This window comes from Mixophyes fleayi, chromosome 7, assembly GCF_038048845.1.
Source record: "Mixophyes fleayi isolate aMixFle1 chromosome 7, aMixFle1.hap1, whole genome shotgun sequence".
Classification (NCBI taxonomy): Eukaryota; Metazoa; Chordata; class Amphibia; order Anura; family Limnodynastidae; genus Mixophyes; species Mixophyes fleayi.
The window spans coordinates 37,640,196-37,761,712 of record NC_134408.1 but is presented as its reverse complement, the minus strand read 5'-3'; the positions used below and the strand labels follow the sequence as shown (position 1 = coordinate 37,761,712).

Below are 121,517 nucleotides of genomic sequence, written 5' to 3'. Positions count from 1 at the left end.
TTGTATTTGAATAATTATCTATAACAAGTATTTTAACAATACAAATTTGGGATAAGTGTTCGCAGTCTACAAATATTAGAATTATATATGGTCACAGAACATTTCGGTAATATTATTAGTATTTATTTTTTTGCTGAAAGTCCAACTGGAAACCCAAGTCACGGCTTCCAGTTGCACTGCGTTTGTGTGATCCAGCAAGAATCCAAGACTCGCCCGTGAAGTATCTCTAAGCTACTCCGGCGATATAAGCAGCTGTAGAACTGTTATTGCCACCTAATAGTAAATAGGCCATTGAAAATTAATATTCAATTGCAAAAATATGAAACTCTGTTTCACTAGAGCTCCTAATTTGAAATAATGCTTTCAATAAATATAATAAATATTTAAAAGTTAAAAATAACACTAACCTCAAATTTTATTTTGCCATGACATTTAAATGTGTTATTACATTCATTTTCAGTGATTTTTACTTATTGCCCAAACAAACTTATTGACAGTATAAAGGTTACTTAGAAAGATTCAAACATGTCAGCTATGCTGTTTTATATACCTTTGATAACAAGAAGGCAAACCTCATCAATTTTATGGTACATTAACGTCTTTGAACTGTTCCAGAGGGATCTGCAAGAAATGTGACCTTGGAATGATGTTGAATAAAAATAAAGGGCGATGTCACAGGTTTGATGCTTTCATTGAAATTGAAATTGCACTCAAAAACTTTTCTAGGTTATAAAAGAAAGCAAAAATAAAAATGTGACCGTTAAGAAGATGTTTTCTGCAAGAAAATAATCTGATCTATCCAAGAGACTGGTATAACTCTGAGTTACCCAGTAGTGTAATGGTCAGCTTTGGTTCATGTTTGGCTGTTAGTAAACATCGAAGATCCAGTTCATTTTGTTATTGAAATTTAACAATATGTCACGTTTGTTGCTCACAACTCTCCTGACTGTGATTTGTTTCCATCTGCTAATTATATTGTTTATTGTGCAAATATTTGCTTTTAATATTTCTACAAGCTGCCTATAGGTTCTGGCATGCAATCATGTTTTGAGCAATATGGCAGGCAGGCTGCCATATCAGCAGTGATACTAAGCAATTGGACCAATATCAGAGGCGGAACTAGCAAGCTGTGGGCCCTGGTGCAGGGAAGCGGGGAGGAGGGAACCAGGGCCCACAGCTCGCTAGTTCCCCGTGCAGCGGGCCCCATTATCTCCATGGGCCCCCATGCACTGCACCTGCTGCACCAATGGTAGTTCCGCCACTTGCAGAATATGTTGTTCCATAATGACCTCAAACCCTGATAATAATCTGACTGAAATTGATTGGATATTGGCTCTCTGAGGGCCTGAACATGATTGCTATTGGCTTGTGCCTGTCCTTACCTATGACTGCACTAACAGGCTCCAGTTAGTCCAGGAATGTTGTGGAGTCTAAGCCAGGGCCAACGAGACGGTTCCTGGGCCCCCCAGATTATTCCCATTCCCCGGTGTGGCTGCTTCTTAGCGTGTCTTTGCTGACATGCCAAGGCAGCGAATGCAGCTTCTTAAAGGTCTGACTGCACAGACCCTTAGGAAGCTATTAGTCCGGGCATTCACACTACATTGCCCACAATCTGTCTTTGATGAGACCTTGGATGGTGTAAGTGTATCATCCGTCCCCACCATGGAAGGACCCCTAGGGGAGGCCGAGTTACATTGCACCCCACAGCATATCAGCTCTTGTTTTCACCCATATGTGGTACAGACTTTGACTAGGGTTGAGCCCTAACAATAGATGGAAAGCAATGAATATTGGTCATAACGTATATTATTGTATACATTTACTATAGCAATTAGACTTATAAAGAAAAAGTCCCAGCATTAGTGATTGTACCTGATGGTTAAGTTTTACCTACCCCCAAGGTATGAATATAAAATGACCTATACTATATTATGGAATTTGTTTGAGACAGGTTATATATTTCCACACCGTTTGGGCCTAACTCTTTATAGTTTAAATTAGTCTAAAGATTGAATACATTTATGTAAGTCATCAGAGAAAGAAGTGCTACCTGATACCCTATTGCTAACGCTATACATGAGCAGAAAAAGAAACTGGAGACAGATGTGTCTTCATTGGGGTGCACAAGACCTTTAAAAAAATATTTCAGCAGAATACAAGTTCATATAGCTTTGTTTACAGGTGAACCAATTAAATGTCATTTTTATATTTATAGCAGCAAAATAAAATTAAATCTATGCGTAAAAAATGTTTAGCTTATATTTATAATATGGATTGTATTTAGAGATATGTGTGAATGATAATAATGATAAGATCAGGACTTAGAATCTGCATAGCAGGTGGGATGGCTTAAGATAGCAATGTATAAATGCTGACATAAGTTTGATTACTGTAAACATATGCAATAAATGGGGCCTAAAAATATCATGGGATCATTCAACCTTCTGTAACATGTATATTTATCCACAGACACATATATACATATATATGTACACATGGATTAATCATATTGCTAATATCTGAAATAGGTGAAAGTTACTGCTAACTAAAAAACTGAAAACAACATATAAATAATTCATAATAGTGACTGTATTGATTAAAGCCTGTGAACACAGAATCATATTGTCACAATGGTTATTCAGCAGTTGTAATGAAATTCCCGCAAATTGCGATTATTGTTAAACTATATTTTATCAGATAAAGGATTTTAACAGAAATTAAAGATAAGAAACAACACAAATTCTTACAAACACCATGGGGTAAATGTATCAAGCTGAGAGTTTTCTGGCGGGCTTGAAAAACCAATCAGATTGTAGCTATCATTTATTTAGTACATTCTACAAAATGAAAGCTAGAATTTGATTGGTTGCTATAGGCAACATCTCCGCTATTCAAACCCACAGGAAAACTCTCAGCTTGATACAATTACCCCCATATGTGACAAGTGAGTAACATTTTTTAGCCCCATCAATCAGATGGTTGATATGTTCAGGGATTTACACCCTCATTGCCTTTCTGCTTCTCTGCTGAAACATAGGGCTGTATTTTTTCAACATAAAAAACTGTTACAGACACAAAGGGGCATATTCAATTAGCTTTCCGGTCCGCGGGATCGCGCCGGAACGGGCCGCGAAGTCAATCCACGGTACCGCAATAACGTGGATTTTCGTTCGCACCCCATAGGTTTGCGTACGAAAATCCGCGTTATTGCGGTACCGTATTACCAGCAATGCTGCGCAGGTTTCGCGGTACCGCGAACCGGAAAGCTAATTGAATATGCCCCAAAGTATCAATTTTTGTACAAAATTACTTATGTAAGCAACACATAAGCAGTGTAACAGAGGCACTGAATATGTTAGAAGAGAAATGTAATACAACTTCTTCCCTATAAAAGTGCTTTTCTCCTGCTAATGAAATATTTGATTACAAGTCCTGAAAATAATATAGTATGTAATAATTAAGATAACATTAAGCATAAAAACTCTCAAATGGTGTGACAACACATAATAAGGTGTAATACCTACATAATAACCTTATAAAAGTTAAAATGGCTAAAATAATGTGAATTAAATTGAATACAAGCCTAATACTAGAACCTTTATTAAGGATAGAATAAAAGGATCAATAGTTACACACTGATCGATTTTCTTTTTTTAACTATACTTTTCATACTATATTATATCCATCAGCCCAGAGTGAATTGGCCTAGCCAGAGGGAAGAGTCTTGCTGTGCGAAACCTGCCTAGTACTGTTAAGTAGGCCTGGGTATATAGACACTTATTACCAAAGGTATTTGCTGCTTGTGCACCTCTTTCTGCTGTGAATTTAATTCATCATCATGCAAAATTATACGTACACAGGCGCTCATAGATATCCAGCAAAACAGGATAATGGAATTCTTCTTGCAATCATGCACAAGACCAGTATATATGAAATAAAAATAATTAAAAAACTGATATAGTGTAGTATGTTTGTATAAATGGAATAAACTACACCATATAGATAACAAAGTTCCCGGAAAGATAGTAAAGAAATAGAAACACTCTTCAACCACGTGTCATAAGTATGTGATAGTATCTTCCATTCTATATGCTTACAAGATGAAATCTTGAATACTTGCATTGTAATATGTCAATAAATTATACTCCTTCTCTATACACTTTTCTGGAAAATTTTATTCTCATCAGAGTGAAGAAAGGAAATACAATACTATCTAGTGTATTACCACTTTAATCCAAAGTAAAATTTCACAAATTAAAAACAATAATGAATAAAATCAGGATCTGGTGGGAAATTGTTACATTGGAGAGGTATCATGCAGAACAACTGATTCCCAAAGGATTACAATTTGATGAAAAAAACATCCTTTGGGACAGCGACTAATGAGTTTAAGAAGGAATGGAACAGGATCCTCACCACCTGTTCCTTTTTTTTTTTATCAACCTCATTTTAAAAGAAAGAAGGGGTGAATTGAAAGTATTAGAGGATGAAATACAAACCTTGAAGATGTTGGTAGCTCCTTTTAGCGATTTGGAAGATTATATACATACAAGTTAACCCGTGCATGATACTCATGCATTCTAGTCAAATCAAGCTACTTAAGGTGTTAAAAAGGTTCTTGTCATGCATTTGGGCCATAGCCCAGGCCTCAACCACCAACCACTCCCCACTGTCACCCCCGGCAACCACCAACCACTCCCCACTGTCACCCCCGGCAACCACCAACTGTCACTTCTCCTTCAAGAAATATATATATATTTTTTTAAATCTTTATAAACACTTTTAACAATTAACAAATTAAATTAACAAATTAAAAACATCTTAGTATACCAAATTTCAGCCCTTTCTGAATTTTTTTTTCCCACACACACTAAGAATTTAGTAGGTCAGTGTATAACTCCGCCCAGCAGGTGGCGCTACAACTTGGTTTTATTTTTTCCACACACAAACAGACAGACTAACACACGCCACTAAGCATTTAATTATAGATGGCCAACAATATTGAAACAAAAATGCAACGAGATTTGAGAGACATCATTACTAGAAAACAAAAGAAATTTTAGTGAGATAAGAATAATATTTATAAGGATCAATCGCTTAAAATCTATGACTCTGTAGAAAATATTAGTATCTCATCTAGACATTATGCAGAAACCTTAAGAAAATTTTCCTTCAAATTCTATAAAAAACACATTTAGATCTAGATATAGACAAGAAGAAGTTTGGAATTCAAAGGGAACACATGTCGATAATCAGTATAAACCGAATAGAAAAAATACATATAAGGGAAACAATAGACAATTTCAATCTAGTGTGTGGCAGAAAGTAAGGAGAGGGAATAGAAGAGATATAAGTCCCAATAAGATGAGAAAGCCTTCCAATTTTCAGGTGCCTATACACAACAGATATAATATCCTTAGTCCCAATGAGAGTGAATCTGGAATTTTTAGTCCCCCACCTTTTTTAGACTGGAGAAGGCAGGATTGGAAAAGACCTTAAAGAAAAGATCTCCTAAAAAGGTAAAGATAAGAGGGAATAGAGGAGGAGATCCCATTAAAAAAAAGCTTATTTGAGGAATAGAAAAAATTTCAATAATAGTAAAAAAGAAGGTCCCAATGTTAATCCCAAAAACATGGGTCGTAATATAATAGAGGAACAAGGAGTACATAAACCATCAGTGTTTAACTTAAGTTCTAAAGCACTCAGGGAGGATGAGTTAAATATTATAATAAAACCAACCGACAAAGGAGGTGGTGTAGTGATTTTGGATCTTAATAAATATGAAGCTGAAGTACATAGACAATTAGAGGAAGGTGGTACATACAGAAAAATTAAAAATGATCCTACCAATAAAATTCAGATTGAATTGGATCATTTTCTTAAAAGGAGTCAAGAAAAGGGTGAAGTCACGGATTAACTCAAAGATTATTTAAGGATTCCTTATCCTACTGTACCAGTAATGTACATTTTGCCAAAAATTCACAGAGATCCATTAAATCCTCCAGGTAGGCCTATCATAGCAGGGACAGGCAGTATGACCACCAATCTTTCTGAATTTATTGATTTTTACCTTCAACCGATAACTGTTAAAAACTTTAGGTCATATCTTAAGGATACAGGGGATTTTCTTGCGAAGATATCTACAGTATCTTGGCAGTCCAATTAATTCTTGGTTACTGCAGATGTTTGCTCGTTGTATACAATTATAGTACATCAACTTGGCATACAGGCCGTGGAATATTTCATTGGAACCACTTTATACTCTAAAAATATGAAATCCTTTTTGATTGAAGGTATTCATTTTATTCTCACGCATAATTATTTTAGGTTCAAAGAACAATACTATATGCAGGAACTCAGTATGGCCATGGGGACCAGGTTCGCCCTGAGTTATGCTAACCTATTTATGGCATGGTTGGAAGAACTCCATGTATGGCGGGGACATGACTTTGGGGCGAGCCTGGTCCTATGGCACTGATATATAGACGACAAATTTTTCATCTGGCGAGGCAATAGGGAGGAACTTGATCTTTTTTGCTCCTATCGCAATAATAACAGTTATAATATCCGCCTTCTATTTGATTTAAGTCAGACTATGGTTACTTTTCAATACATCACTATTTATATCAAAGATTCTTGTTTGTTTTCTAAAACTTTTAGGAAACCGACAGACATTAATAGTTACACACAACAGTAACCATCACTCAAACTGGCTCAGAGGTATTCCCTTTGGCCAGATGAGGAAAATGAAAAGAAACTATACAGAAAAAGAAATAATACATGATCAGATTAAAGAAATTAAAACATGTTTTTTAGACAAGGGTTACGAAAAGCTTTATTTAGATAAAGTGGAGGATGATCTAAACAAAACAGATAGAAGTATACTCTTGGAATCCAAAACAAAAGAAAAAAAGGAGACAAAGAGATTTGAATGGGCCTTTATTACCCAATTCAATGGTGATCATAAGAGAATATATAATACCAGAGAAACCGCTATTCATATATAGGAAAGCACCTAGTATAAGGGACACATTGGTTAAGAGTGCATTAACAGACACATCCAGTAGACCTATAAGATTATAGGTTTTCATAGATGTGGTCTATATTGTGCCTGCAAGACAGTGACTTGTCGTAATCGTAAAATCAGTGAATTTACTTACAAAGGGAAATCGTACAAAATTGATCATGCTATACATGCCATACCAACTATGTTGTATATACAGTAGGGTGTAAGTGTGGGCTATTATATGTGGGACGAACTTCACGTCCTTTCAAGATTAGAGAACACATAGCTAATATTAAGAAAGGTTTGACCACTCATTCATTATCCCTTCATTTTAAAAATGTACACTCCTGTAATCCTAATCATATTAATAACTTTGGGCCTGATTCATTAAGGTACTTAAATTAAGAAGTTTCTTATTTAAGTCTCCTGGACATAACCATGTTACAATGCAAGGGGTGAAAATTAGTTTTCTGTTTTGCGCATAAGTTAAATACTGACTGTTTTTTCATGTAGCACACAAATATCAACTTTAAATTTCAGAGTACAAATAAGCTATCAAGTATTTGTGTGCTACATGGAAAAAAACAGTCAGTATTTAACTTATGTGCAAAACAGAAAAATAATTTTCACCCCTTGCATTGTAACATGGTCTTGTCCAGGAGACTGAAATAAGAATCCTCTTCATTTAAGATCCTTAATGAATCAGGCCCTTTGTTATTAAAATGGTTTGTTCAGAGAATAGACTCCCTATGGAGAAGTAGGGATAGGGATAATAGACTTGCAAAGGCAGAAATGCATTTGATTTATAAATTAAACACTCTTATCCCTGGGGGTCTAAATTCTGATTTTGAATTGAAATGGTTTTTTATAGAATATTGATTACAATTTTTGTTTTGTGTTTTTTCTGTGTTTTTGAGTCTTTATAGGTACAAGAAATACAACCATAAGGATGGATTTTTTTGCAAAATATATTTTCAATTCATATATTTTTGGTATACATTTGTATTAGGTTCATTATATATGGATATTATATTATGGATATATATTGTATATCATATATCACCTTGTATGTTATGTTACAATAGGAAGGTTAGTAAATACTATCTTCCATTGTTGTGAAATGTACTAAGTCATGGAAAATGCATTTCTAGCTTTTGGAAAGCCAGGGAATGCGTTTTATACATTACAGTCTATATGCCCCATTTTGAGATGTAAATCTTCAATTTCTGTTGTATCATCTTTTTCGATTCAATACTGGCATTTATAGATCAGTCTATGATGTATTAGACAGATTTGCACTAGTTATTCCATTGTTGTGATGTATATTTAATAATGTAAAATACATTCTCGGCTTCTTGTAAGCCAGGTGATATGTTAAAAGCATCATAACTTCCAAGCCTCGTTATGAGACTCATACTTCTGGTTTCTGGCATATACGGATCATAATAGCTACACATCCAAGCCTCGTCCTGATACTGTTACGAGCCGCGGCTCCCTGAAGGGCTGCCGCGACTCGCATCCGCTAGCGCCAGGCGTCCTGGCCGTCTCCATGACGACTGGGACGTCACTTCTGTCTCATACGTCCCGGTTGCCTGGGCAACAACCGGGACGCCGTAAAACCGCTGCTGCAGGGCCCGGCCAGCGATCTGGCACCCGGGCGCATGCAAGCAGGAAAAGTTAAGATTGGCTGCATTATTTTTGGGTATAGACTCTGTGTTAGAGTCTTTTGGTAAAGAAGTCCTCTTGGCGCTTTTTGGATAGGATTCTGTTGTTTTCCTAGATTGTGTAGTAGGGAGGGGCCTCTTTAGCACACATTTCTATTGGCTCTCCTTGCTATTTAAGGCAGTGAGAACAGAGCCTCATTGCCAGTTATAGCTTCCTGTGTAGCTAGGCTCCTGTTCCTTGTTTCCCTGCTCATGTGCTGTACTCTAGTTGGATTTCCCGTGTATGACCCCTGGCTTGTTTCTGGACCTTGTTGTATCGCCTGTGACCCCTGACCTCGGCTCGTTATCTGGTATCGTTGTCTGCTACCGGCCCTTGACCTTTGCTTGGATCTCACACTGCTGTGAACTACCTCACGCTACCCCTGGGTTCTCCCCAGTCAGTACACATTTCACGACCCTCTGTTCGTCTGCAGCCAAGTCTGTCCCCACCACTAGGGTGTCACAAGCCGGTCCCATAGCTAGGTGCTGGCGTTGTGACTTGCCCTTTAAGAACTATGTTGGTGCTTGCTTTCGCTTCAGAGTCTCTACCTGTCCATAGGTGTTTCTCGTTATGTTGATTGGGACCTCCTTCTGAAGCTTATTGGTCCTAGAGGATTATTTCAAGCTCCCGTAATCATGGACTCATTGCCTGATCTTCGTGTTACTCACACTGCCGTGGGGATCTTCTGGATACTATCGGTTGCCGAAGTTACCTGTCATCATTGCTCTCCATCGGCTCCACTGTATGCCAGTTCATGGTTCATCTACAAGCTGAAGTTACGTGTTGTCATTCATCTGCACACAGAACTATTCGTGAGTTGTCTGCTACACCTGCGCTCATGTTGATTGGCTCAAGTACTATTCTACTCAGCTGTCTATGTTGTGGTATTCTATGTTGAACTACAATCAAGTTCTCTTGTCATCTATGGTTCTATGTCTGGCACGGCTATTATTATTCTGCTGATTATTATTGCTGGACTGTTAATATGAATATACTGCTAAGCCGGGAGCCACTACTTCAATTTAAGTTGTGTGCATTACCAGCTGTTGTCTAATTGTGATGAACTCTCGCTTACCTGTTAACCGGATCTTCTGTGACTTGTAGTTCTACGCTCAGTTTGGATTTCGTTATCACGCTGTTACTTCTAGGCAATACCTTCCTGCATGTTACCAGTTACCAGTTATACCCAAGTTCCTGGATAGCATATAACGTTCTCTGTTCCGCTATATGAACTATTGTGATACCTATAACCACCTGCTAAAGTGAATCATATTATACATTTGGATCAGCCAAGTCTGCATACTATTTTCATCGGACTTCTAGCTGTGTCAGTGGTTCACCTTCATCTGCTGTGTGTTCGTGTGGGATCCAAGTGTTCTAATTACCATCTAGCGTTGAACTGTTATATTGTCTATTTCGCAGGCTGTTGCCATTGGTTACCAACTGAAGTACATTTGTGATCACGATTGTATTTTATTATTATTGCTGTTGTATCTTTTACCAATATATCAAGTTGCAACACTACTACCATTGTTTGTGTTATTGTTCCCTGTGATGCTCTCAAGTTAAAAACTTAAATTCCACTGTATCCTGTCTCCACCACCCTCTACTATTACCATCTAAGTAGAGGCTGGGGATCCATAATTATTCATAGCCGTGACATAGGGGCTCCAGCGAACACCAGACTTCGGAGCAGACTCCGGATTTTGTCCAGCTGACTGGAGGGGTTCCTAACATTATAACTGGCCCAAAATAAAGACAATCCTATTTTTCACCGATGGAACCCAGTCTGGCTCAAGTCCTAGCAGGGCAGATCCAGGCCGTGTCGCAAGTGGTTCAGGACCTTTCGCTTAGACTCTCTGCTCAGAAAGGCCTCACAAGCAACTCTGGCACCTGCCCCTGAGCCGAAGTTAAATCTTCCGGACCATTTCTCCGGGGATAGAACTTTGTTCCGGAATTTTAAAGAGGGCTGCAAGCTATATTTCCGTCTCAGGCCCCGTTCCTCGGGCTCGGAGCAACAGAGGGTCAGTATTATCATCTCCTTACTTCAGGGCAATCCCCAATCCTCGGCCTTCAGTCTGACTCCTGTTAATCCAGCTCTGCAGTCCGTAGACGCCTTCTTCAACGTACTTGGTCTCTTATATGATGATCCAGACAGGGTGGCCACACCTAAGAGCGCTGAAACAAGGGCGGCGGACAGCGGAAGAGTATTGTGCCGAGTTCCGACGTTGGTCGGTCGACAGTCAGTGGAATGACCCCACACTACGGAGTCAGTTCTGGCTTGGGCTCTCGGAGCAGATAAAGGACTCCTTAGTCCAGTATCCTTCATCACCTTCTCTGGAGGCCTTAATGCAATTAGTTATTAAAATTGACCGCAGAATCAAGGAAAGGAGATCCGAGAGGGAGGCCGCCTCGCCATCCTGGTCCTCTTCAGCCAGCTACCCGGTTCTTCAGGATTTGCCAGAGCCCATGCAGTTAGGGGCTTATCGCCTGTCCCCTGAGGAAAAATCCAGGCGGCGGTCACAGGGGCTATGTCTCTACTGTGGCAATAAGGGCCATCTCTTGCGTAACTGCCCTAACAAGGTGGGAAAAGACCAGGCCTAGGAGTAAAGGAAGAGGTACGCCTAGGTCTCCAAATGGTCTCTTCCAAGAATTCCGTCCTAATCCCTGCTCGGATCATGTATGGTAATAGGTCCGTTTCCATCTCTGCTTTTCTAGACAGTGGTGCAGCTGGAAATTTTTTGGATGTGAACTTTGCAAGACACTTGGTATTCCTTCCCTAAACTTGGACTCAGAAATCACGGTCTGCGGACTGGACGGAAAACCGTTGACTGACGGAAGGATCTCATATCTAACTCCTCCTCTGCATCTTACCGTGGGAGCTCTCCATTCTGAAGTCCTCTCGTTCTTCTTGATTCCCTGTTCCTCCGTACCATTGATCCTGGGGCATCCTTGGCTTCAACTTCATAATCCTCACATCGATTGGAGCACGGGGGAAATCATACGATGGAGTAAGGCTTGTTCCTCAACCTGTCTTGTTCTTCCTCTTCGGGTTGTTCAGCCTTGTCCTGAATCTCTTCCTTTGCCTTACCATGAGTTCCACGACGTGTTCTCCAAGAAGGAAGCAGACTCTCTACCCCCACATCGTAGCTACGATCGCTCCATTGATCTGGTTCCGGATGCCAAGCTTCCTAAGGGAAGATTATATGCCCTGTCCATTCCTGAGACTAAGGCTATGTATGACTATGTGGAGGAAAACCTACATAAGGGATTCATTCGACCATCTAAATCACCCGTAGGAGCGGGTTTCTTCTTTGTGGCAAAGAAAGATGGGAGCCTCCGCCGTGCATAGACTATCGGGGTAAATGGGATTACCGTGAAGAATACCTACCCATTGCCACTCATCTCCGTGCTCTTTGATCAGCTCAAATTAGCCACGATCTTCTCCAAGATCGATCTGCAGGGGGCATATAATTTGGTCCGGATCAAAAAGGGCGATGAGTGGAAGACGGCCTTCAACACTCATTCAGGCCACTATGAATATCGGGTCATGCCCTTCGGCCTATCTAATGCTTCGGCCTATCTGTTCCAAGATTTTATTAACGATGTTCTACAAGAATTTCTGGGAAAGTTCGTTGTGGTGTATCTCAACATCATATTGATCTATTCCCAGTCACTGGAGCAGCACCGTACTCATGTCAGAAAGGTCGTTCTCAAACTCCGCCAGCACTGCCTCTTTGCTAAACTCGAGAAATGCGAGTTTGAAGTCACTCAGGTCACGTTCCTCGGATATGTCATCTCTCCTTGTGGCTTCTCCATGGATCCCAGTAAAGTACAGGCAGTTCTCGATTGGATCCGGCCAAGCAATCTAAAAGCCATTCAAAGGTTTTTAGGATTCGCTAATTACTACAGGCGATTCATCCGGTCATTCTCCGTGTTAGTGGCTCCTATTACAGCCCTTGCCCGAAAAGGGGCCAATACCGTTAATTGGTCCTCTGCTGCTTTGACGTCTTTTCAAGAGCTAAAATAGGCCTTCATCTCCGCACCTGTCCTCCGACACCCCAATCCGGATTTACCTTTTATTATCGAAGTAGACGCCTCTGACGTCGGGGCCGGTGCCATCCTTTCTCAGAAGGATCTTAATGGAAATGGAAATTGTCCTCCGTAGAGACCCACTACGATGTTGGTAATAGGGAGTTGCTGGCAATCAAGTGGGCATTTGAAGAGTGGCGCCACTGGCTAGAGGGAGCTAATCATGTAATTACAGTATATACCGACCACAAAAATCTACAATATATTCAATCTGCCAAAATTGTGAACTCCAGACAAGCCCGGTGGGTCCTTTTCTTTTCCTGTTTCAACTTCACTATTACCTTCCGGCCCGGATCCAAGAACACTAAGGCGGACGCCTTGTCTCACAGTTTTATCGCCTCTCATCCTTCCCTCGCAGAAACCACTTTTATTATTCCAGCATCCAAAGTAGTCCTTGGCCTAACTCAGGATCTTGGCACGACCCTCCGTGGTCTCCAACATTTAGCACCATCAGCTACTCCCAGGGGTAAACTATTCGTACCTGATTATCTGAGGAGGACGGTTCTCACCGAATGCCGTGATAAAAAAGCCTCGGGTCACCCTGGAGTATCCAAGACGTTGGAACTTCTGTCTCGTACCGTCTGGTGGCCCTCCTTGTCAGCAGATACCAAAGAGTTTGTGTTATCCTGTGAATCCTGTGCCAGGAATAAGTCTTCTCGCAGACTTCCTGCAGGTCCTCTCATGCTGCTGTCCGTTCCAGTGAGACCCTGGACTCACATATCTATGGATTTCATCGTGGAACTACCCCGCTCATCCAGCTTTAACACCATCTGGGTGATAGTGGACAGATTTAGCAAGATGGCTCACTTCATCCCTCTTGTAGGATTGCCGTGTGCTAAAACTTTGGCATCTCTATTTATTCAGCACATTTTCAAGTTCCATGGGCTTCCTGTTAACATTGTCTCTGACCGCGGCTCCCAATTTGTAGCCACCTTCTGGAGAGCGTTCTGTGCCCAATTGGGAATCAAACTGTGTCTGTCGTCAGGGTATCACCCGCAGTCCAACGGACAAACGGAAAGGGTCAATCAATCCCTTGAGCAATTTTTCCGTTTATATGTAACCAAATGCCATAGTGATTGGGCTGCTCTGCTTCCATGGGCAGAGTTTGCCTACAACAACTCGTGCCATTCTTCTACTCTGGTATTGCCATTTTTCTGTAACCTTGGATTCCATCCTCGGTCCAACTCGCTGGAAGTTTCGAATCAAGCTAAACCTAGTTCTTCAATTTCTCATCTGTGCCGGATATGGAGAAAGATTCACATTGCTCTCAAACAAGCTTCATTTAAGTCTAAGCATTATGCTGATCGGCATCGTGGACCATGTCCTTTCAAGGTCGGGGACAAGGTGTGGCTGTCTACCCGCAACATAAAACTCAAGCAACCTTGTAGGAAGTTAGGTCCCAGGTTGATTGGACCCTTCTCCATTATTAAACAGATTAATCCTGTGGCTTTTAAGTTGAAACTTCCTCCTTCACTCAAGATTCCTAATACTTTCCATTGTTCCTTGCTGAAAGCAGTCACATGGTCACACAAATTCAGGCCACATAAATTGCACAAACCTCATCCTGTCTCAGTCAAAGGACACCAAGGGGTAAATGTATCAAAGTGCGAGTTTGCCAGCGTGTTTAAATCGTGGCAAATCGCGGGTTTTGAAAAAAAAAAACATGAAATGTATCAAGCTGCGATATTGACACTCATGTTCAAAATCGCTGGTCATCTCTGGCGATTTTGTGCGATGTAAACACTCCCGAGTTTAGCTAACTCTCCTGTGTTTGGCAAACTCTCCTGTGTTGTAACAGTGAGTTGTAAACACATCACTGTTACACTGAGCTGTCAAAATGGTAAAGAACAGATAAAAGTTTAAAAAAAAAAAAGCGTGAGGTCCCCCCACTATTCATGCTTAACCCTAGTGCTGCCTGACTAGTGCTGGTCCCGTGAAAATCGGGGAAAAATTTTGCGTGGGGTCCCCCCGATTTTCACTTTACCAGCACTAGGCAAACCAGCCAGGGTTGGTGGCACTATAGCAGGGGGACACGCGGCAGGGGTCCCCCTGCCATAATGACTAACCAACCCTAGACTGTTCAGCGCTGGGCTGGATTCCCTAGGGAGTGGGGTCCGCCAAAAGAAATGAGCGGGCCCCCCCCCTAGAAAGAACCAGCCCAGTGCTGATAGCACTAGGGCTCTTCCTACTACCCCATGGCTGTGGGTAGTAAGGTAATACGGCGAAAAAGTATGAAAAAAATAAACGGACGCCATTTTGTTTTGTGGAACTACAAGTCTCAGCCAGCCAGGTTGCCAAAAACAGTGTGGCCATGCTGGTGCTTGTATAACTACAAGCACCAGCATACCCACGGCAGCCAGGGCATGTTGGCACTTGGAGAACCACAAGTGCCAACATGCCCTGACATTCCTGGCTTGCTGGGACCTGTAGTACCACAAAAAAAAAAATAACAACACCCTTGTAAATACCACACATATTTATTAAAAAAAAAAAAAACCCAAAATAAATACACTAACCACCCTCATTAAAACCACATCTATTTATTAAAAATAAAAACACCCCAAATACTCACCAAAGATGTCTTCTTTCTTCTTACAATAGTCTGTGCTTGCCCCAGTCTCAGCAAATTATACTTCCAAAAATGATGGCTTGTCCAATATCTTCATTGCTTCGGCCAGGAGGGCCCCATATTTGTAAGGTCCCGAATCTTTGTTCTTGATTGTAGAAAAATAAAAAAAGTCTTTACCCGACGCAAACACCTCCTACTAGGTAGGAGGTCCTAACTTACGTTCATTGCGTAAGCTATAACTACAGTATTATGTGATTTTCCCACGCTAGTGGGGGAATCACCTAATACTGTACCTGGAGCTTACGCAAGTAACGTAGCTCATTGCGCATGCGCAATGCTACTTGCGTAAACTGTATTTACTGTATTACAGTTTACGCAAGTAGCGTTGCGCAGTATATATGAGGTGATTGGAGTATTGGGATATATAAACAGAGCCGGACAAGTAGCAACATATTACCTTTTGCCTTGAAAAGACTCCAGTAAGGAGTGGAAAAGCGTTGGAAGTATTCTATATACCCGAGTTCCACCCGGCATCATGAGTAGCAGGGAATCCTACAGTTCCACCTTGGATGTTCACCTTACATGCTAGTGTAATCTGGACTTAACACAAGTATTCAAGATTCCATCTTGTAAGCATATAGGATGGAAGATTCTATCACACACTTATGACAGATGGTTGAAGAGTGTTTCTTTTTCTTCACTATCTTTCTGGGACCTTTGTTATCTATATGGTGTAGTTTATTCTATTTATACAAACACACTACACTATATCAGTTTTTCATTCATTTATATTTCATATATACTGGTCTTGTGCATGATTGCAAGAAGAATTCCATTATCCTGTTTTGCTGGATATCTATGAGCGCCTGTGTACGTATAATTTTGCATTTGTTTCTTATATATTGGGATTGGTGGATTCCTTCTTTATATGTCAGGGCAGTCTCTAGAAGTGCGCTATAATTATACCTGTTTATTCTTCCATTAATTCATCATCATCATCATCATTTATTTATATAGCACCACTAATTCCGCAGAGAACTCATTCACATCAGTCCCTGTCCCATTGGAGCTTACAGTCTAAATTCCCCAACACACACACACACACACACACTAGGGTAAATTTGATAGCAGCCAATTAACCTACCAGTAAGTTTTTGGAGTGTGGGAGAAAACCGGAGCGCTCGGAGGAAACCCACGCAAACATGGGGAGAACATTCAAACTACACACAGGTAAGGCCATGGTTGGGAATCAAGCTCATGATCCCAGTGCTGTGAGGCAGAAGTGCTAACTACTAAGCACCGTGCTGCCCGTGATATTGCCGTCAACTTGCTGCTGCTGTGTTTTCACATCACTGAACTGACTTGACCGTGCCAGCTACAAATTGGTGTAAGAAGTGGGATTTAGTCCAGTCCTGGTGGCAAAGATGCTATTATAGAGACTGTCATGCAACAGGTTACAAAAGCTTCAGTAGTCCCAGATGAAGCATATGGATTGGCAGACATAGCATCTGCCCTTGCTGTTCTAACAGGAGCTGGCTGCATATCAGGAGGACATCTGATAACTACAAGCGGAGACACTCTCATTAGTCCTGTCCCCCTCCCCCATATGTCAGATATTGCTACTATACCTAAAATGAAGGAGGATGACAATCCTGATGCTTTCCTGGCAATCTCTGAAAGAGTCACCACAGCTCAGTCACGGTCCATGTTAATTTGGGTTCCAGAAGTGCCCTATGCCAATCTTGCAGTAGTGGAATGATGGGGACTATAATAGTCAAGGCTACTATCTTAGACCGACTCTCCCTCACTCCAGAGACTTATCAGCAGCACTTCAGGCTAGAAGTTATATCTTTAGATTATAGGCCTCAGGCTTTTTTTCAGTGCCTGTTCAATTATTGTAATAAGTGGCTTCAACCGGGAATGCTTAAAGCTGCCTGGGCCATGGAGATTGTAGTTTAAGAACAGTTCCTTAATGGACTTATGCCAAGTTTTGAGTAGAGAGTTCCTCTTCATCAGCCTGGTACGATAACAACAGTGGCCTGATATTTGTAGAACAGATGTAGCCGCGTGTTCAGTCTAGTAAAATTGGTCAAAATCACCCTAGGGTTAAATCATTTGCATTGCTCTTTGTTGCATCTGCCCATTGTCAGTTATTGGCCTCGGTAAGAGCTTGTGGTTTTTTTTCTAGTGTTACTGGTTATGAATAATATTGTCTGAACACATGTTATTTTAATAATCGTCCAGCTCTACTAGTTTCTATTAAAGCCACTTTACAGTGAACATATTAGTAATCAGGCAACAGCAGAGTTCAATAAAACTAACCAAGGTCTCTGGTTAGAAATAATCTTTAAGAAGGTAAAAAATGTATAATAATAATAATAATAATAATATTTGCTATAAAACATAGTCACCTATACGCAACAAAGGTTGTGAGCTGACACAAAATCCATGCAGCCTAATAATTCACTAGGAAGCTCTTATGGTTAATGGTAACGGGTAAGTGGGCACAGTACCATCTCCTGGGGTAGATGGGGTTTATAGCAGCCGAGAGATTTCACACATATTCCAAGGTTTCATGCAACTGGCCTCAGCCAGTTTTACTCAGTAACAAAACAAAAGAAAACTCCAAAATAAACACCTTGCCGTCCAGCTCTATCTAAACACTGGTCACTCCTGACTAACAAACTAAGACAAAACAAAAATAAGTTTCAGCACAGTAACTTATCAGGCTTTCTATCAGCCCCTGTCCCAGGCAGTGAGAGACTGACTGAGCTGAGCTACAGACCTTTACCAGCACCACTCAGGTGCAACTCCTGATAACCAGCAGAATCACTGGTAACTTGGAAGACCCAGTTTATGGGCCTAATGGATGGAGCCCGCCCTCACTTTCCATCCATAACCCCAGGACCCTTTTCCGGCTTTTCAACAGTACTATAGCCTTTCAGCAGCTCGCACACAATAACATTTTCCTGGGGTTTTAAAACAAGTAGGTTAGCAGCCTAGGTGAAATATACATGCCATTATACACTAATCCAGTGACACACATCTCCTTTCCCTGTTTTGACATAGGGGCGAGAACACTTGTAGTCCCTAAAACTGGGTACACACTACAGAATTTTCCACCAACTTTTTATGCCGATTGATTTTACATGCGATCGATGTTCCGATCGCTCGGTCCATGGACTGCATACACACTAGCCTTGTTTAGGAAGATAAAGGGAAGAGCAGACGTCCCTTTAGCAACTTTTTACAGCCATGTTGTTGTGAGCAATAACTGTAATTTTGTACTCACTGTTGTGGATTGGACGGAAGTTTATACACACTACACAGCGGAAACGAGATTGGAACGAAAATATTAAACGGTATGACCAACCAAATGAGGCGATAATCGTCCATTTGGGCAGACTTTCGACCATTGTGTCACTGCACACACTGACCCGACTTTTGAACGCGCGGTCGTATGTCGGCTGTTCGAGCCGATTATTGGACGAAAACAGTGTAGTGTGTACCTAGTTTAAGCAGAAGGCACGAGACAATGCATCGGCGTTGGCTAACTGTGTACCGGGTCTATGTTCCACTGTAAACCTAAAATCTTGTAAGGCTAGAAACAAGGGCATTCTAGTTTTTATTTGCAGGCATCCACTTTAACGGGGCATGATCCGTCAGAAGCTTAAACACTCTACCTAAGAGGTAATACCTCAGAATGTCTAATGCCCACTTAATAGCCAATGCTTCCTTTTCTACAATGGCGCACCTCCTTGGAAATAGCCTCTTGCGTATCCTAAATGGTACATTTATCCTTTCTTGGACACCATAGGCAGGGACATTTTAGTTCTCCCTCATTCTTACTACTACAGCTGTTACTTTAGGCTTTATATAATGTTTCCTGTAGCCCCTTCCCTTTCCCCCTTCATCATCTCCATTGACTTTCAAAAAATATTTTTGGTATTTTTCAACATCTATGTAAAGCGTATACTGTTTTGTATCATTTATAGATTGTGTCCATTGAAAATAACCTTTTTTTAAAAAAAAACCAAATTCATATTTGAACCTAGTCCTGTATGGGGGATTATTGGAAAAAGCATTGTTCTGCGGGCCTTTGAACTTCAAAGTCTGAAGGGTTATATTGAATAATATTCACTGCAGCGGATCACGTTCAGCAGTGAAAAGGTGCACATCTCCATCAAAGGGAAAGACACGGTACATAAAACTGCAAGGAACTTTCATGTAGAAGGAATTATATCTGCCCCTGTCCCTGAGGTAGAACAGCTGAACAAGCACAGAGACTATATTGTAAAACCCTGCTCTGCACTGCAAACATCTCCTCCTGAGAGCATGAGACCCATTGGGAGTGTTGATCCCAAAAATTACTCTAGACAAGGGGACCTGTGTGCATTTCACAGACATGTCAGGTGTGACATATACAGTAGTTTAATAGGGATTATTTATTTTTCTATCTGTGAATACAAATTGACCTATATTATATACAGTATATAGGTGTGAGGATACCACCCTTAGCTGGGATGGAAGTTACCCTCTGTGGGATTCAACTCACTCGGGTAGACCAAGATATATCCAAAATAAGACTTTATTACGACAGCACAACACCACAAGACGTTCACAAGTTACAGGGTAAATGGTAGCACGTATCCTCCAGCAGCCTCCTGCAGTCAGCACTCCAAAGTCATAATCTCTGTCCCTTTCAGGGTCTTATCCTCCCGCAATATTACCACTACCGTTTAGCAAAACAGTTATGGTGTCTCCTAGCCTGGGTTACTAGCTCACACCAACCCTGTCCTGGTAGGGTTCCCTCCAGCGGCACCACAGTTCCTGGCCCAGAGTCCTTTTCACTGATGTCTTCTACACCAGGATCCTCCAAACTAGCATCCCCCCTGGCATTCTCCTCGCCCTATATTATTTTCTCTGTACCCAGGAAATAGGGTCAAATGTCTCCAACCTCCCCTTTACAGAAGGGGCCTCCCAGTCAACAATTTAGCTGCTAGACATACTGTCCCTGTTACCTTGATTAGACAATAGAATGGCTTGACTCAATTAGCTGTTTTGGCTGGATACACTACACATGGGGTTACAATAGTACATCAAGGAATGACACTGCACGCTTACATGGAACAATAAGACTTTTGACACATGATATCAGCAGGGTTACACAATATAAGTCTGTGATACCTTTTGATACAATTACATTTATATTGACACATATTGATACATTTCCCCATGCTATTTCAACCAATATATTACTGTGGAGGCACATTGCATATGAGTAGAAGTTCTAACCTCATTACCTCTCAGGTTATCTGTTGACCTAGCTAATTAACATGGGCTGCCAGCTAGTTAACTCAGACATTGTTCTGATAACAAACCTCATCTCAGCTGCACCCCATACAATACACATTTGAGACAAATGGTAATTACATTAGCTACCACAAGCAAAATGACTGCTGTTGTTCTGATATTTTCACACAGTATGGCAATATTGTTTCTATTTATACTACATACAATATCACAGGTAATAGTATGGGCAAAATGTGTCTAATAACATGAAATAATAATACACATAATACACCAATGCTCTGGTGTATATACTTAGACTGGGCCAAGGATTAAAAAGTACAATAAACCATGAGAAACGGGTGATGATTACATAGTTCTCAGTCCAGTAGTACCCCGTTTCCTCACATTCCTCCCCTACTTTTTAAACTTGAGCCCCAGTCTCTTCTGCAGACACTACTGCAGGTTTTATGTGGTTTCCCACGAGATGAACCAATTTCCTGCTGGGCTGTGCGCAGCCACCAGCGTTCACTTGCTGCACCTTGTTATATTCTTGTAGCCGCCAGCACCTATCAATTCCCAGAACCTCTGCGGGAAGTCTCGGTCTCCTGCTCCAGTAGCTACTCTGAGCCCTGCTGTCTAAGAGCCTTACCGACTGCCTTTCCCTGGTTGTCTGGGGTCCTGTCTGGCTACGCCTCCCCCTTTCCCAGTTCCCTTCTGCACTGGGATTACTCATTTCCCCAGTCTGCACCCGCTTATGCACAGGGTTCTTGCAGGAATCCTGCTGCACACTATCTCCTGCAGGGACTACTGAGAGTAACATCACGCAGTCATCAATGTCCTGCTTTTTATGCTGCCTTTTCCCCTCCTGTGTCCGAATGTCACTGTTGCAGCCATGCCCTAACATATTCTTGCAGTCTGCACAGTTGGCTATGTAGCGGTCTACATCCCTCGCTAAACCTAACCACATGAACTGCTGTCTGAGCCTGGCTCGTGTTCTCCTTTTTCCTCTGTGATCGGTACCCCCTTCCCCATGGGCCTGAGCTATAAACCGATCCCGATATTCGGGTGGGACTACCAACCTGTACTTATGATTTGGGCTGGACACCGTATACAGTAACCCATCCAACCAAGCACAATCCTCTACCACCCCAGTCTTATACGACATATCTGCTAGTGCCCGCATCCCTTCTAGATCTGGATCTAGTAGCTGGGCTTCTTGCAGTCTAGATTTATCCTCCTCCCCCAGGACTAACCCCCCCTCAGGATGGTCTTGGCTACTCACCCTCAGAGGCCCGGAGATGGTAAAGAAAGGTTGCTGATACCCGTTAGTTACTGGCGTGTAGAAGTGGTTGTTCTTCCTCTGCCTGGGGCTCACCTTTCTATGGGCTTTTTCAACAAAATAATTCCTGAGGTCTTGCCCCAAATCATTGCCCAAAATCACCTCATTGGACATTCCTGCCATAACTCCAACTTCTACCAGGTTGTTACAATGGCCCCAATGCAACTGGACTTGGGCTGTTGGAATCTCTGCCCATCGTCCATCCTCCATCCTAATTTTAAAGTACTTGTTGGGGATAATTCTTCTGGAATCCACCAACTCGGGGCGTACCAGGGTGATGGCTGCCCCACAGTCTCTAAATCCTTGGGCTTTTCTGCCATCCACCCATACAGGTTTCAAGTGCCTGTAAAGGCGTCCTCCTGTTGTTTGCCTCATGTCAGCCACAGCATTGCAAGTGGCCTTTACCCCCCTCGCCTCTGGCGCATCAGGGTGGTAGTGTTTGTTTTTCCGGGGGTGGCTCCTGCCAACAACCCCCGTGGGAGGGAATTGGTCTAATTGACCTCCTTTCCTGGGACACTGCTGTTGAAGATGTCCCCAGTATTCACATCGAAGGCACCACTTCCCGACTTGTCCCAAGTGTGGTATTGCTTGTCCTTGACTGCTGGGTCGCCTTTGGCCTTCACTCTGCCCCTTTACTGCTTTATCCCAGGACTGTGGGTTACACTTTGCCACCCAATCCTGAAGGCTGGGAAATATCTCAGTCAGCCCTGCTTTTACCAGCTCAAGTCCTTTTCTCCGGATCCACTGACTGAGGACGTGCTGCAGCTCTTGACGAAGCTGACCATAGTCATAGCTTCCACTGTGCACTGCTGACTGGCCTGGGGTGGGGGATGTTTGTATTGTAGCTGCAATCTCCTGAATCCTTACTGGCTGCTCCTGGTCCTCATACAACTCCTTGGCTTTCAGGATTTCTGCAACATAAGTCCCAACTTGGGTGCCTTCCACTGCTGGGACCTCTGCTATTTTCATCCTGCCCGCATTATCGAGTAGGCACAGGTCCCATTTGCATAGTTTTTCCACTAGTTGTGGCCTGAAGTCATCCTGGGTAGTAGCAATTTCCCTTGTCTGGCATAATCCCCGGAGTTCATCCAGTTTTAGGGAGTTATACTTGATCATGTCTCACGTTTCTTGCAACTCCTCTGATAGGCTTCCTTTGGGTGCTGTGTAGCCCGTGCTGTGCTGTACCTACAAGGCCCTTGGACTGCAACCGCTTGCGTCCCTTGCAGCCTTCCCGGTTCTTGCAACACCGGGCCGAGTGATCCCACTGCTTGCCACCAAATGTGAGGATACCACCCTTAGCTGGGATGGAAGTTACCCTCTGTGGGATTCAACTCACTCGGGTAGACCAAGATATATCCAAAATAAGACTTTATTACGACAGCACAACACCACAAGACGTTCACAAGTTACAGGGTAAATGGTAGCACGTATCCTCCAGCAGCCTCCTGCAGTCAGCACTCCAAAGTCATAATCTCTGTCCCTTTCAGGGTCTTATCCTCCCGCAATATTACCACTACCGTTTAGCAAAACAGTTATGGTGTCTCCTAGCCTGGGTTACTAGCTCACACCAACCCTGTCCTGGTAGGGTTCCCTCCAGCGGCACCACAGTTCCTGGCCCAGAGTCCTTTTCACTGATGTCTTCTACACCAGGATCCTCCAAACTAGCATCCCCCCCTGGCATTCTCCTCGCCCTATATTATTTTCTCTGTACCCAGGAAATAGGGTCAAATGTCTCCAACCTCCCCTTTACAGAAGGGGCCTCCCAGTCAACAATTTAGCTGCTAGACATACTGTCCCTGTTACCTTGATTAGACAATAGAATGGCTTGACTCAATTAGCTGTTTTGGCTGGATACACTACACATGGGGTTACAATAGTACATCAAGGAATGACACTGCACGCTTACATGGAACAATAAGACTTTTGACACATGATATCAGCAGGGTTACACAATATAAGTCTGTGATACCTTTTGATACAATTACATTTATATTGACACATATTGATACATTTCCCCATGCTATTTCAACCAATATATTACTGTGGAGGCACATTGCATATGAGTAGAAGTTCTAACCTCATTACCTCTCAGGTTATCTGTTGACCTAGCTAATTAACATGGGCTGCCAGCTAGTTAACTCAGACATTGTTCTGATAACAAACCTCATCTCAGCTGCACCCCATACAATACACATTTGAGACAAATGGTAATTACATTAGCTACCACAAGCAAAATGACTGCTGTTGTTCTGATATTTTCACACAGTATGGCAATATTGTTTCTATTTATACTACATACAATATCACAGGTAATAGTATGGGCAAAATGTGTCTAATAACATGAAATAATAATACACATAATACACCAATGCTCTGGTGTATATACTTAGACTGGGCCAAGGATTAAAAAGTACAATAAACCATGAGAAACGGGTGATGATTACATAGTTCTCAGTCCAGTAGTACCCCGTTTCCTCACATTCCTCCCCTACTTTTTAAACTTGAGCCCCAGTCTCTTCTGCAGACACTACTGCAGGTTTTATGTGGTTTCCCACGAGATGAACCAATTTCCTGCTGGGCTGTGCGCAGCCACCAGCGTTCACTTGCTGCACCTTGTTATATTCTTGTAGCCGCCAGCACCTATCAATTCCCAGAACCTCTGCGGGAAGTCTCGGTCTCCTGCTCCAGTAGCTACTCTGAGCCCTGCTGTCTAAGAGCCTTACCGACTGCCTTTCCCTGGTTGTCTGGGGTCCTGTCTGGCTACGCCTCCCCCTTTCCCAGTTCCCTTCTGCACTGGGATTACTCATTTCCCCAGTCTGCACCCGCTTATGCACAGGGTTCTTGCAGGAATCCTGCTGCACACTATCTCCTGCAGGGACTACTGAGAGTAACATCACGCAGTCATCAATGTCCTGCTTTTTATGCTGCCTTTTCCCCTCCTGTGTCCGAATGTCACTGTTGCAGCCATGCCCTAACATATTCTTGCAGTCTGCACAGTTGGCTATGTAGCGGTCTACATCCCTCGCTAAACCTAACCACATGAACTGCTGTCTGAGCCTGGCTCGTGTTCTCCTTTTTCCTCTGTGATCGGTACCCCCTTCCCCATGGGCCTGAGCTATAAACCGATCCCGATATTCGGGTGGGACTACCAACCTGTACTTATGATTTGGGCTGGACACCGTATACAGTAACCCATCCAACCAAGCACAATCCTCTACCACCCCAGTCTTATACGACATATCTGCTAGTGCCCGCATCCCTTCTAGATCTGGATCTAGTAGCTGGGCTTCTTGCAGTCTAGATTTATCCTCCTCCCCCAGGACTAACCCCCCCTCAGGATGGTCTTGGCTACTCACCCTCAGAGGCCCGGAGATGGTAAAGAAAGGTTGCTGATACCCGTTAGTTACTGGCGTGTAGAAGTGGTTGTTCTTCCTCTGCCTGGGGCTCACCTTTCTATGGGCTTTTTCAACAAAATAATTCCTGAGGTCTTGCCCCAAATCATTGCCCAAAATCACCTCATTGGACATTCCTGCCATAACTCCAACTTCTACCAGGTTGTTACAATGGCCCCAATGCAACTGGACTTGGGCTGTTGGAATCTCTGCCCATCGTCCATCCTCCATCCTAATTTTAAAGTACTTGTTGGGGATAATTCTTCTGGAATCCACCAACTCGGGGCGTACCAGGGTGATGGCTGCCCCACAGTCTCTAAATCCTTGGGCTTTTCTGCCATCCACCCATACAGGTTTCAAGTGCCTGTAAAGGCGTCCTCCTGTTGTTTGCCTCATGTCAGCCACAGCATTGCAAGTGGCCTTTACCCCCCTCGCCTCTGGCGCATCAGGGTGGTAGTGTTTGTTTTTCCGGGGGTGGCTCCTGCCAACAACCCCCGTGGGAGGGAATTGGTCTAATTGACCTCCTTTCCTGGGACACTGCTGTTGAAGATGTCCCCAGTATTCACATCGAAGGCACCACTTCCCGACTTGTCCCAAGTGTGGTATTGCTTGTCCTTGACTGCTGGGTCGCCTTTGGCCTTCACTCTGCCCCTTTACTGCTTTATCCCAGGACTGTGGGTTACACTTTGCCACCCAATCCTGAAGGCTGGGAAATATCTCAGTCAGCCCTGCTTTTACCAGCTCAAGTCCTTTTCTCCGGATCCACTGACTGAGGACGTGCTGCAGCTCTTGACGAAGCTGACCATAGTCATAGCTTCCACTGTGCACTGCTGACTGGCCTGGGGTGGGGGATGTTTGTATTGTAGCTGCAATCTCCTGAATCCTTACTGGCTGCTCCTGGTCCTCATACAACTCCTTGGCTTTCAGGATTTCTGCAACATAAGTCCCAACTTGGGTGCCTTCCACTGCTGGGACCTCTGCTATTTTCATCCTGCCCGCATTATCGAGTAGGCACAGGTCCCATTTGCATAGTTTTTCCACTAGTTGTGGCCTGAAGTCATCCTGGGTAGTAGCAATTTCCCTTGTCTGGCATAATCCCCGGAGTTCATCCAGTTTTAGGGAGTTATACTTGATCATGTCTCACGTTTCTTGCAACTCCTCTGATAGGCTTCCTTTGGGTGCTGTGTAGCCCGTGCTGTGCTGTACCTACAAGGCCCTTGGACTGCAACCGCTTGCGTCCCTTGCAGCCTTCCCGGTTCTTGCAACACCGGGCCGAGTGATCCCACTGCTTGCCACCAAATGTGAGGATACCACCCTTAGCTGGGATGGAAGTTACCCTCTGTGGGATTCAACTCACTCGGGTAGACCAAGATATATCCAAAATAAGACTTTATTACGACAGCACAACACCACAAGACGTTCACAAGTTACAGGGTAAATGGTAGCACGTATCCTCCAGCAGCCTCCTGCAGTCAGCACTCCAAAGTCATAATCTCTGTCCCTTTCAGGGTCTTATCCTCCCGCAATATTACCACTACCGTTTAGCAAAACAGTTATGGTGTCTCCTAGCCTGGGTTACTAGCTCACACCAACCCTGTCCTGGTAGGGTTCCCTCCAGCGGCACCACAGTTCCTGGCCCAGAGTCCTTTTCACTGATGTCTTCTACACCAGGATCCTCCAAACTAGCATCCCCCCCTGGCATTCTCCTCGCCCTATATTATTTTCTCTGTACCCAGGAAATAGGGTCAAATGTCTCCAACCTCCCCTTTACAGAAGGGGCCTCCCAGTCAACAATTTAGCTGCTAGACATACTGTCCCTGTTACCTTGATTAGACAATAGAATGGCTTGACTCAATTAGCTGTTTTGGCTGGATACACTACACATGGGGTTACAATAGTACATCAAGGAATGACACTGCACGCTTACATGGAACAATAAGACTTTTGACACATGATATCAGCAGGGTTACACAATATAAGTCTGTGATACCTTTTGATACAATTACATTTATATTGACACATATTGATACATTTCCCCATGCTATTTCAACCAATATATTACTGTGGAGGCACATTGCATATGAGTAGAAGTTCTAACCTCATTACCTCTCAGGTTATCTGTTGACCTAGCTAATTAACATGGGCTGCCAGCTAGTTAACTCAGACATTGTTCTGATAACAAACCTCATCTCAGCTGCACCCCATACAATACACATTTGAGACAAATGGTAATTACATTAGCTACCACAAGCAAAATGACTGCTGTTGTTCTGATATTTTCACACAGTATGGCAATATTGTTTCTATTTATACTACATACAATATCACAGGTAATAGTATGGGCAAAATGTGTCTAATAACATGAAATAATAATACACATAATACACCAATGCTCTGGTGTATATACTTAGACTGGGCCAAGGATTAAAAAGTACAATAAACCGTGAGAAACGGGTGATGATTACATAGTTCTCAGTCCAGTAGTACCCCGTTTCCTCACAATAGGCTATATATGATATATTTCATGCTCCTTTTTTAATGTTTGCTGCCTTTTTTTCATGTACGATGATGGGCTCCCTTCCATCAAATATTGAACACAAATATTTTTTAAAATATAATTGTGTAAACAGATTCCATTTCACGCGCATATTGGTCTCGATTTGACTTCAGTAGTCACATGATTAGAGATGCTAATTATTTTCTGTGCACCTACAAATGTTCTTTTTCTTGTAGGATGAACATAGAAACAAAGCTTTGTTTCCTGTTGGTGGCTTTCAGTCAAGAAAGGATTGTGGCTGCCCAGAATTTTCTTGTTCCAGGTACCTAGGGAAATGTCTGTCAGGGCGTTTGCTATCAGGTGTCTCCTGGCTGGGTCATCTGTGTAGCACTGTGTGCTGGCCTCATAAATGACATGCCTCTAAATGACATGGGAAAGATATCTCTTGCTAAAATGGAAGCACCAGGTTAATTTGAGTCTAAGGCGTTAGTGCCCAAAACATAAAAGGAAAACAGTGATTTCTCTCTATTTAGCTTGTTCTCACAAGCTTACGAAGAATTTTACATTCAAAATAGAGCATCTTAAAAGTCTTTAGGAAAGATGGACCTGATTCATTAAGGATCTTAACTTAAGAAACTTCTTATTTCAGTCTCCTGGACAAAACCATGTTACAATGCAAGGGGTGCAAATTAGCATTCTGTTTTGCACATAAGTTAAATACTGACTGTTTTTTCATGTAGCACACTAATATCAACTTTAAATTTCAGTGTACAAATAAGCTATCAAGTAATTGTGTGCTACGTGAAAAAACAGTCAGTATTTAACTTATGTGCAAAACAGAATACTAATTTGCACCCCTTGCATTGTAACATGGTTTTGTCCAGGAGACTGAAAATAAGAAGTTTCTTAAGTTAAGATCCTAAATGATTCAGGACCGATGTTCTGTTCACTTTTACTTGTTCTTAACACATTTAACATTTTGCTAAAAAGGTTCTTACATTTTGGGAAATTATAAAATATTGGTAACAGTATTGTTCTGACAGTAAATTAAGTAAGCATCAGAGAGGCTGTAATTGTGACATTTACTGCACACAAATAATTACTTATACTTATTTTTCTGTCTACTGTACAGAGTTGCCGGAACAACTACTAAATGGACTGGTCAGTATGTTTCAATATACTACCTTCCTTATTTTGAATGGAAGTTGTTAAATATTTCCTGATGTGATGAATTACTTATTTAATTTTATTTGCTCATACATTCATCTGTTTGTTTTTCAGAAGGAATTAATATCTGGAAAATATTTGAAAGGTAATATTATTCTGCCAATGTTACACATCATCAAACTCAGCTATTTATATAGCGCCAGAAATAAAGGTTTTTTGTTTTCCAGGTCTACTTGACATATTGCAATTTCAAAGGTAATTTTACGCATTACTCTATCAAATAAAACACTTTGTTAAAAAAATATTTTTCCTCCACAGTAACTGGAAACAGGCATATCACTTTTTATTAACTATAATTTGTTGCAGGTCTCTTATTGCTTATTAGACACAGTTATTTGGTTTGTTTGTAACATTTGTTTTTATATGTGACTGATTCATTTGTGTGCAGTAACATTGTTATTTCTCAATCACTTACACTCTCTTTTGAGGACTTTCAGTTTTTCTTATATTTATGGTTTTAACTGATTGTACCTTTGAATTAATTGTCAATGCAATTTATTACTGTGACTGGATCACTTATAAGTAACTTATGGTATAAATTTATTTAAAGGAAATAGTGCAGGGCACTTATTTATATAATTGCACTTATTTTTTGATATTGTGTGTATTTTGGTAAGGGAAATCTTTATTTCTGAAACCAGGGAAGAAACTCGTTTGTTTTAACCTTGCTAGAGGAAATGCATTATTTCTGATGTATATATCTGGTACATTGAGCCTTTGTTTTGGTAGTCTTTTCTGTATCTTGGTGTAAGGAAATGCCTTGGTTGGAGTTTTGCAACTTTTCTTGGAGAATTCTTTGTTTTGGAGGAAATGTGTATTCTGCAACTGTTGGAAGAAAGCACCCATACTAATCTCATGTTAATTAGACCTTTTGATGTGAGTGTCCAATACCCCTTAAGGGAAAGGAAGGTGTAATTAGACTTGCTGTCAGATGTCCACTGTGTCCAAAATAAGAAGCAGGAAATCACAGCAAGGGTTTAGGATATCACAGATAAGCGTAAATATTGTTAGCTTTGCATTGCATGTAAATCCATGTTTGGGTAAACAAATTGCATTCTGATTCTAAAAATAGCCTGTGAGGTTGTGTCTAAAACTGTATAAAAAGAGTGCCCTTGTACACTGCAATATTCTGATGTTCCATCTGACCTGACCACTGATACTTTTAATCAGTGGAACTGTCCTTGTCAGGACACTTGAGCGAAATAAACATGACTCTCTGCTTCAAGACCCTGCTTGACAACTTCTTCAATATTGCTGTAATCCTGTGACCTACAGATTAGACCCTAAATCTAATCCATCCTCCAGCTGTTCTGAAGTTTGGATCCAACTCCTAGTAGCACTGCTCTGCCCGCTACACAGATGCTCCAGTGTGATGGACCAGGGGGGATCCATCTACAGCACCCTGATCCACAGTAAGCGGTCAGGGGTACCAGTCCAAGTGTACCACCACGGGAGTACACTAGCAGTGACAGTTACCCTGAAGAAACGTGGTTCTGGATGCAATAAATGAGTCCAGTGGTGGCAGCAGGCTCCTCCTACTGCAGCACGAGGGGCGTATTCGGAATAACGAAAGGGGACGGTGGCAAAGTGAGCCCAGCCGGTTCCCAGCAACAACAGACAGGGTGGCATAGGCGGTCCATCCTGACACAATTACATTACTCATTTATTAACATTGCTCATATTACAATTCAAAGCAATGTGCCACCGAACATCAATGATATTTTACGATACCCCGACTTCACAGATTTTTCTGTGTACCTCAATGGGGTGCGAAGCACAATCTGTAATGTTGCATCTCCAGAGTGTTCCTGCAACCATTCCGGAGGCACTCTGCAGCACATCACGGAGAAGTGAATCGGTCACTGATACTCATATTCTGTAAACGAAAACGTATGTTGTTTATAAGAAGACTAACATAAACAGTGGCTAGCTATCTTCAGTGATATTGTTTCTCATCTCTGTCGTGCAGGGAATAATAGCTCATAATTACTAAGGGCCTAATTTAGAGTTAGGAGCAAAATAAAAAAAGTTAACAAATGTGAGCTTTGGCAAAATCATGCAGATGGGGGGGCATGTTAAAATGTGGCAGTAGATTTAGAGTTGAGTGGGGGCATGTCCTAGATCAGCTCTAAATTGCAGACTTACCATATCTGATGCAATTTTGACCTGTAGTCACATGTAAGCAATTGCAGCTTAGAATAGCTGTGTAGCCCTAGCTTAACTTATACCAGATTGAGCAATTCTAATTGGTTGCTATGGGTTACTGTACATGTGCACTTGGATGGAAGTAGCTCTCAATGTTATTCAGAAATAGGTCATGTGTATTTTAATCCTATTCATTCTTACTTCTTGCTTGTAAAAATGGGCAATGCTTTCAACCTCTGCTGCTTAAACAATGTTCCATAAAAATATGCAGCTCAAAATTTCATAAAAGGGATCATAGATCCCTATGCTGATCACAAGCCAGTTAACAGAGCCACTCAGGGGAATGCTCGGTGAATGGTCAATGTAGCAGATACAGACAAAAAAAGCTGCATTTGTGCTATTTCAAACATTCAACCTACACTGCCCCAAGCAGGATTGTGAAGGGCCCTTTGAGACCACCAGAGGGATCTATTATCCCATTTTAAAGTACTGTAAGTTCACCCAAACACTGCAGAAGTGGAAGGGTAAACACCCAGGTGAATGCAGCCCTGATGGAAAACACATTAATCATAATTAGAGTATATTTTTGACTGCTATATAAAAATAAATCAATATTCTCCATTCAAAGACCCCTACATTGATCCCCGTTAAACTGTATCACCTTGTTGGCAAATCTCCATAGACAACCAGCATAACATTCTCAGGCAATTATATTGTAACCACATCTTTCAGACATAAGCTTTGCTTTACTTAATGCTTTATGTTAGAGGAGAGCTATAAGGCCTGAACTATTGCTGGCAGAGCATGCTAGGATTTGTAGTACCACAATGACTGGAGAGCCAGGTTTGCTAACATTTCTCTAACCATATGTAATATACCCAGTAATAGTTGATAGGCAAAAGTATCATTTCATATACTGTACATCTTATAGTATATTATAGTATAGACTGTTAATACCACTTTTTTTGTAGTTTCAACAGATGGACACCAGATCTTGATGCGAAAATCCTAATATATCTGTCCACTCAAAATGTGTCTTCTATCTGGAGCCTTCAGGTAAGATTATGACAGGTTTAATGAATGAACTACATATCTCTAGAATGAATAGAAGATCATGGTGCTGTATATACAGTCCTCACAGTATGGTCTGCATGTTCATGTTGATGTAACCTAAATGTGTGTGTATACATATATATATTTAATGTTACCTCTCTGGGTGCCTTTATATCATTAAGCAGAGCTGCTTATTTAAATTGCCCGCCAGATACAATTGGTAAAAGTTGTACCCAAAGACCAGCTGTTTGTCATATTTCCAGACAATGAGCATCCACTACTCTCCTGATTAATAAACATACATGGATAAAAAGCACAGAAGATGGCCATCTTTGAAGTGAGAGAAAAGCAATGTATTAAGATCCAGGAGGGCATTTATATTCAATCAGCTAAAGTCACATGAAGTAAGGGAAACCCCTTTAGAGTCACCCTTCTGTATTGAACAGGAAAAGTATCATTAGAAGTTAGTTATCGGAATAAACAAATTCTTAAATTCAGCTATAATCACTTTTGCACAAAATAAAGTACAATTATACACAGATAAATCACTAATATTCCCCATCCAAGGGTCAGATCCTCTGATGTTATTTTATGGTTCACTACATAGTGAATGATGCACTATGCTCAGTTGCCTACTCTCCCGGAATGTTCGGGAGACTCCTGAATTTTTGTGAGTTCTCCCAGACTCCCGAGAGAGCAGGCAAAAATCCCGGATCCAGCTGTCTCCATTGTTGAAGATGGGTGGGGGCGGGGCTAAATGCGCCATTGTGGCCTCGCCCCTGCTGCGATTGGCCAAAATTGCATAAGATTGACAGGGACGGGGCCTAACGGCACACCACGCGGTAGTCACGCCCCTTCGACGGACCCCCTCCCGGACAGCTGCCTTCAAAAGTAGGAAAGTATGTCGTAGGGCCAAATGCTCTCAAAATATGAAAAAAGCATATTTACGCTTCTATGCTGAGCTGGAGACATCTTAAGTAGTACAGCTCCTGACAGGTGGATATGCGTCTCCGGTAGTGGCATTTGAGTTAAAATATCTCTGTACTCCTCTGCCTAAGTTATATAGGCCTTACCCTCTGCCATTCCACCTCTGCAAGGAGGCGTAATTGCGCTATACCAGCATTTCTGCATGTGTGCATATGCCTGCTCTCTTTGTGGGCGTAGGCAGTGCAATTTTTCCAATTTTTCCTAATTTATACTACACAAATTGGAGTAAGTTCAACTCGGCATCAGACCTACAGTCTACAAACTAAAATATTTTCAGTTCTGACAAGTTCCATAAATCGTGGCCATAACAAGCCTGTATTGTGTGTACACTCAGCGCTTGTCCTGGGTCAGTGGTCCATTCAGCCGGAGCAGCATCTCCACCACTTAGCAAATGCAGCACACACATCTATCAGGTGTGGAGATTGTATGTTCTCCCGGTGTTTGCGTGGGTTTCCTCCGGGTGCTCCGGTTTCCTCCCACACTCCAAAAACATACTGGTAGGTTAATTGGTTGCTATCAAAATTGACCCTAGTCTCTCTGTCTGACTGTGTCTGTGTGTGTGTTAGGGAATTTAGACTGTAAGCTCCAATGGGGCAGGGACTGATGTAAATGAGTTCTCTGTACAGCGCTGCGAAATCAGTGGCGCTATATAAATAAATGGTGATGATGATGATGATAGGGATCACTCATCACAAGGAGAACGGCACACCTGGAGTATAGTGTCAACAAGAAAATACAAATGATGTGTGTGCATTCACCCTGCAGCTCAACGCAGATTGGGCTGAGTGGACCACAAAGACATACAAAGTACCATATATCCATGCTACCTATACCACAAAACAAAATATAAAGCAGGGACTCTTACAGAATATGTATTTTATTCTCATTTAAGACATCAGTAAAAAAGTACCTTGAGGATCTTTCTGATGATCCAGAGTGTCTGCTGTCTGAATTACAACAACTCCATCATGGATTATTTTCACTGGCTATGAACTATCTTCTTGGTGGGAAGAAAGAAAATTTTGTAAGTATGTCTCACTAGAACAATGAGCAGAAGTATAAAGATGTTCAGGCTGCTCTCCCAGGGAACAATATCCAAAAGGAGAAGGGATTTCTGGGTAATGTTATTTACATGGCAGCCCTGTGATTAATAGCTCCACCCACTGAGTTTTTAGAGGCTTGTGCTTACATAGAACATCCATCATCATCCTACATTCTTGTGAATATTGGCTCCAAACACAATGAGCCTGATTCATTAAGGAAATTAAAGCAAAAAAAAATAGAGTAACTTTGCACCTTGGCAAAACCATGTTGCATTGGAGGGGGATGTAAATTTAAAATGTGATGGCAGATTTATAGTTGGGGTACAGCATGTCCTAGATCAACTTTAAATTTCAGTGTACAAATAAAGCTATCACGTATTTGTGTGCTACATGAAAAAGCATCCAGTAATTTCCTTATGTGCAAAATAATAAACTAATTTGCACCCCTTGCATTGTAACATGGTTTTGTCCAGGAAAATACTTGCTGATTTTTTTGCCTTAATTTCCTTAATGAATCAGGCCCGAAATGTTTTCACCAGTGTGTGTCGATGACAGCCACACTTTACAAGCTGACAGTAATAGTGCTATCCTTGTTGTTTGAAACAAGTCTATTCCATACCTCCCAACAAGAAAGTTTCTGACAGTATGGTAGAGGACATGGCCATGCACCCAGAGGGCTACCTACCTAGCTCTGTAAAGCACTAGACTCCCCATTAGATGTCTCACTTCCCCCCAAGGGCATATTCAATTAGGTCCGGCGTGCTGTGTTAAGTGATAATATGGTACCGCAACATTGTGGATTTCCTTTCGCAACCCTATGGGGTGCGCATGGAAATCTGCTGTGTTGCAGTAACGGGACTTGTGCAGCCCTGCATAATCGTGAGCACCGGACCTTGAATATGCACCTTAATGTAAGTGTAATTATAAATTTATCAAGTATTTGCGTACTACATGAAAAAACAGACAGTATTTTCATTTTGTGCAAAATAATAAACTAATTTGCACCCCTTACATTGTAATATGGTTTTGCCAAGGTTCAAAGTTACTCATTGTTTGGCTTTACTTTCTTTAATGAATCAGGTCCACTGTCAGTGACATCACTGAGAACACATACTGTCTATTCACTAGACATCAGTGACGTCACGGAGAACACATACTGTCTATTCACTAGACATCAGTGACATCACTGAGAACACATACTGTCTATTCCCTAGACATCAGTGACGTCACTGAGAACACATAGTGTCTTCACTAGACATCAGTGACATCACTGAGAACACATACTGTCTATTCACTAGACATCAGTGACATCACTGAGAACACATACTGTCTATTCCCTAGACATCAGTGACGTCACTGAGAACACATACTGTCTATTCCCTAGACATCAGTGACGTCACTGAGAACACATAGTGTCTTCACTAGACATCAGTGACATCACTGAGAACACATACTGTCTATTCACTAGACATCAGTGACATCACTGAGAACACATAGTGTCTTCACTAGACATCAGTGACATCACTGAGAACACATACTGTCTATTCACTAGACATCAGTGACATCACTGAGAACACATACTGTCTATTCCCTAGACATCAGTGACGTCACTGAGAACACATACTGTCTATTCCCTAGACATCAGTGACGTCACTGAGAACACATACTGTCTATTCACTAGACATCAGTGACATCACTGAGAACACATACTGTCTATTCACTAGACATCAGTGACATCACTGAGAACACATAGTGTCTATTCACTAGACATCAGTGACATCACTGAGAACACATACTGTCTATTCACTAGACATCAGTGACATCACTGAGAACACATACTGTCTATTCCCTAGACATCAGTGACATCACTGAGAACACATACTGTCTATTCACTAGACATCAGTGACATCACTGAGAACACATAGTGTCTTCACTAGACATCAGTGACATCACTGAGAACACATACTGTCTATTCACTAGACATCAGTGACATCACTGAGAACACATACTGTCTATTCACTAGACATCAGTGACATCACTGAGAACACATAGTGTCTTCACTAGACATCAGTGACATCACTGAGAACACATACTGTCTATTCACTAGACATCAGTGACATCACTGAGAACACATACTGTCTATTCCCTAGACATCAGTGACATCACTGAGAACACATACTGTCTATTCCCTAGACATCAGTGACATCATGACATCACTGAGAACCAGGGCCGGATTAACCATAGGGCTAACTGGGCTACAGCCCAGGGGCCTATGGCATCCAGGGGGCCCTTGAAAGTGCTTAGCAGCAGTATTGATCGGTCGGGGGTGGGGGCGCCCTCGGCGCGATCAGTGCTGCTGAGCACTTTCCCTGCAGTACTTCCCCGGCGCACTATAGTCTCCTTACTGAGGAGATCTCGTGAGTCTCACTCTCACGAGATCTCCTCAGTAAAGAGCGTACAGCGCGCCGGGGAAGGAGGTAAGTGCCGGAGGGAGGGGGAAGGGGGGGGGGGGCAGCTCGGATCACGGGGGTGGGAGGGGCAGCTCGGATCACTGGGGGGGCCTTCACGGGGGAATGGAGGCCCCCTTAGCCCAGGGACCTCCATTCCCTTAATCCGGCACTGCTGAGAACACATACTGTCTATTCACTAGACATCAGTGACATCACTGAGAATACATACTGTCTATTCACTAGACATCAGTGACATCACTGAGAACACATACTGTCTATTCACTAGACATCAGTGACATCACTGAGAATACATACTGTCTATTCACTAGACATCAGTGACATCACTGAGAACACATACTGTCTATTCACTAGACATCAGTGACATCTCTGAGAATGCATACTGTCTATTCACTAGACATCAGTGACATCTCTGAGAATACATACTGTCTATTCACTAGACATCAGTGACATCTTTGAGAATACATACTGTCTATTCACTAGACATCAGTGACATCACTGAGAACACATAGTGTCTATTCACTAGACATCAGTGACATCTCTGAGAATACATACTGTCTATTCACTAGACATCAGTGACATCACTGAGAATACATACTGTCTATTCACTAGACATCAGTGACATCTTTGAGAATACATACTGTCTATTCACTAGACATCAGTGACATCACTGAGAACACATAGTGTCTATTCACTAGACATCAGTGACATCTCTGAGAATACATACTGTCTATTCACTAGACATCAGTGACATCACTGAGAACACATACTGTCTATTCACTAGACATCAGTGACATCACTGAGAACACATACTGTCTATTCACTAGACATCAGTGACATCTCTGAGAATACATACTGTCTATTCACTAGACATCAGTGCAGTGCCGGATTAAGGGGGGGGCACAGGGGGCACGTGCCCCGGGCCCCCCGCTCTCCGAGGGCCCCCCGCTGCTGGCCGCAAGCTGTTCGGATCACCTGGTGATCCGATTTCTGCTTGAGCGGCTGTGCGGCTGTGCTGCTGTGCGGCTGCGCACCTACCCTTCACAGGATTTGTCAGCTGGCGTCGTCGTGATGTACAGCAGCACCGCGGCTGCTGTACATTCTGAGATGGAGGAAAAGGAGCTGCTGCGCATGTGCAGTTGCAGCAGCTCCTCCCAGGAATGGACCACACCAAAGGAGACGGGGAATGCTGTGCTGAACGAGGTAAGGTAAGTCACACTTTCACTTGGAGATTTTATATATATACATATATATATGTATGTGTGTATATATATATATATATATATATATATATATATGTATATGTGTGTAATCTAATTAAACCTTTAATAGAAGGGGCATGCTTCAATAAATACTTTAATATGTATTAATAAAATAGAGGATCCCATAACATATTTGTTGTGTGTATGTATATGTATATACATACATTATATATATATATACATATACATCTGTATATATATATAATGTATGTATATACATATACATACACACAACAAATATGTTATGGGATCCTCTATTTTATTAATACATATTAAAGTATTCATTGAAGCATGCCCCTTCTATTAAAGGTTTAATTAGATTACACACATATACATATATATATATATATATATATATATATATATATATATATATATATTCAAAACTGATGTCATTTTATCTGTGTTTCCTTATTGTTTTTATGTGCAGTATCAATGCAAGTTTCAGGGACGGGGAGCTGGAGGGCGTAGGAAAAGGCTATTTTGGGCCGCTCCCTACACTGGCCCAAGTCTCTTATTACTTGGTGGCTGGCCCCTCCTCCGAGACCAGCCACCTTCTATCATTGGCCACGGATCCTTACAATCCGCCTCCCCTTTCCCCTATGTCTGGCCAGCTATTGGAAGAGAAGAGAAACAAGGTCATACAGCACGCGGATAGAACAAAGTTAGTGGGGGTATTATATTAATATAATGTGTGAGGGAAGGGGGGTTCTTAATATAATGTGGGAGGTAGGGTATTAATTTAATGGTGGATTGCAGGTGTATGCTAATTATATATTGGGTGCTATTTTATTTGTGGAGTGATGGTGGGGCAATTTAATTTAATAGTGTGGTCTATCAATTTAAGATGGGGTGATTGGACCTATAAATTTAATGCTGGTGTGGTTTGGAAGCTCATAAATGAATCTAGGGCTGTTTGGGGATAATTAGGTCTTTTTATTAAATGTGAATATGAATTATTTAATGCAGTGGATGGTTGTGGGAAATGGTTATATTTTTTAGACATAAATGCCATTTAATTTATTGATAGGGCAGTTTGGAGGGAGGGGAATGTGTTTATATATTAAATGGGAATACTATTGTTTTAATGCTGGGGCTGGTTGGAGTTTTCAAAATTTCATGTACCCATTTTTTTTTCCAAATAGGGCCTCCAACATTCCAGGATCCAGACAAGCAGCAACTGAGCTAAAGACACCAGCATTCACAGGTGGTGAAAGTGATAACAGGTATGAGAGAGAAGGACAGTCTGCCAATTGTCCTGAATCTGGTCCGGCAGTCCTGAACTCGTATATGTCTCGCGTAGTCAGGATTGGGTCCGACTACAAGGACAGTTGGGAGGTATGTCCCGCTTCACAACATACTGCTTGTGAAGGCAGAGCTGCGTGTACCTAACAGTAGTGCACACAGTATTTCCTGTGAATTTGTCTAAAATAATAACCATGTTACATCATAGGGGCCCCCCTGTCTAAAGTGCCCCGGGCCCCCCAGAGCCTTAATCCAGCACTGCATCAGTGACATCACTGAGAACACATACTGTCTATTCACTAGACATCAGTGACATCACTGAGAACACATACTGTCTATTCACTAGACATCAGTGACATCACTGAGAACACATACTGTCTATTCACTAGACATCAGTGACATCACTGAGAACACATACTGTCTATTCACTTGACATCAGTGACATCACTGCACATGAAGCAATTGGTCCCACATTATGGAAGCCTTCCCAGTGTGTAGGTGATGGGTGCATTTATGAAGCTATACATCACAGACAACAAACTTTGTTGTACACTAACAGCTGCACTTGGGACCCTCTGAATGAAGACTAAGGGCTAGATTTACTAAACTGCTGATTTCAAAAAGAGGAGATATTGCCTATAGCAACCAATCAGATTGTACCTGTCATTTATTTAGTACATTCTACAAAATGACAGCTAGAATCTGATTGGTTGCTATAGGCAACATCTCCACTTTTTCAAACCCGCAGTTTAGTCAATATATCCCTAATTACAGGTGATTGCTATACTAATGCAGGTAACATTTCCCTTATGTGTATTACTGTCCCCAGGACATGGCCGGCATTGTTGTGGACTTTGAAACCATGAGAGAAGGGATATTTCAATCTCCTGTAGGAAATCGTAGCATATTCAACATCACCCTCCAGAAATGCCTTCCAGCCCTGAATTCAGCGGATTGTGTGAAAATACTGGGTCAAATCATACGTATGTATGGAGGGATTTACCTGCAAACAGATATGATAGCTGGACTGCCAGCTGAGATACCAGATGACCCCTTCAGAAACCTGTAAGTGAGTCGCCCATGAACAGCAGGCATCTAGTTGGGCATCAAATAGTCATATAATGTGCTGTGAGAATGATTGTCATAAAATGCATAGTGTTCTGTTCATGAATAAGTTTTAAATAGAAACATCCTATTTGTGATCAAATTGGAAAGTAGTGGAAATATAAATGGCAGACAAGATATAAAAAAATCAATGGGACTATTTAAAAATCTTTCTTAAAACACTGCATAAGGCGGAGGTGAACAACCTACGAGGCAGGATTCCAATTGGGGTCTCAGATCTGTTTTTTGTAGGTCAACAGTTTGTGACATATGTAATAAATTCTGTTGGGAGACAACTGTTTTTGGTTCTCAGAAAAATGGCACCACTCCAGGCACAGGAATAAATGGATGGATATAAATATAGCAATGGAGAAAGCATTTGATAGATCAAGTGTATAATTAACACAGGTAGGTGCCTCCAAATTGAAAAAAAAAAACCTTTAGGCGAGAAATAAATTGTATAATGTGTCCAGTTATAATTATTATTATTATATGTGTGAAGACCAGCTGCTTGCCAAGCAAAGAGACTCTGCAACCTCAAACCAAATATCTATAGAGAGAAAGAAAAATATGGCAGTGCTAGAACGCACCTTACAAACAATATTAGTCTAAAGCAGAAACCAGTATAAGTGAATATAAAAATAAATATTTATTATAAATATTGATGAAATATAGGAAGGAACATATCAATTAAATCATACAGCCATCCGTGGAACCAGAAAATATAAAACCATAATTTCAACAAAGTCCCAAATTAGTTAATCCTAAATAGAGAGACAAATATATGTTGATTTCTTGGTTATAAAGTGAAAATCTGTGGGACTATATAAAAGTCACTCTTGTAATTTATCTTATTTAAAAGCAATGTATAGTCCTAGGGGTAAATTTATCAAGCTGCGGGTTTGAAAAGGTGGAGTTGCCTATAGCAACCAATCAGATTCTAGTTATCCTTTATTTAGTACATTCTACAAAATAACAGCTAGAATCTGATTGGTTGCTATAGGCAACATCTCAACTTTTCAAACCTGCAGCTTGATGAATTAACCCCTGGTATGTGAGTTGTCACCACTCTTGTAGGAAGATCATCTGGCTTGTTATACCTCTCCAAACATCGATAGCATATTTTTGTGTCCACACAGGTTGTGTTATGGCAAGATCAAGCAGCATAATGAACCTCAATAATCTTTTTCACGTGGTCTTCACCTACAGCAGCCCTCTTTCCAAGGAACATGCTATGTTCCAGAGTACTAAGTTGCCCCCAGCTCGTGGGTGTAGATGCTTAATAAACATGATATTGCTGAATGGGGTGGACTGGACATTAAAGGAAGTTGAAGACAGTAGCGAGAGTAGTATGATGCAGTCCAATACACAGACAAGGGGGGTTGAGTTCTATAGTGGGGCCTGTAAATAAGCTGAGGTCAGGGCTGAATGCGTTCAGTAGAAATACAGGCTGAGGCTGGCAGAGTTCAGGGCAAAATCCAATAATCAGGCCAAGGTCAGGGCAGGAAGAGGTCAAAACAGATCCAGAAAAGAGGCAGTGGTCAAGGGCAGGAAAAAACAACAAAATCCGAGGTACAGTCCAAGTCGCAACAATAAATCAAATCAGAGCGGTATTCACAGCACAATAGCTCAGTATAAACTACACAGGTAATAGACAGCAAGGGGCTTTCTTTTGTTGGGGAATGAAGGAGAGACAGAGGCCAAACAAGTCCTCACAAGCAGCACTTGAATGATTGTAGACAAGGCAGCTGCTTCTGCCTAATAACCATATAGATGCTGGCAGTAGCACAAAGACGCTGATTGGTCTGCAAACAGCTCAGAACAAGGCGGAGCGTGGTAATGTCTAGGTTCAGGATGCCGGTTGCCATTAAAAGGCCACCAGCCTAGCGGACATCGGCGCCCGCTGCTTCAGGTTGGATATTTGTTTCTCCTAAAATCAGCAAGTATATTAATTCCTAGCTCGTTTCTCTGCTAAAAACAGCAGTTTCTGCAGAAGCAAAAGTACCGACTGTGTCCAGTGTTGGTGTTTATAATAATGGGGGTGGATTTCCTAAAAAGTGTTAGTCGGCGGTTTGAGATTTTCCGTACATTGCCACAAATTTGACGTTCAGCGTTCCAAACTGCCACATATACCATAGGGTGGTTTGTGGCTGGAATGTTAAACCGCTGGTGATGTGTAAAAGTTTCAAAACAACAAAACCTCAAAAGAAAAATGCCAGAGAAAAGGCTTCTGGCAGGTTAGATAACGTAAAAATGTTGTCTAAGCCATTCTGAACATAAGAGGAGGCAGCATTGACATATGAATTATGGGGCCAATCATCATTTTTATGAGGAAAAAATTAATTTATAATTAACTTATGGGGAAACTTTTATCTTTCATTATGTTAAAGGGGCAATATTATTGTATTATTATATTATGGGCCAATATGGATCTATAATTATATTAACAGGGAAAAGCGCTACGGAATTTGCTGGCGCTATATAAGTAAATGTTGATGATGTTGATGAGGATTTGATTGCTAATGGGAGCAATATTTTATGATGGGGCAACACATATTATTTCTTGATGAGGGCACCATTTATACTGCACAAATGTGGCACTACAAGATTTGAAACCGCTGGTAAAACCACTGAGAGCCGGCGGTTTCACCTATGCGTCCTTCGGTAAATCTAGCTCCTAATCTCCAATCATATTAAAGCATCTATTGCTCAGTACACAGTTATAGAAGGGACACTCAATTTCAAGCAAAAGTAACAGGTTTCTGTTATAAAGATTTAAACATTATAAATACTTAGATCAGAGCAACTACCAAAATCGGAAGGAATGCAGAAAAATTCTTACCACTATGATCTGACGTGTTTAATATACAAATCAAAAGGAAAAGTATATGACCTTGGCAGCAACAAACTTCTTGGAAATACAATCTCACCAGTACATCACTAATAAATTCTAATATCAGTTCATATATTCTCTGCCGACACCCGCCTCTACAGAGACCATTTTCTGGTAATAAAAACGTGCAATAAACATGTTACAATCTGATATTGTGAATCATTGTATGTCCAGCTTCAGAGGGAAAATTCTGTCTATACATGATGGAGCCTTGGCTCGTTGTAGCTTTAGATTTAAAAGGCATCTTGCTAGCAATCAGCGCTCTCTGTAAACATATGCATCATTTAAACGGTGAAAGTGTTCATTGCCATTCAGTTAATACACCTGTGTAAAAGGCAGAATAATCTCTCTGAAGCTGGACATATAATGATATCAGATTGTAACATGATTATTGGAAACTGTTATTAACAGAGAATGGTCGCTGTGGAAAAGGGAGCTGGTGCAGAAGATATGAACCGCCAAATTAGAATTTATTAGTGTTGTATACTGGTCAGATTGCTTTTCCAAGAAGTTTGTTGCTGCCATATTTTACATGTCCGATCATAGTGGTAATTTTTACTGTATTTCCTCTGATCTTTGTAGAAAACGGTTACTTTTATTTGTAAATTAATGTTAGTCACAGGGCCAGATTGGGAACTGAAAGTGGCCCTGGAAAAAATTATTGAGGTGGCCTCATGTGGGCGGGACCAAATCAACTGTAGGCAGGGCCAACACAAAAGTAGGTGATATTTGGAAGTACTTGAATTTGATTGTAGTAATATTTAGGAAAACCTAGATGTGATAACTTAATACACAATAGGTCATTTCTAAAGCAAAGTCGGGAAGAAGCAGCCAGTCCTGTGTTATAGAATTACATTAATCCTTTTGCATAATCTGCAACTGGTTTATGCCTCTGTGCTCCAACTTGTTTAATTGCCTACTAACACATCCTTCCAAAATTTCCTACATAGAAACATACTAGACTTTGTTTAATAAGTTTAACTATTAAGAAACATGTTGGCACAATCGTATTTGATCATCCTGCCAGAGCAGCATATGAGCACCTCAGACACTGTTGCACCTTTCCCCTGACGTCATGAGATAACAGTCAAATCTCTCTCTATATAATATATTATATATGTGTACTGTGAGTTTCAGAAAAAATGCATTTAAAGTAATTCCTATAATAAATGGCTTTCTAGGTGTGATCAAGGTGAAATGCTTTAAGCATCTGCAACAAAACTCTTCTTTTGTAACATTTGTTTATTAGCTCTAAATGTGCCCTTTGATTGGGGATGGTTTTAATTGATAACAGTGCAGGGAGCATTGACAATGAGATCAGTACAGTGGGGGCTAACAATGGCATAAGTGAAGGGGAGAGCAAATATCAAGGGTTTGCTGGTGATATAGTAAGTGCAAAGGAGGAAGGATTAATGATATTGTCAGTACAATGGGGGCTGGCCATATGTTCTACAAAGTGTAAAGTACACGCAGCTCTGCCTTCTCAAGCAGTACAATGTGAAGCGAGACATACCTCCTAACTGTCTTTGCAGTCGGACCAAATCCTGAATGTCTCACTTAGTCACACAAATTCTGGATTGGCCCGACAAATTCATTACAGGTAGCAGACTGTCCTGCTCTCTCCTACCTGTTCTTGTCACTTACACCATCTGTAGCTGCTGGTGTCTTTAGAGCAGTTGCTGCTTGTCTGGATCCTGGAATGTTGGGGACACTATTTGGAGAAAAAAAAAATGGATATATGAAATGTAGAAAACTCAAACCAGCTGCAGCATTAAATAAAGGGCACCCATATTCAATAATTAGGCCTCCTTCTAGCCCAAACATTAAAATAATAGTACTCACATTTAATAAATAGATCTATTTCCCTCAAATCAGACCTGATATTAAATTAATAGTATACACATTTAATAAATAAACCTCCTTCTAAACAGCCCCAGCAATAAATTAATAGTATTTACGTTTAAAAGATAACCATTTCCCACAACCATCCCCGGCATTAAATGATTCGTATTCAAATTTAATAAACAGCCTTCCTACCCAACCTCAGCCTCATACTCGTTTAATAACACTATACCATCCCAGCATTAAACTAAATTTCCCGTCACTTCGCCTTAAATTTTTAGGCCCTAATATTAAATTAAATAGCCTCAAAAATAAAATAGCACTCGTTAAATAAATAATCCCCACCTACACTCCACCATTAAATGTATAACCTTCCACACACTCACATATTAAGACCCCCCTTCCTTTACTTTACACATTTTAGTAACATAGCATCCCCAATCCCTCGCACATTGTAGTAATATAGCAGCCTCCCCATTCCCTCACATCTCTTCCATTGCCCCCTTCATGTCTCTCATTACAGCCCCTTCCCATCTATAATAGTATATATATATATATATATATATATATATATATATATATATATATATATATATAGACCAGCTCCTTCCCATCCAGAGTAGTTATATATATATATATATATATATATATATATATATATATATACTATTGGGAAGGGGTTGCTCATATATATATATATATATATATACTATGGATGGGAAGGGGCTGCTATATATATATATATATATATATATATATATATATGACAAGCCCCTTCTCATAATAGTTTTTATATATATATATTAGCAGGCTCCCCTCACACTTACCTGACAGTGCGCAGCATCGCTCCTCTATTTAGACAGGAAGTTCCTGTCCGGCCTCACAGCATTGTGGACCCCAGTAAGCAACAGGCAGCCTAGTGAAGTGGCCTCCGGGCGGCCTCTTTAGGGTGCCGGCCTACCGGGATTCCTCCCGGTAAGGCCAATCACCAATCCGCCCCTGGTTAGGCAAAAAGCAGTGTACCTGGCATTGGGCCACCTGGCCACCTCTTAATACATTAAAATGTAGAATATCTCAGTCTAAACAGATTACAACTAATTAATGCTTTGGCATGATTGGAGATTGGGAATATAAACACCAAGACTGGACACAGTCAGTACTTGCCTTCTGAAGAAACCATTGGTTTCAATGGAGAAACGCATTAGATTTAATGTATTTGCTGGTTTTAGGAGAAACACAAACCCAACTTGGGAACTTTATCAACTTTTATGGACCCAACTAACACCATTGATGTTTGGAGAGGTATAGCAAGCCAGATAACCCTTCTACAAGGGTAGTCACAACTCACATACTGGGACTATACATTGCTTTTAAGTAAATTTAATTACCGGTAATGGAGGGACTTTTCTATAGTTCCATAGACTTTCACTCTACCATCAATTTATATTTCTCTCCTAAGGATTAATTCAATTTGAACTTTGTATTCACTATGATGTTGAAATTAGGGTTTTAAATGTTTTAGTTCCACATATCGCTGTATGATTTTATTGATATGTGCTTCCCTATATTTCAGAATAAAAAAATATATATATTCAATTATTTTGGTTTAGACTGATTTTGTTTGTTTAGCGCTGCCATATTTTTTTCTTTCTCTTTATAGATACAGTATTTGGTGCCTCCATATTGACTGTAGAAGGAATAATGCAAAATGCATATGTCACAATCCGAGGGTAAGTAAGGGCTGCGGAATCTGCTTGTGTTGTCTCTACCCACAAAGCAGCGTGGTGGTTTTCGCAGGAACCCCCGCAAGGAGGTATGGACTTCATAGCTCCCACTCCGCAGGTTGTGGCCCTCTTAGCGGAGAACAAGTGAGATCCAGTGGAGATCTCCAGAGATAGTGGCCTGGAGTGGGACATACACAGATATAAAACGGTCAGCGAGGTGGAGTGCAGCGAGGGCCAGGAGGGCTGAGAGTCCTGGTTCAGGTTCACTTGGGAGTGCAGAGGTCTGCAGGTGGACAGAGCACTGGAGTCCTGGGGGTAAATGTATTAATGTCCGGATTCTTCAACTCCGGCGTGTTCAGTGTCTTCGGCGATTAAATTTAAAGCGGCGCTGCATTGTAAAGGGTATATTTCTTCATACTAACATTTGTTTTAGTTACTTCCCTTTTAGTATCCCAGATGTCTTGCTGGCATCATGAGCTCATGCCTCTGTAATTCTATTTGAAGGTCATCCGTATTTAGGGATCTGTATGATAAATTAACAGCCAATGACCGGAGAGGCCTGTATGAATGGATCACTCAAATTCTACAAAAATCCTACACAGCTAATGGTGAGTGTGAAGTATGTACACTGCTGTACAAGTTGTTGTAGGGTTTTATTTGTAAAATAAGAAAGAAAAGAGCGTGTGTATTGTATCGCTATTCACCTGAGTAGTCAACAATAGTGTGGTAATAGGATAGTCTGTGAAAGGGAAACCAAACTCAGTGGAGCAAGTTATGTTTTACTAATGTCCGAGTCTGGACACACAAGTTAGATCGCAGGACAATTCATTGTCCTTTACAATGTGCAATAAGTAGCTCACAATGATGCATTTACATCATATGGAACAGGGGGGGGGGGGGGGGTTCTTTGCCTGCATTATTTTGCCTTTAAAAATTCACCTATATTTTATTTTCTAAAGGAGAAGTGTCATCAAAATATTTTTTTTCATTATTCTGTATAAAAATTACTTTTTTTATTTTATTAGTAAAAAGTTTTGAAGGTATTATTTTTTACATTATGTACAGTGTATGTGATTTTTGTAAAATTACTCCCTTGTATCAAACAGCACCATCTGCTGACTAAAAAAAAATCAGTATTGCAATACAATTGCATCAAATGCCATCAATGGGAGTACTTGTGTTTAAATTATTAAGAGTCTTAGAAAATAATAAAAAATAAATTACAAACTTTTCTGCAAAAAGAGATTGGGGGGGGTGGAATACTTTCCTATATGGAAAAGTTACATTCATTCTATGTTGCTTACAACGCTTCAAAAACTTACATTGTTTTTCAAAGTACATATGGTATTTAAAGCTGCATCATCAACTAACGTGGTGGACATTTTTAGTCACTACAAAAACAACTGAGAAGCCATATTGTTAATGATTGGTCCTTCTACTTACTCCAATCCTCACCCATAACCTCACATATACCTTGTGACATTTTCTTAATAAATTGACAGATGAAAGAGTTGACCCATAAAAAATCTTGTTATCGGAGGGGTCTTAATAAATGAACCCCTAAGAGTCCAAGCGTGCACTTAGGAGGGGTTTCCAGTTGCCTGGAATACCCCCTCCTCTGGCCAGGACTCATTGACAGACTGCTCCTTCCCTCAGGACCAGGCACTTTAGTGCTGCAGTCTACAGATTCCTTCTGTTGCTCCCTTCTACACTGTTTGTCCCTTCCCCATCTTTCGTGGGATGGGCAGTACATGACAGTGCAGTCCCACATGTGCAGGAAATAAGAGAGGATGACAGAAGAGTCTACCTCTAGAAAGGCGGATGATACAAGGTAAGTGTAGGGGCAGGGCTCTTACTGTCATAGGGGTAGAGGCTGGGTATTCCTTTAATGGTGATGGAGGGTTATAATCATTTAATATTGGGTAGGAAATATTGAATTATTGGTGGGGGCAATTTATTTTATGATTGTGGCTATTTAATGTAATAGTGGGGACATATTAAATTAAGTGGTGTGATGGCATTATTTAATTAATACTAGGGTGGTTTGGGGATTATTAATTTAATGTGGGAATGAGTTTAGGGAGAACGAGGGCTATTTATTAATTGTGAATACCAATTATTTAATATTAGGACAATTTGAGGGAAATAGGTTTAATTATTAAAATGGATTACTAATTATTTAATATTGGGGCTGTTTGGGAGGGAAAAGGTGTATTTATTAAATGTGAGTAGCATTCGTTTAATGTCAGACATGGGGGAAAAATAGGTCTATCTATAAATTCTATAAATTATAAAATCTATTAATTCAATGTTGAAGCTAATTGGGGGGAAATAGGTCTATTTATTAAATGTGATTTCCATTAATTTAACGTTGCTCTGGTTTCACGTAGTAATTATTAAACGTAGGTGCTATTGATTTAACGTTGGGGCTGGTAGGGGGAGGAAGACCTAAATGGTTAACTCACTGCAACACTTTCCATATTTCATCTACCTATGCCTTTTATCCAAACAGGGCCCCAACATTCCAGGATCCAGGCAGCAACCGAGCTTAAGAGACCAGTGGCTGCAGGTAGTGAAAGCTACAAGAACAGGTAGAAGAGCACAGCACAGTCTGCCAACTGTCCTGATTCTGGTGAGGGAAGTCCCAATTTTGTGTGACTGTCCCACTCACACAGGACTTTGCCCCAACTGCAACAATGATTGGGATATATGTACTACCTCACATTGTTCTGCTAGCTAAGTGCAAAGCTGCATGCACCAGTTAGACTCTTGCAGCTCGCCATTAGTAAAGTAGTACAGTGTGAAGCAGGACATACATCCTTGCAGTCAGAACAAAGTCCTGACTGAGCAGGACAGTCACACAAAATTAGGACTGCTCCATCAGGATCAGGACAGTTGGCTACCATTACCCATGTATTTGAAGAGGATGGGAAGAGATGGAGCGCAGCCTAGCATTGTCTAAAATGATAGCCACGCCCTTACATACACTTTGGGGGCATGGCATGGAAACCCTCCTCTAGATATTGTGCTTTTGCCTGGAGCCCAGACGCTGTAGCAAAATACAGGCCGACAGGGGCGCACGCAGGGGGGGTTTCTGGTTCTCCAGAAACCCCTCCCCTCCGTGATCGATCGTGTGCCAATGCATGTCTTTAAACATGAAAACCATTTTGCCTATACAGCACCGTGGCTGCTGTACAATTCACCCTCTCCAAAATGGAGCTGCTGCGCATGCGCGGCCGCAGCAGCTCCTCCCTCACATATCTCCCAGCAATACCTCACTGGCTGTGTTCCCTGGTGAACAAACGGTGAGGGCTTATATGGCTATCTCAAATAATCGGAAAATAGCTCTCCAATTTCATATACTGGCCACAAGCAAACTTATATAGTGTTTTAATTCATAGACCAAAGACTCCATTTCTGGAGAGCTGTGTGAACACTATACAAAACACTATATAAGTTTGCTTGTCTTTGGTCAAACACCATACAATATTGCAATATCTGGCTTCACCCTGTAACCCGATAACTTTATATATATATATATATATATATATATATATATATATATATATATGAGTGTGTGTATATATATATATATATATATATATATATATAGACATATACATATATACACATATACATATATATGTATATATGTATTTATCTATCTATATATATTAAGAACTGAGTTCTGCATAGGAACGGAGGATAATAAAAGCTTTGCTGTATCTTTAACTGAGCTATTCTGTGGAGTGTTAATGGTTAACTATTTAGGTATGCCCCTACGGTGTCATAGGGGAGGGTTTCAGAGGTTATAAGTTGGGAAGGCGGAGTTTGAATCAGTCTTGCAGATCTGGATATTGCCCACCCACCCTCCCTGGTTTCGTAGTTCATAAGAACTTGGAGAATTGAAGGCTACTTGCAAGATGGATGTCAGTGCTGATAGTGGTCATAGTGATCCGCGAAGATGGGAGTTTGCCGGAAAATGCAGTTCAGTCGACGGCCAGTGGATGTGTGGGCGCACATTTACGGTATTAGGGCACGTTGAACCCGCCTCTCTTCGAGTGAATCGGCTATTAGTCTCGGTTCAGGTACCGCCCCTGTGGGTTGCCCTGTGGTTGCTTTCCGTATAGCCCAGAGGATGGGCGGGTTCGGTAGAATCAGAACGTAGTGCCCCATCCAGGTAGGTATGTGCGCCTTGGGTTGATTGGTTGTTCCCCTCGTGAACCCAGGGGGTGTTGGCGCCCGGGATGGTAGTCCTAAGGAGATGCTAGGACAGTTGGGTTTGGCCTGGCACACGTCGGACTGACTGCTTTATTCTCCTCCACCATTGTTAATAAATTCATTTAATTTTGCCACAATCAAGTCTCGTGTCGTTACTCTAAGGTGATAGTTTATTATGACGAAGAACAAGGTAAAGGGGTTAAGATATCAGACATAAGCCTTTTAATATCTAAAAAAATGTGTGTGTATATATATATATAGATTTTTTTGTGTGTAAATGTTGTACAATTATAGCCACGCCCCCACACATGCTAGTCACGCCCACTGGAGATGTGGTGTGGAAACCCCCCTCCTCAAATCCTGCATTTGCCCCTGGCCGAGTAAAATAAGTTAGGGCCCAGAATGGTGAGATCCGACGTAGTAGCAAGTAAGATGGATTTGGTAAACTGATCAACACACAGATACAAAAGGATGAGGTAGAAGTAAAGTCAGTAACAAACTGGACTCAGTACAAAGACAAACAGCAGAAGTGGGGAGGAACAAGATTATAGGTGGAAGCACAAGATGAAGTGGAAGAGATTGGTCTAAATAGAAAGCCATGAGGCTGAGCCAGGAAAACCAAAACAGCTGAATGTCAGTCATAATGAGCAGACACAAGGTTGGGAAAAGGAGCTGCCTAAGAGCTAAAATAATCAGTACTCAGTTAAGCTGCAGACGCTGGCAGCAGCTCTATTGGGTTTGAATTCTTACATATAAGAACACACAGCACGCTCAGCCTAGGTGTTTAATATATGCAACAAAATCACACTCATCATGGTGAACTACGTGCTGTGTGTTCTAAAGAAAACATGAAATCAAAAGTGTTCAATTGAGATTATTTAAAAACTATGATTATTTCAGTGGTAAATTTAAGCACAGAAATGCAAAGTAGGTGCACCTGGCTTGAACACGGCCCAGGGTAGTTTTATCCCACCACAACATACACTGAACTGAAGTGAAATGTAGATAAAGAAATAACAGTCAGAAGATGTTAATTACACTAGTAATGTTTGAGACGATAACTATGCTCCCATCTACAATGAAATGTGTTACACAGCTGGGAAACATGATATAGGTAACAGAGACACACTATGAGGTGCATTTAATTATATGGTACAAGGAACACTGATGTGATGCAATCAATAGCATCCAGCTAGTTATGAGCTTTTAGTATAGCAAGATTAATAAAGCTATTATCTGTTAGGCAGCTATAGGTTCCATCAATTGTGCTCAGGGGAGGGCTGGCAAATTTTAGCCCCAGGGGGGCAAGACTCGGCTCAGCAGACTATTAGGAATATTTTAAAATGCAGATGGCCCAGTGACCCAGCACAAGGTAGACCACTATAGGACTGGCACAGGGGCAGCTGCCCCCAGCCCCCACTCTCCTTGCACCATTTTAGCAAATAAAGTCTAAAGTAGCTTTTGTGTTCCTTATGCTGTAGCCCTTATAGAAGGCAATTGTAGAACTGGGTTCAAATCAAAAGTAAAGGCTGGAGAACAGGGTTGCCAACTCTGAAATGAAAAACAAGCAACTGCTAAATGAAAAACAAGCCCAAAACAAGCCCAAACAAACCTAAAAAGAGCCCAAAAAAAGCTAAAAATTAATTATTTTTTTATTTATTATACAAATATCAAGGTAATATTAATAGTAATGGGATCCATAGCAGTTTCTGCAGTTATAATAACTAAAGATGAAGATTCAGGAGTTATAGCTGCACTTTAGGGGGTTTGTTTTCTCTGTACACTACAATATATCCCTAGCTTTGCACTATAATTCATACTTGCCAACTCTCCCGGAATGTCCGGGAGACTCCCGCATGTTGGGGGAGTCTCCCGGACTCCCGGAGGAGTATGGCAAAATCCCGCATTTACAGAAATAGGGCCACAATACCGCGATTCTCCGGGAATCGCGGCATTTGGCCCCGCCCCTGACTGTAAAATGACGCGTTTGCGTCATTGCGTCACGGGGGGCGGGTCCAAAATGACGCGATTTTGGAGCCCCGCCCCCCGCACGCCCACCTCCTCCACTGAATCTCCCGGAAAGCAATGGGAGAAAGTCGGCAAGTATGCTATAATTACACACATCATGTTCTGTCTGGTCACATATATACTCTCCATATCTACTGCATACAACAAACTGAAGTTTACCTACCAACACCTGAGGTCACGCCCACATAAGAGACTAGCAGCGTTCTTACACTGACTAAAGTGTTGTTATACACAAGGCAATAAAGTTTTTTGAAAAAAAAATAAAAAAATTGCTGTGAAGCCCAAAAACCGCAACCCGCGACCAGCAGAAAAAAACCTGCAACTCTGAAAAAAAACCAAGCCCAATTCCGCTTGTTATAAGCGGAATTGGCAACTATGGTGAGAACATGTCTTCACTGTGTGGTATAATACTGAGAACTGAAGATGGCTGCCAGGTATTTCCTGTCAGCCAGCACTTCCTGAATGGCAAGTGGATGGCAGTGATGTCACTTCCACCTAACACGTACTCATACATCTACAGCAATCCTTACAGAAAGGCTCAGGATTGCCATGACACTGTAAAAATTAAATTACCATGAAGTTGAACTGTACTTCTGTAGTAAATTGGTTATCTACCATGGTACTTTTTTTGAAAAAAATGTAAGGAAGTCTGGATAGCACCAAACTGACTTAAGACCATTAGTTTAGTCTGTACTTTCATGGCACTGGGTTGACTGATATAAAGGTTTACATTAATTGACAATTCATTTATAATGTGTACCACTATAATAGTGTGCCAAAAATATAGCTAAAATGTAAGCTGGTTTAAAATTCTAATATTTTACATTAGCTGTTAGAAAATTGCCATTTTAGCATTATCAGCGCCTGCTGTTTAATTTACTAGCCATACAGGAGGACTGTTTCATAGGAAGTAAAGAGTACAGAGGAAATTACCTTCCCTCATCGAACAAAAATAATTTTATATTTCTGACAAGGTCTGGAGACACAGATATATTTGTGAATGTTCCCTATAGCTGTTCTTTACAGGGCATGTTACTAATATTCCCCATGCATGTTGGTACCAACAAATGCCCCTTAGTTCATGAGCTAGAGAATTACTGACAGTGAGCAAAGGGTGTAAGCTACAGAGAAAATAGTAGTTATATAAATGATTATAGAAGCTATATTATATTAATTAACAGACTTGTACAGAGGAATATGACCATTTATTGTGCACAATGATCCATTTAGGGCTTTTTATTTCAGGATAAACAACTGAATAAATGACTAAAATCTGACGGCTTGATTTGAAAGGTTTAGCAAAGCAAAAATTGGGTAATTCCTAGCTAATTATTTACCACTGATGAAGTCAAATAATTGCAGAAACGTAAATGGAATGTTTTGTTGTAACTAGTATGGATATTTTCCTTTGCTCCCAATTTCTTCTTGAAACAGAGTCCCACTATATATCATGCAGTGTATACGCTATTATGTATTAAAATTAATATCCTTAAATGTACACAGAACTCAATGGATCCATGTCATGGGTGACTGCGGAGAGCCTCTGGATATTAGGCAGGTACATGGTACATCTACCGCTCGAAGAAATTAAGAAAGTCAGTGTCAATGAAGTAAGTAAATCACAAATGTAAATTACATTATTTTTGTTTTTTAGTATACATGTACATACAGTACTGGATTATTTTGTTTATGACACTCTGTAGGTCTGATGTAGCTCTGAGTGAGCGATTGTGTCAGTATAATTTTATTTTTATTTTTTTTGCTTCATATCCCCAAATTGGTAACAATCTGACCTCCTGCTGCCTTATGGTGGAACTAAAGGACATAATAAAGCTGTTAATCACAAATGTATCTATCTTCAGGATAATGTAGCCCAGAGGGACAAAAGCTGGTGGTATGGACCCCAGAAGTTTTTTGAGGTGGCTTAATTGTCAGATTTGCAAGCCAGTCTAATTGTGGTCAGGTTTTTGTGTGGTCCCAGAACATAGGCACATTGATACTTAGGGGTATATTTTTTAAACTGCGGGTTTGAAAAGTGGAGATGTTGCCTTTAGCAACCAATCAGATTCTAGTTATCATTTATTTAGTACATTCTACAAAATGACAGCTAGAATCTGATTGGTTGCTATAGGCAACATCTTTACTTTTTCCAACCGGCATTTTAGTAAATATACCCTTTAGGGTCTCAGCAAAACAAAAAAGTTCATTGCTACTTATGTAGCCTCACCCTCTAATCCAGGCTTTTGCTGCCTGCTGCTAGCTGTCAATAAGTACGGGGGTGCTCTGCTGTCTACTCTCAGTTACTTTGGAGGCAAATAACTGTTCAGTTGCTAACGTGTCATGAGCAAAGTTGCGGTTAAATTTTGTGCAATCCAAGCTTTGCGGCAGAACAGGACATTTTGCAGTTACAAAGTTCTGACATCACAATCTTCAAGTTCCCCTTTTGTTACATCATTCTGCGGAATGATATTCTGCACTGTATTTGTAAAATCGCATTTTCTGGAAATTATAGTCTGAATAGATCTGGGATGACAATGGTAAATTACTCCAGCTGTTTGTTATGGTTAGGGTAAGTCCAACCTCACTTAAGGCCAAATTCCGCGCTTGAAACATGTTTAATTTTGCTGCCAAGTGCAGAATAAGATTAACATTTTGTTGAATAGTTTTGAACATTTTTTTAAAAGTTTTTGCTAATTTCTACTGTTTAATTTGGTTATATTTAGTAAACTTTAGAAATGGTGTAAAAATGGTGTAAAAATCATGAAGTCTGCTAAACCATAAAATTCAGAAGAACCAATAGGCCACCTTTATCTATTTCTGCTGGCTGACGTGGGATTGGATGTGTGTGTTTCTAAATGAAAGGTAATTGGTCATATGCTGATATTAATGCTTAGTGGTCAAAATATGGTTGTGCCTAATCTGCTAATATTATTCACTGATCTACTTGTTTGATATAAAGTTGCTCAGCCCAAATAAACTACGACGTGTATGGACATCATTAAGGTTGCAGATTAAAAGGTTAAAAGATCTGACCACCCAGGATAAATCTTTTTCTGCCCCCATCTAGCAGAACACATACCAGGCCTGTATGGGATTTGGAGATACACTTGGCATCACAGTTCTGGATGCGAATAATATCAATTGTCATATATACATTATGCATACATTATTTTCAATAACACATGGTACATTTTGCAACTAATTGGTGCTGCTGTCAAGTCTGAATATTAGACTGACAGTAATGCCTATTATGGCCAGGACAGGTCTCTACAGACAGCATTGAGGGGGCGGCTCAGTGGGTCATTTCATTATATAGTTCCATGGCAACCAATCAAACTTCGTAATTTATTTCCCGTTCACAGCTAATAAATGATGGGTTGTTATGAGTTACTGCCTAGTTGTACTATATGGTGTAGTTCAGTTCTTCTCAAACCTGCTCTTGACATATTGTAAATGCTGTGTTGATGAGGCCTGAACATTGGTTTAAAAACCAGTATTGTAAATACCTCAGCGGTGCATTAATTAATTTACACCAATCAGATTCCAGCTTTAATTAATAGAACTTGCACTGATCAGACAAGCAGTCGCACAATCTGACTTGGTAACATACTGCCCACTGTATAACAGAATCGTTCCATATAAAACTTGGTGGTTATGGTTAATTCACTGTTGTGCTATTCTGTGCTATTGTAATAAATTAACGCTAATTAGAAGAAAAGAGAAGCAATTCTAGCCAGAATCGACCACAAAATATTTATTATACTAGCAAGTAAATCCACCATCAGAGAAAACAGAAAACAGGAACACAGAAATAGCACCAAATCACTGCCGGCCATCATTTCCCACCAAAGATGCATTTTCATGGTGTGTGTGAGCAGTGATTGTGTAATGGCGACATAAGCACTCATGCACTTAATTTCAGAGAAAATTTGCAAGTTAGTTCTTTTTACTTAAGTGCCAGGGACCAGGGCCCAGTCTGATGATCCAGCGTGTCTCTTAATTAGTACATAGTTGCCAACCTTTACAGGCTAGTCTCTGGGAGTCTTGGAGTAGAGGTGGGCATGGGGGGGCGGGGCTCCGCAAATCGCATCATTTTGGCCCCGCCCCCTGTGACGCAATGGCACAAACGTGTCATTTTAACACAGGGGGCCAAAATGATGGCGATTCCTGGAGAATCGCATCATGGAGGCTTCAAATCTGCCCACTTCACTAGGAAGTGGGCAGATGCGGGAGAATTGCCAGCTCTCCCGGGAGTCAGGGAGACCTATCCGGAATTTGGGAGTCTCCCGGGTATTCTGGGAGAGTTGGCAAGTATGAATTAGTATAATGAAAATAATGTTTTCAGTTAAGTCGATTTTTATTTATTCCATATGATAACACTTAATGCATGACTGAACTGCAGTTCAAATAAAAAATTATGTGTATTTCACATGTAATCCATCATACTGTGATGAAACCTGAATATATACTTTTTATCGCAATGTCCCCCTAGCCTGCCCTAGCACACATTATGACTATCTATTCAGTATATGTATTTTTCATTCTCCATAGCATGTCTCCGCTCACCCCAAACTGTGTTTGAATATCATCCTGAATATTGGTAATATATGAGATTGTGTTGTGTTATATGTTACACTGTAGGTGAGGTATTCTTGTTAGTCCTAAGAATCCTATTGCTTACTTATGCCAGATGAGAAGTCTATGTGACTTCTAGATCTGTAGAAACCATACATGGACAATTAGATTATCAGGTCCTGTAGACCAGACTATTGTTTAATAGAAGCTATCTTTGTTTACCTAAACCACAGGAGGTCTAGCTAGGTGAGGTATCTCTCTCTGATCCAAATCTAGTCAGGCAAATGTTATGCTTAAAGCAGAATGGAGTGAATATCTAATGTTGCATTAAGCTGTAACCATTTATATAGATTGTAATTATTCTGCCCTGCTAGGACATTGCTATTTACCCACACATTACAGGTGAGAGACTGTAAGTTTGTGCTGTTAGCTACATCTCTAGGCAAACTAGATAAGGGTTCGGAATGTATTCACAAGCCAGACAGGATGGCTCTTTGTGCTTGATTTAATCATCCTTCATTAGGATATGTATTTTCTATTCCTAAACCTTAATATCCTAAAGTTAGGTACACACTACAGAAAACTTCTGACAATGCGATATTTTTAACAATTTTACCCATACTTGCCAACTCTCCCGAAATGTCTAGGAGACTCCCGAAATTCGGGTAGGTCTCCCGGGCTCCAGGGAGAGCAGGCAAATATCCGGCATATGGCAACATGCTCCTTAAAATGACGCGATTTGCGGGGAATCACGTAATTTTGGCCCCGCCCCTGCAACATAACCAGCATTTTGTCGCAGGGTGGAGCCAAAAAGGTGCGAATTACCACGCCCCCCTCCCACCCTCCAACCACGCCCCCCTGCTTGGGATCTCCCGGAATTAGCTTGCCAAAGGTTGGCAAGTATGATTTTACCAACCACTGAAAGTACTGATCAGCATGCCAATTCATGCCCACACACTTACACGATTTTACACAATTTACCTTCAGATCTGTGCATCTGTCGTAACCATCTCCTGAAAAGATCGTGATTGTAAACTCTATGGAGATCTGCCTACACTGCTGGTTGAGAGTTCATACACACTTCAGAATTTGATCGACATCGTTCCATCATTTAAAGAGATTGTTAGTCCGGTTATAAAAACAAATGAAACCATACAATGTGCTTTGCTATTATAAAACATGATCGTGGGAGCGTATAGGCTAATGTAATATTGGACCTAATGGGTTAAGTGTTTAAACACTTAACCTGCGGGGTCCCTACATTGCCACTTTAAATTAACTTTCATAGAAGTCGCGATGACAGTAAACTGTAGTGCCGGACAGGTCTTCATTCAAAATCACATGCAGTCAGCATTCTGCATCATCGATTATGTAGACAGTCGCTTTTCAGGTAAGTATATTAATATTGACATCGCTTTTTAATACTTTTGGCGTTTTTTTGTAGGTTAGGTGGGTGTCGTAATTGTGGTAATCGTGTTAACGATTACCAACGATTTATTTTAGGGGGGGATTATATTTTCTAGAATATCTAAATTCACATTGCTATTATAAGAACATAACATGTATTATGTTCAACTTGCCTTGGCTTGCTATTAAGATTATCATATCAGACAGTAATAACAGATCTACTAACTTAATGAAAACAGAGCAGGGGGCCCAGGAGGCGACGCCGGGTCCTTACCCAAATTTCGGTATGGGTCCCAGCGATGCATTCGTTCACAGCTGTAAATATGCATGCAATTCTGCTATTTGTGCATAATATAAATAACAATATTTATTCATCATAAGACTTACATTGTCAGTTAGCAAAGCAAATAATTTACTTCTCTTCTAAAGGCTTTAGATATTTTTCTCCTAATAGTCTATTAGTATGCCTATTCTCTTCTATTTCGTGTTTCTATAACATAAAAAACAAACTAGATGGTTGATCGAGAATACCTTCGACTCTCAATGCCGCCATGAGCAGAAATGGGAGATGGGCCCTCTTCTAGATGAGTCCTGCTGAGAGAAGGTTATGGAAGGGATTGCCACTAGCTCTACCTCTACAAAACTTAAAGAAATGACTTACAAACTGTATTATAGGTGGAATTATACACCAAACTCTTCAAAATGTTTCCTAAGTCCACTCCGAGCTATTGGCGGAATTGTGGTCAGAGAGGTACGCTTCTCCACATCTGGTGGACCTGTCCCTGCATAATCTCCTTCTGGAACATGGTTCTTTCTGTTCTTAACTCTCAATCGGATCGATCTGACTCAGATCGATCACTGTCCTAGGACCCCTGGACCTTCCTTCTCTCCCGCCATATGCCTGACGAGAGCGCTCCGTCTAATAAATTAATTTCTCATGTCCTCTGCCAAATCCCTAATAGCCAACTGCTGGAAGAACCCTGTCCCTCCTACAGTGTTGGCTCTTAAAAACTATGTCTGGCATATCGCAAGCATGGAATGTATTACTTACTATCTCCACGACAAGAAACATAACTTTGACCTTGTCTGGGCCCCTGCTACCTTAGGGAAGCCGTAATTGCCTGTCTTCCTCTGTTCCGTCCCACACATTGTGAGATTTCATTCCTTTCACAGTTCAGGTTCTTTGGGCACCGTGCTCCCCAGAACTATATAGCACAACGGGTTATCTTTGTTTCTATTATGGGTTGTTGTATACGTGTCTACCTGTGCTTGACGTGTGATTTATGTGAGCTATGTACCTGTTTATTCCCCCATTCCCCATCCCTTCTCACCCCCCATCCCCCCCCCACACTATCCTGTCCCTCTCTCCCCTAGCTTTTCTTTCCCTGCTACATAATGCAAAAAAAAACAAAATGAAAGAAATAATTTGTGTGTTGGTGTTATATTGTTTTTTATTGTACTTGCTTTTATCTGTTTCCTTTCTAAATACTGTATTTATAAAAAAAAAACTAGCTGAGGTGTTATCACAGCGTTTATGATTCCTTCTCTGCGCATTTTTGTCCATCCCCCTGTAAGCACTGCAAACATCAAGAGCTTGGTCAATTTTCTTCTTGTCTGCAAATGAAGATATTGAGAGTGTTTTGTATACAGCTGGTCGAAATATTTGGATACTTGAGGAAGTTGGTTGGACAGTCCTTTGTTAGGCTGGGTACACACTACAGAATGTTACGAACAATGTGTTATTTACAACGATTGTACCAACGACTGGAGAAAAAAAAGTCGCGATCAGCATGCCGATTCATTTACCCTCAGATCTGTGTTCTTCAGCTATCCTAACCATTGGCTGAAAAGATCGTGGCTTTATAAAGCCTATGGAGATCCTGATCGTCAGTGCATACACACTGCAGGATTGGAACAACATTGGAACGTGATTTATAGTTCTGCTGATCAATCAAATGAAACGACGATCGGTACTTTGGAACGACTATTGTTCATCGTTTAAGTATGCACACTAATGCAATATTGGCCCGATCGGTCATTGATCGCTCGATTGACCCAATAGTCGGCTGAAAACCCTGTAGTGTGTACCCAGCCTTAGGCTTGTAGAAGAAGCAGTAGGATGTATGGATCGAGATGAACGTTGAAGATAGCTACTTGCACTTGCATCTTTATGATTTACCGTATTACTTACACTCATAAAGGAGGTTTAATGTCTACAGGGCACCTTATACATACAAGGATGTTTTTGGTTATCAAAGTAGATTTTGGAAATATATACGTCATTTGACAGTATCTGTAAACCTATACTGTAGATAATATTACAAAAAACTGTTTCTATGTCATAGTTGTTACTTAGAAAACATTTTTGGAAATAAAGGGTAACACTATATGAAAAACTTCTCTTAACATGTTTTTCTTCAGTCTAAAAGAAAATACTTCATAACAGTTTTTTTCTATTACAAACAGGTAATTCTTCCTGTTTTTTCTGGTTTTTCACATCTCTAGGTGAGACAATCTTATAATTACGTGTACTTTAGATATAATTTGTTTGATCTTTCATTCTATTCCCAGATTCGGATTTTTATTAGTTATGACAATGCCACAAAGCAGCTTGATACAGTATGTGACATTACACCAGACCTGGCCAAAGCATTCCTGGAACTTATAAACTCGTCAGGGTTCGATATGAGGAACATCTCCACACTGTACAGGTAAGGAAGGCACATTATCATCTGCACCGTTATTATTAAGGGTGGGTTTTTGGCAATTTGTACTTTATATATAGACTTCTGTCATATAAAATCACCCTGAAACTGTAGTGGCCCGCGGTGCTTGGTTTATGGGCGCAAGTGACCTTACTTGTCCATCTATTACATTTTAAGGCTGTGTCCACTACATAGAGGTGCCCCCAGAAAATCATCTTATGTCTGATTTCATAGGTTTATGGAATTCCTGAAAATATACAGTCATGGCCAAAAGTTTTGAGAATGACACAAATATTATTTTTCACAAAGTCTGCTGCCTCAGTTTTAATGATGGCAATTTGCATATACTCCAGAATGTCATGAAGAGTGATCAGATGAATTGCAATTCATTTCAAAGTTCCTCTTTGCCATGACAATGAACTTTATCAAAAAAACAACATTTCCACTGCATTTCAGCCCTGCCACAAAAGGACCAGCTGACATCAGGTCACTGATTCTCTCGATAACACAGGTGAGAGTGTTGACGAGGATAAGACTAGAGATCACTCTGTCATGCTGATTGAGTTAGAATAACAGACTGGAAGCTTTAAAAGGAGGGTGGTGCTTGAAATCATTGTTTTTCCTCTGTTAAACATGGTTACCTACAAGGAAATATGTGCAGTCATCACTGCTTTGCACAAACAGGGCTTCACAGGCAAGGATATTGCTGCTAGTAAGATTGAACCTAAATCAACCATTTATCAGATCATCAAGAACTTCAAGGAGAGAGATTCAATAGTTGTGAAGAAGGCTTCAGGGTGCCCAAAACGTCCAGCAAGCACCAGGACCGTCTCCTAAAGTCGATTCAGCTGCGGGAACGGGGCACTACCAGTGCAGAGCTTGCTCAGGAATGGTAGCAGGCAGGTGTGAGTGCATCTGCACGAACAGTGAGGCAAAGACTTTTGGAAGATGGCCTGGTGTCAAGAAGGCCAGCAAAGAAGTCACTTCTCTCCAGGAAAAGCATTAGGTACAGACTAATATTCTGCAAAAGGTACAGGGATTGGACTGCTGAGGACTGGGGTAAAGTCATTTTCTCTGATTCTCTGATGCATGGTTTTGCATAATTTAAGGCTTAAATTACCAGGAGAGTAAGCAGACACTGAACTGCATTTATTATGTCTTCAAACACACTTTTGCGATACCCGGTAACTGGAATGATATCGCAGTGTGTGACAAAACGACTGTAATAATCCCATCAGAAGATTATCAGGCATGTGGGAGAATGTGAAGATTACTGCTCAGTCACCTCCTGAGCACACTAACAGGCCTCAGTGACGCTGGCAGTGATCCGGTTACTCAGCACGAGCGGCCTACATGTATAGCCAAATTGTGCACCTATCCTGTTTCCGAGTTCTCGGGCCCTAGCAGCAGGATTTGCTTGCATTCTGTAGGCATTTCAATGATTTCCAATGTAGTCATCTATTGAAGCTGTCTGGTGTGAATTATGGTTATCAATTAACTTTTGTTTCTTATCATTTATGCATGCTCTGATATGTTTAGTGGAAAATTACCCCATTCAGGGTTGGCAATTCTTTTTACTGGTGCGGGCGGCACTGTGGAAAGATTGGCTTAGTTTAACTTTGCAAAATATACACTTTGCAGCAAGGCCGTAACTAGGGCTGTGCAAGAGGGGCGGCAGCCCAGGGTGCAAACATGAAGGGGGCGCAGGGAATTCATATTTTACATTAATGTGGTTAAAACTGGCATGGGGGCGTCACATTTCCTTTTTGCCCAAGATGCCAACATTACTAGTTACACAATCAATATATCCAGTATGTATGTATATAGTGCTTTTTTTGAAAGAAAAAAGGTGCCGGAACTCACATCATGTAGTCAATCACTGTACACACACCCACACATGTCAGTTGTGCAACGAAACGTAACGGTCACTGCCCGCAGTAAGCTCTCAGCATGCAACCACACCACCAATCACAAGCTGAGCAGCGCCACAAGCCGAGCAGCGCCATCACAACCAGCACGGACGAAGTACGCATGCATCAAACTCGACACACAAGCAGCCCGCATGCACCGTTTTAATGATTTTGCCTGCGACCTGCTACGCTCGACAGGGTGATTCAAGTCCACGTGGACCAAACATCAAATGTTCAAAAGTTACTTTTAAAAATCCGTCGAAAAAAAGGTACCGTAACCCAGTTCCGGTGAGTGCTATGACAAAAAAATCACTGTGTGTGTGTGTCTCATCCACATGATTACAAAGTCTGGGTGCCTTCTGGGAGGTCACAAAAGGTCACATGGACCTTCTAAGCACAGATGGGTCATGAATTTCTCAATTGCAGTGTGCACCAGTTGCGCATATATAGATGCACTTCACAATGTCTTAGTAAATGACCCGTGGTGTTTTATGCAGGCATCCGTTAAGGAAATTTACTCGCAAAGCGGCTCAGAAATCAAAACTTCTAAATTTTGGGTCCATGGCCAGGAAACTTCCCAGACCTTAATCCCATTGAGAATTTGTGGTCAATCCTCAAGAGGCGGGTGGACAAACAACAACCCACAAATTCTGACAAACTCCAAGCACTGAATAGGCAAGAATGGGCGGCCATCAGTCAGTCAGTATGTGGCCTAGAAGTTGATTGACAGCATGCCAGGGCGAATTGTAGAGGTCTTCAAATAGAAGGGTCAACGCTGCAAATATTGACTCTTTGCATAAACTAATTGCCAATAAAAGCCTTTGACACCTATGAAATGCTTGTAATTTTACTTCAGTATACCATAGCAACATCTGACAAAAAGGTCTAAAACACTGAAGCAGCAAACTTTGTGAAAACCAATATTTGTGTCATTCTCAAAACTTTTGGCCATGACTGTAGTGTCTTCATATTTTACATTCTTCTAGAGGGGGATCCCCGGCACCCGTAATTTTTTCATAATAAATAGATTTCTCTACATTCCTTTCCATAACATCCACTTACAATTCTGTAGGTAAGAATGTCACTGTATTTGAGCTACCGCCAGGCCGTGCATTTCCAACTGTTCCCCTGTGTACTTATAGTGGTTTCAGTTTCCTGTTTAGGATTTCATTCTCAGTGTGGAGGATGAAATTGCATTTGAAATAATTGTATAAAATGATTGCAGAGGCTCTTTGATGTATATCTGAGTATTCTGGTCATGTACGAGTACAACGGTGACTTTTCCTCTCATGTAAATCATAGGCTGGGATTGCTGGTTTGCTTCTATGATGATGTACAAGATCTTGAACCCACCATGGCGAAAGCTTTATTGCATCAGATGATTAAATGCAACCAATTGAGGGGCTTCCACGCTGATGTACAGAAGGTGCGTTTATAGCATTTAGCAAAACTCAAAATTCTTAGGGTTTGCAGCCTGGAAAAGTTACTCATATATAATGGAAAACACACATACAAGTACTAATGTGTAAGTAAGATGTTACACATGTGACAGATTTATGTCTGCAGTGTATTAGGAAATAATCAAATCTGTACATTTTCACTATTTATTAATTACATGCTTAGCAGACTCGAACATGGTTTTAATTCTGGTGCATTTTGTTCCTTTTTAATACTTGATAATTACAAAAAAGACATTTGATTGTTACTCTTCACATTCAGGACCCCTAACCCCACCCAAGGCTTATAGGAATTGCCTATTTTAGGACATGGCAAAGGATTGAGCATACACCCTGAGGGGGGGGGGGGGCGATCGGGACGGAGCAGCCGGGCAGCACACTGTCCCTGCCTGTCACGGCTGGATGGACCTGCACATAGTATGCAGCCGTCGGCAGCCTAAACTGTTAGAAAGGGGCGGGGCCTAAATCGCCCCGGGTACACCAGTTTTCTAGATCCGCCCCTGACCCTGACACCCTGGCTACTCAGGGACCATATAAATCTTGTCTGATTTCAATGCGTAATCACCAATATTTTAAAATAAGTTATAAATGACATTTTACTGCTGGGCAGGTGCAGCAAAACATAGCACATAGTATATATCAGTCCCCATCATAATAGGCCTGATTCAATAAGGAGAGAAAAGCAAAAAAAAAGAGTAAATTTGCTCCTGGACAAACCATGTTACAATGCAAGGGGTACAAATTAGTGTATTATTTTGCACTTAAGGAAAATACTTTTTCATGTAGTACTTACATACTTGATAGCTTTATTTTTCCACTGAAGTCTATGACATGTCCTACCCCAACTATAAATTTGTCCCCACAATTTAAATTTACCTCCCCCCTCCAAAGCAACATTGTTTTGCCAATGAAACAGGCCCTAAATGTTTACTGAGCATGTAATATAATGCATACTTGCCAACTCTCCCGGAATGTCCGGGAGACTTCCGCATTTCGCGTGAGTCTCACGGACTCCCGGGAGAGTGTGGCAAGCTCCCGAATCTGCCCACCTAGGAAGTGGGCAGAATTGGGTCCAAAATGCCGAGATTCACTGGGAATCGCAGTCTTTGGCCCCGCCCCCGCTGTGACACCATTTTGGAGCCCCGTCCCCTGCACGCCCACCTTCCCCGGCAGGCTCCTGGATCATACTTGCCATAAGTTGGCAAGTATGATATAATGTTATTTCTCAGCACAGTTTCCCTCCTGTTCAACAGATATTAACATATAAAGCCCATAAATTAATACTGGAAATGAACTCCAGCATACAGAATAAAAGGAAATGTACTGTTCAGTGCCAATACAGGAACAGAATAATGTTATGGGAGAGAGATATTCTAGGGAAGAAGGAACAGCTAGAGCCTATGTGATTGTGAACGCCAGTTCAGATATTCCTGTCTTTTAAAGTTGTTTTTTGTTTAACTGCCATTTTACAATGCTGTTTGTTTGGGGGCATCCCTTATTCCTGTGTTCATCCCAATTATATCTAAACTCGGTTTTATGTACGGGTACTGTACGGATCAACCTATACCCTTATAAAATGTCCTAGATATCATAGTTCTTCCTTTCAAGAATATTCCTTTACTTTCTCTAAACATCAGTTTATAGATTATATGTTTACTAACCCAGAGATGTGCTGAATGTGGCAGATTGAAAGATAAATATACATAATGCTATCATTTGTGTACTGTACCTGAAGGTGTACTTACCTCCATCCTTGTTCAGTCACCCAGTATGGTAAGACAGCCACCTGCACTGCACCAACATTACTCAGTAAAGATAAATGATCTTTAATTAAGCTTCTGACACCCCTTCATCTGTCAAAAATGGAACGGGGATCCCTTCCCCTAATGGTTGCTATTGGTTATTATTTTATTGCACATAACTAAAAATGAATTTGATTACTGTAATAACAAGATACTAATTGGTTCTTTGCAGCTGAAGTCTCAGCTCCTGCATATTGCTACCTTAAACCAGACTCTGAAGGAGAGCCTGGGATCTCTCTCAGACGCTGTGGTTGGACTGACCATATCCCAGCTTGAATCGTTATCTCCAGAAGCTGTGCAGGGTGCTATGCTAACACTCCAGCAAGTCTCAGGGTGGACTAAAAGCCAGATTATGGTTTTGACAAGGAAGTTTCTCCATTCTGAAAAGGTAATGCTGGTGAATTACACCAACAGTCTGTTGCTAAGAGGGTTATCTAATCTCAGGGGCCCTCACTGTTGTCTGAACTGAGCTACCGGCACAGCACATTGCACAGAAGATCGAGGAGACGGACTCACCGAGGCCAGTAGTATATGAAGTGAATGCAGAACCGGAGGGAGTTGTATTATTTTAATTGTTAGTTAGGTTATGGGGAATACTATAATAAAATTACAAAATATTATTATTAGCCTTTATGCATACTATACACACCCACATACACCACTAAAACACAACATACAAAGATTATGAAATTGTAGATCAGCCAAACGACTGATTCATCTATATAGATCTTTAGATCACACTTGGAGGAGGGGCACCTGGGAAGTAGGAAGGACGGGTGGTAAGTATAAATACATTAAACACAGATTACTATATCAACCACCAAGGCCCCACAAAACACTGAAAGACCCAATGAAATACAGACAGGTTTTATAGATTAGTGTATTTAAGCCAAAAGAAGGGACTGTATTTTCTGCTAATCATGGTCCCCTATGATTATCTAAATGTATTTTATAATTTACTTTTCTGCATTACTTATAGGTTTTAACATTTTACAATATAAGTCAACTCGGAGAATTGGTTTCAGGTGTCAGTGCAAACTCATTTTACGAGATGAGTTTACGGGAGATTTTAATTGCTCTGAAAAGTGGACTTTCCCAGCATGCACCAGGTTTTTCACCGGCACAGCAAGAAAGCATCCTAAGTAAGGTAATATTTGACATGCAGGCCTAGTTAGCCTGAAGACTGCTACAGAATTTTCTTGATTGCCTAAAAAGCTTTGGCGCTCATTAAGCGTTGGACGTATATCTGTTTTTTGTATAAAATACACATTTCCATACTGCACATATGCACCATAAGTGCTTATGCATACGTTCATATCTTACACTTACAGAATGGGGGAGGCAAGGGGCGGGAAAGTGTAGACTGAGTACATTGAGGGCATGTTCACAAGCTAGCTAGCTACTTCTGATTGGCTGATTGTGTCTGACCCCTCCCATTGATTGTACTTAATTCATCTGGGTGCTGCTATATTATATGAAGGCACATCTGACGATTTTTATTACTTGATATTTAGATTTGGACTATGCCATTTGATTTATAAAGGGGAGAGCAACAGGATTTCTAGAGGGGGGGTTTCCACGCCGCCAGAGTGGGCATGAGCAGCATGCAAGGGGTGTGGCTATCATTTTAGACTGTGCAAGGCCACTTTCCAATCCCTCTCTATTCCAAATACAGGGGCAATGCTAAAATTAGGGATGTGCACCGGCCACTTTTGGTGTCTCGTGTTTTGTGTTTTAGATTCAGATTTGCTTGAGGTTTTGGGTTCGGATTTGTTTTGCAAAACACCTGACGAAAGGTTTTGGTTCGGATTTATTATTTTATTTTGAAAAAACTATAAAAAGTGCTAAAAACCAGTTTTGTGGGTTTTTTTTCACTCCTACGCTATTATTAACCTCAATAACATTCATTTCCACTAATTTCCAGTCTATTCTGAACACCTCACAATATTGTTTTTAGGCCAAAAGGTTGCACCGAGGTAGCTTGAGCACATAATGCCAAAAAAAGAGGTACAAGATGGAATTGTTCTGGGACCTCCCTCCCATCCCTCGCGAGATTCGACGCGAGACTTGGACGACAGAGCCTTGTTTTCATTTTTTTGCCCGCCGGAAATATCCGAACAGTGCTCGGATCCCGTTCGGATCCGCACTGTTCGGGTGGGCTCGGATTAGCGGAATCCGAGCCCGCTCATCTCTACTTAAAATCAGTTGCTGCTTGTCTAAATTTTGGAATGTTTTGAAAAAGGATAGGTACTGAAATATGGAAAGCCTAGCAATCAGTGAACACTCTAGGCCTCCCTCCCCCCACAAGCCGTGGGCACTCACACAGGGATAGAACGAATTAGGACAATCTGCGGTCGCATGCAGTAAGGTGGCTGGTCCAGGGGGAAGGCCAGCTCTCAGGAACCATACCATGATCTGGCCAAGATCCTCATCCACTCCACTCCCAAATATTTGCAAGTCTAAATGAGCCCCTTTATGAATACTGATTTTCCTTTCTCGCAGTTAAGTTTGAGTAAGGATTGATGGCTCTGTGAAGCGCACTTTTCAGATAATTACTTTTTTAAGGCTCATAAAACTTTGGAAAAAAGTGTAAAGAAAGTCTGCTATATAATATTATATATTGGTAATTTAGGTATATTTGTTTGATTTTTATTGTTGTAAAAATCTGCTAAAAGTAGAAATATTTTAAATAGCTGAAAACGTTGTTATTGTTATTAAAATGACAGCTCTGTGCAGTATCGCCTAACACAATATTTAGTATCGTCACAAGATTGGAGCCTGTTAATGTGGTGGAAAGATGACTGCACACATAGGCTGATAGACGTTACCTTCCAACCGCATTTACAAACATGCCTAATAAATGGAGGCATCATTATGATCTGATTTTATATTGTGCCTCATAATCGTTTGGGCTCCACATGCTGCGATCTCGCAGTATGTGTGGCATAAATAAATCTCACAGTTGGACCATTTTTGCCTAAACGCATCATTTTATGCGCCACCTGTTTTTTAGGCATAGAAGTATATTTTTCAAAAGGAATTAATGTTTTGTCACTGAGTATTCTGTAGTTTTTTATTATTGCATTTTCACTGAGTGCCTTCAATTAAAATACACACATATATACAGTTTACTTTTTAAAAATGTATAGCACTAAAATCTATGTAAAATCCATGGATACCCTATTGCTTCAACAGATATCATGTCCACAAGATTCAAGAAATTCTACTTTGTGAGACATATTAATAGACTACAGATTATTAACCTGGAAAAATTGTCATAGTGTTCTTTTGCCCGACATTTATTTTTCTCAAGAACAATACCATGAGATAAATTTGACGTATCACAATGACACCAGTCCTATGTCCTTGCTGTTTTTCTTCTAATTAGCTGATGTCTTCTGGAGAATTTCAGACAGTCCTGTCAGACATGAATGGAGCATTCTTTAAAGAAGTGTCTCTCTCACAACTATTAGCACAAGGGGACTTGGATGTCGCCGTCCTAAAGGAGAAAGAGATGAGAAGAAGTCAGGTAATTACGTGTTTAACCCAAATGCCCTTCAGCAATGAGCAAGTGTTCAAGCAGGGATCGGAATCAGAGAGGTTTTGGCGACGTTGAAGTCCCCAGGTAGCTAAGATGAAAAATCTCTTGTAGGACGGATTTATTGTTCTTTTCTGTAACAGAATTCACTAATGTGGTTTTATAGATAAATGTCTTTTTTAAAAAATGTCTATTTTATATCAGTGAAATAATTGCACCATTCTGAGGGGCTTATTTATTGAGGTTGATCTGTTTTATTGACATTTATTGTGGTGATAGAACATTCCTTATGGTCACATTATCTAAAAAAAGTTGCTGGGTCAGCTGAGCGATTCTCAGCCCGGAGCTGTAATCTGTCAGTCCCTGCAGATATGCGCTGGTGTGAGCCGCCTAGCCCCGTCCTGTAGGTGAAGAACAAGTGAGATCTACTTTTCACTGTTACATTTATTTAATAACTACAGTTTTGATCTTTTTGTTTTAGCTATACAGGGAATACCACTTGTCTAATTCAGGTGTAATGGCTCCTAAATACATGTCATAGGGGTGCAGGCAGAGGTTATTTCTTGGCTGTTTAATATGTGGGAGAAGTAAAAAAAAAAAAGCACAAGAACCTACAGAATAAGGCTGTAGGGTGGCTTGGCGGCACTATGCCCCCAGTGCTGGACAGAGCAGAGGTAATTTGGGATGGATAAAAAATTCACTTTGCAGCGCAGAGAGAGTTTTGGACATGTTGTTTGTCCAAGTGTACCTAGATTTCCACCAGCACAGATAGATTCACGGAAGAAGATGGGAACAATTAAGGAGGCAAAGCAGTTGGCACAGGCAGAGTGGAGGAATTGGGTTGAGTGACAGCACTCCACGCAAAATCAGGAATAGGCACACCAGTCAGCCATGGTATCCAGTGCAGTACAGGAATTAGATTTAATTTACAGTTAGAGATTGAAAGATGAAGATATAAGATAAAAGACTTAGCCTCCCTGCCGGTTATAGCATCTGTGTTCTGCACAATTGCTGACTAGCTCTGTCCTCTTCTGTCCTGTGGATTTGACCTGATTCCTGTTGTGACCTTTGGCTTTGACTTTGAACCCGCTTGAACGCTGATTGCCCCTGACTTCTGCCTGTTTACTGGATTGCTACCTGTCCTGACCTCTGGCCTGCTTCTTGGTTATCCAACTCGCTACGGACCCACGACCCTTGGACTGTCTTTGGTATCAGCCCTCTGTATTCCAGTTATCCTCCATCCTGCGCTACAATTATACTGACCCTAGACTCAAGTCCTGGGGGCATCCGAGTATCTCCGAACAAGTTCAGTTCTACTGCTATAGGTGAAGACCTCTATTAGCCTGGTTCTAAAAGCTTATCAGGCAGCTGTTAGCCTAACAGTATGCATATAATATGCAGCCATCTGCTGCCTGGTCACTTCAGTTTAAAGTAATGCTTCACTGGACCAACAACAGGCTCCTCTGTTCGATGTCCAAATCAATATCCAAATAAAATAGCTATGAACCAGGTAACACACAGACAGCCATATACTCCTCAGAAGTTCATATGAGCCGTTTAATGAACAACAAGTGGGTTTCCATGATGCCATGTAATAAACCCACTTAATGTTTATTGAAACAGGTTGTGTATTGAAAATGTATTTACTATAAAGATCAATTATTCTTTTAATGTTTATGGCTGCTCAAGACGCAGGCAGTCACTGTGTAACTATAAAACAAATCTAGTGCAGAATCCTGTGCTATTTTATTTGGATAAATGAAAATGGACACATTATGCTGTTTGTAAAATCTAGGACAATGTTTCTCTTTGTTGAATAGTATTGGTGCAGAAAACCAGGTTAATATTACCGTAATAACATTAATAGTTTTTACGCTGCGGTACTTCAGGGGGAATTGAATTCCCCCCCAAAGGAGTCGAACATAAATTGGGAGATTATTGCTGGATATAAATAAAATATTTTATAGATATGTAATATAAGATGTATATAAATGTATTTATCTTATTCAATGCGATCTCAGTGCTGACAGTGGGATACACTTTTACTATGGAAATAATGAGTGTGGTTTATAGACCCCCTTTTATGTGGCTCCCTGTCTGCTTCATGTATTACATGGAAAACTTGTTCTCATTCAAGCAGCTAAGCAGTGCAATTTAATTTTGCACATATTAAAAACGTATTTTATTTATAAAAAAAATATATGATTTTCTATAAAGTAACTTGGTGTCCTTTCTGTTTCAGGCTCTTCTTCTGTTTGATATGCTTTCTTCTAAGACATCCTTGGTGGATCTGCTGAGGTAACGTAACACATTTCATGAATATTTCACTGGTTTGTTTATGTAGATCCGTATTAATGTAATGTATAAATAGTTTATTCCTAGTAAACGGTTTAAATGACCCTTTGGTAAGTTCTTTATTCGCACTTCAAGCAAACACAACAGTCACAAGAAATGTTTTGCAGTCCGTAAATAACCTCCTAATGCTTCCTTTTAGTGTCGGAAGTATCTGTATGACCCAATCTGAACACTTATATTGAAGGAGTTGTCCACTTAGGGACAACCAGCTGTATGTATTAACTCCCTTATCTAGAATATTTGTCGTTTTTATGATGTGACCTCTACGGTTATATTATAGAAGCCTTGATAAAGCGAAATGCGTGTTGGAGTGTAAACTGAGTAAACCCCAAGGTTATCAAATGTATCTGTCTATTTTGGTGAAATGTAGTACCCAGGCACTTAGAAAATGAAGAAGTACTGGGATTAGAATGTGATCTAGTGACCTTGAGAGATAAAATAGATAGATGAACATTGATAACATACCAAGAAATTAAATGGCATAATATATGTAGAATCGGGAACCTAAGAATATGGCTGATTAGATATCCAAATGAGATATCCATTTGATGTCACTCTTAGAATATGAAGACTTTCGAGTGTGATGCATTAGTATAATAATAATAATAATAATAATAATAAGCATATATAGCCACAGAGTAAATATGTAGGGCATGATTCATCGATCTGCAAAATCACTCTGCGCATGTCCAGAACCGGATCATACACCACAGAACACAGTCACATTCAATACATCTGCGAGCATAAATGACACTTACTACAGGCTATGATTTTAGGGAGGGAACAGGTTGGGGAAGAGGCGTTTGCCTGTAGTCATTGTACAGTCAGGGTGTGCCAATCTCAAGAGTCTGATTCAAGCTCTGGGCATCATTCAGCTACTAGTATTTCAGCCGTATCCCTTGCTCCAGCTACAGGTCTAGTCTAAGTGCTAATTACTAGTGATGACGGCTGTGTATACATGTTATTACATGTGTATACATGCTATTACATGTGTTTGCAATCAGGAGCAACTGTAAAAATGTATTTTATGTACAGTAAATATTCATAACATACTAATAAATTTATTTCATTCTTTTGCAATTTTGCTATTTATTTCATTCTGTGCATTTTTTTTGCGATTTTATATTGCACATACATATTTGTCGTATTCTGCAGTGTCTTCTCTAGTAGAGCAGAGCAGACCTATACCCGTATTCATCACCACACGTATCTTCACATCTGCTCCTTGTTGAATTCGGGCGTATGTATACCCGATTTACGTGCGTATTAAAACAAGGCCGGTGTTAGTCTTCACAAGCCAGGTGACTTTGATAAATCTAGGAGTTTTCTCTGACAACCTGGTGATCAGTAAGTCAGATTAATGTAGTGTCTGTGGTGTGCCCAGCACCCATGATAACTCCAGCACCCGGAGTGGAAGAAAGCCTTCTGGGCTTAAGAGCTGTTTGCACGTACAAGTCAAATCAGGACCAGTGGTGGATCCAGGGGGGGCGATCGGGGCACTCGCCCCTCCTGGCAGCAGTGGCAGCTCACTATATTGATATCCTGTCACAATCAGCGCGGCCGAGCTGCATTATCTGCTTACCTGTCAGCCAGCAGGAACATCAGTATAGTGAGCTGCCGCTGGAAGCCCCATACTTCTATTAGGAAAAAAGTGGGCAGGAGACAAATTCTTCCACCCAAAAAAATTCTAGGTCTGCCCCTGATCAGAACATGCCACCAAGCAGCAGACCCCGGAAGCCTATACTTCATGGCAAGTTGTTTGAAGCGAGAGGCTTTTAGAGCAAACCCTATATGACCATGTCTTTCTGGGGTTTGTACCAAGGTTGCTGCAAAGTGTGACAATTTCTGGAGCAGGGAAGTCCTTACTAATGCAATTTAATATATAAAAAGGTGCTACACTTCTATGACTGGCTATGTAATATACTCCCTGGAATAGAAAAAAAGACATCCTCTTGTCATTGAAGATGCATATGCACAAATCAATTTACATAAGCACTAAGAACTTATTTTTTTAATTCCAGGTACTTGAATACATAGCAAGTGTTGCACAGTGTACTAAACATATATTTTTGTATTATGCTTAGTATGTTGTTAGTGCTTAAAGGGTGCTCCTGCACTTTTGTTTATGTTTTTATAGTCATAACAGTGTAGTTCTTTTTCATGCATTTCATAAATTAGGGTGTACAGAACAAACCTTCCTGTTTCAAGCCTGAGTAATATCACTGGTTCCTATTCAATGAATAGGCTGCATTTTTATGAATATTGGTCCAGCCCACCAAATTACTGGCTCCATTGTTTGTAGGTAAAAGATGAACAGATGTTAAAGACTCATTTTATGGACTGTTACTTAAGACCTTAAATATTGCAGTTTAACTAAGACTCTGTCATTACATTGAAGCAAGACCTTGGAAAATAGAAATCTCTTTTGATGTGCAGAGATTATCCTAAATAAGTTTGCACCTTGGCTGACGTTATAGAATTTTATGGTGAAGGAGGTGGGAGGAATTAGAGGTGTCAGGTAAAACACAGCCATTGCCCAGGGCCAGGTCTCAATAAAACAGTGTAATAGTGAGGGGCGTATCAATGTGTGCCTACACAAAGGTGCCTGATTTATAGTTGATTGCTAAATTGTATCCACAAAATCAGAGCCGGATTTAGACCTCATGGGGCCCTAGGCAAGATACTGGTTTGGGGCCCCCTCCCTGAAAAAATTCATAGCACTATAGTTTTTTAGCATAACATATACCCCTATTCAGGGGCTGGCTGCAGACTTTAGCCCGGGGGGGGGGGCAAGCATATAGCACTGGCCCATAAGTAGCGGCCCATTTTTAAAGGGTGGTCTTACCGCCGGTCCTGGGAGGGTCTTCAGGGGATTGCTGGGCCCTAGGCAATTGCCTTGGTTGCCTAGTGGTAAATCCGGCCCTGCACAAAATACACAAAAGTAGTTGCAAAAATATACTTAGATGCAAATCTTATGATATGTACAACTTCTGTTAATAGAGCATCAAGTACACTTACACCAGGCCTATGGAACGTGCAAAGGTACGCTGCCTGATAAAAAGATTAGTCCAAATTGTATCCATCATAAAAGGTTAAGACAACATTTTTTTTCACATTTGGTTTGAAAACCAGCGGTTTGCTATAAACCATATGTGGTTTGAGTCTTTTAAGACTACAGCATATCTAATTAATTATTATTAATCTGGATGCAGATTAATAAACATTGATTGCATAATAAACTGCACTTTGATATGTGATTGATAAGTATATGTAGTATGGCATCAGAGGTTCTTCTGCCCTTTTGCTCTTGATAGTCAAGGGTGGATTTAACCCTGTTCTTTTCTAGTACAGGACAATTGGTTAAAGGGATGACATGTGAGCAGATTGACGGCATGAGCAAGCCCAGCTTCCTTAACCACTACAAGCTCTTTGAGAAGAATCTCCGGTTACTTTCTCCACACCAGGTACAATCTGTATTTACACCTAACTGTGGGCTGGGCCTTTCATGTGGTACTAGTTCATGGACTACAAACAGATCACACTACACACCGTAACACAGTCATACACTTCAGAAGCTAGAGATAGGCTGTAAAAGCCTTGAGGAAAATAAAGCAAAGTTAAACAGATGTGTTGACCACCCAGGATTTATTCAGCTGTGATGAGATCTCCAGCATCCAGCATGACTGCTTACTCCATATTGGGCTAAATATTTCCCACCCATCTAATACTATTTAGAGCAAAAACAGTCAATGAAGCCCTTATATGTTCTCCGCCTCTAACACATGGCCGAAATTCAATATTTACACATCAGACCTGTACTCCTCAGTCGGAATACAACTCTTCTGCTGTCAGAAAGCTAATAGTTCACCCAGAGATTCTAAATAAAAACATTGTTTTGTGTTGCTTGCAAGAAACAGATAATTATTACTATTTTCATCATAGATGTGTAAGGCACCACAGTGCTCGGTACAGTAGGGAAAACAGGACATACATAAAACAGGGACATACATAATACAAAGACATACAAGGCAGACAAAATAAATGTGGACAGGAAAACAAAGGGTATGGAGGACCCTGCTCATTAGAGAGCTTACATTCTAAGTGGAAGAGGGCACAGCTGAAACAAGAGGAGCGAGTGTGGCTCAAAGTGGAGATTGGGACAGCTGTGAGGGTGTATCAGTGTAACTAGTATCAGCAGGTATAAGGTAAGCTTTATAAAAGAGATGGGTTTTAACAGAATCTCTAAAGATTTGAAGGCTGTGGGGAAGCCTGATTGGGCGTGGTAGGGAATTCAATAAGCCGGAGCAGCACGGGAGAAGTCTTGTAGGCGGGAGTGAGAGGTGGTTACAAAAGACGAGACAAAGCACAGGTCAAAGGTAGATCTAATAGGGGGACGGGAGAGTATTTTGATATGAGTTTTGAGATGTATGAGGGGGTGTGTTGTTGAGGGCTTTGTAGGTAAGGGCGAGTAGTTTGAATTTGACTCTGGAGGACACAGGGAGCCAGTGTAGGGATTTGCAAAGTGGTGCAGCAGATGTGGTGCAGTGAAAAAGGAAGATCTGTCTTGCAGCAGCATTTAGGATGGATTGAAGTGAGGATATATGGGTGTTGGGAATCCCAGATAGCAGGAGATTGCAGTAGTCAAGACGGGAGATGATGAGAGAATGGATAAGAGTTTTGGTAGCATGTTGAGTAAGAAAGGAGCATATTCTGTCAATGTTTTTAAGGTGGAATTGGCAGGACTGGGAAAGAGTCTGGATGGAAGGAATAAAGCTGATGTGAGTTCTCTGTACAGCGCTGTGGAATTACTGGCACTATATAAATAGATGAAGATGATGAGGGAAAAGTCCAGAATGACACCAAGTCAGCGGGCTTGGGAGACTGAGGATATTGTGGCGTTATTAACAGTGAGGGAGATTTGAGGACAGGTGGTGATGCTGGCAGAAGGGGAGAAAATAAGCTCTGTTTTGGATATGATGAGCTTTAGGTAGTGTTGGGACATCAATGTGGAGGTAGCTGAAAGACAGTTGGTTGCACAAGATAGTACAGAAGGAGAGAGGACAGGGGAAGAGATATAGATGTGGGCATCATCAGTGTAGAGGTGGTACTAGAGGCCGAAGAGAAGAGGTTTACAATGAAAAAAGTAAAGGGCCAAGAACAGAGCCTTGTGGGACCCCAACAGATAGTGGGAGTGGAGGGGAGGATGTACCAGAGGTAGAAACACTAAAGGAGCAGTTCAATAGGTAGGAAGTGTACCAGGAAAGGACTGTGTCATGAAGGGCAATGGAGTGAAGAGTGTGTAAGAGAAGAGGGTGATAAACACTGTCAAAAGCAGCAGAGAGGTCCAGGAGAATGGGTATGGAGAAATGACCATTGGGGGTATATTTACTAAACTTCAGGTTTGAAAAAGTGGAGATGTTGCCTATAGCAACCAATCTTATTCTAGTTATCATTAATTTAGTGCATTCTACAAAATGGCAGATAGAATCTGATTGGTTGCTATAGGCAACGTCTCCACATTTTCAAACCCGTAGTTTCGTAAGTATACCTCTTAGACTTTGCAGTAAGTAGATCATCGATCACTTTTGTGAAAGCAGTTTCAGTGGACAGCTGTGGAATCCACATGGTTGATGGAGGCCATTTGTGTTTGCCAGGCTTGTAGAAACTTTTCACACATACTTACATTGCTTCTGTGTGTTTTTATTTCATACATTTTGTCTGACTTCCAGATACATTGTCTGGCGTGGAAATATTGGAGGGTTTCCCAAGCAACCATCCGACCGTTCCTGCTAGCTGTTCTTCCGTAAGTTTTCAACTTCAAAGGATTTTGAAAAAAATATAGTTTTTAAATGGAACATTGCAGCTTATGCAAATGAGGAATCTGGGAGCATCACAATTCATCCCTAGGCAAGAAACATCCTACTTCTTTGATCGTTATTGCAATGAAATTAATTATATCGCCATCACCAGGGTCATGAAGTCTCTGCAGTGATGCCACATATGAGAGCAGAATAGGAGAAGATAGGGTTTGTTCTGTGCTGAAGTATAAAATGAGAAAGTGATAGGACTGTGAGATTTAACATGAGCAGTATTACAAGACCAGTGATTACCAGGGGGTAAATGTATCAGATCTTCTAAAAGGAAAAAGTAGAAGTGTTGCCCATAGTGACCAATCAGATTGTAGCTATCATTTATCTAGTACAGTCTACAAAATGATAGCTAGAGTCTGATTGGTTGCTGTGGGCAACACCTCCATTTTTCCTTTATAAAATACATGTATCCCATGGTAATAATTAATCACATGCCACTATTGTATTTTAATTTTGACTGCAGATTAAAGGAGAAGGAAAGAATGAAAATAACACGTAACTGTCTAATTTAGGAACCAAGCGCAGATATTGGTTTATATAATCCCTCTATAGCCTAGGTGGCTTGGACAATTGCCCTTTGGCCCTAAATCTTTCAAATGGTTATTAGCAATGAATATCATAAACACATTTTCTGAAACATAACAGATTGCATTTGTTTAGTAATTAGTTTAGTCATTTAAATAGCAATTTGTAAATCACTTACTTTTTAACTTTCAGGACAGAATATTTTGCATCTCAACCTCCTCCTTGCAAACTGCTGTTAATTAGCCTCAGGAAGATGGATCTTAACTATTTGCTGTTACAAGCAAGCAAAAAGGAGTTTGTAATTAACAAAGTGAATCAGTGCCTGGTAAGGATTCTTACACTGCAAATCCACAGGGAGCTTAGACAGCCCAATGCATAATTAAAGATCATTTTGAGAATAGATTTTGTCTCTCAGTGAAGTTTTTCGGAATCTATTCTCATTTCACAAACACTGTATATTTTTTGTATGTAAAAGTCCACCCACGTATACTGTGTAGTATGAGTGACTGCTTCTAATCTGGGTCTGTCATGATATCGCAAGGTTAGCAGTGCATGCAGAAATCATGGAGCCTTCTGTCTTTCAGAATAATTCTATTGCTGATGTCTATCAGCTAGATATACTTGGGAACCTCATCTGTCACTTGTCCCCAAGCATCATACGGAGTGGGATATCAAGAAATGTAATTGCAGTAGCACTAAATCAGTTAAAGTCCTGCTCAAGCCTCAGCAATGAGCAAAATCAAGAAATTAAATACAGAATCCTGGAGCATTATGGGTACGCAAGATTCTATCACCTTGTCAGTTGCTTATCTAGAAACCCCTGTCTCTCTGTGTTACCTGTCTGTCTGTGTTTTGTGTAGGAGCCCATTAAACTGGACATCTGAAACACTGCAGGACATGGCACCATTTTGGAATCTTCTATCAAAAGAGAAGATTGTGATTGTAATACAGAAGGTATCACTGTTAGTGATTGGGTTGTAAAAAGTAATATGGGCATCAGTGCCAGCAGAATAGGATGGGCGCCAAATAACACTGGTCCACCAACTTTTAGAATTGTATATTTTATGATGGGCATAAATGTAAACTCTTTTGATAAGTAAGTTTTACCTATTCCTTATTATTGATTAATTCATACTTACCAAACCTGAGACATGGAGAATTGGGGCATATATATATATATATATATATATATATATATATATATATAATTATGTATATGTGTGTGTGTATATATATATATATATGTATTGTAACAAAGGAGGCATTTAGCTGGCAATATGCAGAGAAAGCAGGGAAGTAGAGTAAAACATTGGCACAGTTATGTACCTAGGTGGAGATTAAACCAGGTAAAAACATATGTGTAGTTTAAAATTGCTTTACTTACATAATTTAAAAGCTGCTTCCTCTCAGCAAACAGACAGGGTGGGTCTGATAGTCTAAACAGAGCCAGGGATGGGCGTTTCCTTTTAAAGAGAAGGTGGGTGTGTCACCTGTCCATCAAGCTAGGCCTGTGGGAGGAGTGTCAGGTATAAAACCCTGCTTGTTTCATTGTTCAGGGAGATCAACGCTGGGCTAGCTGGCTGATCTGGACAGAGAGCTGGACTATGTATAGTAAGCGTTCAGGGTCTCCATAATTGCTGTGCAAGTATACGGTGTCAAAACATTATTACCATCCTGAAAATAAAGAACCATAAAAAGGAAGAAGTTGTACGCGTGTGCTTCTGCAGTAGCGGGCTCTTGCCACAGTATATATATATATATATATATATATATATATATATATATATATATATATATATATATGTATATGTATGTATGTGTGTATGTATGTATGTGTGAGTATATATATATATATATATATATATATATATATATATATGTGTGTGTGTGTTTGTGTATATGTATGTATATATAGACCATTAACTGTAATGATAAGCAATTTGTGGCTGTCCAGAAGGTGAGGGGAAATGTTCTAAATTACGGTTTGTATACACCACTGCTTTTTCGGTGGTTTTGTTGGCGGTTTTCAATCAAGTTTACTAAAGTCAAGTGAATGAAATATTCCTAACCACTGGTGAATATTATATTCTACACCTGCTCTCGTCTCCTTTACTCCTTTATACTCCTAACCCGGAATCCTGTATTAAGTTCCAGAATCTAGTATCGGAGATGTTATCGGAAGCAGTAGGAATTCCTCACAGTGATGAGATGCTATCGGCCCTATTTGATGAAATTCAGTTACATAGTACTGACAGTGCAATGCCCGAGCAGTCAGCAGGTAAACGTTGTCATCCTTCCTCTTAGTTTTAATTTGTAAATATAATAATGGCCATTTCCTTTCTTCTCTCCAGTATTCAAAAGCCTCATTGTCTGCGTGGGATCAAACAAATGTCTTTTCAGATATTAAATAACCTGAGCTATTCAGATCTGAAAAGAGAAATTGTGTCCTGAGGTCTAGCTGATGGATCTAAATCAACATTGTTTTCTACAGAGAAAATATATTGTGTATTTTTATCATTTAACTTTTTTTTTTTACTGTGTACGCAATATTAAATTATATTTATAGTAAACAAATGCTCACTTCACAAAGTGTTTCCGATTGATTTAACCTTGAAAAGGTAAACAGATTTTTCATTCACTCACCTTAGACAAATCTTGCATAATTTGATAATATATTTTCCAACAACAAAGCAATTCTAACAACGATTGATCACAGGGACACACAAAGGTGGCGTATAGAAATGTTATAGTGAACTCAAGTGATGCATATTATAAATGCTTTAACATATCATGTTGGAGATACGAACCTGGATTTAGAATGCTCATTGGTGTAACAGGCTTGTTGTATATCAAATCATTTATCAAGCCCAGTTTAATTCTGCCAGAAAGTCAGCGCTAGGTTCGGGAACAGAGAAATATTCTCAGTATGAAATGCGTTAGCTGATGTCTCTGTTAAGGTAGAAGGAAAAACCTGGAGTAATACAGAGCACATTTACACAATTGACACACTTTAGCGACACAGTCAGTCCCTAGTTTGTATTGCTGACTTTAAGGGGCATATTCAGGTAAGACGACAGATTGTGGCTACGCGTGTCTGTGCACATAAAGTATCAATACAGTACCGAAACATCGCGGATTTCCCTTTGCAGCCCTATGGGGTGCGAAGGGAAATTCATGATGTTGCGCTACCGGGAGGTGTGCAGCTGCGCATAACCAATAGTTGCCTACTCTCCCGAATTTCTGGGAGTCCTCTCGGACTCTCGGAAGAGCAGAGCTACCTCCCGCATTCTACCAACTTTGTTAGGGAAGTGGGTGGGAGTGGGGCTTACCGTAGCGATTCACAGGGTCCTGGGGGCGTGGCCATGCGTAATCTTGTCCCCCCCACCCCCTCCGATGCAGTAGGCTGAAAATGGTAATGGGCAGCTGAGGGAGCGGGGTCTAATGACATGACCCATGTGGCCACGCCCCCAGGGATCCCGGAGGAGATGTCAAAAGTTGGCAATAATAAAACCATTTTAATAGAATATAGTGTAAAAATTCTATAGTCGTTCCTTCAAAAAAAGTATTTAAGAACATTTGCAGATTCTTTTCCTTTATAGAATAGTCCCCAATGTTTTTCATTGGAACTCATTTTGTTCAAGTGTTTAACATTAAAAACCAATCAAAACACATATAAGTATCAAACCTCCCAACTGTTCCGATTTCAGCAGGACTGTCCCAATTTGAGGGGACTGTCCTGCCGTTGCATGGTTGGCACATTTGTCCCAACTCACTGACAGATGTGCCCCTGCTCGCCATGGTGAGCCGGTGCTGCATGCTACAGAGGCAATTCAAAGGTGGTTTTAGGAGGTATTTTTGGGGCGGTCTAGAAGTGGCTGGCATGTCCCCAGTGGTGTGGCCACAGACCCCAACTTGATGCTATCACACCCCCATTTTGGATGGGTGACCATGTATGAGTTGAGAGGTTGAGGCTGGGAGGTATGATGTATGTACCTTTAAATCGCTCTGTGTTACTCCAGGGGGTATATTTACTAAACTGCAGGTTTGAAAAAGTGGAGATGTTGCCTATAGCAACCAATCAGATTCTATCTATCATTTTGTAGAATGTACTAAATAAATGATAACTAGAATCTGATTGGTTGCTATAGGCAACATCTCCACTTTTTCAAACCTGCAGTTTTGTAAATATACCCCCAGATACTTTTTATTAAATATAGATTATACACATCACTATGAATAGGCTCTATTTTGTTTATATGCTTCAATTACTTTTGTCTGCACACTCTGGGCCCTAAATTACATAAACACATTGTCACGGAATTGCAGAGATGGCCGCTAACCGGTATTGGCGCAACTGAACAGGGAGGCGCAGAGTCTAACATACCCCCGGTATTCACCAGGAACCCCCGCAGGGGGGTTTGGGCTTAGCTGCAGAGGTTATGCAGGTCGCGGTTCTCCAAGACAGTCACCGGTGTAGCGACAGTAGTTGACAGGCTTAGTCAGGCAATCCAGGTCAGAGCCAACCGAGGGGCGCAGTACACAGGGTGGATCCAGAGAGAAGTCAGGTCAAGCCAAATAGTCAAACCAGCCGGGCAGCAAGGTACCAAAACTAAACACAGGAGAATAGTCACAGGAAGCCGCGTCAGAACCGAAGAACACTGGATCAGAAGTTCAGGAAACGCTGGAGCAGGAGTGAACCAATACTCTGGCACTAGACATGTGTCAGAGGCTGCTTTATATACCATAAGGTGCATCCTGATTGGGTTAGGGAGATTTTGGTGGTCAGACATGCTGACTGCCGACAGGTGAGTGGAAATAGCGTCCCGCTACTAGGCAACAGGACGCGGCTGCCGAGAAGGTGCAGGCGTCTGTCTCCTGCACCAAGTGTCAGTGCGGAGACGGCGCCTGACACACATTCTCTATACATATTTCCATGTCTAAGGTGAGAGGCTAAAGTATTGCTCTGCTGTCTACAAACCATGGGTAAGAAGTGTATGTCTTAGTGAGGTAAAACAGTTTGTTGTAGCGGCTATGAAGATAATTTTATGCTAGCCCCTTTTAAAACTATGGAAGAATTTATCCATCAGGGAAGTAGTATTAATGTATACAGAATTAGAGAACAGACCAGTGCTGTTTTTTGCCTTAATTACATATTAAAGGGGCTCAATACCCCAACCGAATCACATTATTTAATGCAACATGACCAGGATGCTTGGCAGTAATGGGATGTACGTTACAAGAGGACATATTTAAATGAAGAACCAGCACACCTTCACAAATTCAGAAAGTGTCTGTTTAATGCAACATTAAGGGGTATATTTACTAAAGCTGCGGGTTTGAAAAAGTGGAGATGTTGCCTATAGCAACCAATCAGATTCTAACTGTCATTTTGTAGAAAGTACTACATAAATAATAACTAGAATCTGATTGGTTTCTATAGGCAACATCTCCACTTTTTGAAACCCGCAGTTTAATAAATATACCCCCACGTGTTCCGATAAATGGGATTAACCACTGGAACTTTCTGAACTTGTGATGTACTGGTTTTTTATTTAATTACATTACCTGGACTAATAGCTGGACCAGGCACCCATGCAAAAAGACCTAAGGTGTGAGGGCTAATTATAGTTTGTATGGCTAAAGAGGACATCACATGAGCCAATCAAGTATTTAAGCCAGTTACTCCCCCCTGCTGCTAAGCTTCCCAGATGTTTGTGTTACATAATGTGATTCATGCGTGGGTATCCATTGTGATAAGCATTAATGAGAGGTTAGTACAATTGTTCAAAAATTAATTTGTTTCCTAAGTGAAAAAAACATTTACTATGTATATACTGTCAATAACTGAATAAATTAGTCTTTCCAGTGAGATCATACATGTTCATGTTTCACAGGGTGTATAGACACCACAGCTCCATCTGCTGGTTCTATGATGATATTGGGTGAAGCCAATTCCTTCTGGTCTTCCAAAGAATTGCAGTGTATGACCACGGACAGCTTTACCAAATGTGTTCACATACTCAGTCGTCTGAGAAGCTTCAATCAGTCTCAGCTTGTAGTATTGAAGGACAAAGCAACAATGGTACAGTAAATGTTTTCTCAATTGTATACTGACAGCCCAATTCTATGTCTCAGTAGTAGTGATTTGTAGTACATACGTGGAATCTCTCATTCTGCAAACCATCTTACAAAGAGGAAGATAGGACATTTTACTTCTGCTCGACGTCATAAACCACCATTTCACTACAGTCACAGTTATTAGAGCTGCTAAGCAATTTCAAGAGGAAAATGTCAGGGGCTATATAGGAAAACAGGTCATTTTTAAATGTAATGTACTATATATTTTAGGCATGGTACTTCAAATATTCAGATATAGAATTCAATATGAAATACTTTTACTAACCTACAAGGCCATCAACAAAGCTGCACCAACATACATCTCCTCTCTTGTCTCAAAATATCTCCCAACTTGGCAACTCCGTTCTGCACAAGATCTGCGTCTCTCATCCAACCTCATTACATCCTCCCATTCCCGGTTACAGGACTTTTTTCGGGCTGCACCCATTCTATGGAATTCTCTCCCTCGCACAATAAGACTCTCCTCTGGTCTACAAGCTTTCAAGCGTTCTCTGAAAACCCACATCTTCAGGCAAGCTTATAATATTCCTCAACCACCATCTTAACCTCACTACATTACCCTATTACCATCTGTTACACAATTTCACACAAGACAATTACCCCCTGACCAAAATTGTGTGACAGGATCATTTAGCTTATGAGTCACTTTTACTTTTGCAGTCTGGCTGGGCCGAAATGCAAAATGTAGACTTAACCTCATGTGTCAAACTCCCATTGTCCCATGGATTGTAAGCTTGCGAGCAGGGTCTTCTCACCTCTTTGTCTGTTTTACCCAGTTTGTTTATTAGTTTACTGTGTTTGTCCCCAATTGTAAAGCGCTACGGAATATGTTGGTGCTATATAAATTAATGATGATGGTGATGATGATGATGAAATATTAGTAAAACACCCTACCCCTTTGTCCCAATCATTCTGGGTACTAGATCTCAAACCTCTATATAGGTAATATGAATTATCTATCCAATGAAAGGATCAGATTGAGGACAATCTAGGGAGCCAGTCATGAATGTGATACATTTTTAGTTTCCCACCACTCTTTTCTTCTTATTTGTGCTATTGTGACGAAAAAAAGGACATTTATTATTATCTATTTATTTATTATTGTTTATTGAGCGCCACAAAATTATGCAGTGTTTTTCCCGAGACTTTTGGATCAATCACATCAGTCCCTGACCCATTGGAGCTTACAATCTAAATTCCCTACACACACTAGGGTCTATTTTTATCAGAAGCCAGTTAACCTGGCAGCATGTCTTTGGACTGTGGGAGGAAACCAGTGCACTTATAGGAAACCCACCAAAACACAGGGAGAACATACAGACGCCACACATTATTGCCCTAGTTGATATCATAATCAAACCCACTTCACGAAATAGAGAGGATGACATACTCTGTCTGGCTCTACCAGAAATTCTGGAGTCTCCTGGACATTCCGGGAGAATAGGCATGTATATCTTAGGTAAATGACATACATTTGTGCACAATACAACCAGGGCTGCCAAGAGGAATTCAGGGCCCCGGTACAACAAATTCGCGGGGCCCCCCTCATAGTCGAGTAACTTAAAAAAAATTGCAAAACCCGCTTCCCCCCCTCCCCCTCTCGGCGGCCCTGGGAGCAAGTATTAAGGAGCCTTGGTCACAGCACCTATAGTATGTTGTTGTTTTTTTTATGTAGAATCATGTTTTCTTTTTTTATATATTTTTTATGTATGGTGATATGCATTAAAATATGTTTTTATTTTAAGAACCAATCCCTTATCTTTATTAGGGAAAGTGATTGTTAGCTAATCAATATTTATAGCTATTTCTTACAACGCTGTTCTTTTGTGTGTTTGAATTTTTATATGTCTGGTGTTTTATAGAGTATACTGAAAGGTAGACATCTATGTTAAAAGATAAAACAAGACCATTGAAAACATGCTTTTAGCATAGCTATGTGTGTATTTCAGATTACTAAGTCCTTATTTCACATCTCATTCTGAAGGCAATACTCGAGAGTCACATCATGTCAACTTCATGCATAAGTGAAAATGCTTGTGCCATCCTTCAGGGGGCTTTTTTACTCTCTGCCTCTCTCCCCCTTCTTTATAGCACTGTCCCTTTCTGCTTTCCTCCCCTTGTCTCTCTGTTTCTTTACTTACCTTTTGTTAGCTTCTTTCTTTTCTTTTCTTCTGTCTTCTCTTCATTCTACTTGCTTGGTCCTCTCTGCTCCATTCACACACTGACTGTCGGGCGTGACTTGATAACGCCACGCCCAACAGTCAGTGTGAATGGAGCAGAGAGGATAGGAGGGACGCCGGCGCCGCGATCACGTGAGTATATATTGTTCTTTTATTCTTCCAGCTCCCCCCACCAACGAACGAGACGGAAAAAAAAGAAGAAATATTGCAAGAAAATAATGTAAAAAAAAATAAAGTAAAAACTAGTAGTGAGGGCCCGGCCCGGGCCCCCTGGCATGGCCGGGCCCGGGTAAAATGTTCCCGCTCCCCCCCCCCCCCCCCCCCCTCTCGGCGGCCCTGAATACAACAATAAGCCCTATTACTGTTGTATGAGAAATACAACATTGAATAAAGTTCAGTTTGTTGTGGCTAGTAACGTCTTTCCTTATACCAAGCATACTTCATGGAATGAAAAGAATAATACACAAGAGATTTCCCACAGGAGTTTCATCTAAATGCATCATGGGATTGTACTAGACAATTGTTTTACTACACCACAAATGTACATTTATTTCAAATTATTTCATAAAATTATTTGTACTGTGTAAAAGAATTATTATTATTTAAAAACTGATTCAATATTAATGAATGTTGTCTATTTCTGGCATACTGAAACCTTACTCTAAAAGGTTTGGGGGCCACTCTCAGACTGGAAAAGTTATCATGTGACGTCACTGGGACGTATCGCCACCGCTCTAAGTGTCAGTGAGCTGGACCAGCTGGACCTGTCTTCTATAGATATGGTGGCCGCACTAACCCAGCAGACAGAGTGGACTGTTCTTCAGGTAAGTCTTTTGCCATATGTTTTATATACTTATTGCTGTGTACAATAAAAATAGAAAACTATATATGATTTATTTTTGGTGTAAGAAGCAACAGTACAGCTAAAACACACATCCTAGTTAATAAAGGACTCATAACTGGAATCTAAATTATCACAAATCCACATATACAAAGGGAGATGGCTATTTTCTTTGTTCAGGGTTGCTGTACTATTTTATAGGTATGGCTATGGATGAAGTATTTACATAACTACAAGGGGTGCAGGGAATGGGACCATTAACAGGTCTAACACCCCTTTGGGGCTGTCAGTATGTGCAGCTTTATAATTTGTACCATTACACAAGGACTCTGAGAGTTTGGTTAACTTGTGGGGACTCTCATTGTTTAGCGTTAGGACCACCCTATTAGCAGAAGCGCCTTGACGGGGCGGGTGGCTTACCATACATTTGCAAATGTGTGTAACTGAGAATTCTGCATTTGTAAGTACAAGTAGAAAGGCAGCTCTTTTACTGGCTCACAGCAGTGTCGCTGAGGGATTTTTCTCTGTATGTTTTTCCTTTCTGGGTAACCCCGCCCTTTCAAGCACCTGCTGTGAACCTATAAATTGATATTATTAATTACAACCATTAAGGGGGAACCATTATTAATTTAGAGGGGAATAGTTTTGTCGTGTATTCAGACCCATGTGACTCAAAATTGGGATTGTAAGCACCTCTCTCCCTGAATGCTAACACTCTTAAGTGCCCCTGCCCTCAAAGCCTCAATCCAGCTCTGCCAAACTGGTAACTAGTGTAGCAAATGTATGTGATTTATACCTCATTGACAACTGTCTACACATCCTAAGTAGCCCTATGATGTTGTACCTGTAGAGGGTACTACAGCTGCCATGATTTGTGACAGCCACAGAAAACCTACTTTTTCACCTGTGTGAACATTTTATACTAGTGGTCTATACTCATAATGTGATCTGATGTTCCTCTGCCACACGTGAGGTTTCTGAACGTGATCATGTTATCCACCAGGTGCTATAGTGAATGTTCTTAGGTGGCAGAAACCAAGAAGAGCTGGATGGAGTCTGTGTTGACTCTCACCGCCCCATTCTACTACTCTTCTCTCAATCACCTGGATCAGGTGCATGAGAGCCTAGTGGCTGTTCTATTAGTGGCATGTTAGTGGAATTAGCCAATTATAGGTCTCTAAGGAAATCTTTCTGGATTTCTTACGAAAAAAAATCGTACATCATAATGGTACAGTTGTAACAATATTATCAATTCGTACTCTAAACTTTACAGGCAAAGTCCATACTTCATGGGTTTCTGAATGATTCTGCAAGGTCAATAAAAGACTTGAAGAGCTTTCAGTTGGCTGGACTGGGAGCCTGTATATGTGCCGCTGATCCTGCGCAGGTAGATCAGATCAACACATTGGAGTTCCGGTAGGTCTCCCTGAAATATAGATGGATAACTGAAATCACATCTTTGCCAATACTAGCATCGTCTGTCCATGCATAAGTCACCTCCATATAGTCCAGTGGTTCCCATCCTTTATGGGGTGCTGTGAGCTGCCGAGAGGCACATGATCCATCTATTCATGACACACAAATCTTAAATTATTGTAATACCACGTTAATTAACAATATGATTTAATTATATATATATATATATATATATATATATATATATATATATATATATAATGTGTATATATATATATATATTGGTGTATGTATTTATACACACACCAATCTGAATTACAGGGTTGGTGTTTCATTTCATTCATATTTTTGTTGAGTGGTGCCTTGCAGGGTGATTTACCTAGTCTAAAGCTAGGTACATACTGGAGAATTTTTCGATCAATCTGTTATCTACAACGATTGTTCCTACGACTGAAGGGCCGACCTGTCGTGTGATCCATGCATGCACATTACATAGAATTTACCTTCAGATCTGTGCTCTTCTTCGGTCCTCTAGTCATTAAGAGATAGACAGCACAATAGTCACTTATTCATTCATTCATTCCTGCCACACTGATTAAAACCGCCTTGTTATAGCTATCCACATGTTGTTAGCTTCTGTGACTCCGAAACAAAATATTCAGTCTCAGAACGAAAGAACAAACTATTCCATATTCAGCACTCTCTACATTTAGTCACCAGGACATGTTCATTGCCGGCATCGGCTGAAAAGAGATTGTGATAGTGAGTGCATATACACTACATGATCGAAAGGTGATTGGAACGAGATTATTAAACAGTACGACCAACCAAATGAAACAACAATCGGCACTTTGAAACGATTGTCAGTCATTGTGTGATTATACACACTAACGCGATATGTGACCGAGTGGTCGTCTATTGGGTGATTGGCCCAATAATCGGCTGAAAAACCTCCAGTGTGTACCTAGTCTTTGTCAATCATAGCATAGACCCTATACCAAAATCTTTTAACTTTTGGTGACCCCACAATGCAGTATAGACTACAAGTCTCCCACTTATTCGCATTCCCATTAACAAAGGGATGAAGCTGAAAACCTGGTGATTCTCAAGAGAACCATGTTTTCATTGGATGAACACCTTGTACCCTCCCAGAACATTGCTGAAGGTGATCGGCAGTGAGCCTGGTGTTATATGCTTGCTGGGCGCCTTTTAAATAGAGCCAATGTCTGGGGTCCCCAGGGAAGTAAACCCCCCAAATTAATATTAGTGGGGAGGGAGGTGATTTAGTACAGGGGTTAATCACAGTGATACATCTCTTGAATACTAATGTGGTCAATCAATTCAGGAACTAGTGATACTGCTGGCTAACACAGGGATAAGATAAGCTGCATTCACATGACTATTGGTTTAGCAACACAAAATGGCTGCCTCCATTGTATGGAGGTATCACTATGCCACAGTGATGTTAGTGAATTCAGAAAACTGTTGTCTGATATTTTACCTTTCTTTCTCAGCACCATTATTTCAAGAGTTGGATCCTTTCCTTGCCAGCTGAACGTTTTGCAAGCTTTTAAGAAAAAGACAGAGATGATTTATGGAAAGCCTGAAAAGTGGAACCATTTTGTTTTGAATGATGTTGGCTACATTGCAGGTAGATGCGGTCACACTCCCCTAGCTACTGTTGCTGCTTTTTCCTGGAAATAAAAGGATTTATAAATGTAATACCGAGAGCACTTAGAGTGATCACAGAGCGGTATATGGTTCTAACTATACTTAATTTTTCCCAGTCAGAGCTGAACAGGAAATATGTAGATGCAGGTTTTGCTGGTGATTACAAATAGTCTTGTTGTATGCTTCTCTCTTTTTAAGCTGGATTCAGTAAAGAAGATTTCAAGGCACTTGATCCAAGACTAATGCCTTATATCCAACCTGCAGTTATTAAACAGATATCAGAGCATACATTTAAGGTAACAATTTGAAAGTAATTTTTTCCATGAAGTTTTATATGTTTTTTATATTTATAACCTATAAATGTCCACCATACTGCATGGTTTACCAGTGTGGAGAAGATGAGATTACACTGCTGGAGAATTGGAGCTGTTCTAGTCAAACTTAGAAAGGAGGTGTGTGCTACACGCAGGACTGCCACCAGAAATTGAGGGGCCCAGTACAATGTAAGAGGCAAGCCCCCCTCCTTCCTTCTCTCACCCTACCCTCATTTTTAAATCATTCTGTACCTAAAAATCGCCCTCCCCCATCATTCTCTACAGTGATCCCCTGCATCCGTGGTTCCATCGAACCCCTGAAGTAATTTATCTACCTCTCTTTGTCGTCTTGCTAGCTGTGGGGCCCTGACATCTTGGGAATGGAGGCAGACATGCTGCCACAAGGGGGCTCGCTGCCGCATCCTAAATTACATAGAAATGCCAACCGCTACATCCCTTAATTCACTGTGGAGGCCCCCTCCCCTAATACATTTGCTTGGGCACAGGGATGGTGGGGCCCCGTTCTGCTGTTTAGCGCCATACTGCACATCATACTGCTGTATTCCCTGTATCCCCCTGGCTACACGCAGTACTGGATTGACCAATCAGGTGCTGCATTCAATTCTTTTCAATCCATATAAAATGTACCCGTTATTCAGAGCTAAAACCACTGCTTAAATAACTACATGGTTCAGTGGCTTTTTTCAGATAATGTTGGTGGAAGGGATCCCTGCAGAACTGCTTAACACGGGGGTCAGTTCCCAAAATGTATGTACTGTACATCCACAGTGTGGGCCCCATTTGTGAATCGTACAACACTGGGATTTGTACTATTATTTGATATAAGTCACAGCAGTGAAAAGTCCAGTCCAGGGTTGTTGACATATTGTCACCTCTTGTAGAGATCGAAGTGACAGTTGAAGCTCAATTCTGAGATTATTATGAGGTAAAGGTGACATATATTGAGGCAATGTTTCAGGGGGGCACATTTCCTTTTATGAAGCTATTGCCTGAAAGGCGAAAAGTGGCTCCAAATGTGATCAGCTTTAACTGAATTATTGCAAATGTCTTTTCCTCATTTATATGAAAAAAAGTGACGGATCTCCAAAAATATCCTAAATTTGGCTATTTTTGATTTCTAGAATGTCTTTTTTTTTCGTTTTTATGCTGTTAATTTCATTAAAACATGATATTAGGTGCCCTCATAAAACACGGTCAAGGGGATATATTTATCAAGCGGCGTTTATGACAAAGTGCTGATTCTCAGCGGTTTGTAGTCATGTTTTAAAACAGCAATTGTATTAAAGACAAGACCTGATGGGCTTTGTTTGTAACAAACTGCAGTTTTAAAAAATGACTAGAATCGGCAGTTTATCGGAGCCGTATACCCCAGGGATGTTTTTTTTAGACTGATTAGATCTTTCCTTTTTGATAACCTAAAGCCCATTTTTTTGTAGAACTACAAGCACCAGAATACCCATGGCAGCCAGGTCATGCTGGTACTTGGAGAACAACAAGTGTAACATCCCTGACACCCATGCCTTGCTGCGACCTGTAGTTCCACAAAAAAGTTAAATAATCCACAACACCCACGTAAAAAGCACAACATTTTGATAATAATAATAAAACCCCAATAAATACAAAAAACACCCTCTTTAGTACCACTTATATTTATTACAAATAATAAATCCCCATATACTCACCAATCTGATGTTTCATCTTTTGTCAGCATCAATTCAAAATTGCTTGAAACCCATGTCCAAAATAAATTGTAATTTCAATAAAGGTCCATGAAGATGTTCTAAATTTTTTGTAGATTCAAATTGTCCATACATGAAAATATCTTCTGTTCTTCGGGTCACATAGACCCCCATTTTGTAATTCCACATGGCTTGAAGTCTTCTTTCTTTGGGTCAGAAGGACCCCTATTTTGTAATTCCAACTTGATTGCAGTCTTTTGTTCCTCGGGTCAGGAAGACCCCCAATTTGTAAATCCAGCCGTAACATGCTTGACGTCGTTTACGTTGCTTGTATTTAATACAAGCAACCCATTGCAAATGGAATTAACAGAGCCACAAGCTCTATTCATAGTCTAAGGCAGCGGTTCCCAAAGTGTGTGCCGCGGCTCCCTGGGGTGCCGCAGCGCTGTCACAGGGGTGCCACGATCGCACTCCAAAAAAAGAAGAAAAAAAAACCCAAACATACCCATCCAGTGCCTCCTCCTCCTCCTCGCTGTTCTCACTGACTGCCGGGCGTGACGTGATCACGTCCAACAGTGTCAGTGAGGAGCGGCAGCAAAGAGGACATCAGGACAGAAGACAGCGGAACATGAAGAAAGAAGGTAAGTAAAAGAAAGGAGAGTGAAGGGGGACAGAAAGATGCTGAGGGGGGGGACAGAGAGAGATGCTGAAGGGGGGGGTGGGGGGCAGAGAGAGACGCTGAAGGGGGGTGGGGGGCAGAGAGAGACGCTGAAGAAGGGGGACAGAGAGAGACGCTTAAGGAGGGGGGGGCAGAGAGATGCTGCAAGGGGGGGACAGAGAGATGCTGAAGGAGGGGGACAGAGAGAGATGCTGAAGAAGGGGGACAGAGAGAGATGCTGAAGAAGGGGGACAGAGAGAGATACTGAAAAAGGGGGACAGAGAGAGATGCTGCAGGGGGGGGCAGAGAGAGACGCTGAAGGGGGCAGGGGGCAGAGAGATGCTGAAGGAGGGGGACAGAGAGATGCTGAAGGAGGGGGTCAGAGAGAGATGCTGAAGGAGGGGGACAGAGAGAGACGGTGAAGGAGGGGGACAGAGAGCAACACTCAAGGAGGGGGACAGAGAGACACTGAAGGAGGGGGACAGAGAGCGACGCTCAAGGAGAGAGACAGAGAGACACTGAAGGAGGGGGACAGAGAGCGACGCTCAATGAGGGGGACAGAGAGATGCTGAAGGAGGGGGACAGAGAGAGATGCTGAAGGGGGGGACAGAGAGAGACGCTGAAGGAGAGGGAGAAAGAGAGACGCTGAAGGAGGGGGACAGAGAGAGACGCTGAAGGGGGGACAGAGAGAGATGCTGAATGGGGTGAGAGAGATGCTGAAGGGGGGGACAGAGAGAGATGCTGAAGGAGGGGGACAGAGAGATGCTGAAGGAGGGGGGCAGAGAGACGCTGAAGGAGGGGGACAGAGAGAGAAGCTGAAGGGGGGGGCAGAGAGACGCTAAAGAAGGGGGACAGAGAGAGACGCTGAAGAAGGGGGACAGTGAGAGACACTGAAGGGGGGGACAGAGAGATGCTGAAGGGGAGGGACAGAGAGAGACGCTGAAGGAGGGACATAGTGAGAACTGATGAAGAGGGAGACACAGGTTGAGAGATGGCGAAGAGGGGCAGTGATATGATGAAGGGGCACAATGTGATGGTGAAGGGGTCTAAATACATCTTACGTCATTTTGATTGGGGGTGCCTTGGAAAAATTATGGTGACCCTAAGGGTGCCCCAAACTGAGAAAGTTTGGGAACCACTGGTCTATGGGGTTTCCCATGACAGCGTGGGAATTCCCCTTAGACTATAAATCTTCATGGACCTATTTTATTTGATGAAGTGGACCTAAAGAAATGTAGAAGAGCATCACATAGAATAATGAGCAAGAAATGCCTGGCTTGGCTTCATGAGCACGCAGGTCCAGATGAAATTATTGGGCCCAGAAGTATTGGAAAATTTTGTGAAGAAATTGGCGTTGAATCAAATGACATAATTATGTTGATTCTGGCCTGGAAACAAGAGGCTACAAACAAATGATTTTTCACAAAGGAGGAATGGGTAAATGGAATGACCTCATTACAATGTGACTGCAGAGAGAAATTGCATGTAAATTTGATTATCTACTCGCTCAACTGAATGATGACACCACCTTTAAGAGTATTTACCAATATGCTTTTGATTTTGTAAGGGACAAAGCCCGGCAAGTTATAGATATCCATGTAGGCACTTCTAAGAAGCAGGTGGCCCTTATTTTCTTAGTTTTTTCAGTTTCTGGACCAATGGGAATACTACTATATGAGAAGAGACTAGTGGAATATGGTGTTAGAACTTAGCCGGCCTTTCCATGATGATCTTACCAACTATGACGAAAATGACTCCTGGCCCCTTGTCCTTGATGAATTTGTGGGGTGGACTAAAGTCTGTGAAGCTATATACAAAAATATGTTCTGGAAAAAAGCATGAGCTTTCAGATGCCCAAACCTGAAGTCTTTGATGAACACTTTAATTTTTGCTGAAGATGTCTTCTTATGACTGACCGCTGACAAATGTCTAATAACATTTACACTTATTTTCAATACAAATGAAGATTTGCATCGCTACTTACTGGGTATGGCAATCTTTTTCAGGTTATTAACCATTAAATCACGGGATGAGTTTTGGCTTCCACTCCCCCTAGTTATTTTGAAGCACCGGAAATAACTTTTTGTGTTTGCAGTGATGAGTTTTTTGGATGAAAAGAACATTTTTGATTGGCTGACAGGTCTAGATCCTCAAACACAAACAAAAAGTATGGTTTGTTTTTGTGGTAAACATTATGTTCCTTTTTTCTTTTTTTTTGTTGGGCTCACTAGCCTGTGTGACATGCATTTTTAGGTTATTTTCCCAACATGTTGTTTATTAAATGTAGGTAGAATTTTTTAATCAGAATATCTTATAAATGCTATGGAGAGTCAGTATCAACAATTGGACACAGAATTTTCTTAAAAGCTCTCTTGTGTGTATAAATCTATAGACCAGTGTAGAGTTGGTATCTTGTGTTTTTTCACAGTAGCAATGCAGAGGTCCATTGTCTGGTGAGGAAGTGACATTTGACTTGGTAAGATGGTCAAACACTGCAATTTCACATGTTGAGTTTCTGAATATTCCTAACATTCCTAAAATTTACTCTCTATTTATAGGGAACTGCTATGGGTTCCTCTGTGGCACCAAGATATGTCAACAACTTGAGTACTCTTAGGGGGGTATTTAATTGACGGCGGGATCGCCGCAAAGCCCGCGCTCGAAAAATATTACCGTTAATACGGTAATATTGCGCATAAATACCGTGTTGAATACCCCCCTAAGAGTACTCAAGTTGTTGACATATCTTGGTGCCACAGAGGAACACATAGCAGTTCCCTATAAATAGAGAGGAAAAACGTCCAAAACTTGAGGTTATTCTTGGTGAGTAAACATTCAAAGGAACACATAAGGAATTCAGTTACATCATTGGTCAGTTAATGAATGTGCAAAAGTTTGTTTCTGCCAGGCAAAACACTTCTACAGAGAGGATAGAGGAATAGAGCAGTGAGGGTCAACCACTGATAAAGAGGCTACTTACATCAAAGGTGCACATAAAGGAGATCTAGTAAACATAGCATTTACTTTACAGAAACAAACAGTGATGTCTTTAAGATAGTGTGGTAATTTTGTCACAATGGGCTGAAGATATGAGTCAATGTAAATTATTAATATTTATAAAATAGACCCAACATCCAAAAACAGTGGGCAGCCTGGAGGAGAGTGGAGATTCTTGTGCAGTACTGGCAACAAATCTATATAAAATTCATTGGTCTATTTGTTTGTCTGGTTATGCATTCGGACACATCCGGACCGATTGGGAAGAAACCAACGCAAGGTGGTCCAGTTGGATCCTGGCCAGGGCGGTTAGGGTCCCAGTTGGACCTTCTTTTGTTGTATGCTGGGCAAACCTTTGACCCAAGAAGCCTATTCTAGTACTCTAGAACATATTGTGTTCCTAGGAAAGGGGACTGCTATAGGCGGACCTCAGGAAGCATTTCTAGGGCATTGTATTATTTCTGTTGCTCTTGCCATAACAATATGCAGCTTTCATAGTGATTATTAACTGTAATGTGTCAGGACTATATATAACATGTAGAAAAAAGCATATGAGAGCTGCAAGATAGTTGTTGTGCTCAGGAACTGCACTTTCATAAAACACCTACTGTTTTAAAGTGAAATAATGAAATAATGGGCAGCACGGTTGCTCAGTGGTTAGCACTTCTGCCTCACAGCACTGGGGTCATGAGTTCAATTCACGACCATGGCCTTATCTGTGTGGAGTTTGTATGTTCTCTCCGTGTTTGCGTGGGTTTCCTCTGGGTGATCTGGTTTCCTCCCACACTCCAAAAAAAAACATACTGGTAGGTTAATTGGCTGCTATCAAAATTGACCCTAGTCTCTGTGTGTGTGTGTGTGTGTGTGTGTGTGTGTGTGTGTGTATGTTATGGAATTTAGACTGTAAGCCCCAATGGAACAGGGACTGAAGTGAATGAGTTTTCTGTACAGCGCTGCGGAATCAGTGTCACTATATAAATAAATGGTGATGATGATGATGATGATGAAATAACAATATAACAATAAATGAAAACCACACATAGTGGTCAGCTGTGCAGTTTTGGGGGTGTATGTAATCTGAGCCATCTCTTACCATTATTAAACACAATTTACTTAGCTTTACTTTAGCTGTTTCTCCCTTATAAATAACTGTCACAGTATAACATGGTAGTGAGCACTTACAATGCATAGTATTGGGGTAGAGATAAAGGAAAACTGACCACATCATTTGCTTTTCAAAGGAACTGTCACCAGAGCAGATTACACACCTTGGACCTGAAAATGGAGCTATGGTTACGGAATCCCAGCGTATGCTGCTGAACACCACACAGCTGCAGAGCCTCAGTCTGGCACTAGAGGGCATTAGGACAAACAGTAAAAAATCAGAACTGTTCACCACACAAACTACAACCATAGCTGCTCATTCACCTGTCTCGCAGTGTAAGTAGTAACTAGAGAGCCGCTCAGCTTCTGTGTGACCATCCTGTATTTACACTTGGGATATTGGAAATGATGGGCTACCATCATAGGGCTTTGTCATTTTAAGTACTGTATTAATTCCCAGTAATAGTACAGGGATATAGTGTTTTGCTGTTATATGTTATGTAGGGAGACAATGCTAGTGTGATATAGTGTATAGTGTATATAGTGTGTGATATATGTACTAGTGTGGGACAATTCCTGATTGTAATGTGTGGGTGCCGCTGATTTATAGGGAAGATGCATATTTATAGGGAAGATGCCCCATTTATAATTTAATATATAATTTTTATTTTCTTGTTGAACCTCTGGACTCCAAGACTGTCCTTATGTCAATTGACTCGTATTTTTATAATTCTTTTTTTTCATATATACATTACTGCTTACGTGGCACAAGGGACTTAAATGGGTTTCCATGTTAAAAAAGGAAACATATGAAGTAATTTTATGACGACAAATGCACATTTAAAAAAAAAAAAAAAAAAAGACCTTTGTACCTATTGCACGTTAAAAGAATTTTCCTATTAAAGCATAGTGTAAATCTTCTAACTTAATTGAGAAACTAACAAAGCAATAAAATGGGAGACCTTATAAAAGACTTGTTTTGTTTTTGTCCTTCTCTACAGGTGCCTCACTGACAGCTGGTTACTGCATTGTCTGCTTTTGTCTGCCACTTGCTCTATCCATGAACTGGTGGTCTACAGTACATTATATTCCGTCTCTAAAAGGTATATATTGTCAATCCTAAAAAAATCGAAAGTCACCTTCTGTACCCATATCCTATATATTCCCATTAAAGCATAACCAAGATGTATTGGGATGACTTAAATTTGATTGTGCTGAAATTGTTTCTGTGTCTATATTCACCCACATTGGGCGCTGACATGGGACAAAATATAGGACATTTTTTTAAAAAAAACAAACAAACAAACATATATTTATATAAAATATATGGAATTAATTTAGGAGGATCAATAATGGAAAAGGATTTGGGAGTGCTTGTAGACAGTAGACTTGGCAATAGTGCTCAATGTCAAGCAGCAGCTGCAAGGGCAAACAAAGTATTGGCATGCATAAAAAGGGGCATAGATGCAAGGGAAGATAGTGTAATTTTGCCACTGTATAAATCATTGGTAAGACCTCATCTTAAATATGCAGTACAGTTCTGGGCACCACTCTATAAAAAAGATAATTTGGAACTAGAATGGGTTCAGAGAAGGGCGACAAAATTGATAAAGGGTATGGAGTCATTAAGTTATGAGGAAAGGTTAGCCAGTTTAGGCATGTTTACTTTAGAAAAGAGGCGTCTAAGGGGAGATATGATTACTATGTACAAATACATTAGGGGTCAATACAGAGAGCTTTCATGGGAACTTTTTAACCCAAGGATCATACACAGGACACGTGGTCATCCCCTAAGGTTAGAGGAGAGGAAATTTCACAACCAGCAAAGAAAGGGGTTCTTTACAGTAAGTGCAGTCAAGATATGGAATTCATTGCCAGGGAAGGATGTGATGGCAGATTCAATAGATATGCTTAAGAAAGGGTTAGACAAATTTTTAGCGGAAAGGTGTATCCAGGGATACGACCGTTAATTAAAATGAAGGATAGTAGTGGATATAGGGTAAAAATAGGACTGCAATATTGAGTCTGGGGGGATTTTTCACAATTCATACAGATTGGCGGTTGCTTACTCTGGATTAATTTCAAATATAAGTGCAGGATCGCAGGAGATCCAAAATAGGTTGAACTTGATGGACTGGTGTCTTTTTTCAACCTCATCAACTATGTTACTATGTATTTCCAGTAATGATACATTAATAAAAGATGTAGTTTTTATTAGTATTGCGGTTTTATTTTATATAAAAAATAAGAATGTCTCAGAAAAGGAACCACTTTGATTAGTAGAATTAATAAATTATCATTGGGCTTCTGCATTTAACTTGTGTAGTTCTTGCATCTGGCAGCCTAGAGAGAATTGTGGCCAGATGCCTTCGGTTAAATAATCCTACCCTTTTGACACCTGAGCCACCAACACACTATAAAGGAGGGCGCCCTTTGTTCCCTAGGTGGCCTGTTATCATGTGAGGCTTCCATTCTACACCATTCTGTTTATGTTATTTACTTCAGTTGGTGGATGATGTGGGTATGCTTTACATGAAAAAACAGTCAGTATTTAACTTATGTGTAAAACAGAACACTCATTTGCACCCCTTGCATTTAACATGGTTTTGTCCAGGAGACTGAAATAAGGATCCTCTTCATTTAAGATCCTTAATGAATCAGGCCCCAAGTTATTGATTTGTAGGATGCTGCAGTGCACTTCTGTGTAGGATCGTGGAGAAAGCAGGACATACATAAAACAGCGACATAAAAGGTAAATAAAATAAATGCAGAAGTGAAAACAAAGGGTAGGTAGAATCCTCCCTGTGAGAGAAATTACAATCTAGTGTGAAAAGGGCAGAATAGAAGGAATCGCAGGAGCAGCAATAGCGCCGAAGAGGGATAAGGGAGGATGGTCGCTAGGCGGCCCGATGCAAGTGACATGAAGAAAAGGGGGTGCAGACAACGAAGTCCATCCTATTTTGTTACACCTGGACAAGGTGAGAGTAGTTAAAGGAGAGGGGGAAGGAAGTTTATTATACATAGTTTTTCAGTCTTGCAAGGACTCTAAGCAACCCTCTGGACCTCCAAGGATTTTAAATTAACAGAGGAAGAACTCGATGCTCTAGGGCATCAGCCCTGGGGATGGTAAATATGAATTCATAAATTCAAAAGAAAGATAAAGAAATTTTAAATTATGAACTTTTTAAAGACAAAAAACAAAAAAATCTAAAATCAAATAGAGACAAGAGGAGTGAATGTGGCTCAGACTGGAACAGCAAGGAGGGTGTACCTGTGTGAGTTGTATAGGGTGGAGTAGGGTTGGCCATAACAAAGAGATGGGTTTCAGACTAAGGAGAGTGTAATCATATGGGTTAGGCGGGACGTTTGAGAGGCAGTTTTAAGAACATGAAGGAGAATACTTTGAGATGAAATTTCAGATGTATGAAGCGGTGGTGCTGTTGAGGGATTTCTAGGTGAAGGTGAGTAATTTGAATTGGATGCTGGAACATATTGGGAGCCAGTGTAGGAATTTGCAGAGTTGTGTGGTGGATATGAAGCAGCAAAAGAGGAAGCTCCATCTTGTTGCAGGATTTGAGATAGATTGAAGCAGGGACATATGGATGAGGGGAATACTAGTTACTTAACAGGGATCAGTCTTGCTAGTTCTCCAACAGGGGCTGTGTCAGCTCTTTGTTGCTGATTTGTATTTCTCAGAAGCCACACCTCATGCATTGGTAAAGGGGCCTACCTGCTCACGACTGGTCCACCTGCCAAACACCTTCAGCAACAGTTCTACACAATGCTTTGGTCTAGGGGAAAGACAGCAACAATTACTAAAGGAGAAGTACAGTGTGGAGGGAGTGAATGTCCTTGGTGATGGGCGGAAGTAGGGAAACTGCACTCTATTCCTGTTGCCGACACCTCAATATTGATTGGGGCTCAGGTGCAGGGCTGCAGATATTCGTGATAGAGTAGACTCCCACCCAAATAGTTTACTCACCAATGGTGAGGTCCCAACCAAGAGAGAAACGGAACTGATGGTTGTCTGAGACGCCCAAGAATGGTGTCTAGGAAAGAGACGAAATACAACAATCCTCCCACAGATCTGTCTATCATTACAAGTATGTACCACCCACTCTAGTGTTAACTACAACAACAACAGTAACACCCTCATCCTATTGACAGCGGGATGCTGCACAATACTAACCTCTAACATTAGGTGTAGTGAAGTATTCTAATCTAAGACACCCACAATTACATACTGCCTAGTAAAAAACAGAAAGGAAATTCACATGATAAAATATTAAAAATCTACCTTTAATGGGAGCCTAACTAATGGGTTCAGAGACACAATAGAACAGGAGAATTTACAGGTCTCTAAGTGACCAAGTTTCAAAATAGCCACTGGGGACATGGGCAAAAAAATGGGATATCAGATCGGGCGCAGTCTCTCAAAGAACAGGGACTGACCTTCTGCCATATAACAGGGCCAGCGTACCCAAAGGCTATGGCTGTTAGGCTGCTGGCCAGATCACCAACCAACAGAACTAGATGGCGGAGGTCTTCACCTATAGCATCCGCTTTCCCCTCAGAGCTGGATATGCTCACCGGTACTCAGATGCCCCCAGGACTTAGCTCCAGGTGTAGTGTGGGTTGGTAATGCTGAACCACAGCGGCAGGCCAAGAGACTGGGTAGAAAGCAGCAGATAGTCAAATGGTAGCCGAGGTCAAGGGTCACAGGCAAGCAGGGTAGTCAATAAACACGCCAAAGGTCAGGGTCACAGGCCAAAAGGATCAGAGTCACGAGCAAACAGGCAGAGTCCAAAGTCCAGGCAGGGGTCATACACAGGAAATCCAACAGAGTATCCACGGAACAGGGTACAGCAAACAGAGCAGGTCAGCAAGACTGGGTCAGAAACGCTATAACCAGCAGGGAGGCTAAGCCCTCCCTGCCTTAAATACATAGAGCAACCAATCAGGGCTAAGCCCTGTAACAATACACATGCCTGGACTAATTAAACACAGCCACATTTATCAGCCCACAGGCTGGGGAGATTTCAGCGCCTGCGCCCGGCTGTCCTGTTTGCCAGGGCGCGCTGTGCAGGGACTCAGCGTCCGTCCGTTGTCTTGGCAACGGTCGGACCAGCTGGTGGAAGTGACGTCCCGGTCACTAAGGAGACGGCCGGGACGCTCAGCGGGGTAATAGACAATGGCCTAAAATAAATTGACCACAGGCTATGCCTGATTTACGATACAAGGATACAAGGACGTCAGAGTAGGCAAGTCCTGGTATCTAGTGGCTCAGGATCACACAGGCAAAGAAAAGGTGTGGATACAACTGTATCCTTATTACAGATAACTGCAAACAATAGCTTATATATATATATCAAACAATAACACCCAGTGCTCACCAACCTTCTACCTTAACCCAGTAACACTCCAGTGTTCAATAACCCCAAATTGTTTAAAGAAAACCAGTGCAAGTTATAGGAAAATTATGATGCCCGCAATTAATACCCAATTGATCCAGACATGATATGAGTAGGACCACGGGGGTCTAATAGAGCTACTGTTTAGCAGAGCCAACAAGTCTACAAGTCCAAGAAAACCAAGAGGTCCCCTAAGAGCTTCCAAATGGCAATAGAGGACCAGCACTTCCCACCAACTACTGATTCCAAGTAGCTGATATACAATCAAAAAAGCAGCTCTTTTAGTGGCTCACAAAAGTGTATTATGATAGAAAGGTGTCAGAACACACAGAGCATCGCAGCTTGCTTAGTATAGAGCTGTGTAGCTGCAGACTGATCAGAATGCACATGCTGACCCCTGTCCACTGCCAAAAGTGCCTACAATGAGCACGTGAGGACCAGAACTGGACCATGGAGCAATGGAACAAGGTGGCCTGGTCTGATGAATTATGTTTTCTTTTACATTATGTGGATGGTCGGATGCATGTGCATTGTTTACCTGTAACAGATGGTACCAGGATGCACTATGGGAAGAAGGCAAGCCAGCGGATGCAGTTTGATGCTCTTTACAATGTTCTGCTGGGAAACCTTGTTAGATGAGAGATGGACAGGAGATGGACAGGAAAGTTATCTAAAGTCATGGCCAAAAGTTTTGAGAACGACACAAGTATTGTTTTTTACAAAGTTTGTTGCTTCAGTATTTTTAGACATTTTTGTCAGATGTTGCTATGGTATACTGAAATAAAATTACAAGCATTTCATAAGTGTTAAAGGTTTTCTGACAATTACATTAAGTTTATGCAAAGAGTCAATATTTGCAGTGTTGACCCTTCTTTATGAAGACCTCTGCAGTTCGCTCTGGCATGCTGTCAGTCAACGTCTGAGCCACATACTGACTGATGGCCGATGATTTTTGCCTAATAAATGGAGTTTATCATTTTATCATTGTCAGAATTTGTGGGTTTGTCTTTGTCCTTCAGCTTCTGGAGGATTGATCACAGGTTCTCAATGGGATCAAGGTCTGGGGAGTTTCCTGGCCATGGACCCAAAATTTATCACTTTTGCCTTATGGCAAGGTGCTCCATCAAGCCGGAAAAGGCATTGTCCGTCACCAAACTATTCTTGGATGGTTGGGAGAAGTTGTTCGATGAGTATGTATCGATACAGACAATGTTTGTCCCTTCCGTAATCTGAAATATATGGTATTGATATACCCAACAAATAGTGTTATCGAGGATGGGTTTTCAAAGAGCATCTAAAGATTTGAAGGCTGGGGAAAAGTCTGATTGAGCGTGGTAGGGAATTCCATAAGTGGGGAGCAGCACGGGAGAAGTCTTGAAGGCGACATGGCTTATGCTGCATGGACTCTCCTGAGGATATGTGATTTCTGATAATGCCACCAATATTGTTAGATCATTACTGCGGGGGAATTCCATCACATTTACTGTTTTGCTCACACAATAAACTTGGTGGTACAGAACTTTTTAAAAAATACAATAACATGCAAGAGATGCTGTCTGTGTTCTGAAATATTTAGGATTATTTTTCGGGATTGCGCAACAGCATGTAGGAGAATGCAGCAGCTGCAAGAAGAGTAGAATTTGAGGGGGAATGTACATTAGTTCAGCGAAGTAGTCATCTGTGAAGAGAGTGCAGACATGGTTAGCTTGAGTCAAGTGATTGCCCTAATTAGACTTTTTGAGAAGCAGCTAGAGAAATTGAAAGAGGAAATTAAACAAAGCAAATCCGCTAACTATATTGTAATTGTAGATTAAGTACTTAATTTGCTTTCGCCAGGATCCAAGAGTTATCAACATCTTGTAATGACGTATCCTCCTTCAGTTTCTCTGGCAACTGCTTCTAGGAAAAAACTAAGCTTTCCCAAGACACCCAGTGGTGATGCAGATGAGTCAGCACAACATTTTGACATTTGGTCTGGTCTAAAAGAATTATCCAAAAATCGTGACAGCTCTGCCATAAAATTAACTACGAAAACCATGAGGATGGCCGTTATTGGCAATTACATCAAAGTACACAGACCTCTGTGATGGTGGATTCCAGCGGGGATGAATTAGTATTGTTTAAGGAGGATGTACACAATGATGACGGTGAATATGATGACAGTGTAGATTGCAGGTGCTGTTTCAAGCTAAGAGAAGGGAGCTACCTGATGCTGGTATGCCTGGTAATATTTTGGGTACAATGGCATCTTGGCAATTTTATGTTTTTCTACAGTAAACTTTCACCTTTTTTAGAGAGGTTTTTTTTCTTTAAAAAGGTACAAGCTTTTTATTTACATTTTAGTTTCCCTGACTTAAAAACACTATGTACTTGAACATAGGCTTGAGCACATGAGGTAGAGGGATTAGTATCATCATGACTAAGACTGGAGAGTGACAACAACAATGTCACCCCTCCTGTTTCTGTATGAACTATGGCACAGTACAATGTCACTGGAGAATTTTAAGAACACCGACAGCCCTATTGTTACAATTTCTGTTTCAGCACTGAACCCTGCCACCTCTCCTGTTTCTGAGTGAGCTATGGTACAGTAAAATGTAACTGCAGATTTAGACCCAGCCAGCTATATAATTTCTATTTCAGCAATGACAATTAGCAATGGAGCAATGGAGCTCTTCTCTTTGTGTGTTACCTATATAATACCGTACAATTTGACTGCAAATTCAGAAGAAAAGCCTGCTAGCCCTCGTATTTGTATTTCAACAATGACTCTTAGCAATGGAGCACTCCTCTTTGTGTCTAACCTATATAACACAGTATAATTTGACTGCAAAGTCAGAAGAAAAGCCTGCAAGGCCTAGTATTTGTATTTCAGCAATGACAATTAGCAATGGAGCTCTCCTCTTTGTGTGTTACCTATATAACACAGTAGAATTTGACTGCAGAATTACACCAAACCTGACAGCACTAGTATTTGTATTTTTCTGCAATGAAAATTACCAATGGAGCTCTCCTCGTTGTGTGTTACCTATATAACACAGTAGAATTTGACTGCAGGATTACACCAACCCTGACAGCACTAGTATTTGTATTTTTCTGCAATGAGAATTAGCAATGGAGCTCTCCTCGTTGTGTGTTACCTATATAACACAGTAGAATTTGACTGCAGAATTACACCTACCCTGCCAGCACTAGTATTTGTATTTTTCTGCAATGAGAATTACCAATGGAGCTCTCTTCTTTGTGTGTTACCTATATAACATAGTAGAATTTGACTGCAGGATTACACCAACCCTGACAGCACTCGTATTTGTATTTTTCTGCAATGAGAATTACCAATGGAGCTCTCCTCTTTGTGTGTTACCTATATAACACTGTATAATTTGACTGCAGAATTACACCAACCCTGCCACCACTAGTATTTGTATTTTTCTGCAATGAGAATTAGTAATGAAGCTCTCCTGAATGTCACTCTTGAACACTGCTACCCCCTTCTCTTCTCAATTCTATCTATTTGGCTACCCAACTGCTCTACACACTGTGCTACCCCTTCTGTGTCCCTTTTTCAAATGGCGCTAGATTGGCATGGAGGGCGGTATTTATAGATTTCAAAACTGGCGAGATCCGACGACGTAACAATGACGTTTTGCTCATTTTCGATTCCGAAAAGCACGAAAGTACCAAGCCTCGGCTCAGTACTCGGATCCCCTAAGTTCGGGTGTGTTTGGTTCTCGAGGAAACGAGCCTCAGCATCTCTAGATTAAATGGATAAAAATTTGGTGCAAGTGCTTATTTTACAAACAGAGCAGTGTTTACTCAGTTTATCTCTCTTTTTTTATTGCAACATGTTTTTTAACCTTAAAAATGACATATGGGAATTATTATAATTAGAGTAGTGTGATCTAGGCAGTTTGATTATGACAGCTACATGTGCAGCAAGTGCTAGTGATTGTACAGCAAATAAAGTTTCTCTTCTTCTTGGCGACTCAGACTGAATGAAAGACCTGTTTAGGATGGAAATTTGAGAGCCACGGAGCCAAGACTGCTAGGTGCAGGATGTGTATCCGGCAGCCTAGGGATTTGAGCTTAACAGGTTATTTAAAGGGAGAGTCACACAGATTGGAACTTGAGAGTCATTTCTCAACAACAGGAGGGAGTGATAGGAGTGTGGAATCAGCTATTACTGATCGTACAAGAGATCTTGGAAGGCATATGGGTATCCACCCAACAAACAAACATAACTAGTGAAAGTAGTGAAACTACCTTTAATTCTAGCAAATATACAATCACTTCCGTCTACACACATTGAATTAGTCACTGCTATTATCTGTCTCTTCATTATGCTACCTACTATGCTAGATTTATAGATAGGGATAAATGCATCCTATGTCTTGCAGATTTGTAGTTTCTGACATTTGCGTTAATAGAAAATCGCTTGCCCCATAAGTAGGATTATAGTATGTAAATCCACACAGGTAGGAATTATGACCCTTATTCATTAAGGAAAGTTAAGCAAGAAACTGAGTAAGTTTTCTGGACAAAACCATGTTGCAATTAAAGGGGTGCAAATTAGTTTATTATTTTCCACATAAGGTAAATATTGCCTGTTTTATGATGTAGCACACAATTATTTGATAGCTTATTTGTACACTGAAATTTAAAGTTGATCTAGGGGGAAAAAAAGCCAGTATTTTCCTTATGTGCAAAATAATAAACTAATATGTACCCCTTGCATTGTAACATGGTTTTGTCCAGGAGAAAATTTAAGTAAAAAAATGAGTACTTTCCTTAATGTATCAGGTCGTCATGTTTTATGGCTGGATGCAGTTAGGTCACATGCTTTGTATAAGCTACAGATTTTACTACACAGGCATACAGCACGCAAGTGCAGTAATTGCAGTACAGCCCTGTAATATTTGCTATATATATGTGTCTGCATGCTTTTGTGACCCTACTTATGAATAACAGGCTTGTTACCATATTTAACACTCCCAGGTAGACAAAAATGGGCACATTTAATTATCTGCATATATATGTACATATTTATTGGGACCCACATGCTGAAATGCACATTCAGATTCATGCCTGTAGATTATTTCATGGGTGGCATGGCTGGTGTGGTATCTGTAGCTTTAAAGGAGATGCCAACTTGTCCTATTTTGCAGTGTATAACATACTCTAGTATAACATGATCTGCTCCTGACTTCTCTATTGTAGTAAGAGACCTGGGCTGCATTAGTTAATTGACATTTAAAAACACCCTTGTTATCAATTAACTGTGTGAAATAGAAACTATATTTAGCACAGAATTCTGAGTGAATTTGATTTATACCACAAGCACACTGCTCTGAAAATCATGCAGCCATCTGAATCATGTTCTAGTGCTTTGCTGTGAAGTGCCATATTTATTTGCTTGTGTGTACAGCAAACACCAGGAAAATTGATCATGATGCCTGCATGACTTTCAGAGCACTTGCATTCAGGGCCGGATTAAGGGAAGGGAGGCCCCCGGGCTAAGGGTACTGTAAGGGCCCCCCCATGAGCTTACCTTTTGTTCCACTCCCTGTAGTGCTTAAGTATTACAGTGACAGCAGGCAGGTAACAGCATAACATTTGCTGTTAGCTGCCTGTCATTCTCCTTGAACAGGTGACTGCCGGGGGCGGGCCCCCCAGCTGCCTGAGGCCCCTGGGGCCCCTTTAGCCCTATTGTTAATCCGGCTCTGCTTGCATTCCATCTGGAATATAACGTAGGCAAATTCTGACAAAACACTCATCTATGTCAATTCTGGAACTGGTATGAAGTAAATTCAGTCAGAAAGTCAGGGATAAATACTGGACAATTATGTTCTGAATAAAATGAACCTCAAAGTCTATATGCATGTCTTGTGGATCTCCACACAGTTGATGTATCCGACTAGGACAGGCATCCCTTCATCTGCGCTCCTGTGAGATCAGTAACCATGCAGTGTTGGTGAGGCCTGAAGACGTATCTGAGTACCAGTGGTGAGGCGTGGCTGATTACCTTCACTGTGTGTTTTTGTGTCTACAGTGAAAAGGCTGGCCCCACCCAGGGACTATACTATGTCAGCTGAATCAACACAGTCACCTAGAAGTACCCAAGGACACATCATCTTAATAAGACTAAGAGTATGTCAGCGATTAGACATGTGGAACAAATGACAACATATCAACTTATTTTTTGATTGAAAAAGTAGCTTTATTTGTATAAAGTACAAAAAACACAGGCCATACGTTTCATTCAAGTGTGTACAGTACACCGTAATACATGATCATGCATACATTTTAGTACAATACAGGGCATTAAGTACAAGACATAACATCCTACACTATATGCATCAAGTACTGCACTAACCATTCAAACTTTAAACCATATCACCGTACAATAAAATAGCATTGGATGTGAGGGGGAGGTAGATGAGAGGGGTAGGGTGATGGAGTCACAAGCAAAAAGTTTTTATTGAGGACAGACACAAAGGGAAGGGTGCATAAATAGACATTACATTCAATAAAACTTCAAGCTGTGAAAGGGGAGTGGGTTGGAGGGGGTAAGGGAGGGGAAGCACAAACCAAAGTTTTTATTGAAAGATAGACACAATGGGGAGAAGGAGAAGGAAGGAGAAGAGGGAGACAACAATCAACTACAACCAATCGTCGTCTTCATCTTCATCAGGACTGTCAAGAGTGTTATAGTCTCTTAGCAGGCTGTGGATCAGCCTGCGACAGTCCTGGATGGTCATCTTCTCCCGCTTCAAGATGAGGCGATTCCTGGCAAACCACATTAAAACAGTTCATAAGGCGCCAGGCCTCCTGGATTGCCTCAACGGTGTGAGTCCCAGGAAATAATCCATAAAATACTGAATGGTATGAAAGGCAAGTACTGGGCACACTGTCCTTAAGTTCATGTTCCAGGGCATCCAACAGTGCCTGTGCAGTGGGGCAGTCCCAAAAGATATGCTGAGCAGTCTCCCTTCTGGTGATACAAAAGGGGCAGTGAACATATCTGCACAGGTTCCGGGAGTGCATGAATGTCCTGAGTGGCAGACCCCCCTGGATAGCCATCCATGCAATGTCCTTGTGTCTATTAGTCAACCTCTTAGAGGCCACATTCTCCCAAACATGTTTGGCCGTAGCCACAGGGAGCCCTGGAACAGACTCCATAACGTCCTTTGCTCTGATGATCTTGTTGATAGTTTTTGGCTTCCACAAATCTGGTTTAAGTCCCTCCAGATGGTGCTCCCTCACAAATTGTCCAACATCCAGGTAAAACCAAGGAGTAGTCCAGTTGTAAGGGAAGGAGCTGTCCCACTTGTCCCAACCAAGGTTCCTCCAAAGAGGCAGAAGGAAAAAGCGGGACATGGACTTCCTAGCAGAGCAAACGTTCTTTTCAAGGAGTGTCCTGCGGATACAGTTGCAAACAAAGAAGGCCCGCAGCATGGTGGGGATATCGGGGATCCCTTTCCCACCTTTGTGGGGATCCTTGTACATCACTGACCGCTTCACTCTGTCCATTTTGGAGCCCCAGATGAAGTGAAAGACTGTCCTCGTGATGGTCTTACAGACGACAGCAAGAGGTGGCCAAGCTTGGGCCGTGTACTGCAGAACGGGAAGAATCTCGTTGCGCAGCACCAGTGCTTTCCCTTCGATAGTAAGGTCTCTGAGGCTCCACAGTCCAACTTTCTGTCTGACTGTCGCCAGTCTCTCTTCCCAGCACTTCAGGGCCGCCTCCTCTTCACCAAACCAAACTCCAAGGCTTTTGATGAAGTCCGGCTTGATTGTGAAGGGGAATGCAGCGGGGGATGACAGGTGCCACTGAACAAACAGCATCGCCTCTGACTTCCTGCAGTTGACCTTTGCCCCTGAAGCTCGGCCGAAGTTGTCGCAGGTCTGGACGAGTGCTGCCACCGAACGCTGATCAGTGCAGAAGACAGTGACGTCGTCCATGTAGAGCGAACACTTGGCCTCTAGTCGGTCTGGGCCCGGTGCGGTGATGCCTCTGATCTCTGGATTTTGCCTGATGGACATCGCAAATAGCTCTATACAACAGACAAAAAGAAGAGGTGAAAGAGGGCAGCCTTGTCTGACCCCAGACAATACAGAGAACATATTATTATGAACTTAGAAGTGCCATTCCACATTTAATGTATAACTGGTTAAATGGCACTGCTCTGAGAAGATAAACGCAGTCCTAACTTTTCAGAAAAAAACATAGTTGTATTGAAAAAAATTGAAACCCAATGAAAGAAAAAGAACGCACTGTTATTTTGTGACTGTGTACCTATATCCTGCAACTTATTAACCCATTCTCTCAAAGAACAAGGGCTAGATTTACTAAACTGCGGGTTTGAAAAAGTGGAGATGTTGCCTATAGCAACCAATCAAATTCTAGTTATCATTTATTTAGTACATTCTACAAAATGAAAGCTAGCATCTGATTGGATGCTATAGGCAACATCTCCACTTCTTCAAACCCGCAGTTTAGTAAATATACCCCCAAATGACAGAATATGTTTACAGCCATCATTATTCTGTATGAGGAGCCAGCAGCTGTCTAATCATGGTTTACTACCATTACATGTAATTGTACATGTGCACTATTACTGTACTACAATGCCCACCTATATGTAATTGTATCTTATGGCAAACATTACCAGCCATCCACCGACTGAAGAGTTATCATGTTTTGTCTGTAGTGCAATGTAGCACCAGACAATGGGGAAAACACGGACATATGTAAAACAGGGACATACAAGGTAAACAAATTAAATGGAGATTTGAAAACAAAGGTTAAGGAGGGCCTTGCTCATGAAAGTGCATACAATCTAGTGGTAGTATAACACTATGACAACTTTCACTAAATAATTATTGAACAACTAGTTAAAAGCCCATCAAAATAATGGTAAAAAATAAGAGTAAGATCATGTTGGACCCTTTTTTGGTAAAGGTTAAATGGCAAATTTGACTGTTAATTTGGAAACAATAGGAATCGTAGCCAGGTGGTGGGGCAATTCAGCACCCATAGATACAAATGCGAAAGAACTATTAATTGATCTTACGTTGTCAAAGAAATTTTTTTGAATGTTCGTGCTGTCCTTTCATTAAGTGCTCAATAACAGAGGCAGACCTTATTGCACCCAATTTGACTTTACTCTTATGGCAACAATGACTGAATAGTTTGTCAGATGGCTGCTCAGTCACGAAATGCTTATCATGGCAAAATTCACAAATACTGTTCATGAGACCACAGTTATGAGCATTAATATTTGTTTCATCAAAGTTAACACATCAAGAATGGCGCGGCATCTTGTTCGCTGACTTTTGTAGGCCTTGACGTGATATTAACTCTGTCCTGTTCGCTCTTTATTTTCTCTGTGACAAGCAATTTACTTATTTCCATGGCAATGATGATCACGTTCCAGTTCTCTTCGGTCATCTGTAATAGTTTGTCGTTGGGCTCTGCCCTCCGTCTTTTTGTTGCTTCTTGCTCTGCAGTTACTCCCACAGCTGACATTTGCCTCTTAGGTGGCATCGCAGTTACACTTGGTTGCTTAAATTAATTAGTATATTACTATTAATTTAACACGAAGTGGAAATAAAACAATTGGATAGAAAATTGAGTCAATTTGGAATAACAAAAGTAGTTATAAATGGTAACTGCCACACAAAAAAACACAATAAACCAAACAAAATAAGGCCAAGAAATTAGGAAAATCTAGTTAGTAGGAATAGTCAAGTACACAAGAGTCATTTGCAAACATTTTACCAAATGTGTTTGTGTGTTTTGTGTGTGTATTTATAAAGGTGAGGAGCAGCATTTGTCTTTAATATATATAGATAAGAATTGATAATCTAATTATTGACAATTTAAAACTAAAATTATTGACTAAAACATATGGACTAAGGTTTTAATAATAATTATTAATCAATAACAACTGAGGTTCTTTGAACAGAATCATCTTTATGAATAGTATATATTTTCTCCTTACATACCTGCCAACACTTCCAACTTTCTCAAGAGAGTCCCGTATTTTGTCATTCAGAAAAGGTGTGGCCATGTCCAAAATGGGCATGGTTTGGGTACACTGGGGTGTGGTTGGGGTAGAAAAGTTTATAGCGTAATTTGTCCTGATTTTCGGAAATGTTGTCAAGTTTGAGTTTATATTGGCTTAAAGCATATCTATAATTATTATTATCTTTATTTATAAGGTGCCACAGGGGTTTAGCACCTCTTTCTCAGCTTGAAACAACTGGAAACTACTATGCTTATCTCTCTCATAATGGGTGATACTGTGCCAAATATGAGGCATTGGTACATATTTTTATCAAAACATTTTAGGACCCAATGTCATGGGTCCTCATTTTTGTGATTCCCGCCACTTACATTTGTGTATCGGACATCAATGAAATGCAGCTATAATCATGTGCACTCAGCTTTCTATTTAGGTGAGTGAAATATGACAGGAAGGTTGGTTTTTAAACCACACCTAAATACTCCATTACAGGCTTATGATTAATATACTACTTACTGCAGCATATATATATATATATATATATATATATATATATATATATATATATATATATTTTTTTTTTTTTTTTTGTGCCGTCACCCTTATTTCTATGAATGTATTGGATATCACTCCCCAGACCTGCACCATGAATTCACAGGATACGTGAGTGTTGCTGCTGCCTTTGGGTATATATATATAAATATATATATATATATATATATATATATATAAAATTTTAAATCACAATTTTATATTTGGTAGCACAGCCTTTGGTCATTCAACCACTTCTTATAGCCATGGATGAGCTTCCTGCACCTCTCTTTTTGTGCAAACTGCTTCATTTCTCCCAGATTTGCATGGCACCATCTGCCAGCTGCTGTTTTCAGATCTCTCTACATGTTTTCTATGGAATTTAGATCTGGGGGTAAATGTATGAAGCTCCGGGTTCTTCAACACCCGCGAGTTCGGCGTCTTCAGCGCTTAAATTTAAAGCGGCGCTGCCTTTTAAAGGGAAGTTTCCCTTTACAAGGCAGCGCCGCTTTAAATTTAAGCGCTGAAGACGCCGAACTCGCGGGTAATGAAGAACCCGGAGCTTCATACATTTACCCCCTGATCTCATTGCTGGCCACGCCAGAACAGTCCTGCGTCTTTTCTGTACTGGGTGCTTTTTGTGTGTTTGGTTTCAACATTGCGCTAGTAGTGGCCTAGTAGTCTCCAGATTTCATAATGCCGAATTCAAGACACCCAGTGCCAAATGCAGCTCAGCAAAACCAAAACATCACTGAACCTCATCCATGTGTGACTGTAGGGAAGGTGTTCTTTCATTTTGCTTATCTAAGCATAGGGATGATACGATTTACCAAAAAGCTGTAATTTAGTCTCATCTGTCCACAGGACATTCTCCCACAAGGAACTTGGCTTGTTCAGGTGTGTTTTGGCAAACTCCAATTAGGCTTTCTTATGTCTTTCTTTCAGTAGTGGGGCTCTCCATAGCTCCCTACCATATAACCCTGGTTCATTGACTTGGTGATGGATGGCATAAGTTGTATCTGAAGGTCAGCCTGAATCTGTTTGTCACTTGATCAAGTTGCTTTCTACACCATTAAAACAACTCTACTCTGCAAACTTCCATAAAGTTTTCTCTTTCCAGTGAGGCTGACTACAGTGCCATGGACCTTTCACTTCCTAATAACAATAAGTACAGTGGAAAGAAGAACAGTAGCATCTCTAGAGATTGATTTGTAGCCTTGAGATTATCCATATTTAGCTGCAATCTTCTGATTTCCTGGCTTTATTTCTATTCTCCATGCTTATTGCAGTATACACAGTGACACAAAACAGGAGAATGCCTCCTTTCCTCTATTCAAGATTATTTAATGATTTTTATATTGCAGGCATCTTCTACTCACAACAGGTGAGAATAGGGGCGGATCTAGAATTCTGTTTTACGGGATGGGCGATTTAGAGGGGGGATTTAGTCCCCGCCCCCTTTTTTAAAAAATTCTTTATTTTGGATGGTCAGACAGGAAAAGGTATATACAATACGAAGTCAAAAGTTTACAAAGTATACATAGAAGGGCATTAACATTGTAATGGAGTCTAAAGAAAACGTTTTTCGACAACATGAGAGATACATTGACCATATTTTCCTTTTATACTTTTGTATAAATGTAAGATACAATAATGGAAAAAGTAGAATGGAAGGGGGAGGGGTGAAGGAGAATTAGGAGGGAAAGGAAAGGGAAGACCACAAAGGTTGATGTGTGAGTGTAATCGGAAAGAAGGTGAAATTATGAATATTAGAGGATCAGGGGATGGTGGGACGGGGGCTGAATCCTGCCCGCCGCACACGGGTCACAACGGAGTCGTTAAGGGCCAGAGGGGAACGAGCGTTCTGCGAACTGCCAAGGAGCCCACACTTGGTTGAAAGCGTAACCTCTATCATGTAAATAGTACGTAATTTCTTCCATGGCTGCTACGTGCCAGATTTGCTTTTTAAGGGCAGATGGAGAAGAGGTACGTTTCCAATTAAGGGCTATAAGGGATTTAGCGGCTGTGAGGATATGTGCAATTAGTTTTCTAGAAAATTTATCAAGGTCTGGGGGAGGATAACAAAGGAGGAAGATCCAGGGGTCCTTCGCCACGGGAGCCTCAAATAGAGTGTTGATAAAGCCATGGATCGCGTCCCAGAAGGGAGTGATAACTGGGCAAGTCCACCAGATGTGTAGCATTGATCCCCTGTGGCCACAGCTCCGCCAGCAGTCAGGTGACGAGGAGGGGAACATTGCGTGGAGACAGGTAGGGGTATAATACCAGCGATAATAGATTTTATAGGATGTTTCTTTTAGTTTAGTCGATATGGAGCTCTTAGCTATCCCCAGTCTCATGTGCTCCCAGGCCTCCTCATCTGGGGGGGGGGCCCAAATCCCTCTCCCAGTCAGCTTCATGTGAGAGTTGCGGATGGATAGTGGATTCAAGAAAGGTATTATAAAGTTGTGATATCATACCCCTATCCATAGGGTGAAGTTTGCAAAGGTTTTTGAATGGGGTAAGGGGACGTAGTAAAAATTTGGGTGGTAGGGAACGTAAAAAGTGGGTGATTTGGAAGAACTCGAAAGGGTTAAGCACTCAAGCTGAGGGGCGGGGTTGGAGTTCTGCTAGCGGAAGCCACTGGCCTTGTTTAGAGAAATCTGATGGAAATTTGAGCCCAGCTTGAGTCCAATATTGGATAGGAGGATGGCAGGGACCGCAACTGGTAGAGTTTGGAAGAGATATAACCATTTGGGTATGATATTCATTTTAACTGCTATTATCCTACCCAGCCACGAGATGATGAGATGGTTCCAGGATGCCAAATCAGATTGTGTTTTGGAAAATAGAGGTGGGAAGTTTTCCTGATAGAGGAGGTCATAACGAGATGTAAGATAGATTCCCAAATATTTTATTTTCCTGGTCTGCCATTTGAATTTGAAAAAGAACCGTAACAGTTCGGCCTCCTGAGGGGGGACATGAAGCAGCATGGCCTCTGATTTTGTGTAATTTATTTTGTAACTCGATATCTCACCTGTAGGTCTGGAGAATCTTAAAGAGGTTGGGGAGGGAGATGGCCGGCTGAGAGAGCGATAGCAGGACATCATCCGCAAAAAGTGAAACCTTAGAGTTGATGTCCCCCACCTGCACGCCCAAAATGTTAGTATTAGATCGAATTTGAGAAGCCAATGGTTCAATTACTAGAGCGAAAATAAGGGGAGAGAGGGGGCAACCTTGTCTCGTACCGTTTTGGATGGATAACGAATTTGAAGGTGTGCCGTTGATCAGGACTTTAGCCGAGGGCGAGGAATACAGTGCCAGGACGCCGGTGAGAAAACCACCAGTGAAGCCAAAGGCCTCGAGAGCTGCTCTCATAAAACCCCAGGAGATCCTAACAAATGCTTTTTCAGCATCCAGAGAGAGAAGAATAGTGGGGGCTCTCCTGGTGTTATCTCTCGCCTGGCGCCTGGAATGAAACCCACCTGGTCATAGTGGATCAATGATGGTAGAAATTCATTCAGGCGATTTGCCAGAATTTTAGCGTAGAACTCCAGATTAAGGAGGGAAATGGGTCTGTAGCTGGCGCAGTGGAGTGGGTCCTTTCCATCTTTTGGGATCACTACAATTCTGGCTTCGAGCATTTCGGGTGGGAAGGGGGTCCCTTGAAGGGCACCATTGTACAGAGAGTGCAGGTGGGGAGCAAGCAAGCTTAAAAATTTATTGTAATAGAATGCCGTAAAGCCATCGGGGCCTGGGGATTTGCCACTTTTTTGTGACTTAATAGCGAGTTGGATTTCCTCTATTGAGATTTCTTCATTAAGCTGTTGAAGGGCTTGAGGGGATAGCTTAGGGAGTTTAGATGCAGCAAGGAAGTCTGAGATCAGTGCTGCGTTGGAATGCTGTGAGGAGGGGGGTGGGCCTGTGAGGTTATAGAGGGCGGAATAGTATTGTTGGAAAGCCTCTCTAATAGCAGTGGGGTCGTGGTGGAGTTGGTTGTTGGAATCCCGGATTGATATAATGTTTTTGTGGGTCCGGGCTGAGCGAAGCCGTGCCGCTAGGATTTTGTCCGCCTTGTCTCCCTTTTCATAAAAGGATTGACGGAGCCATTTAAGGCGTTTGGCTACCTGTTTGGAAAAAAGGAGATCAAGTTGGGCCTTGGTCTCCCCGCCCCCTTTTTGACAGCTAAACACGCCTGCAGTTGCACACTGTGTGCAGGTCCGTTCAGCAGAGACAGGCAGGGAGAGTATGCTGCCAAGCCGCTCTGATTCTGTATTTAAAACACAATCAGAACAGTCGGACAGGACTCTCTGTCTGCCTGTCTCTGCTGAACGGACCTGCACACAGTGTGCAGCCGCCGGCATCAAGCGCTTGCTAGAAGGGGCGATTGCCCCGATCGCTTCCCCCTGAATCCACTAGTGGGTTAGAACAGTGCCCAAGTAAAAAATTATAACCATTTCAAACTACTTCTAAAAGGTGCCATTTTATGCCACTGCAAACATAAGTATGTGGATACCAAACACAATTTTCTGGAAGGGTGCTAATATTTCTGTCACAGCTGCATGTTAGTTTGCTGGGCTTCCTGGTAGTTACTATGGCAACCTCTTTATCATATTATGAGTGAATGTCATTAACAGTTCTGCCAATGCAAAGCTAATTTATTTTATACCCAGCTACCAATACACAAAATAGTAATTCAGTTGCCTTTTTTAAGACCAGTTGATTTACAGTGACGATTAACTCATACATTGCTAGCTAATAATTCAGAGCCTTATCATGTTATAAAAAATAACTTTGTGATAACAAAAATGGATTCCTTCCCTGCCACTCTGTTCTCCTCTATAGCAGAAATGGAGGGAATTTCCAATTTTGCACAATCCTATAAAGTTACAGAGCAATTATACAACTGAGAGCCCGACTAAACAAAGAGTCCTTTCTTTTCGTTACATTTTGTTGTTCTTATATGTGTGAATTTTTGGCTCAACCATCACCAGATGTTTTGAAGGCTCTTCATTCAAATTGATCCATTTTATATAATTGCTGATTTTAACATGTTATATATGACTGTGGTTACGTCTGTTTTCTCCACATTGAAACCATTTTTAACTTTGATATTAAACCCGTGATCACAAAAATGTCTGTCATGTGCAGAAGTGCCGCAAACCCGTATAATGGTGTTTATTTGAGTTAGTTACATTTTAGGACCACACTGCTCATGATCTCGCAGACAGAACAGACTGTGAAGCAGACTGAGGGGTAAATTAATTGAGTTGCGGGTTTGAAAAAGATGTTGCCTATAGCAACCAATCAGATTCTAGCTGTCATTTTGTAGAATGTACTAAATAAATGATAACTAGAATCTGATTGGTTGCTATAGGCAACATCTCCACTTTTTCAAACCCGCAGCTTGATAAATTTACCCCTGAGACATAGGTCTTAGACAACATAATTTTGGGGGCAGCAAAGGGAATACATATAATAAAGGAAAATGTTCCTATTTGCATAATCCAATCTAAATTACTATTTTTTTAATCATGTTGGCAAATTTAAGTTATTAACCCTTTTGCTGCTGAGGCTTTTCTCATTTTCTCACCCTTGTGCTGAGCCTATTTTGGCACTTTTTGGCTCATCACATCCCTCATCAATACCAGTAATTTGTTTGGGTACTCCCAAATTTAAGAAAGCCAAGCTGGGGGAAATATGGGCATTTTAACCCTCTTCCCCATCCCTAGGCTCCTTAATGTTTTCTTTAATATAGGGTGTTATTGTCTGGTGATCACACATGGATAATCACCAGGCAATAGCATCTAAAGGGCTACATCATTGGAAAGAGTGGAGTCTTTCAAACGAGGATGCCACTGAGTCTGTAGGTGACAGGATGGGGAAGATCAGGCACTTTTAGTGCTCACCCCACATATCCTGGCTCTTCAGATTTCGCTGTAGTGTAGGGGCTGAGCACAGCTGTCTCTGTGACATCATCACAATGGTGAGCGATGATGTCATCATTCCCTTACTCTTCCCCCGATTGCCACCTGCAACACATACTGTTCTTGCAGTATAGGATCGGTGAATGTTAATTTTACATCTTTCACCCATCTTTAAAACCATAAGAGCTATACACTAGTGGAACTCATCATTAGCACTTTATAGGTATATAGGGGGAATGAGTCCCACCTGTCCTTAGCACTGAAGGGGTTAAAATGACACCAAGCTATAACCCTACATTAAAATAATCATTAAGCAGCCCACAGATGAGGAGAGGGGGTTATAATGCCCAGATCTCACCCAGCCTGGCATCTGTAACATAGTATTGGTAGGACTCCAGGAAAAAAAACAGCTACATGTGGCAGCCCTCAGGGCACATTTGGGAAATAGGTGGTAGTGCAGCTGTAAAGTTTTCTCATTCAAGTTACTTCTCTTGAACAATTGAGAAAATATGTTTGACATACATGCTGCACTACACAGCCTCAGCTGCTCCTAGAAACTAGTATATGGTGACAAATGCTATATACTGCTACCGCTAGCAGAGCCTGAGTAAGACCCCAAAGAGCCCTATTCAGGATACTGGTTTGGGCCCCCTCCACATTTTATTAAAAAACAAACCAAAAAAACCATAAAAATGGGTTAGAATAATCCAGGCCCTCAGTGCCCATTGAGATCTAGGCAGGAGCCTAAGTTGCCTAATGGATTATAAGGCTCTGATTGCTAGCTATAGTCCCTTAAATCACCCCTTACATAATGTACTTTAACAGATATCAATTCATGCTGTGGCACATTCTTCATGCAAGCTTTGGCCTGTGTTTCAACATGGTGGTTTTTGTGAAACCATTCCAATATGAAGCAAATTTGTATTAGATGTTATGTAGCTCTCTGCAATCTTACACTTCTAGAAACTTTTGATATTCTCTTGGTATAAATGCTGACAGGTATAAAGGTAATGCTGCCTAGCATTTCACTTCTCTTTAAGGCAAATGGCTGAATTTTAAAATTCAGAGTTAGGACTAGTTCACAAGAGTTTTTTCTGGAATGTTGTCTGCATATTTGTTACTATGTTATGACTGCCAGAGCCCTAACTTAAAACTTTAGCGCCTGGGGCGAGAAACAAAAATGTCGCCCCTTAGCCTTCAATTTTAACCAAATGATTCATAAACTGCGCCCCTCTTCAACGTTGAGCCCTGGGTGGTCGGCCCTATCGCACAGTCCTATTTATGGCCCTGATGACTGCATGCATAATGTACTTGCAGTTTTCTTTTA

At 41.1% G+C, this 121,517-nt stretch overlaps 1 protein-coding gene and 1 pseudogene across 1 annotated transcript; both read left to right on the top strand.

The window, feature by feature from the left end:
• The first annotated feature begins 53,648 nt into the window (after window positions 1-53,648).
• OTOA (otoancorin) lies at window positions 53,649-99,770 on the top strand. Its single transcript, XM_075179687.1, has 21 exons — window positions 53,649-53,772; window positions 54,637-54,743; window positions 61,687-61,826; window positions 65,033-65,156; window positions 67,162-67,377; window positions 67,969-68,136; window positions 70,378-70,518; window positions 72,770-72,825; window positions 76,229-76,346; window positions 78,612-78,685; window positions 79,470-79,602; window positions 79,862-80,052; window positions 80,138-80,231; window positions 81,426-81,555; window positions 85,172-85,359; window positions 88,264-88,419; window positions 89,710-89,852; window positions 91,367-91,503; window positions 91,722-91,819; window positions 98,434-98,632; window positions 99,298-99,770. The coding sequence occupies exons 2-21, from the start codon at window positions 54,651-54,653 to the stop codon at window positions 99,417-99,419; spliced, it is 2,721 nt and encodes a 906-aa protein (XP_075035788.1). The 5' UTR covers window positions 53,649-53,772; window positions 54,637-54,650; the 3' UTR covers window positions 99,420-99,770.
• LOC142098019 (DCN1-like protein 5 pseudogene) lies at window positions 95,453-96,037 on the top strand (annotated as a pseudogene).
• Window positions 99,771-121,517: the final 21,747 nt, after the last annotated feature.

Coding starts and splice junctions, on each gene's coding strand:
- OTOA (XM_075179687.1), top strand. CDS start 54,651: ATGTCATGGGTGACTGCGGAGAGCCTCTGGATATTAGGCAGGTACATG. Junction 65,157..67,161: donor TCCACGCTGATGTACAGAAG/GTGCGTTTATAG, acceptor GGTTCTTTGCAG/CTGAAGTCTCAGCTCCTGCA. Junction 76,347..78,611: donor GGTTACTTTCTCCACACCAG/GTACAATCTGTA, acceptor TCTGACTTCCAG/ATACATTGTCTGGCGTGGAA.